This window comes from Perca flavescens, chromosome 16 (assembly GCF_004354835.1).
Source record: "Perca flavescens isolate YP-PL-M2 chromosome 16, PFLA_1.0, whole genome shotgun sequence".
Taxonomy (NCBI): domain Eukaryota; kingdom Metazoa; phylum Chordata; class Actinopteri; order Perciformes; family Percidae; genus Perca; species Perca flavescens.
Window position 1 is genome coordinate 9,454,109 of NC_041346.1, and position 141,311 is coordinate 9,595,419.

The following is a 141,311-nucleotide window of genomic DNA, read 5'->3' on the forward strand; positions in this document are numbered from 1 at the left end:
CTTTATGATTCAGGCAGTTACGAGGGGAATATTTTTAGACCTAAATATTGCCTATCTCAGCTTAGCCTCTCTATCATATTCTCACCACATGTAGATAAAATGTCCCTGACGTCCTCCATGATGATAGTTATAAAGGATGATGTAGCTGTCTCCTCCGTAGAACTGTCCATGTGTGGACGGATCCACGGCCATCTTGTCCGACCCCTCAATACGCCAGATCTGTCAAGAAAGAAAAAACATGTTTAGGGACTATTGTTATTAATGTGTTATCCCATTTACTCCAAATCATGTAGATATTACATAACATATAATCTACAGTATAATGTAATATATAATGTAAATTATAACATTTTCCAAATGTGAAGCTCCCTGTGGAAATCACTCTGTATTTCACAAATTTCACAAACTCATTTTCCACAATAGGGAGCTATAGAGCTATAGAGCTCAACAGCAGGTTTCCTGGAAGTAAAAATACAATGCAATTTCTCCATTGACAATTGGAGTATAAGCCATAAAATCGTAACTGTCGATGGTAGAACCAGCTACGATACGACATGACTAAGCGATTGTATATGTATAGATGCCAAAAGTTCATGGGGCACCAACCTTGTTTTGAGATAAATGTCTTTTATTCGCTATGTCTTGGATAAGTACTTCATTACCCACAATCCTGAACAATCCCACAATCCCACAGTGATGTCTCTGATTGGTCGAACTCATGCTGGTGAGGAGGGGGAGCTGCCCATAGACAGTAAAATAAATGGACCAATAGATCCCGTTGCTCTGGACGGTAACCAGTGAAGTCTATTAGAAGCACTTTTCCGGTGAGGGCTGAGCGTTACTGCGCAGCCTCCAACTGAGCTTGAAGACGTAGATGTGACTTGAGCAACGTGTCTGAAAGCTGTAAGTCTTCTGGTAGCTGTGCCAAGAGAAATCTCAATCCTTCCCAATCTTGCAGAGACTGAGAGCGTAGGTATATGTAAGGAGATAACAGCTTCTCCTGATTATACGGTAATTCCTCTACTATGCGGCAGTAAGTTGCGTGGTTGTGACACAATCGTTAGCCTATTTTTACAAAAACGTCTGCTACGGAGCCATAACGTGAGATACAAGGTAATGAAGCCTTTTATACATTGTCGTGTTTCTTTAGAATTAAACAATGGACAAATAAAGTCTTTAAACGCTTCAGATGTAAAGTTATTCACTGCCAAAGTGACGTCAAAATGAATGGCAGTCAGTGGGATGCTAACGGCGGGTGAGTGCTTGTTAGCATCAAAATGGCGCCATAGGAGGTACCTCTTGAAATTATGAATCCCATTATGGCCACGCCAAGACCTGTCCTTCAATAGCATTTATTGACCAGGCGTCCATGAGAAAGTAAGGTCACGTAACCCCATTTGTTCAGGTCCTATCTCCTGACCAATTGGCTATCCTAACCTTAACCACTCAAGGTGAAATGCCTAACCCCAACCAATCAAGCGGCTTCGTAGGGCGGGTCTAGGCGTGGCCATAGTGGGATTCGTAATTTCGCCGGCAGCTCCCCAAGGGAGTAAGCCTCTCTCCACAACAGGTACCTCCTATGGCGCAATTTTTATGCTAACAAGCACTCACCCGCCGTTAGCATCCCATTGACTACCACTCATTTTTACGTCACTTTGCGAGGTGCCTGATGATAATCTTGTTTTACGAGGATTTACGACACTGCACGAATCAAGATCTGTTCCACGCTTCTGCCGTTAGTTGGCTAACCGCTAGCTGACTGCTGTCGAAAATAACGTTAACTCGAACTAAACACTGGGAAAAGCAGGTTACAGCTGACAAAACAGCTGTTATATATTTTAACGGTTATGTTCAGGTTTTATTTTGAGGGTCTTTTAAAGTTATTACATGCTGTATCAGCTAGCGGTTAGCCAAATTAGCTGTTAGCTAAACTAACGTTAGCTTCCTTTATTCAGTGGTGCGCGGTGGTTTATGGGATGAGTAGTTCCTTCGCTCCATAATGAAAATGTGTACACAGTCTTGTACCATTGACTTTTTGGGGATTTTCTGTTTTTTCACTCGAAATGATATGGTGTATGCTTATGAGTCACATCGTAGCTGGTTAGCCTAAGGCATGGTCTAAAACTTTTTATACACAGATTTTTCCAGACGTCAATGGGAGAAAACTGTTGATGATCTAAAATGAAGACAGATTCAGCAACTGCATAGCTTATTTCGCGCATAAAATGTTTTCAGAAACACATTTCGGAGAACAATTTTCGTAAAATAAGAGAAATTTTCTAAATGAGCCTCCGTGTTGGTCTGTTTTGAAATGCGAGAGCAGACAGCCCCGCGTGAATCGGTCGTCCAATCAGGCGCAGCCATCGTGGTTGTAGGAGGGTGTAGCCTGATTTCTTATATAAAGTGTTACAGATGTCCAGCCTGTGTCCTCTCACCTGTTTCTCTCCGCTGCCGTTGTCCACCATGCCGTGCTGGGCGGCCATGGCGGGGGAGTCGTGCAGGCTGGATGCGTCGAAGGGCACCTTCTCTATCTTGGCGATGCTGTTAGAGATGTAGGCGACGCCCAGGCCCTCTGTCTGATCTCTGTCCCGCCAGTTTTTGAAGAACTGCTTGAAGAGCGGCGTCTCGCCCATCTCTGGCAGGATCTGGACCTCCGTGTGTTTGGGGTAACCCATCTTCTTGATGAAATGGTCCGCTGCTTTCATCGCTTCCTTTCGCTCGTCCATGTTGGCATCTTTGCCTGTACGCAGAAGAAAAGATAGCGCAGTGAAGAGTTATTATATCAAGCGAGAATATATACTGTTTATATGAAAAATAAATAGTGATATCAGTATTTTAACCAACCAGTGTCAACCATAATGGTTTCTGAGTTGTATGACGAGCTAACTGTGGGAGTGACTCATATGACTGTAACAATATCAAATTTTTCTCATTGCTAAAAGGTAAAAAAAATAAACATGTCATGAATGTTTGGATTAAAGGGGATAAAAATGTTATGAATATGAAGCTACAGCCAGCCGCTGGTTAGCTTAGCTTAGCATAAACAATGGAAGTCTGAAGCAGGGCTCTGTCAGGTACAGGTACAGAAATCTGCTTACCAGCACCTCTAAAACTCAATAACTCAATAAATAACACGTAATATTGTTGTCTGTTTTATCCATACAAAAAGTGTACAAAACAGACAAGTTGCCTGGCAACTTTAAGGTGGCAACAAGACACCAGGAAGTCACTGCGCCTGGCCAAAACATAGACATAACCCCTCATAAAACAACAATGTGTCATTTTTACATTCTGGTTTAAGTACAGATTTAACATAAAACATTTTAATATCTGAACTTTAGAGGTAAATATTGTACATTGTATTAGAAAGGGTTTAGCATGGGTAAAGAGATTTTTGGATTTATAATTGGTCCATTTTATTACAAAATATGCTGTACTTGTATAATATATTTATATATACTGTATATACTGTGTGTGTATATATATATACTGTGTATGTATGTGTGTATATATATATATATACTGTATATATATATATAGATAGATATATATATATATGTATACTGTGTGTGTGTGTGTATATGTATGTATGTATATGTATGTATGTATATATATATATATATATATATGTATGTATATATATATATATATATATATATATATATATATATATATATATATATATATATATATATATATATGTATACTGTGTGTGTGTGTATATGTATGTATGTAGGTAGGTAGGTAGGTAGGTAGGTAGGTAGATCTTTATTGTCATTGTATGCGATACAATGAAATTATGTTGGAGCAATCCTCTCGCAGCATAGAGTAAAAAAATAACGATATACACATACACATCCATACACATACGTACACACGTACATACATACGCACATACATACGTATACAGAGTAAAGAAGATAAATATATATATATATATATATATATATATATATATATATATATATATATATATATATATATATATATATATATATACACATATACACATACACACACATTCTCAATAAATAGATAAAACAGCTAAAAACAGTCACAGTATGTATATATGTGTGTGTGTGTGTGTGTTTCTGAGACCTGGCCATGAGAAGCAATGAAGCTGAGCCTGGGCTCAGCATGCCTGCTCAGAATTGACCACACAATCATCTATTCAGCAGAAGTATAAAGTCTCCAGCTGTGAAGATGAAGCTCTGCTAAATGAACATAGTGTACGAGGAATCCTCTGCAGCACCCTGCACTGACCTTTCCAGACAAAGATCTTGCCATTGGAGCCGTGGTCCAGAATGAAGCAGTCGCCGGACTCCAGGGCGCTCTGAGCGAACGGGTTCTCTGCTGCCACCAGCGCGATGGCCATGCTCCCACTGGCGTTGGACACCTGCAGGAGGGGGGCGAAGGAAGAGAGAGGTGTGCTTTTCATAAAATCACTGTCCGTTAGAAATGATCAATTAGTAGAACTGTGAAGGTAGCATGGTTGTCATGTAGTTATTTCTAGCAAGAAATAACTACATGACGTTTGAGTTGCAAGACTATTCTCATTGTTCGTAAGTGTAATGATAATAAAGTTGATTTGAATTGAATTTTTGACCTGATTACATATTTAAAGATGCTCTAAGCGATGTTGGGTGACGTCACTTCTTGTTGACATTCAAAGTATTGTCAAACAAAACGGAGGCTAGCTCGCCCCTCCCTCCTCCTCATCCCATCCCCCTCCCTTCCGCTCACTAACCCCCCAACCCCCACCCCCAAATCCTTCTCGTCGGTTATTGGCTGGAACACTGTTTATGTTTGGTGGTGCAGGTTGGCCATTTTGGTTTTGTTGCCATTTGTGGAGCCTGGGCTGTCTTCAGAGACCGTGTTTTTTTTACAGTGTGTTCAGGGGACAGGCAGCTAGCGGATAGCAAGGAGATGTTTGCTGTATGTGACAAAAAATGGCGTAGCCTAAAAAACGCGTGACATCGCTTAGAGCACCTTTACAATAAAATCAGATGAAATTACAGACTTCTATTGATTGATTGATTTTACTTTTTTACATAAATGCAACAGAAAATAACGAGACAACAAGAGATTTATTACAAGAGAGATTAAAGAGACAACATGTGTGTCTGGGGGGGGGTTTCCGGTTCTCTCACCTTGTAGAGTTTGGCCAGCTTCCTGTTTGAAACATCAGCCGCGATGTCATCCGCGGCGCCGACGGGCAGATCTGGTTTATCACCTAACACCTGAGGACGGTTGAAACGTTTCAACACAGAAGTCAGTTTTAGGCTTCATTTTATTGTCATAATTCACAGATCTCACCTCTATCATCTTCTCTCTCTCATTCCCCTCGTCACAGACATAAACTCTGGCCCTCCCACTGCGCTCGTTGTCACGGATACCCTTGGCAACCTGAGTTGCCTTCAGCTTCTCAAAGTGGTTGCTCTGGGAGCCACACCACTGGTAAATCTCCTGCACAGCGAGAAGAAGAGAAGAGCAGGTTACAAAAGAGGTGCTTAACATTTTGAATCCCTAAAATTTAGACCACTTTTCCCATAATCCTTAGAGCTTGTTAAACGGACACCAACATCTACTAAAAAGACCTCACTGCGGCACTGACAATCACATCTAGGTCTACAACTAACACTTATTTTCATCGTCAATTAATCTTTTAAAAGGTTGTTTGGTTGGTCTAAAAAATGTCAGAAAATGGTGAAAAATGTTGATTTGTGTTTTCCAAAGCCCAAGATGACCGCTCAAATATCTTGTTTTGTCCACAACTCAAAAATATTGAGTGAGTGAAGAAACTAGAAAATGTCTACATTAAAGCAGCTGGAATCAGAGAAAAAATGACTCAACCGATTAATGATCAAAATAGTTGACAGTTCATTTAATAGTTGACAATGAATTGATTAATCTTTGCAGCTCTAATCACATGATATTATTATGTATATCTAATATGAATGTGCTTGATCTGCTCAGTGTGACTCACAGCTCCCAGGTCCAGGATGAAGCAGTCTCCCTTGTTGAAGCTGTCCCAGCTGACCGCCACCTCCGTTGCCCGGACAGCACGGCGACCTTTGACCTGCAGCAACCGCTGCATGACCACCTCATTAGTGACCACGTGCTTGAACCCGGACGCCACGCCCCCTTTCTGAAAGATAAGAGATGCATTACACTTAAAAAAAAAAGGTGGATCCAACCTTGACAGAATTAAATAAAAAGAAAAATAATAATTTTGAAAAGGATGTTGGAAAGTTGACAAGATTTACAAAATGACGCTGTCATAACAGAATGGATCTTTCTATTTTTTTACGAATGATAAAATGATGTTTATATTTTAAAATATGATAAAAATATACCCTTAAAAATGTCAGGCAGAAATCACACTTGCACATAACTTACTTGACCTATACGTAATCCCAGGTTTAAAATGCACCAAAAAAAAAAGCACAAAACATATATTGTATATTATTCCCTGTGTATACATGTTTTGCAGCTATAAACATGACATCTTACCATATATCGGATTCCAGACTTGAAGTAGCCAAGAAAGGTTTTGGACTCGTATCCCTGGGCCTCGCGGTACTGGATGGGTTTCCCCCCCAGGAAGTCGTCCATTTGGACAGTAAAGATGGCCGCCGAGCCGCTCTCATCCTGGGTGCAGGAATCGCCTGCACCAGAGGAACCACAAATGTACTCCATATAAATCCTGGTCCTTATTTTATCTCAGCAGTCATACAGCACATCTACCCACAGAGCCACATTTTGCGTTTGACGAATTCCCTCACTCAGGACTCAGTGGGCCAGGAGATCGATATGGGGCAGGTCCCAGCAGACACTTTTATAAATGCAACATTATTCCATTTCTGGTCACACACAGAGGTTTAGCAGCATGTGAGTGGGTTCCATCGGACCCTATTTATTGGTAAATGCTGTTTCCATGATCAATCAAGCTGACTAAAAGGACATGAAATCAATAAAAAAAAAAGTCACGCTTCAGCTTCTCGCTTTCCTGTTTGCTTTAAACTAAATCCTAAAAAATGACCCAGCCAGGCACTCTGTCTTCTGTCAGTACTAACTCCAGGACTCATTTTTAGGCTTTGGCTGATCCAAATACCTATTTGACCCCTTACTAGACACTGACATCAATTTGGATTTTAATTAAAAAGTGAAAATGACATTGATGATTACACGGTTGAAAGATTAAATTCAGTTTAATGGGTTGCGAAAATTAGAAGACAAAGAAGGTCAACTTTATTAATCCCACAAATGAAATATATATATATATATATATATATATATATATATATATATATATATATATATATAATGTAGATGTGTAGATGATATAGATGTTTTTCATTCTGTTCTTTTATATATATATATATATATATATATATATATATATAATATAGATGTATATATATATATATATATATAATGTAGATGTGTAGATGATATAGATGTTTTTCATTCTGTTGTATTTATATATATATATATATATATATATATATATATATATATATATATATATATAACAACAGAATGAAAAACATTTCATTTCCCTATTTTATATGTATTCCCACGCACACACAGGCCCAAATACACACATGCACAGTCAAGACTTGCACACATGCATTATGTATGGAGAGATGTCAGAACGAGGGGACCGCCTCACAAGATGGTGCCCTGAGCAGTTTGGGGGTTTGTTGCGTTGCTCAATGGCACCTCGGCAGTGCCCAGGAGGTGAACTGTCTTTCTCCAGCTAACAGTCTACAGTCCATACTTGGTCTGTGTGGGGACTTGAACCAGCAACCGGTTCCCAAGACAAGTCTGGTCACGGACTGTGCTACTGCCACCCCCATTATCCTACGTCTTAGGTTAAAAAAAACAACTTCTAGATCTTTGTCTGTATCAATACATGAAAACATGTCCTACAGGTGCAGGGATTTTTTTAATCTAGCTACTGTCAGCGTGTTCTACATCATACAAAATAGAGGGAGAAAGTCACTACTGTTACTATTGCTCCCGTACTGTACTTGAGTACATTTATTACATTTTTTATGCTTCATGTACCATTTCAATTTCAATTTCAAAGTTGTATTGTCATATACACAGTGAGGAAACATGTTTCCCTGTACAATGAAATTCTTCCTTTGCGGTCCACAGAATGCCAAGCAATGTAAAATCTACAATATATACTACAAATATACAAAATGAAACTATTTTAAAAGGCAGCATGTGAGAAATAAAGCAACAATAAAGCAGTTTAAATTAGCTTTAGCTCTACAATCTACAACATTTAAATGCTGCTTAGATGTTGATGCATCAGTGATATTAATCCACTACACACATCAAATCTTAGTGGATTATAAAGGGGCCACTCTGCAGGAGTAGTTTTACGTTTTGATACCAATTTGCAGATAATGCGATTTTAGTTAAGTCGAATTATGAATCCAGAACTTTCTTGTAAGGGAATATTTTTACAATGTTCTACGTCTTGTGTTGATTCGCAAGCCACCCATTTTGTGTGTGTTGCAAAACTGTCTAGACCATCCCCTTCTACTGAAACAGTACATCATATGTACCGTATGAGGCTTTTGATCATTGAAAAAAATGTCAGCTGTGAAACTCTGCTGTGTCCTTGTAAGCCTTTCTAGTTTGATCACAAAGGACATCTGTCCAATGAAATGAGGCCTGTCACGATTTACGTGACAGGCTGATCTAAGTGAGCAGGGTGAGACGCAGTGGAAACGCAAACCACAACCGCAGCAGTCAACACCGCTTTGTCTGTAAACGTGCAGCTGTCGGTTATTTCACAAGGCTTTTGCTTTTGTTTTTCTGTTCTCATCTTCCCAGATTCAAATTGTCACATTGCGCACTAAAAAAAGCAGAATTGATTCAGAAATGATTGTCTCTTCTTGCTTTAAAAGAGTGTTTTAATATGCTGCCTTTTTCTCATGAGTGTCTTTTCTTAACTTTGACACACAAATTGAATTTTTTATCTCTTGTATGCAGATTTTAGATACGTAGATAGATGCAGATATTCCCTTTACCTCCTCTTATTTCTCTGTTCTAGCACATCATAACCTCCGTCTGACTGCACTCACCCAGCCAGTAGTGGAGGTCGTACTGCAGGTTCCCGGAGCGTTGTTTGATGGTGTTGAGGATGAGGTAGGCGTCTCCAGTGTAAAATCCCCCGTGCAGGTTCTCGGGAACAGGCACCAGGTCAAAGTTCTCCACCCTCCACACCTGGAGGCCCGGCGTTTGTCCGGCCCGATCAAACTCTGGGTGCTGCACTGCCATCCTGCCTGCTGGGAAATCACACACACCTCAGATTTAGTGCTTTTCTTGTCTACAGGCCTAAACGTAAACGTGTTTTCCCTTAGCAACAAGCTGTGGTCTTACGCTCTGGATCAGCGGTCAAATACTGCAGCGATAAGAGCTGTAAAGTTGTGTAATAACCTTTTATAAGTGAGACTGGGACTCCCTACTTGTGAGATCTTTGCTCTGTGAAGCCACTCCCTTTAAGGCTGAGGTGTTGACATGGCTACAAAGCTAAAGTTTATGGATATAGTTAGATATTAATGGTACAGCAGTGAGTCAATGATGACCTGTGGTCGCGGTGTTTCCTCTGAGCAGGAAGAGGAAGTCCTGACAGTTATGACTCAGGTGTAGTCATAACTGGCAAAAGAAACCGTGTTTATAGTTAGATATAGGAAAAGACTGGACATGTTTGCTCTTCAATCTATCATAACTTTATGCATGCCAGCACAAATATCTGGACACTAGGGGTAGGACATGTGGAGAAAATCTATCACAGCATATGTAATCTGGGTTTCGGCTTTTCCTTAAATATGTCACCGTAGGGCTGCTCGGTTATGGAAATCCTAATCCAATTATTTTGGTCAATATTGAATATCAGTTATTTAACACGATTATTCATTCACTTTGGGATAGATAAAACACCTGTGACATTTCTCTTAATACGTTTCCCATTGAACTTTTTGACATCCCCTTAAAATATATAATCTAAAAAATATATTAAAATGTTGTCCGAGTAAGTTTAGCCTTCGGGAGGGGCCAAAGTGCGTGTGTCATTGTTTTTTGTTATCGGGAAGAGGCGAATTCGCGATCCAAATGTGATTACTTGCACAGCCCTATGTCACCCATATCTCCGTGGTCTCAGAGTACAAGGTGTCATATGGCGCAGCCCTAATGTACATATCAGCAGTCAGACTTTGGGTGTGAGTGAAATTTGCTTGGGACTGAACCAAACGCGCATGCACACACACACACATACATACCATACACTTCAGCCATATCTGAGAGCATAAAAGACATGTGGCGCCCAATCAAGACTTTCAAGTATGTGTCTGTGCAGCATTGGATTACAACCTGCCGGCCTCTCAGCGCCATGTTTCACATGTCTCAGGTGGGAGTTGAGCATCCTGTTAAAACCTTTGTTATGGGCATCAGGAAGCTGTTTGCAGAACAACCGTTTATGAATTAATCCGCTGATTCTGTAGGCGTGGACATGTTTCAGATGTCTATCTTAGAGAATTTTAAAAGTTGGTGTAGGATTTTTCTGCTGTGCAAGGACTTTCAAAACAGCATAACAGGAAGTTTTAGTTAAAAAAAGGAACTCTTACTGTAAGTACAATGTTTAAAAAAAAACTACTATATTAAGTATTTAATAAAAGTATTTATTCAAATTCTCCCAGATGTTGGCTACGCAAATGTTTTTATTTTAGTATAGATGTGACATCCCAACTATACGCAAGTCCTGACGGCTCGTTTAAAGGCAGTTTCTGACAGTCAGATAACAACCTTGAACCAATCGTTTTTTATAAAATAGCCGAAAGTAAATGTAAATGGACTGTTCTTATATAGCGCTTTTCTAGTCTCAACGACTACTCAAAGCGCTTTAACATTGCACAGGAACCATTCACCATTCACACACATTCGTACACCGCTCATCAGATAATCAGTCACACACATTTACACTCCGATGCGCAGCATCAGGGGCAACTTGGGGTTCAGTGTCTTGCCCAAAGACACTACGACATGGGACTGCAGGGCCAAGGATCGAACCACCAACCTTCCGATTGGCAGGCAACCGCTCTACCACCATCAGAGTCCTGTGAACAGTGAACAGTGTCCTCTGAGATTCAGCAGCAGACTTTGCAAAACCACGCTGACTCCAAACCTATTAATCGCTGGCACAGAAATGCCTGCAGAGAGGGCATAAACAGTTTTTCAGAAGTGAAGCAGTGTTCTCAAATTAGAACCTGACCTCTCTGAAAAAGGGCTTCTGTGAGCCTTCATGGTGCATTTCTTCTTCATTTTACTAATGCATTTCAATGATGCTTGCTCGTAGGACAGTCAAACCCTCAACGTTCTTATCTGTAAAGTTAATGAAGCTCCGGTTCAGATATTGCAACAACAACAAAAAAAATCTAAAAACTGGAGGTCATGTAGTTCAGAGTGAACACAGAATCCAGTTTTCCACAGGAATGCTGGACCAGCTGCCTCTCAATTTGCATGACTACCGTCCACATTGGAGCAAGAATCGCCCATTCTTTTAGGCCGCAGTCTGCCCACAAACATGGCAGGAATCTGCTCCTGACCCTGAAAGAGGGAAGTGGCTCAAAATTCGCGTAAGCGGGCCAACAAATGTGGGGTTCCTTTTTCCCCCATTTCAGCTTTCCTCTTATCCTAAGCCAGAGTCACTGCAAATGATTGCGTCGCTCTGGAATGTTCCGGCATGGAAAAGTTAGTGGATCGTGTTGGAAAGAACCACTTTCACAGTCGACTTTCCTGATATTGAACGTGGCACATGTCAAAACATGTGGCTGGCTGGTGGATTTCTCTAAGCTGAATGATTTGGATAGACATTTGACGTTGTGAGGAAAGGAAAGAAATATATTCAGGTGACGGAATGTAGAGACCTAACTAGGGTTGGGCATCGAGAACCGATTCCTACTTGGAATCGTTTCAAAATTTACGATTCCAGTGGAATCGTTTATTTATTGGAATTGTTTAGAGGATTTCGTTTCAAATCCAATCACGGGTTCCAAATTTAACACGCGCAAGTGTTGGTTTCCGAAGCGGCCAGGTGCTTGTTGTGTTGCAGCCTTGAAGCACAGTAAGAGGCGCTCTAGTGTGGCTTTATTTTACGTTGAAAAAGCCCGGTAAAACTGCAAACCACCATTGAATCAAAATAAAACGTTCCTCTTATTTGTGAAAATAGGCACGTGACCCGTTTCAACTCCACCACTCAAAGAATCGGAATCAAGAATCCATAAGAACAGGAATCAAAAGGAAGAATCGCAATTGGAATCAGAATCGTTAAAATCCACACGATGCCCAACCCTAGACCTTACTCATTTATAGCTCCTTTCGACTCAACATAAAATGGACAGCGCACCTAGTCAAAACACCGAAAATGTATCCAGAACAGCTGGGTATGTGGGAGTCACACGAGGTCAAGCACTGTCTCAACTTCCACGACACTGCAGCGCCTGCGTCCGGGTTCGGCCAGAAAAAGAAAAAAACGGGGCTGCTGGGTGATCCCACTGGGATCATTAGAGCTTGATGGAGGAGGTGGAAAGCTTAACTTTCCTACAGTGCGCTCTAAAGTAGTCTGGTGGAATTTCCAGCCCGGAGAAGCTTGAATGCTACAAAAGTCAGTGGCCACACAAGGTTTAACTAAGCCTCAGGCGGGTATGATAAATGTTTAATGCCTAACTTGTCAAGCCTGAAAACAAAGATACCAATAGATAAATAGCAGTTTTAAGGGAAATAGGTTCACACTGATGAATACGAAGGATTTTCACGAGGAAAAAGTGAGTGCTCATGCAATATTTTCAGACATTGCACTGATCAAGTATGGAAACTTTGACAATCACAGTTTTCAACTGTCCCAGGACAGAGGCTGTCATGTTGTAAAGACATATTTTCATGTCATAACAACAGGGACTAAGAAACAGTTATGGATGGTGGATCATCCGGCTTATATGCAAGCCTGCAACGATACCGATCCGGCGTATCGGTGCATCTCAGTCTGGTACGGTTTCCTAAGAGTCGTGTTTATCAAAGTCCAATCAGAGTAAGTTCCTGTTGGATCTCTGTTCAGGCCGGTGATTGGACAAAGTGGACTGAAAAGTCAAGATAAGTTAAGGTTCAGCCCTTTAGATAACTTGAATCGGTGTGCTTCACTCTAAAGTACGCAATGCTTCACCAAAGGATGTTAGAAGTATATACTGTAGGTAGCGTGATATGATGTGATCATGTCACATATAGCCTGTAAGAATGTTAGTGTTTAATATGTATGCTCAATCAAGTTTTGTACTTTTGGTAATGATGATACCTTTTGACCTTTTTAAGTAGAAACGCCTAACCAGGGACAGGGGTAGCAAATTATTGTAACCTGTTGCATTGTCTCTGGAAAAATAAACTAAAAGAAATATTCTGTATATTGTCTGTAATACTGTAGAACTGATTCATGTTATCGCGTCACAAATGTCTGCTTAAGAAGAGGCACCCAGTTAGAGGAACAGCTCAAGATTTGCACTTTACAATAATATGTTTTCCCTTCTGAGAGTCAGATGAGAAGATTTAAACCACTCTCACGTCTGTGTGTTACACACACAGCTGGAGCGAGGAAGTGATTAGCCTAGCTTAGCATTAAGACTGAAAGCAAACAGGAAAATGGTTTGAACATCTAGAATGCTAAAGAAAAACATCTAATTGCTACTACATCCTCCCAAACTGCTACTTCATTAATATACTTTACGGGAACCATCTAAAACAACAGCGACGAGAGAATACAATAACCTTTTGTTCCCAAACAACATAATAATAAATCAGTAACTTCTGCTCGAGTTGATAAACGGTAGCCCACAGCCATTCATTAAGTTAAACGGACACACCCAGCAATATGAAAACAGCTTGCACGCAGAGCTCGGAGCGGAGCATGGGGATCCTCATTAACACAGAGACGGCTATACGGCAGACATTCACTTTTAATTGGAAAAAGCCAAGTCTCTGGAGGTAACACAGGGCCTATTATTAAAATACTCAAACTGTGGCCATGACGCAAACAGTACAGGAAAACTTGTCACTTCAGTTTTCACTTTGTAACTAAACTTGAGGTGGAATTTTACATTATTGCTTCTAGTGTGAGTTTTATGACAAAAGTACCAGTGTAACCCTTTCAATCCCCACGATAAACTTCCAAAAACATGATGCACGCGTAGCGCTCTGATTGCTTGAAAACAGAGCTGCTTTTTTTTTCTTTCTTCTTCAATCCCGAAAAGTTGACTCGTTCAAGAAGTCTTTTCATCCAACAGCAGCCGAATACCTTTTACTCTGAAACGCATCACCTGTTGAAAATATTAATTTGTATTCGGGAGGCCTTTTGTTTCTGTGGCACTAAATAAATATGACTGCCTTTGACTGTGATCTTCCCCTCTGATGGAGAGAAATGTTCTTTCTGCCTCTGCACATCAAAGCTGTTTTCTCCCACCGTTGGATCCACTCGCACTTCATAAATCAAACATCAGAGTGGGATACACAGCATCTGATTCACCTCACACTTTGAAAAATCAAAGGCCAGTATTTAAATATGTGATAACAACTGTGACAAAAGGTAGAAAACAAAACATAATCTAACAGGAATGAGGGAGAAGGTTAGAATTATGAATTAGAATATTTTTCTGCAGCAACTTTTGTTGAATGAAGGGCAACAGCTGACTAAAACAACATGAACCATTAAATGTTTCTGACAGCTGCAGGTTGGATAAAGTGACTCGCGGAGGGGTGGTTTGAGTATTGTGAATGACTCGACACACACACACACACACACACACACACACACGGCTACGAGCTTAAAAAATAAAATGCTGGGAAAAGCATATGGTGTGTGCAGGCTACCCCACACCTCTGCAGAGTCGGAGGAATTTTTTTAGTTTGTGCCCCCCTCACTGCCGGCTCTTTGTCCGCCCCCCTCGCCTCTGTGTAAACATGTCATTCCAACCTCAGTTATTTGGCCCCCTCCCCCATATTTTACCAGCCTCTCTTTTGTGTCTGCCTTCCCTTGAGGCCTCAAAACACGATCAGCTGTGCAGATAGCAACAGTGGAGTCATATGATAAGAGTTGTATTAATCCCTTGTGATTAATCTGCTGGTGTGCCACTTCAAAAACAAGCCCGCAATATAGTCTTGTCTTTGAAAATCTTAATTTACATGTGTGTGCTTGTGTGCTGAGATTCTTCCCTCAGAAGAGGGATTCTTGATGACTCATTTTCTCCACGCCAACCCTGCCGTTCTGTGCCTCTCGAGGGCTGCAGCTGTCCTCCAGCTCGCTCAGGACACACAGTAGAGACAACACTCTATAATAGCTGCTCTGCTTCCCTTTCATCCGCTGACACAGTGTTAGGCTAAAGACAATCGAAATGGCTGTTTATGACTTAGTAAATGACCACCCTGATATATGGACAGTTATTAAAGGATATGAGATGGTTGTTTCAGGAACAGTCTAGCTGAAACCAGCTCTGTTGCTGAATTAGTCATATCAGGCATGTACCGTAAACTCCTATTTCTAACAAAATGGCATCTTGTTTGACGGACAATGAGAATGCAATACAATCTCATAAATAGGGCTGGGCGGCTCTTTTAGTTCTGATCATTGCACGGTATGTTCATTTGACCCTAAAGTTCTTAATAAAATGAAAAAATACTCTGTACATTTCATTTGTCAAGTTAACTTACACAGGAATATACAAAAATAGTATTTACCATGTGGTTATTTCTTTATCGAATTACCAGAAAACACGATGTATTGTGATATATAATGTTATCGACATAAGAAATGACCTCAATGGGATAAAAACTAATTGCCATATGGCCCAGCCCTATAACAGAGGTTTATGCATTGAACATGTGATTTAACTTTGGGCAGATGTGGTAGTATATATTAATATCGCAGTGTTACAATTGATATAACGATACAGAATTTCTAAACTATTTCCCTGCCCTAAATGCTAAGCAGCTAGAACTCACCGTGTGAGTAATGAGTAAGAGGTGTGGCCTTTTTCTTTCTCAACTGGAAAAACGTGTAAGACCTGGTTGTGTTTAGTCAACTGAAACTATGTGGGTAAGGGTAGGGAAAGACTCCATTCATTGTTAGAAGAAACCAAGCTAGTGTCTCATTATGCTATATTTCGATATGTAGTTAGAACGTGCTTTTCCCTGAAGTACAGTGATTTAAATGCTAGAACAACAGTTCTAGACAGCTCCAGTTTTAAACCAAACACCTCTTGAAATCAGTGCTTACTGGGTGTGTAAGCCAAATCCATCCAACCTCCTCCCAATAACCTCTATTGTCACGGCAACTCTACTTACGCTACTGCGAGACGACATGTAGGACAGTCATTGCATGACTGCATAACCGCAAGAGGGTGCTTGTTATGTTTAGACATAACCTAAGTTTACAATGAAATAGTTTAAAGACTATACGCTGTCATTTTTTTGTCTAAGGACAGTCTCCCAACTTTGGATTTTCTGGCTTCAGCAGCAGCCGACGTGGGCTACATAACAGTGAGCGGAAGCCTGGACTGTTAGGCTTCAAAATGTCCATTAGCAACCTTTTTTTGTGACATCATAGACATTATTTGGAGCCATTTTGAGAACTAAAAGTAAATATGGAGCATTTGTTCCCATACAAACGTCCACATCAGCTGTCCTACCCTCTCTGGCAGAAAGCGTGCACAACTGTTAGTTTAAATCTGAAGTGGGGGTGTAGTACAGTCGGTGGGTTCAGGCATCCCATAATCTCTGTCTGGCTGACAGCTGAGTGTGGATCTGACACACACACACACACACACACACACACACACACACACACACACACACACACACACACACACACACACACACACACACGGCTGCTGTAACTAATAACCACATAGAGGATGTTGTGACTGACTTCCTTAGTGAACAGTTACTATTTGGTTGTGTGTTTCTATGGCAACCACAGATGTCCTTAAAATAGAGATGAGCATATTTGCTGCTGAGGATAATAATGACACTGTTTCTGACTGAGATGCTCCAACAAATGACTTGACTTTTTTTTTTTTTTTACCGTAATGCAGCAAACGCAGCATGGTAAACGTTGCTTTGGGTTAGCACATCGTCAGCCTAAACTCACTTTAAACAGAAAAGGAACAGGAAAAACATGAGCAAACCTGTGGCCTGTTAAGTGAAAAAACAGAACGTTTAGTCATCATCCAGGGTTACCACTGGCCTATCCATATATGGCTGCAGCTTTGCACTTTTCACAATAAAAGCAGGGTTTACACTTCATTAGATGACAGGCTTATAAACTAAAAGAACTCGGGTTCAAGTAAACTATTTTTTTCTTTTTTACATCAGAAGAAGACACCCTCTCTTTCTTCCCAGCATATCAAACCTTTGTTCCAGGCTGCGTGGAAATAACAGTTCATTTTATTGTAACCCTAATTAACAGGGCATCAAATTACCGTCCCGCAATCTGTGCTACGGGCTTTATATAGTTTCATAGGAAGAGAGTGGGTTTGGACGTACCTGAATGTGTAGGTTGTGATCGGCGACGGGCTGCAGACGGAACGGTGTAGACCTGAGAGAGCCGCGGTGAGCGCTTCAAGCTGCAGCGGGAGCAGAGATGCAGAGAGTCGGCGGAGTGCGGAGTGCAGAGCCGCTGTTTATGCCTTTGGCCCGGGACACTCCCCGTTATGACACTCCCCTGGCCTGGGAGGGGGGGGCGGCCGACACATGGGCGCGCACATGCACACTGATGTCATCATCATGCTAACAATCTGTCTAACTCTCGTCTTTAAATCTGTCTAAACAGTGACTCTGTTTATTATGCGGTCACTGTGAAGTTTTATGCTGCCTGCCATGATCTTTTTTTTCTAAGATAGCGTCTTGGACTGAATTGCGAAGTGTCCATGTTATTTGGACATTTGATAATTAAATAAGTGCTTCAAAATGAGACATAAAGCTTTGAATCAAGCAATGTTGCTGTCTTGATAAGAAAATCAATAGGCTACATGGGTGCAGGGGTGGTGGATTCAAGCTATATGCCAGGACTTGAGCCTTCACTTCCTGTCTCCAACAGAGTGTAGGCCTACACGTTAACCAATACTGCCCCTGCCTGGTCCTGGTCTACCACCTTGTTAGCACACTGTATGCAGACTGTGCATTCTCACGGTTTTCACAGAGGGTCAGAGGCTTCTTGTCATTGGGCAAAGGGTGTGAGATTAAAACTTGTTTTTAAGAAAATGAGATTAATGCACAGCGATTACATCATAATAACCTATCATACTAATGTCTCGAGGTAAGCCCCATGCAAATTTCCACTCACCTGCATGAGAAATTTAGTGTGCAAGGATATATAATCTGTTTCCTAATTTGTTAAATGTAACACATTTAACAATAATTTGTCTGACGAATCAAAAAAGTTATCAGTGGTGTATAGGCTACTATATTATACTGAAATACATCCAAAGTGGCATCCTGGCTCCATGTTTCTGCGCAAAAAAAATGCATTTATTTGCATGTCCTACCTGCCGACAGTTCTTACAACAGTATGAAATTGTGACTGATAATCTCCAACTGAAAGCTTATCGCGTAAAACACTAGTTTTTAGGCCTTCAAACACCATTAATTACCAAAGTTATACGGGAGATGTTTTCTGTCTTTTAAAAACAAAGATTTGTCTTTTTGGAAACCCAGCACTGGCATGGTGCATGGACAACATATATGTAAAACTTTTACTGCTAATGATAGTTACATGTAATTTGTAAAATTCAAATGAATAACATTCATTTGAATTGTATGAATTAAATAGTATTGTGTAAAAAGTTAGGAGCCTCAGACACAGAGATGGGGACTCGAGTCGCACTAAAGTCGCACAAACAGCTGACTTCAGACTTGACTTGCAACTCGACCCAAATGACTTCAGACTTGACTCGACTTCGAGACTCCTCAACAACCTGTTTTCATGCAATTATTGCTTTTTAAATCTACATTTATTCATGTAGGCCTATTTCTATTTTCTTTTATTGGCGCATATAGCCTACGTTGGGAAACGTATGACGAGCTGCGTGTCCCCTGCCCTTTGCCATAAAGTGCAACGTAACGCATGCGCTATAAAGCCTAACCCTATGTGCGCGCACTCACATATACAAAAATGCATTGAGGATGGCGACACCAAGTCCTCTCGGAGTTGTACCTTTTGTCATTAGTTTTGCTTTCAATAACTTGGTAAACAGTGGCAGTAAGCGAACAGCTACATGCAAGGTGTGTGGCACCAAGATAAATAATGCCGGATCAACAACGTCGGACTTCGTCAGGCATCTCAAAGCACACCCAGATAGGTCAGTCACTTCCTAATGTGAAAGAGACGTTACATTTAGCATATATCGTCACAGGTAACAAGCTAACCATCGCAAAGTGTTGTGCTAATGCTGGGAACAGGCTAACTGTATCTTTATAGTTAATAGTTGCTGAGGCTCAGACATCCATGGAGTGCAGGAGGCGGGACGCACGGACCCATCTCCCCAGGGACAAACGCTGTGTCGGGGGGGCAAACTCATGTGATGCGTAATTGATCCCGTGGATGATTTGTAGACTATTAAGTGAAGAAGGTGGACACGGTGTTGTGCCAAGGTGCTTATCCCCTAGGATTTGTGTCGCCTGGCCGCGGGAGCGCGCGTGCACTCAGAGCGGCGTTTAACTGCTGCACTTTGAATTCACCTCTTAAATGGAACAAATAGCGACGTGGAAGACTCGACAGGGTTCTTCATAGTAACAAGGAGGGTCTCATTTATCTACATAAATACGTGTATTTGTGTGTTACATTAAGGTGACGTGTAAATTGCTTAATGCTTCGTTTATTATTGTGGATTAATCAACAGTGTTTTCCAAAGTTCCATGTTGACATGCACCTTATAGCTACATAGGCCGACTGATAGGTCTGACTATGGGAGTCATGCTGGTTGATGAATAATATTTTTTTCCTCGTCTTTGCTGACCCGCCCCTCCCTGCCCTCTAACGTGATTTCTGTTTTAATTTAATTTAGTTTAATATGGCTTTTCAATTAACCGCTTTGTTTACCTGTCTACCATATAAGTTACAGAGGGGATACACAAAATATCAGGCCGTTTTTTCACCTGATATTTTGTGTATCCCCGCCCCTAACATGCAAAGGGTCCGTCCTGTCACCATGTGTGTTATTTTCTGTCTTTACCAGGTCACAATAAACAACCTGAGATAATATGGAGATGTCTGCTTTTTTCTAGCAAACGTTACAGAGGGGATACACATTATATCAGGCTGTTTTTCACCTGCTATAATGTGTATCCTCTCCCCTAACACTTTGACATTAAACATTTTTTTGAGTGAAAGAGACGTTATCGTCACAGGTAACAAGTTCACCATTGCAAAGTGTTGTGCTAATGCTGGGAACAGGCAAATTGTATCTTTATAGTTGTATCCATATGATGTGACAGACTTAGGTAATATTTCACCAGGTCCGAGGACTAGAGGGATGTGTTAAGTAGACCCCATAAAGTTATCCTACAACTGATTTTGATACTGTACTGTATGGATTGTAGCTACAGGACATGCTTTGAATTCATAAGATTTAACAATACAGTGTTAGGGACAGATCAGATGGCCAGAGACTTGAGACTTGACTTGGACTCGTTGCAAAAGACTTGAGACTTGACTTGAACTTCCAAAAAATGACTTGTGAACATCTCTGCTCAGACATGAGGATCGCAATCGGCCCTTTGCGGTATTACAGTAAGTAACATATAGTTATTTTGACCCTTAGACCAGGTGACCCAAGTTACATTGCAATATTTGTAAGTGCATTGAGAATTTACATTTATTTAACTAAAGCTTTCATCCAAAGCAATCTACAATAAGTGCATTCAACCATGTGGGTACAAACCAAAAACCCGCCACTGCACCCACTGATCTTGTAATTTGAACTGACTTGATTTTTTTTGTTTTTACAGTAAATAGATTTGTAAATCCCATATTTAAAGGAGAAATCCGGCGCAAAATGAACGACGAACGCCGTGCTTGAGCTATTACTGGTTACTGGTTGCACGGAGTTTGTTGTTCGACTGGTCGTGACTGTTTTCCCAAAATGGCGCCCGCATGTATACATGAACGGTCTTTCTAATCTATCATTTTAATAAACTGTCTGTACACTTACAAAGTTCTCAATGCTTCGGTTTACATGTAGGGACCCTCATTATGCTACCGTGGAAGTGTGGTACTATTTTGAGCCTTGTAAGTGGTATAGAAATAGAGATTTCTTGTTACTTTACCAGTGCCCCGACTTATGATGAAAACATATCCCAGAGAACGGTCGACTCAGTACACGTGTTATTAACCCCTAGGTTCATTTTGCACTGGGATTCTCCTTTAATTCATCATTGTGTATTCAACGACAAACATCTATTGCATTAATCAATCAAATCACAAATGCTGTTGTCTTTTTTTAAGCATGTTCTTTTTGGCCTTTTTTAATAACATACTAACATTTAGAATGTGACAGGGAGGGAAATTGATTGACCCCCAACATAAACCCGGTGGTCCTTTAGTTTACCTTACTGTTAAACAATATTTTCAAATCTTTGTGGCCCTCTAGTGGACAAAATACAGAAACAGAGCAACAGAGGGTGATCTGTGCTCATCCTGCACCACTGGCAAACAAATATGAGGCTGTTGACTGAACAAGTTAAACAAGGTAGCATTAAATGCTGATTGCTAATGCAGCTTTACAAGACATTTGATTTGAGTGATGTAGAAAAGTAGCAACTGTCAATTACATACTGTATTTGACCTGTTTTGCTTCCTGTATAATATCTATATTAAAGGTCCCATGATGGTGCTCTTTGGATGCTTTTATATAGGCCTTAGTGGTCCCCTAATACTTTATCTGAAGTCTCTTTTATATAGACCTTAGTGGTCCCCTAATACTGTATCTGAAGTCTCTTTTATATAGACCTTAGTGGTCCCCTAATACTGTATCTGAAGTCTCTTTTATATAGGCCTTAGTGGTCCCCTAATACTGTATCTTAAGTCTCTTTCCCGAAATTCAGCCTTGATGCAGAATTACAGCCATTAGAGCCAGTCCCACAATGAGCTTTCCTTAGTATGTACCATTTCTGTGTCTGAGGAGGAGAGGGGGGGGCAAGGTGGAGGGTGGGGGTGTGGCCTTGACCAACTGCCACTTTGCTCGTTTGAAAGCCATGAGGTCTCTCTCTCATGGGTGGGCCAAAAATGCTCTGGGTGGGCAAAGCAGAGAAAGGGGAGGTAACCTTGCGCCTTATGACCTCATAAGGAGAAGATTCCAGATCGGCCCATCTGAGCTTTCATTTTCTCAAAGGCAGAGCAGGATACCCAGGGCTCGGTTTACACCTATCACCATTTCTAGTCACTGGGGGACCATAGGCAGGCTGGGGGAACGCATATTAATGTTAAAATACCTCATAAAGTGACATTTTCATGCCATGGGACCTTTAAACATGAATGTATGCTGTGGCAACGAGCAGTTGTAAAAGGTTGTAAAAAAGGAGTGTTTGACAATATTATCACGATAGGCGATATGATAACAACATGTCGCATAAGGGGCAGCAGAAAAATATTTTACTCTCCTTGAGGACAAAATGTTGATAACAGGTTTATGGAAATCACATGACAGATAACACGTAAAAGATGCTGTATATTTAAAATGACTGATCACTGATGTACATTGTCCACGTCAGTCAAGCAGTTTCTAAAATTAGGAGCTTCAATTGATGCACCCATTGAAAGGCTCCAGTCATGGATGAAAACAGCGCAACAATAAAGTCTTGTTTTTGTGTCTTGCTGTTTAAGACATTAACACAAGCTGCATTCAGCCTGGCAGGAAGTCCAGCAAGCCTCAATAGGCAGAGCGGTACACTTGAGACTTGAGACTTGGACATGAGTTTGAGCTGACCCCGACCACGAAAAACATATTTTCCCACGAACCCCTACTGGTAGTCATGCAGATAATTTGCCAGCCTAAAACAGCATTTTAATTAGTTTGTATGAATTGCAACAGTCTGTTACTTTTTTCTTCTTCTAATAATGAATGCTTTCTTATTAGTTTTCAGCAATGCTAGCAGCATGGTTGTATGGCAGCGTCAGTCAGTAAGTCTTTGGTCAAGACTCAAATAGCTCAGCAGCTATAGATGGATTGCCATGATATTTTGTACAGATATTTGTGGTCCCAAGAGGATGAATCGTACTGCGGTAGATTAAGATTTATTGTCCCATAGGGAGATTTGCTTTCGCAGCCAAGACAACTCAAAAATAACACATAGAGACAATACATTCATGCCTCTTCCAGTAGCTCAGATTGTTTAGGGCTGCTATAGCAAATGAGATAAAACTCCTGCTGAAGCGAGCCCTTCTCCATGCTAAAGTCTCCAACCGGATGGTAGTAGTATGAAGTGTTGATTGAGGGGGAGATCAACTGACTTTTCAGCAGGTTGACGTTTTAGTTTTTTTAGTAATATTTAGTGAAAATGCTATTAGCATGTCAAGGTTTTCACTTATCTTATGAAATATCTTAAAGGGATACGCCACCGTTTGTTGAAATAGGGCTTATCACGGTCTCCCCTAGCTGTAGATATGTGGGCCAACGCATTTTTTGTGCATGCATTGTTTTGTTGGTGCCATCATCAGTTCAAATTTCTTATCTGTCCAATACTTTGGTTTATGACTAAATAACCTGCTAAACTAGTCAAATTCCCATAAGCCTTAGCTGTATTTCCCATTTAGTGCTAATTAACATATACAGCAGGTTAGCGTCATTGTGAGGATGTTAGTATGCTAGCGTTAGCATTTATTTCAAAGCACCACTGTGCATACTGATTTGAATTTGATTTGTGAACTTAAAAGCATCAAAAATTACATTCAAAAAAATGAATGTGTCTTTCTGGAAACATTGCCCTGGTTATGGATAATCCACAGATCTCACGGTGAACAAATGTCATTAGAAATGACCCAAGACATATAGTAGTGCCAGTGAAAACCGCTGACAGCGAGGTTTGGATGGATATTATACTGAGGTCGCCAGCTGGTCAATGCAAAATCTGAGGCTTTCGACGGGGGGTGCACAATTCCCCCTATCTGTTTTCCTTTTACTTCTTTGCTGAAGGTTTTTTGTGTGCTACCTGTCTCTGTGATGAGGGGCAGCATGAGGGGCCCACTGCTGCTGGCTGTTTGAAGAAGACTGAGGGGGATCTTGTCTTTGGAAACGTCAATTAAAGGGTTTGAAATCATTGACAGGTGGGTCAGAAAGCAGTGCCTGGACGTGAATTGACAACTTCACTGAGTCGAATACGATACTGCAGTTGGCAGTTGTGATAGCTCTACTCCAACTCAACAAGCTCCATCTTGTTTCTTATCTTATGCAGCTTGCCATTTGATGTATTCCTCACATTCTTGTATTTCTTAGCAAGCTGTGACTTAGGAATGCTGTATTTCTCTTTTCTTCAGTGGGCATACTCCTGAATGGGATGAAGGATCTGACGTGTTCATGTAGGTGGTAAAACTATCATTACACGTCTTAAGGCCTCCGTGTTTGTGGTGCTGAGACATCTTACAAAGCTCTTAAATCCCCTCCAGAGTCCACCAACATACTGCGGTTCCTTTACAGTGTACATGACTCACTGGAAATAATGTGAGGAGAAGATAGATGTCTCGTTTAGAAATTCTGACAATCAATCAATTCTGGCAATAAAAGACAGCAGTGGTCCATTTCAGATTGCAAGTCATGCATGGAAATAAAATATTCAGAATGTGAGTAGGCTTATATTTTAATACTGCTATTATATGACAGACAGGCACTTTTCAGTTTTGTTTTTCACTGGCAATCTGCACACCTACAGTGTCCAATTTGTGACATTAGATAGCCTACCTTTTTTTTTAATCAGATGTGTGTAGCAACATCCTTCTTGAAATGAGCAGATTGACGTGTATCCGTGTCTCTCGATGATGATTCTGATTGATGTTTGTGTGTCAAGGATGAAAGTAACTGACTGCAAACACTAATTTTGCTGAGTATCTTTCTCCTGGTTTATTACTGGTTCAGTACATTCTAAAATCAGTAAATCCATTTTTTAGCTATGTACTTTTCAGCTATGTGTGGAGAGTCAAGAATTACAGTATTTAGTGTTCTTCAATTAGTCGAGAAGATTTTCTTCTCAGTTTATGCACCGATCCAATACCAAGTAATAAAGCCCTAAAGAAAATCTACTGACTGTCAAACTGGATAATAAAAGAAAGTTCTGTGGCGTTCATTGTTTGTGTTTGTTCATGTTTTACAAAGAGTTTAACCTGAGCCAGACCGACAACAAAGATATAAATAATATCCCATCCATACAGGGATAGGAGAATACAGTTGTTAAAACATAATAAAATATATGACACACTGGTATCGGATCGGAACTCGGTATCGGCCAATACACAAGTTCAGGTATCGGAATCGGCATCGGGAAGCAAAAAATGGTATCGGGCCATCTCTACTTAGCTTGTTGAATATTAATGAGAACTGGCAGAAATCGAGCTGAGTCTTCCTGTAGGCTTTCTATACCAAACTAGAATGGCTTGAAACAAGGTAACCAAGGCATTTTTTCCACAAAAAAATGTTACAGAGTCCATGGTAGAAATTCAGACATCACCACAAAGTAATGAAATACGTGTGGCAGGGTACTTTTAACATATACTGTGTATAAGGGGGGTCTAATTTGTGTCGGTTTAGGGGTCCTTGATATAAAAATGTTCGAGAACCACTAGCTCACACGTTATCCATACACTTTGAGAAAGATTTTAATAATATATAAATAATAAGAACAGAACTTTGGAGAGCATCCCTGAATTGGAGATGGTTGCTTGATTAGGTGTAGTCACATTGAAATGGATATTCCAAGATGCCACATTGGTCCTTTCAGTGTGACCAAATGCTCAACAAGAACTACATGGTAATTTTTCTTGAGTGCTTTCCAACAGAAGACATATTTATACTTCAGTAAAATGTGCATCGACTAACAGTAGGCTATGTCTGAGTAGTACAGTTGCTCCATCCCTGTGTTTCTTCACCTATGTGCACGCGCGTGCATCTGCCATTCTGTGTGCGCGCGCATTATAACAACCCTTTGGTTCACGTGCGGAAAAAGACTCTGGGGTGGGGAAGCAGTGACTTGTGGGATGCGGCAAGAGAGACTGACACAGAAAGAGTGAAACAACAGCGACGAGAGGAGCGGGAAAGAAAAGGAGGATAGCAATAAAACAACCCGTTTTTACGGTTAATTTAGCTAGCGCGTGACATTCAGGTTTGCTCAGACACTGGAAGAAAAAGTTCAGATCCCACGAAACAGCGCGTGGGAGTGGGAAGCAGGATCGTGACTGACTGAGGCAAGCTCCACTGTCTGTCTCGTCATGGCAGGTAAGTCAGTTTAACCATTAACGTTACACACATAAACACCACGAACAGGCCGACAGCTCTCTGCCTTGACGGCTGCAGGATGTCGCTAACCAACCTAGCTAGTGTCAGGTTAGCTAACGGTTGGTAGCTAACTAAACTTAGCTAGCTAGTGCTAATGTTAGCTAGCCAGCAAACTCGAGTGTCATCGCCCGTCTATCCGGCCTGCATTTGCCGGCCAAAGCTAGCTAGCTAGCCAGCTGCTGCTAGCAAGCTAGCAACCGATAGCTGTTTACCATTATCACCGGACCAGAGACCAGCAAGCTAATAGCCAAACATAGCTATCCGCTACACTAACCTAACGCTTCTAACTTGTCGTAGCCGTAACGGCTGCTTCTCAGACTTCTGCACGAAATTGACAAACGACTAATTGAATATATCTGATCTGCTATTGATGTTGAAACAAAGCAAATTGCTAGAGGTAAAACAGGCGGTTTCCACTCCAGTGCACACATTTCTCAAACATGCCATGACTGGCTTGACAAACCAGGCTAGCTAACGTTAGCTCAAACTTTGACATTGCCCACATGCAGGCTAGTAATCCAGGCCTGCTGCAGACTGAACAAGCTGTTAAATATTCTGTGCAATGTCTGGCTGAAAGGACCAGCTAAAGAGTCAAGAGAGCCTGTGTTGAGGACATGCATATACTTAACATTAGGTAAGTGGAAATAGTCTCTCCTCAAATAAGACCCAGATAGTCACGATTTTTGTAGCCTAACGTTAGCATTTCACATTTCAATGAACAAAGTCGTTATTAAAAAGGATATGCGACTCAAGTGCATTGTAGCCGATTGAGATTGATGGCTATTTATTCTTTTAGCAAAAAGAGGTCACTGCTGACATATTTAGTACATGCATTTGGTCCAGTTGGGCGGGGAAATGACACTGGTCTTTGGACAGAGGCATTGCACATCATCCTTTTTGTTGAAACTGACTGACTGAGATAATTTCAACAGTTAAACACTTAGTTTACTATGTGCATTTTCTTATGCAATGAATGCAGGTAATCTATGAGAGTGCCAGTACCAACCCTGTCCTGGCTGTTGGTTTTAAAACATAATTCATCTCAGAATATATGTATGATGAAGCCAGGGTGACTCATAAATGTCCTCAATTATTCTGCAGAGCTGTTCCAGTACGTGGTATCCACAAATCAGACCAGTTTGCATTGTGTAATAACAGAAATGGTCACGTGTAAAAAAAAAAATAAATAAAAAATGGGTGGAATTTAACTAGCTATGTTGTGCAATGACCTATGTTGCGGCAGAACCTGTTGAGGCTAGTGATGGAGATCATTATCAAACAAGTCAGCATTTTTTGTCTTGTTTTATTTAACATAGGAGTCTGGCGTGAGAGAATCTCTTTCTGGTAACGTTACAACAGTTGCCCAGGCTTCAGATGTTTCAAGACTATATTCACCTACTCTTACCATGATCTGGAGTTAGTCAGTATTGATGAACATTATTTGCAATCAACTCTCAATGTGAGAAAACCACCATACATAAGGCTCAAATCAGATTTTTGATTCAGTGGATGCATTTATAGTTAAACTCATTCAATATTGAAAGATTTGACAACCAAGGGTCCTGTATTTTTATCACCGTAGTTCTTTGGTTTCTTAATGAGCCCATAGCATAATGGGTCATGCAAGCGCTAGACTCTGACAAGTTTTGAAAGGAAATGTGCACATGTATGAGGGCAAATATTTTCACAACAAGTCCACCGTCCGTCTGTAGTTCTAATCATTTCAATTATCCCACGCTGTGAGAGTGACAATGTGCTCAAACAAACCCCTTCCTTTATAGAGGTGCAGCTTTTTGCATGCATGTGCAAGGAAACACGCGATCAGTAGACGACATGGTTTTGAAAAAAAAAAACATGTAGTTAATTATTGCTGAGGCACTCCGTTTGATTATCAGCCAAAACTATGAAACTTGGCCATCTTATCTTAACTACTTGTACTTCATTGTTGATGCGCAGCGCAATACAGTTTAGGTGTGGGAAACATTGTGAGGCTTGACATTAAAATGTATGTAGTTAGCCTGCCAGTACTGTACTTGAATGTTTTTTTTTTTTTTTCTCTCTGCAGGACCTGGAGGTGACATGCAGTGGTGCTTCTCTCAGGTGAAGGGAGCCATTGATGACGACGTAGCTGAAGGTATGAGCTCTGCCAAGAACTAGCATTAGTAAGCGTAAAGCACAGATGGGAAAGTATATACAACCGCTTTCGGTGAGTGAGCAGGCAGGAGCTCTACCGCATTAGTTCAATTCCCATCGGCTAGATATAGCATTTTTAGCCGTGCTGAGGTGTGATGAACTGTGATGCCACGCATTTCAACTGTGCACCCCCAGTCCTGTGCAGCAGGACAGTAAAATAATGGGGCTTAACCCCAACTTTCGATTTATCGGCTCACCTTGTGTGACCATTCTGTAGAAGACTAGAGAGAAAGTGCCTATTTTAAAAGGCTCACTATGTTAAACTTTCAGAAATGTTGCAGCTCCAATGTAACATAGTTCTCTTATTCTTTATTTATAAAGGACAACACACATTAATCAACATTTCTGTAAATGTGCCAGTGTTAGCCAGCTGGCTAATTTTCAACTGTAGTCCTTTGGCCAGATGATTTTAGACCACTCCTGGTGCCACTCCTACATTCTGTTTCTACTTGTATCATACAGCAGCCTGAATCCATGGTTGTATTGGAGCTGTGTGGTTAGGTAGTGCCTCTTGCTGCATCCCATTAAAAGCTTTCCACTGGAAGGCTCTGATTTCTACAGGAAGTGCAAAGCTTTTTTGTGAGTGAGGTTAATGACTGACTCCTAAGTTCTTGTATAGATCAATTTTGAATCAAGCAGCTAAACAAATGGACTTTTTTAAAAGCACTTTGTTTTCAGAGCATTTTTTAGTATTTCAGAAAGGAATGGTAAAAGAAAAACCAGCCACAGTGAGCTGGGTAGATGAAGAGCATCAGATGACAGGTGCCACTTGTACTATGCCGGCATGATGCAGGGCTCGACAATGCGACCATTTCACCTAAATTTGCAACCAAAAATGGATGTGTGCGAACTTTAAAATGTATTTAGGCCCATGTGTCCGAATAACCTAACGTTAGGATTTTCCACACGTTCTGTTTTTTTGCAGATGCGGCGGCAAGTAGCTCTCATAAACCTCCCTACATTTAGTCTTAAATTGTTGTCTTTCTGTCTTTGTTACTGGGCCTCAGAGCACCACTCTCGGCTTGTCATTATGTTGCAGCGGGCCTGCAACTGCAGTGAGTGTCGTCTATGTGCCATTTTGAAAAGTAACCACAGTTTCAACTGCTTTATCAGCATTGCTATCCCTGTTAACTGAACAAGTTGCAGAGGCGACGTCTCTCTGCCATCCCCCGTACAGCCGCCTACCGCTGATCCACGGTATAACCGCTCTGCCCTGGCTGTGCCATTGTTTTCCTGTGGGGAGAGCACTGGAGACAGAGGAAGCGCTACCCTTAGCGTTACGCACCGTTTGGAATTGCTGCAGAGTGCTGCGTTTTAAGGTGTAGACACATATAGCTGACGGCCGACCGTTGACAGAAAACCCTGTCGATATGATCAGTCGCGTCCCCGAGGTCCAAAAAACTTCCACAGAACGGACCAAAAAGACGAGAGGAGACGAGACGTAATACATCTGTATAAAAGCAGGCGGCGCTAATCTGTAATGTCGCCCAAGAAATGAAAACCGGCAGCTGATTGGACGAACGCGTCACATGGGTTTGTTTTCTCCGGAAATTCAGACCTGGACTGTCATGGCGGCCGTTCAGAATACGATCTCATATTGTACTAAAATCGTTCACTGAAACGTGTTTCTGAAAACATTTTAAGAGAGAAATAGGCCGTGCAGTTGCTGAATCTGTCTTCATTTCAGCTCAACAAAGGTCAGTTTAAAAGATTTTCATCAGATTTTGAGAGACTCTAGTCACCTCATTCCGCTCGTCATTTCCGGGTGAGTCCCGACGGCTCTGCCGCCGACTGAACATGTCAGGTCGGCCAAAATGAACGCCGACAGCCCCCCAGACGGACGACGGCATGGGACACACCGAACAGATTTGAGTCACTGACCTCGCCGATAATCGGCCTGATGTGTCCCGGCCCTTAAAGCTTGACCTCTTTGCCGCTGATCTTTCTAGGCGCAACTAAAGTCAGAAGCAATGATGATGTATCGCCCTGTGCTTTGCCTTGTCCTTGTAGAAACATTTCTAACTAAAAAGGATAAATGAGAGGTTTTGAATTATTTTTACAACTGAAATTATTTTTTTATTACTGAGGGAAAGTACCGAAAAAAAGTACCGTTGGGTACCAGAACTGAACTTCAGGTATACCGGTACTGATAAAAATGTGGTTGGTACCCGACCCTACCAACTAGGGATATTTTGCTACAGAGCCTTCAGCAGACCAGTTGGCTGGAAATGGACAGACATATTCATGAGTCTGAAGGCTGATCGGACAAAGTACAGCAGTTTACTGCCATTAGTCACAGGTAGGCATGGGCCGGTATAAGATTCTGACGGTATGATAACCTTCAGCAAAAATATCACGTTTCCCGATATTGCAATTACAGCTTTAAAATGTAATTTTTTAAATGTATGGGTAAAAAAAATTAAAAATGTTTTCCCATTGATTACAATGTATTTTATTTTTACACACATTGCACACTGGCAGGGAGACGGATTACTAAACTGCAGTCTCTCTCCTTGACCTCTCATAAAAAACAGCTCTTACCTTAGGAAGGGTATGACCGAAAATGTTAGTGGTTTTGAAACCGTAACTTTTTCAAACCGCGGTATACCGTCATTACGGTGACCGGCCCATGCCTAGTCACAGGATTTCCGGAGTGTTCTCATGGCAGCAATCATTTCCAGTGTTTCCCACAGAATTAGATTCTATTTGTGGTGGTAGCTGACCCGGGGTTGGGGGTGCACGTGCAGAAAGAGGTGCAGACTTCTTATATTGTACTTTCGCATCGGACTACACTTGACAACAAAGTCAGCAGCACGTTTTGCTCCTCACTTGAAAAAATGTAAGGATTGACTTGCATAACGTAACTGCTATTACTGTTGTAGCTAATTTGTGCAATAATAGAATAGTGTTATGAATACAAAACATTATGAAGTGTAATGTTTTCTATTTTGAAATATTGATAAATAAATTGTAAATAAAACCGACTGCCCCTACAGTTTGGCATGCATGTAAACCGCAGATTATTCCAAATGTAACCATCATAGTGTGAAATCCAGTTTAACTGCTGCTGTTATGTGAACGGGCCTCAGCAGAGAGGCGGAGCAACACGACGTCTCTGCATATTCAGGGAGTCAGGGCAAGCCGCTAAAGCACTCAAAACTTTGACTTGTATGCGTAGGCTACTCCCATATGGCTCGCATCAGGTGTTAAAGTGAACAAGACCGAAACACGGGGGAAAGTATTAAATGCGAAACGAGGAGTTTTTATTTTTTACAGGTTATGAAACTGTCTCAATTTAATACTGATAGACGGCAGCGCAGACCGACAGCAGTCGGAGCTCCGGCGTTCGTCGGCAGTGGTTTCTCGCTGCGCCGCCGGTCCCCGGAGCAGCTAGTCACTGCGCTATAAATACTGGTAGTTACTTCATAATACTAACCATCAACCTCGTAGTAGAGATGCACCAATAGAGTGACCGGAATTGGCCGGTTTTCACGTGCTCGACCATGGCCGGCGACCGGCAGGTCAGTCTGACGTATGCCGATTTCATGCCGGTCGACGCTACAATTAACTGACAACATAAGTTATGCGGGTTACAATTCTCAAGGACGCACCCGACAGCAGTCTCTTTTTTTCTTTCAACTTTTCCGCCGTGTGTCGCGCGTACCCACTCGCGGTGTAAAGCGTGTGTCCACGCTATTCTCGCACATGTATGGAACCTCGTGAATTAACCTGCAACATGTCAGCTGTTTGGAAATTCTTCAGCGTGTGTGCAGAAGATTACAAGTTTGCAATATACAACGCCTGCAAGGAAAAAGTACGGCGTACACCAAAAACCCCAATCACATTTTTTTTTTTGTTGGATATAGGATGTGATAAGAAGGAAATGGTTCTAACATTGCACTTTAGATGTGTGTAAATTTCCCAAACCAGGAGTAATTTCTATAGTTCTATTTTATAGTGATCCATTATCAGTCTATATTCTGTGCAAAATGTTCTATTAAAGAAAAGACAGAAAATAAATATTTGTGTTCTGTAAAGTGGTTAGAAAAAATGAAATCGGAATCGGCTAAAATCGGTATCCGCTGTCCTAACTCAAAGAAAATCGGAACAGTGGTAATCGGTGCATCTCTACCTCGTAGGTAACGGTGTACCGTGGACGGGACGCTTCGTCGCTGTGGCGTTGCTGTTACCTCCACTCATAAACTTTGTTATAACTTTAAAGCATTAAATCTTCAAAATATGCGGTCATGCGACACAACAATTGAAAGCTTAGCCTCTCATGATTCAATTAAGCCCACACACAAAGCATAAGATGATTTATAGCAGGTATAAAACTGTAATAAAGTTAAAGAAAATAGAGAAATAGACTGCGCAGCTAGTGTCTAGAGTTGAGTGTGCATTCGTACCTTTTTCATTCTCCCTTTATCCACATCTGTGATATTGTCCCAAAAACTTTTTTTTCATAACTCGCAAACAGTCCAAGGAAATGGAATATCCAAGCCAATTTATCCAAAACGAGCTGTTCGCCTCACAATCTTGGAGTTTCTGGCCGAATTACAACGGAAAAACGGTAAACAGTATTTCATTTCCAGATTTTGTCTCGTCTCACGTGAGACTTCTAACGCTCAGTATGTATGTCAGTGTTATCCTCTGAAGTCTTAGGAATCCAAATGGACCTCATATGAGCCAATCCGTTCACAGGAGGCGAAGGTAGCCCTGTGGAAAGCCAATGATGTCTCGTACACAATGTTGGCAACATCAACATTTCATATCAACATTTGCTCGAACCAGTTACACTTCCATGTTACGAGACCCTCCTACCTTTTTTTTTTTTTTTTTTTTTTTTTTTTTTTTTTTTTTAAGCTAATAAGGAGACGAGTCAATAGACAGCAAACTTTACACTGAAATTTTAACCCTGTGATGGCTGTAGCTGTGTCAAAGCAAAAACAGGGCCTGTTATAATGCATAGCACACCCTGACCAATTTATAATGACTTATTTCTATATAGTTATTTCAAGTTTATGTGTGATTTGATGTGGGTGTGTTTGTGTATTTGAGAAGTTTTGTATTTTGCACTTTTTGGGCTTTTTTCTTTGCACTTTTCTAATGGACCAAAGAAAATTGCCTTTTAGCTTCTGGATTCTTTCTATAGTAAGCTGCGACATGTGGCTATGGCCTTGTGTTGTCTGTATCTTACCTAGATGTGTTTACAGCAGTGTATTTTAGTCATTTTAAAGATGTATGACTTGGACGGAAATAAAAAACCCTCCATTCTAGCCTCTGTAACTCTGTGTCAGTAAGGCCTAGAATCACCCTGACACTTGTAAGAAAGACTTGAGAGGGTTTCCAATGATATCAAACACACCCCAGAGTGTCAAAGTATATGGGAGCTGTTCAATTTTTAATTTGGGTGTATCATTTAGACCAAAAAACATGGAATTTCAAGCGTTTTTTAAGAGGTTTTAAACTCCGGATCGACTCTAGCCGTCTTCTCTGTGGGGGGGAAAAAAAGATTGATGTCAGAAAAAGCAACTTCTTCTTCTGTGTTAATTAGTTAAATTTTGCAAACTAAGTTTAAAGGTGCAATATGTAATACTGACAGCTAGTGTTTAGTTACTGCAGTACAAATTCAAAATACGGGAGAGTCCTCTCCCCTGCCCCAGACTCGAAGTTCACGGAGGTTGCCAGGCTACACGTTGTAAACAGCCGTGGCCCGCTTGCCTGGTCCTCCGGTAATGTTAGCTAGCAGTTAGCAGGGTTAGCATGGTGGCGGGAGCCAGGACCAGTCGGGATCACTTGACTGGCTGTGTCCCAATTGTTTTTGCCAGTAACCAACTCGGGTACTCTAGCTATATAATTCAATGTGAGTACACCAATGTTGAAATGACATAAAATGCCCGTCTCTAAATGCTAATGCTTAGCTACCTGTTCAGGAGGAAATTGGCCAACTCAGCGTCCTTTTGGGCTCTAAGCTGTCTCCATCTTTCAAATACATCTCCAATATTTACACCAGGATTTGTTAAGTCTCTGGTCACGCAACTATTAGAAACATGTGTTGTGTAGAAAGCTGTGTTTTTAGGTCAGGGAAGAATCTATCGAATCACCCCATTTGTTTGTTTGCTGCTTTCATGGCTGTACTAACGTAACAGCTGTACGTTACGTTTTTACAGATAGCCTATATCTGGCAACCCGGCCTGGCTGTCAAACTGGGCAGTTGATAACAACACACAGGCCAAAACACAGAAACAACAGAAATTCCGTCACGGAATGGAAATTTCAAAAGGAGAAAATACTGGCATTAGCATTGTTTTCAGAAAAGATAGTATTTCAACATAGCATGTTTCCTTAATATCTGATGATGCACTGGGGTCATTTTTGGATTTATTACAGTAAATATATTACATATGGGACTTTTAATGAGAAATAAAATGCTGTCTACAGTTTGTCTGACTGTTCCTGCTCTTCGTCATTGCCATTAATTAATCTGCACGGAGTAGGGGGGAGAGAGAATTGATTGTGTGGTGGGCTGCAACAAATATATCACTGTATGGGAAGCACTGATTTCCCCTTCTGTCTCAATGCAAGGGAACCAGTAGACTTTGCACAATGCTACACCGCTATTGGGGTGCTGTGGGTGGTGGTGTTGCAGAATAAATAATAACATTGATTTACACATCGCACAACTATTTATGAGGGTGTCCAAACACTTGCACAATTGTGGTTTAGTGCACATGTTTTTTGGAAATTAATTAAAAACAACATTGATTCACATATCACAACTATTTAGCAACAGTTGAAAATGGGGGCAAGGTTGTGCGACTTTTGCTATATTGAACGCGTAAAGTATGCGGACTGTTAGCGGAGCGTATGTTTTTAACTGGCTACGCGCCAACACGGCGTAGGATTGTGTGATACACAGGGGAGACGGAGAGTTTTTGCTTTGGGATTGTTTCTTCAGTTTTTTGGAGTTGCCACAGCGCTGTAAAAAACGTCAGTCTGCTGTTATCAGAGGACGCAGGTGAGGGGAAACAAGTAATGAAAACAAACTCTCAAAATGAAACTGCCAATACGCTCATTCAGTCATTAAGTCGCTTCCTGTATATTGGTAGTTTAATTTAAAAGAAAAGTCTGCTCCGCATGCGTTACTCGTGCAATGTAGCCAGGCCGTAACATTCATAAAAATGAATTGAACTTTTAAGCCGAGGAACGAGAAGCGAATTGCCTGTATGTGTGAAAACGGCTTTATCTCACGCATCTGTTTATTGTGTGGTTTTTTTATATATATATATTTATTTATTTTGTCATTCGTTCAGGGGGGGCGTGGTGTCGTTGCCATAACAATGGTAGGGGAAACACTGCTGTAAGCCTGTATTGTTGTAATGTTGTTCAGTTCATGATGTTCTGCAACAGTCTGGCATGTTTCAGCCCTTTTAACACATTCCGACAATAAAGTGACAGAAAAATGGTACTTTATCCTCGGCCTACATATTCGTTCTCACCGCTCTTGATCCATGCAGCATCTACATATAGATAGTGACTTCCATTAGACATTATATAAGTAATGCATGATGTTAGTAATGCAGGTAGTTGCTTTGCTCTGGCCCTTGAGTTTTGTTTTTTATGCCTGTAGTGGACATTAGTCATGTATACATTTCATAGGCTAAATGTGTGAATCAGTAGAAAAACCAACAATGATGGGGCCTTTTTTCTGTACTTGACTCTCTAATAATAAAAACACTTCAGCTGTGAAAAAAATATAATAAAAAAAACAAACTAGTCCAAATCTAAAAAAAAAAGATACCATTTCCATACAAGAAACACTAAAGATAAAAAACATTTTACACACCACAAAAAATAACCCCTCCCCCTCCCAAACGCTTCCCATGGGTGTAGAATATGACCCTTTCCTACAACTTCCAGCCTGTTAGTCTGTCACCAGGGCTTAGAGAACGCTGCTGGGCCTTTCTGTCTCAGGAAGTTTAACTCCCCCGTGACCGCTTTCAGCTCGCCATTATATAATATTGCAGCGAACGTTGTCTGTGTGGAGTTTTCTAAAGTGTAACCACACTTGCATCTGCTTTATCGCCATTGCACTGACTCTGCGTGTGTCGGAGCTGGGCTGCGTGCTGTGTCACACATGCAGAGGAGGGGACAGAGAAGCTTGTGCTAATGTGCTCTAAGATACAAAAATGTGGCACCGATTGAGTTGACGTGGATCATTACCCGGTAGTACCAATGTAATTGGGTGTTGGTCAGTACCCTAAAAGGTACCAAGTTCCTTACCCAACCCTCAAAGCTGCCCTAATAGAAGAGCAGTTCTCGGTATATCCTCAAATATATTACCCCTTACTTTTGGCCTCAGGGAGTACAACACACACAAAGACCTCCTACTACAACCTACTGCAGCATTGTCTTTCTGCTCTTGTGTGTGTGTGTGTGTGTGTGTGTGTGTACGTGTACGTGTGTGTGTACGTGTACGAGGTTACTGATCATTTTCTGTCTGCTCTACATGCTCTGACATCCTTCTGCATCCCCGGCCTACACACTCGCCCATCTGCTCTGTTTCAAGCACAGATAAATCCAGGGTTCGTTGGGATAACGGAGTGATTCCTCATTGTCTTGAGGATTGGCCAGAAGTCATTTTACGTCTGTACACTAGGGCTGGGCGATATGGAGAAAATCAAATATCACGATATTTTTGACCAAATACCTCGATATCGATACCGTAATGATATTGTAGTGTTGACTATTGGTGCTTTCACAAAATATTTACACAATGACATTTTTGATAAATAATCATCAGTAATATATAGGATATAACGACTAAGTGGAAAAAGGCAAATACTTTACTGTAATGCAGCCTTTAAAACCAGGAAAAGACAACACTTATGTCATATTACGATATCCAAAATCTAAGACGATCTCTAGTCTCATATCATGATAGCGATATAATATCGTTATATTGCGCAGCTCTACTGTACACAAATTTAAAAAAACTATTACATGTGCATGTTTAAATGTCTTATGTTTGTGTGTTTTTTGCAGCGGACATCATATCCACAGTTGAATTTAACCACACAGGGGAGCTGCTAGCTACTGGAGACAAGGGTGGACGTGTAGTCATTTTCCAGCAGGAAATCGAGGTACAGCTCCTGTGGAGTTTTATTCCCACACGCTATCCATTTCAGAAAAGGTCATCCTCTTAAGTCAATTTCTCGAAGCTTAAAAAATGGCATTATGTAAACAAAAACGTAAGGAGTACGCTGTGCTTTACAGTACAGGCCAAAAGTTTGGACACACCTTCTCATTCAAATGCGTTTCCTTTTATTTTCATGACTATTTACATTATAGATTCTCACTGAAGGCATCAAAACTAAGAATGAACACATATGGAATTATGTACTTAACAAAAAAAGTGTGAAATAACTGAAAACATTTCTTATATTTTAGATTCTTCAAAGTAGCCACCCTTTTGCTTTTTTATTAATAAGGGAAAAAATTCCACTAATTAACCCTGACAAAGCACACCTGTGAAGTGAAAACCATTTCAGGTGACTACCTCACAAAGCTCATTGAGAGAACACCAAGGGTTTGCAGCGCTATCAAAAAAAAGCAAAGGGTGGCTACTTTGAAGAATCTAAAATATAAGACATGTTTTCAGTTATTTCACACTTTTTTGTTAAGTACATAATTCCATATGTGTTCATTCATAGTTTTGATGCCTTCAGTGAGAAGCTACAATGTAAATAGTCATGAAAATAAAGAAACACATTGAATGAGAAGGTGTGTCCAAACTTTTGGCCTGTACCGTATGTCCAAAAGTAGCCTTCACTTATTTAAAAGATGGATATGTCTTTTTGGAATGAATGTTATCACATATAGAACAAAAATGGCCATAGCTTGCTTGTTCTTGTCTAACATCTGCTCTTTTCATCTTCATCTGATATTTTGCCCGGCTCCCGGCAGAATAAGAATCTGCCTCAGTTCCGGAGTGAATACAATGTTTACAGCACTTTCCAGAGCCATGAGCCAGAGTTTGACTACTTGAAGAGTTTGGAAATAGAAGAGAAGATCAACAAGATTCGCTGGCTTCCCCAGAAGAATGCCGCTCAGTTCCTGTTGTCAACTAACGGTAAGTTAGTTTTTTTTTTTTTTTCATCAAGCGCATACCCAGATATTTAACCGCAGTCTGTGGTGACTTTAATTTGAAATGCAAATGGGTGACATTAAAACCATCTTCAACAGAGAAACTAAACATGGCTTTTCACACTTATACCTATTCTCACAATAGTGATTTTCTCTGCTGCAGAATCCCCAATTTTCCTCACTTTTCTTGGACCATCTTAACATGTATGAAGGCATTTTTCATATCATAAAAAATCATAAATGACAGATAGCACTGCACAAAAAGTTATTACACGTTTCTGTGTGTGACAGTGGCTTATGGACAGATCAAACAGCTTAGTACAATCTGTGGCTGTAGCCTAGCGTCTTAAAGACCTTTTTAGTGCTTATTAAAAAAAAATTAAAAGAATGCCAGATGCACTAATAAACTACAAACTCTTAATTATGTTATCAGATGTATGCAAACTTGGATACAAAAAAATCACATTCTGAAAGGTTCCTTTTTAATCACCCTTTTTATTTGAAACCTCTGAAATGCAACCAAGGTATGAGCAACAGATCCATGTTGTTTGACCTGTCCAGTGTCTGCTAAGACTGTTCAGTTGTCCATGATGTTATTGTTATTTACATAATTCTTTTGCTTTTTGTCAGATAAGACAATCAAGTTGTGGAAAATCAGTGAACGAGACAAGAGGCCAGAGGGCTATAATCTCAAAGAGGAGGATGGACGCTACAAAGACCCCAACACTATCACGTCACTGCGGGTCAGTCCTTGAATTTAAACACCATCTGACTGGTATGTTAAGATGTGGGATTACTCTGACAGACCAAGTTTTCTACAAGGGCTGCACGATCAAGCTAAACGCAATCGTGATGTCACTATGTGCGATTACGTAACCGCAAAAATTGTGCGCTTCGAGTAAACAAAAAGGTGTGCGTGACACTCTGTGTACACTCCACGTTGTAACACCCTTCGCTTTACCAACACTACAACAGATGAAGCCACCGTGTCTTAAGATGTTTGGTGTTCTCTGGTAACTCCCTTTACATCGTCTTTGCTGTCTCTTTTTCCTCTCGCTCTTTTCTCTCACAGCTGCTACGCTAAGTCCGACGCCGCTCACCGCCGCTCGCTCTCCTCGCTTCACCACTCAGGCTCTGACATCACTCACTCGCCTGACGTTCTCTCTCTGACTAATGCCTGATTTATGGTTCTGTGTTGACTCTACGTTGAATCTGCCTTAAGCGTGCCCCTCGTATCAAATGCTCACAAAAGGTGACCAGTCAGTCTGTTGAGGCAGCAGCGTGTGTTCAGAACATGCAGACTGTAAGAAGAGGTTGTACAAAATATGTTTAACGTAATAACTAGTTATTATATTACACCCATATTGAATGTCATCGTTTATAAGGGCATACAAAATGTATGCATTTAATAAGAATTTACATTTTTATTTCATTTTGCACATTTTTGTGAATGTATTTCTTATGCTCATTGTATCATGCTTAAAGTTAAAAAAAAATCCACTTCAAAATTTTAGTATCTTATTTTCCCGCATTTTCCTTGATAATCAAGTAAACTCATGATACTATTAAATCGCTATTTTAATCGCAGTATCGTACATCGCCATCACAATATGACTTTTTCTCCAAATCGTGCAGCCCTAGTTTCTACCCACAACTAAAATAATCTCTACACGTGTATTTGATACCTGATATATTGAGAAAGCATTGCTGCCCAGCTTAGTAGGTTTGCTTTGTGGGGTAATGCAGACTGCTCAGATCTCCTGCCCTATGGTAACAATACATATGGTTATACTGATGGTTACAGTAGATGGAATGTATTCAAATGTATCAATCAATTCACCGGTTTGTAGGTTGAACATGGGTGAAACTATGCTGGCTGTTAGCTGAGGTCACCACATTATATATTCAAAGAATTATATCAGAATTTTTCTGCCCTAACAGGAACGGGTGTGACAAAACTGAATCATCTAACTGGACTAGTTAAATCTTTATGCCAACACATTCCTAAGATGTCTAATTGGCCAGAATAACGGACAACACACCTTTTGTGGGTGTAACATAGGTGTGTGGTGGCTTCAACTGTAGGTACTGTTTACCTATTAAAAGTGAATCTACACAGGTTAATAGATTTGTATGATGTACAAGATATAAATGGTTGTGCTTCTTAACTTGGAGGAGAAGCTAATACTCTTATGTTAAATGTTGAATCTAAATCCCATGTAATTCCAAATCAGACAAACTTGGATGCAAATATTAAACATGGGTGTGTTACTAGTCAGGGAGGGCTACCGGTTTGGCTTCCTTTCTTCGCTAACTGCAAAGAAAACGGCAGCTGCTCCTCCTTTATGTTTGGACTCCTGTCAGAATCATGCACCTTCAGGGTGTGAATAGTTAACGAGGCATTCAGCCAAAACGCTCACATTTTACACTTCCATGTAGGTACACAATAATTTTGTTTTAATTGGGGATAGGCTGATTATCGGGCTGATTTTTGGCAGTTTGCAGATAATCTGTATCGGCATTTTATTTTCCTGATAACCGATAGTTTATTAATGTGTGCTACTTTGGCTCCGTTACAGCTCTGTGTCTGTCCCTCTGCTTTAGAGTGCGGAACCGGCCGCATTTTTCTGTCTGAGCCCGGCCCGCGTCCGACAGAGCAGTAACCGTGCCCGGCCCTAGCCCGACAGGCATTAAGATATTTATGTCTGAGCCCGACACAGTTAAAAAAAATTTTCTCATACTAATGACACATGTACGTTTGTTTGTGTGGAAAGCTTTTATTAAGCAACTGTAGGAAGGCATTCGGAAATGTCAACAGATGAGCGCATCACCGCACACGGGGCAACAAGCGCACGTTAACACAGGCACCTACATAATAAGCTTCTTTAAATTTAAAATGTTCAGTGCCTTATCGCGCTGATGTGACCGAGCCCGATCCAAACCTAATTTCTAAATATCTGCCCGAACCTGGCCCGTTCGGGTATCCATCCTCTACTCTGCTTCGGTTTCACTCACCACAGAGTCTGACTTAATGTCCCGCCCACAACACTACCTCACTCTTTTACTGTGTATTATGTTGAAAGTTTCAAATGTATTAAATCATTGCTTAAAGCATTTAAACAAGTTTAGTGTTGGAGTATGTAACATTCCAAAATCTTAATTTTGACTTGGAAGATTTTCATTTTCACTGTAAATGCATATCGGTTCCAAAAATCTGTTATCGGTTTCACTAACTACTAATAATCGTTATTGGCCTTGAAAGAACAGTATCGGTCGATCCCTAGTTTTAATAAAGGCATTTTTCACTTTTGAAAGATTTTGTTTCACTGACTCTGCACCCAATAAGTGCAGCACAGACATCTGTTATTCTCTTATGCCCTGTTTAGACTGCTGTATTGGTTTATAAATAAGCAAATCAGACTCTCATTAGATGGGACAATCTGATCTAAAATTTATCCTGTATGGGGAGGGTGTTAGTGCTTCCTTTTTCATCGAGCCAATTAAATAAATGGTATACTGGTATGGTGTACCCAATTCATGGTATACCAGAGCATGGTATACCCAATGGCTAGTAAAAGTCCACAAAGAGCTTTGTGACGGACTAGAAATGTGCAACAAAGATCTTTCAGAGCTTCAAAATGAATTCCTGTCTTTGAGTTTCAGATTATGTTCTTTTTGTTTGTCAGGTACCGGTTTTAATACCCATGGACCTCATGGTGGAAGCCAGTCCAAGGAGGGTGTTTGCCAACGCTCACACCTACCATATCAACTCTATCTCAGTCAACAGTGACGACGAGACGTACCTGTCTGCAGATGACCTCCGCATCAACCTCTGGCACCTCGAGATCACCGACCGCAGCTTCAGTATCCTTAAATACAAGCCCTCTCATCTCAATATGAGATTATCTAATGGCAACCTCAGTGTCAGCTGGAAGCAAACATGTTTTTCATACAGCCTGATTTAGGTTTGAGACTCAGATATTTGATTTATATATAAAATAAACATCGGCCTATTATGTTTAATAGACAGCTGCCGCTGTCGGGAAAAACAACACAGAAAAACAACACAGACGGTGCGTTTACTTGAAACTACTAAGCCTTGTGGTGCATTCAAAGTGAAAATACCCTTTTCCCATTCAGTGGTTGTTTTTGTCGTTTAACAGTAATTTACTGGTGAAGTAAGATATTCAATTTTTAACAAATCATTCAATTTTGACCACATGGCCTTAGCAATAAACAAGCTGTTCTTTAATGTCGCCGACTGTCGTTTTATGCTCTTCCTTTTTATTTTTTTATTTATCACTTTAGGCACCAGTACCGTTTTTAAAAGTATCGTTTTAGCACTGGTACCGGAAAAACCCAAACGATACGCAACCCTAGTGGACATTGTCATCCAAATTGACACTTTCAGAGCAAGATTTAGGAAATATTTTTGTGCTACTAAAATGCACTGTACACGTTATCATTGTCCTTAAACCGTGCGAGTCGTCTTGCTAATCCCTGGAAAGGTTCATTCCTTAACCCTGTGCACTTCAGATATTGTTGACATTAAACCGGCCAACATGGAGGAGCTAACGGAGGTGATCACAGCAGCCGAGTTCCACCCTCATCAGTGTAACACCTTTGTCTACAGCAGCAGCAAAGGAACCCTCCGTCTGTGTGACATGAGGGCATCAGCACTGTGTGACAAGCACTCCAAATGTGAGTACTTGCACTAAGGTCACTTTCAATCCCCATTCTTCGACAGGTGGCTTACGTACTGGATTCATTAAGCTAAGCCTCCTGATTGTCATTGAACTGCTCTTCATCTCATACTATATCTTTGGAGAATAGAGGTGTTTTTCCCATTTATAAACAGTTGAGGATTCATTTTCATCACATTTTAAAACCGCGGCGACACTTACATTAATGATATTTTATTTTTGAACCTATCAAAGCGAAAGTAAAAAAGCAATAAATATATACTGTGAAAGGTGACTGACATCCGGCCTAAATGAGGGCCATCCGGCGGAATTTCCGAACATCGTTGAAATAGACTAACGAAAGTATAACTACAGTCGAGGCGGTTGGCAAGAAATGTAATCGGTGTATGCCCTAACACTGGTAACACCGACTACTACCTCAGCAAGCTAAGTGTGATGTGGCTCTCTCATTCCTGGTGTTCATGAAAACAAGACATGAAAGCGCTGGTTCTGGAGTCTGGCCTGCAGCTTGGGCCTCCTCTCTCCCAACATTATCATCAGGCTCACATGTCCCAAAAAATGCCTGCAACCTTTTTTTTTTTTTAATTGTGTTCATTGTTTATATTTAAGTTAAATATTTATCTTTAAATCTGCAGAGTAGCTGTTGGCTTTTATTGTGAGCAATTGAGAATGGGACTATTATTGACCTATTGTAATATTAGGGCAGGGCGATATGGGCGAAAAATAAAATCCCCTATTTAAAAAAGAGAGAAAATCAGATTTAAGATTTAAATAGATATTTTTTTCTCCCCCTACTTAAAATCAATCTGCAGATGACAAAGAAATTGTTCAAAACAAGTTTTAACTTTAACATTTTGTTTTGACTAATACACACACGCATACACACAGGGCTATATATATTCAACAACAACAAAACGGATGCGTGAGATAAAGCTGCTGGGATAAACACATACAGGTAATTCACTTCTCGTTCCGTGCTAAAAGTTAAAATCATTTTAATGTTATTGCGCAACCTTGACCCTATTTTCACCTGTTGCTGAGTAATGTAAATTAAGGGTTGGAAATAGAGGCTTGCTGCGAACATATCACTCCGCCCAAGTACTATATTCTTCCGCCTGAGAATATAGTTCCCGGTTTGTTTACGGTTAGAAGACAGCTGTGTCTCATGTTACGTTGTTTTTTGTACACGCTGTGACTCTATAAATCACAACATGTAAAAAGGAAAATGTTGGCGTTATTTTGTCACTTATTTGGAGCATTATTATTGCTGGAACCATTCACCTGCATGTTCTGTGCTGGCCTGATGCCGCTGGAGCCGTTAGACAGCATTACAGCACGCACGGAGATAAGAAGGGTATGTATCGACTTGTCTAACTCTGGGTGTTACGGTGAATAAGCTAAATTCCCTATAAGTCGGCGTGTTCCTTTTTAAGGAGAAAATCGATTTTCATTTAAACAAATCAACGTTAACTACAAATTCGAGTTAATTGATAAAATCAATTTATCGCCCAGCCCTTCATAATATAATGTAGTACATTTTCTAAAACCAATAAGCATATGTGTACATATAAGCATGTTATATTGGGGTTGGGTGGCTCAGTGTTTCCTTTGAATGAGTACTGTGGTCTAAAAAAAGTTAGGGAACCACTGAACTAGACTGCACAACGCTACACAAAGAGGAATGAACTGTGTCCCAGACATCAACAAGCAGCACTATTATTAATAGCAGTAGTAGTAGTAGAGAATCAGTATTATTTATCAGCCACACAAATTATCCTGGGGATAATGAGCATTTTCCACCCTTTACTTTTTGTGATGCGGTTTATGGCATAAAACCCTTCTCATGTGGGTCTCCTCATAAGTGCTCCGTGGTTTGTTTTAACCCCCCTGCATGCACGCTAGAGGATGGATACCCGACCTGAGCCCGACGGGACCGGCCGGGTTCGGACAGATATTTAGAAATGTTCGGGTCAGGCTCACTCGCATCAGCGCGATAATGCATTGAACATTTTTAATTTAAAAAAAGCTTATTATGTAGGTAGCCAACTGCACGCCTGTGTTAACGTGCACTTGTTGCCCCGTGTGCGCTGATGCGCTCATCTGTTGACATTTCCGAATGCCTTCCTACAGTTGCTTAATAAAAGCGGGCTTTTCACACAAACAAATGTACATGTGACAATGGTATGAGGGGAAAAAAAAGAGAGAAAAATCGGGCTTGGGTCGGGTTCGGTTACTGCTCTGTTGGACACGGGCCGGGCTCGGACAGAAAAATGCGGCCCGATCGGCACTCTAATGCACATACATCTTATGGCATGTACCCACTGCTAGTACCAGCTCGGCTCGACTCGCCATTTTCCATTGCAGATTTAGTACCGCCTCATGCGTGAGGCGAGCGTGGCTGGTCGTCAATAGCGACGCCGCAGAAAACTGCCGTGACCTAACACGACACACACACAGAACGTTGAAGGTGTGTTGTTTTTGATTCTCGGCATTAGCTGTTGCCACAGCCAGAAGACAAATTTTCTTTCAAAAGAAGCTGGAGGCAGCAAAAAAACCCATTGCTGGCTAAACTTTTAAACGGGTTTGTGCGTAGTGACAATTCTCTCCGACCAATCAGTAGGGTTGGGTATCGTTTGGATTTTTACAACTCCGATGCCGAAACAGTACTTTTAAAACGATTCCTATTCCTAAACCGATTCTTGAAAAACTGAAAAATGACATAAAAGAGAGGCTTTTTATGGAGTGTTTTTTTTTTTTTTTTTTTTGAAAATTATTTAAATTTAACAATATATTAACGTTTTAAAGTACTTAAATATATAATAAGTAAACCTAAGTCACCTAACCCACAACTACAATCATTTAACAAATAACAGTTACACTGTTGACAAGTAACAACAAAATAAATGTTGTTGAGTTGGTATGCCAACCAGCTTCAAACTTTAGCAGTTCTTTTGCAGAAAAATGACCATATTTGCCTTCTCTGGCAAGATAGGACACCTCTCCTGACTTATGGCATGTAGGCCTACTGCATAGGAGAAAACTCTCTCAGACGGTGTCCAAGAGGTCTGTACACACCCAGGTATGAGTTTGAAAAGGCAGACAATTTGGGGAGGCTGTCCTGCCTCCCCCATCACCAGGCTACAGGCTCTTGTCCTGAACGATAGACTAGCAGAGCAAGTGTAATGTTTACTAGCGGTCACGTGCAGTCAGTGAATGGTTAATATGCTTTCACGTCCGTTTTGGTGAGCCCAGAGGGAAAATATGCCATTTTAGAAGTAGCCTACATTTACGGTAGCTAGCTAACGGTAGACTACAGAGAAAGTGTGATATTTTTACGTCCGTTTCAGAGCGTGTACAAAAAGCCGTCTATCAGCAGGGATTGTAGAGTGCATGTCGGGGGAATAGCGCGGACACGCGCTTCACACCGCAAGCGCGCACGTGCGCCCCTCGGCAGAAAAGGGAGAAAGGGGGGGAAAAAGAGTCTGCAGCTGTCCGGAGCGACAGGGAAAATATTTCAGTCAGAACCGAAATTCTCGTTCTAATCCGGTCCGAATACTACCATTTGCGTAGGAACCGGTACCATAGTGGAACCGGGTTTCGGTACCCAACCCTACCAATAAGTAGTCTGCAAGTTTTAACGTCACCTTTTGGTATCGCCTCAGCTCGCTTGGAACCTCGACGGAGGTGATACTAAAAAAAGTACCTGTTAACTAGTACCAGGTACTTTTTTTTTTTTTTTTTTTCATAATGGAAAAACAGAAAAGTTGAGCAGGTACCATGTAATGGAGAAACGCCATTTCTCTAATGTCACTCAGAAACCTGCCAATGCTGCAGTCAGACTATATTTCATCTTACTTATGTGTGTATCATCTTCCTGCGTCTCTTGTCCAGTGTTTGAGGAGCCAGAAGACCCCAGTAATCGCTCCTTCTTCTCTGAGATCATATCATCAATCTCAGATGTCAAGTTTAGCCACAATGGGCGCTACATGATGACCAGAGACTACTTGTCTGTTAAGATTTGGGATCTGAACATGGAAAACAGGCCTGTGGAGACCTATCAGGTAAGACTGACAATGTGTCCGGTTGGTTGCAGTGCAAGTGTAAACAGGTTATGAGCGTCATTAGCACTGAATGGACACCGTTTGGAGGGCCTGTTGCTGCAGACCCCACTAAGTCTACAGCAGTAGGCATAGTCCAACACTGACCCAGACCCCGATCACTCTTAACTTTTAAGAGTCACTTGTTAGTAGGGGTGGTACGGTTCACAAAAACCCTGGTTCGGTTCGTATCACGGTTTTAGGGTCACGGTTTTCGGTTCTGTACGGTTCTTGTTATTTTTTCTTTTAATCTTGACACTCCAAAATATACTTAGTATATTGAATGCATGTTGCACAATGCTTGCACACAGTGGCAGTTCTATCTATTGTTTTATTTCCACTGTCATCATAGGTAATATGAAATCCAAAATGTTTCCGCACACCAGACTATATACGACACTGCTGCATCCTCAAACTCCGGATAGCCTTGCTTATCTCTCCCACTTGCCATTTCTACACGTGACGTGACCTGCAGCACTCCACGCTCCACTTGAGGAGCAGCCTATTTCTCGCTTAAAATGTTGTCAGAAACACGTTTCGGTGAACTATTTAAACTATTAACTAACTATTTAACTATTAACTATTTAAAATACGAGATCGTATTCAGAACGAGATGCCATTAGAGTCTGTTTTGAAATTCGGGAGCAGCAAGACCCACGTGACGCGTTCGTCCAATCAGCTGCCATGTGTTGCGTTCGTCACGCTCCTCCCCCTCGTCATTTCCAGTAAGTGTTTTGACATGGGTGTCAAAAGTGGGCACTACGGCAGTAAGTGGTTAGTGCACATTAACAGTGTACTGACGAATCATCGTGCAACGCGCACACACTCCGAACCGAGACAAGCGGACTGAACGGTTCGGATGTTTTTTCATGAACCGTGCCACCCCTACTTGTTAGTGATATTGTAATATCAACAGCATTAGGTCATTTACTTTGTGCTGCACAGCAAATGTTTTTACCACACTGTTAAAGATGTGAGTTTGAAGTCCGCTTCATGCATCACACCACTCAACAGAATCTCACCTCTCTAAATTCACTTGGCCTTGCAGGCTTAGCATTTTCATTACGGGGAAAGACTGTTGTTTAACCTAGTGTCTGACTAAAGTTAACATTGTTCAAAAGTCAGATCATGCATTGTTTTCTTAAAGTCTCAACACTAATTACACTACTCTAGTATTTATTGGTAGTTATTTTATATTGTCCATGTGATGTTTACACACTGTAAATGGAACACTAAATAATTCAGATTCATTTCAGATTTAAATCAATAGCCAATGTGCATTAATTCTTAATGGGTGTAGTGTGCTTAAAGAAGTCTTCTTTCTCAACAGTGGCCACACCTTTTTTTTGAATCTTGCCCTGTAATTCCACCTAGTGGCCACTTGGCGGCGCCATGAATGTGGTGTTGCTGTGCAGTGCACTGGCGTTTGTACAGAAAGATTGTTTCCATTGTGATGAGCTTCTAGATGATACGAGGAGCACGTTGATGACTTGCGTGTACGATGCTTACGGTGGGTCTGTGAGTCTTAAGGTAGCCCTTCTCCCCCCCCCCGGCCTCTGATTGTTCCAGGTTCATGAGTACCTGAGGAGCAAGCTGTGCTCGCTGTACGAGAATGACTGCATCTTTGATAAGTTTGAATGCTGCTGGAATGGCAATGACAGGTGAGGACATGCAGACAAAATAACACCTCATGGGGGGGGAAAAAAAGACTCTTCTCTTTAAAGTAGCACTGTCTTTGTTTGCTTTGTTGATGCAGCTCATCTGTGTTTACAATAGGATGTCATGATTTTCAAGATTTTTTTTAAATTTGTTTATACTAATGTTGCCTGCAAGTGAGGGCAAAGCTCTCTTAGCCTTGCAATGTAATTATAAACTGAGATTTCAAAGTGCTGATCACAAGACAAATTCTGCCCTTTGGCATTCAATTGGATTAAAAAAGTATTTTTGTTTTGTTGAAGTTTTGGTAATTTTGAATAAGTTACTTTTAAATTAATTTTATTATCTGCTACATACCGATGGGGCATTTACATTAAGCCTAGTACTCTGACTTTCACTTATATTTATTTGGATATTTTTCCAAGTTTACTGGTGTTAAAGAATATCATATCTCCCCTCTACCCCCCCTCCCAGCGTGGTGATGACTGGCTCATACAACAACTTCTTCCGGATGTTCGACCGTGGCCAAAGGCGGGACGTAACCTTGGAGGCCTCGCGCGAAAACAGCAAGCCCATGCAGGTCCTCAAGCCTCGCAAAGTGTGCGCAGGCGGCAAGCGCAAGAAGGATGAAATCAGCGTGGACAGTTTGGACTTCAACAAGAAGATCCTTCACACTGCCTGGCATCCCCAGGACAACATCATCGCCGTGGCGACGACCAACAACCTCTACATATTCCAAGATAAAGTGAACTAACACCGGGGTGGGCTTATGTGAGATCTGGCGTGGGTGACATCACGCACCTGCAGCCTCGCAGCAGCCTCACTCAGAGTGGTAACGCCGACAACCAGCATCCCTGTCCGTCGCTACTGGGTGACCAGACTTTGCCACTTTGTTCTAGATGTGGACAGAGGAAGCCTCGCTCTTGCCCATCATCAGCCTGTCTGTGGCAGAGTAACACCTGCCTTGTAGTTTAAGTGATGTGCCAATTTTTTTTCCCCCTCTCCCTTTGATATGGCGTTTTTATTTTATTTCTATTTTTCTGCCAGCCCACCTGCCCTTTTCTTACCCTTGGAGTAACATGGGTAAAAAGTTTAATTTCCTTAAAATTCTGAATACAGACACACTTATTTTTATAACTTTTTCCCCCAAAATCTCTGGTAAAAAATGAGAAACACTTATTTAGTACGTCCCTTTATTGTCCTGTGCCATTGTAGTGTTTATTTTTCATATATATATATATATATATATATATATATATATATATATATATATATATATATATATATATATATATATATATATATATATATAATAAATAAAAAATATATATTTGCCATCTTTTTTTTTTGTGTACACCTTTTATTAATTCACCCGTTATACTGTCAATAGTATTCTTTCAGTCTCTTCACATGTCTCCCCTCGTTCATTAAAGCATGCATGCTCAACGGTCACATGTATGCTTACAGTTTTCTTTACACACTTTGCTGCTCAGACATACAGGACAGCAACACCTCCGCGGTTGCCTCCGGGAGTTTTGAGAAGTACAGTGTGTTTTCACAGATTAAAAAGCCCGGCCCAGTGAGGAGTTGTCCCGCTCACTGTTGCTGACACTCAGGCTCTGGGTGGTCCAGTAGGTCCAGACTCCAGAAGAGATTTTCTTTTGGATTGGAGCTGTCTTGACATCTTTTGTGCATTGGTTCCTCTTCCTTCATTTTTGTTTTTGTGTTTGACAATAGTCAGGTATAAGAGATTAGCCTATTCAAAGATAAATATTATGATGGTCATATTTATATTAAAAAAACCGTTAAAACGTCACCTGATTTGTTCCGTCCTATTTTTGTGAAATGAAACTGGACCTTGCACATCTTTTTTTGAGTGGTCTTAAGTCTTGTCTTCCCATGGTGTACCACCGCTCTGAAGCACTACTTCACAACAGGGAAAACCTTTTTGATTTGACACTGGACTTATTGCTGCACCAACTAAAGTACTTGGATGTGTTGTAAGTTTAAAGGAAAACATTATTTGAGGCATTAAGTCACTAAAAGTGTATAAACTACTGCAGACGTTATTACTGCTGCTACTGTTTGTGATGGTTCAATAAGCTGCACAAGGATTTGCAGCAGTTGATGTCTCCACACGTATTTCAAATGTGGACAGTTCCGACTATATTGATGCCTCTAGTAATGTATAACTACTAATTTTAATCTATGATAGTGAAGATAATAAAGCAACTACTTTTTGCACCCTTGTGATTGCTTGATCGTTGTTGAGAATCTCATCAGTACTGTGCTCTGGTTTTATGCAATGTGATATCTACGTTGATGCCTCGGGTAACTGTGACAATCTGATCCTCAAAGTTGCTAAATTATAAACAAACACGGGACCAGCTGATTTCACTGATTAGAACACCTTCAAGCTGGAGAAGAGGCTCAGAAGTGCAGTGATCCATTCGTGTTCCTGCTGGTTTTTAATCATTCCAAATTGCGAGCGCCCGGCATTCCAGGTGTAGCCCAGCTGTAAATCTGTCCCTGATCTCACTGATGGGACATGATGAAAACCACCTGATCTGGTAGTTGACGACCACTACTGCAATTGGCTGACAGATTTGGGCACACATCTGCCTCGTGCCTCCCAACTGGTGCTGTGTACGTGAGCGCACGCACGCCTCCTCCCTTCATGGGCAAATTGAGCTAACAACAATCCCCACATGCCGCATTGATTTTAATTTGTACTTTCGATCAATAATTGATGCTAATAGTTCATGCATGCCGTAACCTGTGCGGGTGTTTTTTTTCACTGCTCGTTATGTAATTCCACTCCCTCTCCCTCTTTTGTTATCAACGGGACAGTTTGACGTCATCACCCAGCTCAGGGAAGGTCTGAGCAGCTCGCGGCTGCAGAGCTTCCATCCAGACCAGCCGACGGGCGAAAAACGAACTGCAGGCGGTGCTTTAGCTTAGCAAGCCGCTCTCTGATAAACTGGAGTAGCACTTGGGTCAGCTGTGCTATCGCACATCTGAATGTGTGCAGATAAGGTAGTGCGCGTTTCTGTTCTGACTTGAGTCTTTTATGCAACCCGCCCTGCTCACTAGGCACCACCACCATGTCCGTCGCTGCTAACACTACGTCCACAAACAACAACGGAGACTCCGGGCTAAACGGTAAGCTAAATGGTACCATCTTTCTGAACAGTAACAGCATGTCAGTGTGTCTTCTCTCCGAGGAACTTGTCGGGGTGCACGGCTGTATGTTTATAATAAATATATTGTGGGTTCTTAATCATTAAAGATAGTTTATTCTACCCGTTCATCTTTTTTTCTTTCGGGGGGAGACTTGAGAACGATTTGTTCTGTTTATTGACAGTGGTAGCGCCAATTGCGTTTCGACGGGCTTGACTGACAAGCAAGTAAGCCAATCAGCGATTCACGCTAAGGGGTGGAGATGGGTTTAATCTTTGTCAACAAGGCGATATGGAAGAAGTCATAACTGGCAATAAACAATGGGGTCAGAACGTTAGTTGCTGTACTTTGCACATACAAATATATTATTTCTTACGTGTATACCCTCCCTCATTCTTTTTATGTATTGCATTCACAGATACGTATAACGTTGGCATGATTCATTTTTACTGTCAAGTCAACTTTATTTGTCAATTTTGCAATATGTGCCAGACATACAGAGCAAGAGAGAAGATAAATATTTACAAATAAAGATTAAAAAAAGATAAGTAATATACAAATAAGATAAAGAAAAATAATATACAAAAAAAAAAAAAAGATAAGTAATATTTACAATACAGTAATACATTTTCAAATGTAAGGCAAAAACAAACCGTACAGAAAACTAACTTACTGAATCCCTTTTAAAAAGAATCCCTTTCAAAGTAATTAGGGATTTTAAAAATAAATTAACTAGGCCTACATTAGCACGTTCAATTCATCTTTACGTGTGTGGAAATGTATCACCCGAACATTCAGTTGTTGAAATGGGATACATGCAAGACCTCGACTTGTATAAGCCATAGAGACGTAAACAAAGGCGTGTTTATTACCCTGCTGCACTGACTCTGGGGCTTACTTGGAGAGCTTCTGTGGTTTAAAGTTTTACCACACTATGGGGGGGGGACAGACTTGATATGCTATTTCTGGCCACAGTGAGGGCACAGACGTTTTGGACATGAGGAACGAGGGGAAAGTGTTGCAGCACACTTCAGCTTAGGAGGGAGGCGGGTCAGGAATCATACTTTCCAGCCACTTTTCTTATTTTAAGAGACACATAGATTCTTTTCTTTTTAATTTTTATATAGGATTGGGTAGTCACCAGTGATGGATAGTTACCGTTGCTAGCATTTTGCTGGTGGATAATAATTGTTCTACCCTGGTTTACGACCGTAATTGTACATTCAACAGTACTTAGGCTATATCTCTATCTGTATAAGCCCAAAAGCAACTGTCTTGTTATTATGTCCAAGTCTGGTATCAGAACAGTCCACCTTTTTGTTTCTGCCTGTTATGCCAAAATATAGGAGAATACAAAAAAAACCCGCTCAAACATTTCAGAAGTGTCAGATATGTTTTATTTTATCTGGGGCCCCATAATCCCTGCTACCACAACATTAACCCGGCACTATTTTTTGATTAAACTTACTTTTTCATACTTGGCTGATAAACTTAGTGGTCACCATAGTTCATTATGAGTGAGCCAGAATAACTTAATTTATGAAGGATAAAATTCACAGAAGATTTTTGATTGGTGGCATTTATATTAGACTTGTAGTATACATGCTGAGACACAACTTCAGGGATCAATAAGACGTCACACTGATCAGAAGGAGAGACCAGCCGCGTGCTCTGTTATCTGAGACTGTTATTTTTGGGGTTTCCTGGAGCTCTCCCATCAGTCATTTTTATGTAAATACCTGGGATCTTCAGGCAAGAGGCCCTCCTCCCTCCTGTCTGCGCCCCAGAATCAGTAGATCAAACAGGTCACATCATGTCTGCTTCATCTAAACCCACCGCAACAGCTGATAAGTGCTCTTTGGCCAGAATGTTGGGAAGCTTCAGCTTTGCCATGGCCGTGTGGTTTTGGTCTACGACGCGGAGACAATGGGCTGTCACCAGCAGCTTGGCTCGCAGTCCGTTGTGTAATCCGCAGGATGAGTGTAAATGCTGAGTCGAAGCCTGATTTAGGGGGAGGGGTGCGTGCATCGTTTGGGTAGTGGGTATAACTGGCCTGATGCCTGAACTTTCCAATTCAGTCCTCCTGAAAGCTCATGCGACCATGGTGTTTACTTACCGTAGTGGCAGAAGGAGAAAGTTTTTTCAAAGCTGCACGATGAGTGATATTCCCTTCAAAATCATTACCCTTGCTAACCTTTTTAGTTGAAACCCACCTTTGACATGCTGTGCCTGCTCTCAGCTGACAGGCCATGGCAGAGTTCAGCTCACGTAACCAGGGGGGGGCGCGTCCCGTCACAGTCACGGCCAACAAGACACCACAGCACATACACGGGCAGGCATTTACTGCCCTTTCATCGCACAGCAGTAAATAGAGCTTTGCTCTTGAACTTCTCTGATTGACAGGCTCAGACTGTCTGTCTAGTTGTTCCTCCCCAGCGTAAGATCAGGAAAAATCACAGACGCAATTAACAACTTTAATGATTTTTGCAAATCCATTTAGATGTGCCACTTTTCTGCTTTCTGCATTCTGGCTCACCAGGACACTAAGAATTTAAAATAGCCACTATTAATTTTGTTGAACCTAGGTGCTTGTCCTACTATGACAAGTCAAACGCCTGTTGTAACTAACAGACAATATGTCAGAACTGTGTCACTCTGTGGATATGAAGAAAATACGACAAATCTTATCACTACACATAAAAATCAGTTTCTTCTGAGTATTCAATAAGAGGAAGGTGGGCATTTTACACAAAAGATTTAATGGATGCATGTCACAGCAGCGAAAGCACAGTTGCAATTAATGAAAAAATGGTTATATTTAATTTAGGTGTCAGTTTACGGGTCCAGTTATTGTGCATGTTTGCTCAGTGGCCTGGCTTACTGGGACACAAATGTAACCATCGTTATGACATTAGTTTTGCCTGTGCTTGTCCCGTTATGACAAGTCAAAATGTCTGACATATAAAAAAAAAGCCTTTTGGAAGCCCCTTGCTTACCCAAAGTGAAGTTATTTGTCAAAGCTTCTGATGTGCATATACAATCAAAAGCGCACAAAGCGAAAAGCGAATATCAGTGGCTGTACCAAAACAAGAAAAGCTAGGCAGTGCATTGTGCCTTGCTGTAGAGGCGCAGGCTATTATTCTGGGAATGTTACCAAAGGGGTGGTGGTATTCACCGAAATGAAAAAGGACACGTTAAATGACGCTTCCCATCTGCATACTTTATAATCTTATTGGCCAAGGTAAGCAAATAGACTGCTCCTCGGGGCATATCAGATCTTGCTGAGCAGGATATTGTATTATCCGTTTATTAACATGTCTTTACACTGGCTCTGTTTTCTCAGCCGATCCAGACACTTGTATCCGGTCATGCAATTCAAAATTGTATATTATCTGTTGTAACGCACTCATGCAGTCCAGCTCGTTTACATAAACTCAGTTAAAGCGCTACTTTGTAGAATAGTTGACTGCCATGCCAAATATTGAAGAGTTTGTGTAAGTAGCTTTTTTTTTTTTTTTTTTTTTTTTTTTTTTTTTAATGTAAAAGTAAGTTTTGCTTACGTTTTTAAATATCCTCTAATAATGGTTCTCTACCACAATAAGAATAATAGATCCTTTATTCTTATCCAAATTGCCTGGTATTATTTACAGCTCATTATTTTTAATGAGAAAGTCCAGGAATTAGTAAATCTGTTTATTTTTGGAATATTGAGATCAAGTGGGGGGAAAACTTTTTTTGCAACCTTGCGTAATACACTATGGTGGTCAGCGTTTTGTTGCAGCAGGAAATGAAACGTCTGAGTGCACTGGTGGGGGCATACAAACTGAAAAATACAACCTTAAACCAATCATTAAAAAAACCCAAACCGTGAGTATTCGCGGCACTAACAGAGGTGAGTGAATGAAAGTTGTCTGTTTGTTCTCCCAGGGTCCTGGGTGGAGCTGGGGATGAACAGAGGCACAGCCGGCGCGGCCCAGTCACCCTCCACAGATGGCCCGGCCCCGAGCCTGCTGCCCCTCCCTCAGGTGGAGGAAGAGGAGGCCATAGTCGGGGGGCTGGAGCACGTCCCGTCCTCGTCCTCCATCCACAATGGAGACATGGAGAAGATCCTGCTGGACGCCCAGCACGAGTCGAGCCGCAGCAACTCCTCCTGCGACAGGTAGTTGCTAAAGAGGACCTCCACCGATTTTACACGTCAAAATTTCAAGTAAAAAATGCACTGGGGGGTGTGGAGTTAGGAAGAAGTGGCTCAAAGCTACATTAACCGCTACTGGCACACAACACACCCTGAACCTCCGACCTATCTGTCCACCAACTTTTTAACAAGGTAGAAGAATGTGTGGAGCGAAGAAAAAAAATCCAATCTCTGGTTCTGCTTCGCAGAATGTGACAAACATGAATCCGACAATGTTCTAGGAGTGCAATGTTTAATTGGTGTAGTACTCTTTTTAGAATCCTCTGAAGGTATTTATTTTTATGCAGCTGCTGCCCTGCTGAAGGGTTCCTGAGAAGACACTGAGTCCCCAGTAACTCCAGAGCTGCTGTTGTAGTTGTACCTGTTATAGATTTTTTTTATGCAATTCAAACAGACTGCATAAATAACATGGTACACAAATGTAAGAAATTCTATAACTCTTACAAACTTACAAAATAAAGGTTTATCTTAACATTACATGCCAAAGGCACTGGAATTTCCACCATGATTGAAAAAAATTCAGTTTTGGGTTCATACAAGTCTGTGTTTATAGTTGTGGAAGATTTAGGGCATGTGGGGGAGTTTGGATCCTGTCTAATGTTCCTCTTCACTTTCACTCAGTTTAGAGGAGCCTGCTTCAGAAGTTACGTGTGATTTTAAACTAAATCTCCCCCATGCGGTATGCTGAGACGGTTATAATGCTTGGTTTGATGTAAAGCTTGTGGATGTTAAGAAACCTGTAGTTAGCATCTTGTTACCATAAATTAACAAAGCCAGTTTAAAGCTGTGGGGTTATAAAATTGGTAGTCTCGCATTGCCAGACCCTCCTCCACAGCGCTGCGGAGGAGGGTCTGGCTAGTCCACACAACATATATGAGGAGAGGAGAAATAAACGTGCTCTGATTTATTGGTATGTCTTTAAACCAATCGCAATCGTCTTCGGCCGGACGCAGGTCTGCTGCCTCTGCAAAATAGCCTCAGGAAGGAACTTGTTTTGGTGGAACATGTACACGTAGGGAGGTGAGCTCTGGAATTAAAATGGCTAATACATTTTACAAAAAAAAAAAAGGGCAATATAATTTGAATGTCTGTTCTAGCTTAGTGGATGTTTCTTAGTGGAGTTTGGAATGCCATCACAAAGCAAGCCAAAGGTGAGGGACATCTGGTGGAACCTCCGGCGGCGCCGGAACAATCGGGTAAATCAAACGTCGTCGATATAGACTGTGAAATTGGTAACTCAAAATGAAACCAAAAACTCTGTTCCCATTGCTGGTGTGCTTGTGAAATTGGACTCAAGGGATTAGCATGTAATCGCATGTAATCTTTAGGATACCAATGTCTTACCAGCAATCTAATGAGTGTTTACTGGTAACGCTCTGTGTAAGCTGTAGCTGAAATACATTTGGTCATAAAGGGAACTTGCAGTTCTACAGTTTTACAGTTGAAAATCATATTTAAAAAATACCATTTGCACTGTGTGTAATCAGCAGCTCATTTACATTCCATTCCAAATGTTTTCTTCACTTCCCTGTAATTTTAAACTGGACTGAACAGTGTCTTTCTGCAGCTTTTGTGTGTGTGTGTGCGGACATAAAATCTAAAGGAAGTCGTCTTTGTCCAGTCTTGCTCATTTAAAACAATCTGGGTGTTTTATTAAGTAAAATCTGTATAAAACCAGTAATTGTAGTATAGTTCAAATGTTGCGAAAACAGCAGTCTTGAGTAGCGTGAAATAAAACTTTTCAGCCAAATACTTCCATCTGCGAACCACGCAATAAAAGCTCACCGTAAGTCAAACTTTAAGTCGTTTTAATATTGGTCACATAGCTTCTAAAAACCCTCAACCCTTGATATTCCTGTAGGGAAACTGAAATTAGCCCATAAATCAGGAGTGGCTTCTCTTTCGTAACTGCGCTCTCAACATGCTGAGTCAGCTTTGACTCTGACTGGACAGCTGCTTAGGAGTTGAGTTGGCTTCTGGAAATAAAATGACGCCCTTTTCACAGCGTGCCGCTAGAAAAAACTCCTGACCCTTCAGTTCCCAGCCACATCATTGGGATTGTGTGCAATCGTGGAAGGCTGCTGCGATAAAGCACAGCTTATCAGAGAGCTGGGCAGTCAGCTGTCAGTGAGTCACCTGAGGATGTTTGTATCAACAAGCTGCTCCGAAATAAGTTGAAACGCAAACGTCAACATGACGCCGTCCTAACACTTTAAGAACAACTTAGGTGTCATATTACACAGATTGAATTAAGAAAATGTTTTCCTCTCCTGCCAAGACACACACACACTCCAGTAAACATGTCAGAGTACAGAAACAGCTCGGTGAAGGACTGGAAGACTGGAGTGAAACTTAATAATACAAAATGACTTGTCAATGTCATACATACTGGTTAGTAAGTATAACAAAGCAGGCCTGGTGCTCATGACATGTTACATTTATTATTACATTATTAATTCTTTTCATTTACTGGCTTTTCTTCCTAATTTCATAGTCTGTTAAATGTCAGGAAATAAAAAAAAGTACAAGTTTCCAGAGATACGTATGCCACAATTGTTTTGTTTTTTGAGCAACCACTAAAACTCTTAACATTTTGTAATGCAAAATGGCGAAAATGTGCCACTTAAAACCACTCTTATTGGATCATTTATATATATATATATATTTTTTTTTATTGATAAATTACTTAAATGGACAGTTCACCCCAGACTCAAAGATTTTTTCTCCTCCTACCTGCTATTTATCAGTGTAGATAGCAGAGATGTGGACTTGAGTCTTAGCTCGGACTCGAGTCATACAAACAGCTGACTTCAGACTTGACTCGGACTCGACCCAAAAGACTTCAGACTTGACTCGCAACTCGAGCTTCGAGACTCGTCAACAACCTGTTTTCATGCAATTATTGCTTTTTAAATCTAAATTTATTCATGTATTTCTAGTTTCTTTTATTGGCGCGTATACGTTGGGGAAACGTATGACGAGCTGCATGTCCCTTGTCCTTTGCCTTAATGTGCAACGTAACGCATGTGCTATGCCTATGTGCACGTACTCCCATATTAGTCCTCCCGGAGTTGTACCTTTTTTCATTAGTTTTTCTTTCAATAACTTCGTAAGCAGTGGCAGTAAGCCAACCGCTACATGCAAGGTTTGAGGCACCAAGATAAATGATGTTGGATCAACGTTGAACTTCATCAGGCATCTAAAAATGCACCCAGATAGGTCCGTCACTTCAGTCAGTAACAAGCTCACCATTGCAAAGTGTTGTGCTAATGCTGGGAACAGGCAAATTGTATCTTTAAAGTTGTATCCATATGATGTGACAGACTTGGGTTATTATTTCACCAGGTCCGAGGGCTAGAGGCGGATGGTAGCTACAGGACATGCTTTGAATTCATAAGTATTTAACAATACAGTGTTAGGGACACATGAGATGGCCAGACACTTGAGACTTGACTTGGACTCATGCCAAAAGACTTGAGACTTGACATGAACTTGCCCCTCAAAGACTTGAGACTTGACTTGGACTCAAGCTCAAAGATTTGAGACTCGACTTGGACATCCAAAAAATTACTTGTGAACATCTCTGGTAGATCTAGAGGTCTTGGTGGCTCTCCACTCTTTTTTTTTTTTTTTTTTTTTTGGGCATTTTAGGCCTTTAATTGACAGGACAGCTGAAGACGTGAAAGGTTAGAGAGAAGGGGCAATGACATAAGCAAAGGGCGAACCCGGGCCCGCTCTGTCGAGGAGTAATCCTCTATACATGGGCGCCCGCTCTACCAACTGAGCTATCTGGGCGCCCGGAACTATTTTCTTTCGACTGAACTACACCCGCCAACTGTATCCCCACACAGAAGGAAGCGTACTCATGGACAAGAGGCTCGTCCTTCTCTGCTGAGCTGTAACTATAGCTAACCGATACCGCTAGCTCACCTGAGCTAGCAAACGTTACAGCTCAGCCAAGGAGGATGCCATTAATGTTCACATCTCGCACTGTGGCGTACCTGTTGTAGTTCCATTATACAGGATAGAAGGCAGATATCTTTATGGCTGACATATCAAATGCTGGGCAACTCCCACCAAAACAATCTAGACTGATAAATAGCAGTACAGGTTGGAGGGAAGATTTGACTTTGGGGTAAACTATCCCTTTTTTAATAGTAGTTCGCTGAAGCACGGAAGGGAGGGGGAGGGAACGGGATGAGGAGGAGGGAGGGGCGAGCTAGTCTTGTTTTGTTTGACAATACTTTGAACGTCAACAAGAATAACGTCTCCCAACATCGCTTGGAGCACCTTTTTTTTTTAATAAGTACAAATATTGGGGATTAAAAATAGTTTAATTTCATGTTATATGTTCTTGGCGGTCTACTTGGTTTCTAACATCTTGTGACCATGTAGGAAAATGAGTGTTCTTCCTTTGACCTGTTATCGCTTGGACTTAATGTGTTTTGGTTAGTCAGTTGACCTATGGTTATTCAAAGCACTTGCTGAGGTCGCTTGTTTAATATCTTTTGTGCCCTGATTTGGACTGGTTCATAACGATCATGATAAATTTCATAACAATCTGACCACGATTGTTTTTGTGGTTTGTAGCCTATCCTCCCCTGGCTTGACTGAAAGCCGTGGTGAGCGCTCAGAGAACAAAGTGACACACAAAGCAGGGTTCAGTTCACAACGTTCTAAAGGTTTAATGAGACACACAGGGATATACACATTTCCTAACAATCACTCCATTCACTTCTATGACGTGTGGTAAGATAAGAAAGACACGGGATGGACCGAAAGATTGTCTCAAGGTTGGTTCAAACCGATAGATCTTGAGGGAAGAAAACAGTGTAACAATTAAATCCGTTGAGAGAGGCTTTTACACAATGGAATGTAACCTATTCACAACACTGTTTTGAGTGTTCTGCCACACCACTGAATCAATTACCTGTAGGGCTGGGTACCGAATTCAATACTTTTTAGGCACCGACCGAATTGCCTCTAAAGTATCGAGTGTTGAAAATGCCTCGTCATTCAATACCAAATTTCAATACCTAAGGAGAAAATCTCATCAGCGTCAGTGAGCCAATAAGCATGCAGATCTTCTTCTACCAAGATCTAATAATGCTGGTGATTGGCTGTCTAACGTTACACATCGTAGAGGCCACGCAGGAAAAAGTCTACGTTACACAGAGAGACGGGGTCACGTAGTAGGAACTGAACAATAAATACAAAGATTTGTGCCGTAATTTTATGAAATTGGTATCGGGGGGGGAAAAAAAAAAATGTATCGTTTAGGAACCGGTATCAAAGTCATGTTATTGGTATCTCTACCGTTATCAAATGTTTTGAACGATACCCAGCCCTACTTACCTGCTGGTCAATCAGAAACAAATCTTTTCCATTCCCATGGTATAAAGCCTGTCTCACCTGAGAATCTTCCAGGAGGAGGCCAAGTCCATAAGAAGCCCTGGTTTTGCTCTGATTTGTTGTTTCTGACTCTGCCCACAGCCCCCCGCGGCCCCACAGTCCCCAGGCTGACGGACAGATCATCTTTGACGTGGATGTGAGCGGCAGGAGAGACAGTCTAGTAAGCGCTTGTGTGCCCATCAGGTTCTCCATCAGTCTGTTGTCATGGCAACCACTGGCCCTGAAGTTGTGTGTGTGTGTGTGTGTGTGTGTGTGTGTGTGTGTGTGTGTGTGTGTGTGTGTGTGTGTGTGTGTGTGTGTGTGTGTGTGTGTGTGTGTGTGTGTGTGTGTGTGTGTGTGTGTGTGTGTGTTTTAATGACAACTGCTTTTAGTATCCATGGAGATGGCTGCCGCGCCCAGTGTGGATTTCTGTTTCTTTGGCACAGCAATTGTTGTCACTATTACTGTCACCCTTCTTCTTCTTCACCCTTTCTATACTGATTTGAAAATGAATCTCTATGTCCATGACACACACTGTCTTTAAAGAATGGCCATCATGGAAAATGGGCTGACGTAGCTAAAGTGTGTGTGTGTGTGTGTGTGTGTGTGTGTAGTCAGAAGAGGACGTCTTGGACAAGGAGAGGGATATGGACATCCTGATGAAGGACGCAGACTGGGTTGCTGACTGGTCTAGTAGACCGGAAAACATTCCCCCCAAGTAAGTCTTAACTTGGCAAACATCAACGCGAGGTTTCCATGGCAACTGAACACACACACAGCTGCTTGTTTGTCCAGAGAACGTGGTTAGTTATTATTGTAATAAAGTTGGTTAAAAGCACACGTGTAAAACCAGCTGCCAGAAATTGTGCACGGAACTGAACGGACAGCCTTTGGAGAGCTAACGCTTAATTGCTTTAAATCTACAAATCTGTATTTTTTATTTATTTTTTTTCCCCCCCTCAAAAATCTAAGCAATTCATATTTTGTCTTGTGAAGACAATCTTTGATTTAAAATCATCATGATTTTTACCCCTTTTATACAGTGAGGAAAATAAGTATTTGAACACCCTGCTATTTTGCAAGTTCTCCCACTTGGAAATCATGGAGGGGTCTGAAATTGTCATCGTAGGTGCATGTCCACTGTGAGAGACATAATCTAAAAAACAAAAATCCAGAAATCACAATATATGATTTTTAACTATTTATTTGTATGATACAGCTGCAAATACGTATTTGAACACCTGTATCAGCTAGAATTCTGACCCTCAAAGACCTGTTAGTCTGCCTTTTAAAATGTCCACCTCCACTCCATTTATTATCCTAAATTAGATGCACCGGTTTGAGGTTGTTAGCTGCATAAAGACACCTGTCCACCCCATACAATCAGTAAGAATCCAACTACTAACATGGCCAAGACCAAAGAGCTGTCCAAAGACACTAGAGACAAAATTGTACACCTCCACAAGGCTGGAAAGGGCTACGGGGAAATTGCCAAGCAGCTTGGTGAATAAAGGTCCACTGTTGGAGCAATCATTAGAAAATGGAAGAAGCTAAACATGACTCCCCCTCGGACTGGGGCTCCATGTAAGATCTCACCTCGTGGGGTCTCAATGATCCTAAGAAAGGTGAGAAATCAGCCCAGAACTACACGGGAGGAGCTGGTCAATGACCTGAAAAGAGCTGGGACCACCGTTTCCAAGGTTACTGTTGGTAATACACTAAGACGTCATGGTTTGAAATCATGCATGGCACGGAAGGTTCCCCTGCTTAAACCAGCAAATGTCAAGGCCCGTCTTAAGTTTGCAAATGACCATTTGGATGATCCAGAAGAGTCATGGGAGAAAGTAATGTGGTCAGATGAGACCAAAATAGAACTTTTTGGTCATAATTCCACTAACCGTGTTTGGAGGAAGAAGAATTATGAGTACCATCCCAAGAACACCATCCTTACTGTGAAGCATGGGGGTGGTAGCATCATGCTTTGGGGGGTGTTTTTCTGCACATGGGACAGGGCGACTGCACTGTATTACAGTTTTTTACAATTGCTTACACACTAAAATTAAAACTTTCCCACAATTAGCAAAACCTTACACTCAAGGAGCAAAACACTAGGCTAGATTAGCACAACTGTAAGCACATTGTCAGCTTCACACTTTTTGCAAAACATTACACACAGTGATTGCAAAACACTAAACACACTTTTGACACAGAAATTTATCATGATGTCACTTCCTTGCAATTTCAAAGCAAAGGCTTTCAAATGAACACACATGAACCAATTGGTTAAACACAGCCACCAGGTATGAAAACACATGACTGCTAAATTGTACACACACCAATCAGGTTTAAGCACTATATAAAATGCAGCAGGTAAGTTCACCTGCCTTCAACCAAAATGGAAGGAGTCAGAAAAAGAATGAGAGTGAGAGGGAGAATCCACAGAGGAGGAAAAGGAGGAAGAGGAAGAGGCCCAGCCAGAGGTAGAGGCACACTAGTGGACCATGTTGTGAACCACGGATTGATGCAGAGGGAGACTGGACTGAGAGTTCAGCCAAATCTTAGTAGATATACAGTGGCATCTGTCATAAGGACATTTAGACAAGGAAACGGGTAAAAGAAAATCTGTCTACAGTTACAGTATCAGCTGCTCATTGTATGCACCATATCAGCACCTGTGATACCCGTCCCTGTGACATGAGGATTGAGGGTCGAGAACGACAAGGAGGAAGGGGGCCCATATTCACGCGAGGGTTTACGATCTCTGGCCCCAGGCTCAGGTACCCCTCATTGAGGCCCCAGGCTCAGATACCCCTCACTGAGGCCATGGAGGATGCCTGTGACCAAGTCAACGCCGCAGCTTTGCAAGGATGGATTCGACATTCAATACGGTTCTTCCCACGTTGTCTTGCCAATGAGGATATCGCCTGTGATGTTGATGAAATTCGAGTATTTTCTGTACTTTTTTTTTTTTTTGTTTTGTCTTTTGTCATCTGTGATTGTAACTGGATAGAATATTTTAGGTTTGTTGTTAGTGGAGCTAACAGTGTTATGCACACTACTGTCGTAGAATGGAAACTGGGACATGTTTTGTTATTGATTCTCCATGTCGACTGATTTGGGTATATGGAGAGAAATAAATTATATTTCCTCAGTCTGCAGCATTGGTCTTGTGTAAGGTTTGGTGAACTTATTGTAAATTTCTCTGTGTAATTCATTTACAGTACTCTAATCACTGAGAAGTAGAATTGCTAAAAGTGTTTTAGGTTAGCAACAGCAGTGTGTATATGGTTAATGGGCCATGTATTGGGAGATTTTGGGGAACAACCTCCTTCCCTCAGTTAGAGCATTGAAGATGGGTCAAGGCTGGGTCTTCCAACACGACAATGACCTGAAGCACACAGCCAGGATAACCAAGGAGTGGCTCTGTAAGAAGCATATCAAGGTTCTGGCGTGGCCTAGCCAGTCTCCAGACCTAAACCCAATAGAGAATCTTTGGAGGGAGCTCAAACTCTCGGCGACAGCCCAGAAACCGGAGTGATCTAGAGAAGATCTGTGTGGAGGAGTGGGCCAAAATCCCTCCTGCAGTGTCTGCAAAGCTGGTGAAAAACTACAGGAAACGTTTGACCTCTGTACTTGCTAACAAAGGCTACTGTACCAAATATTAACATTAATTTTCTCAGGTGTTCAAAAACTTATTTGCAGCTGTATCATTGAAATAAATAGTTAAAAAAATCATACATTGTGATTTCTGGATTTTTTTTTTTTTTTTTTTTTTTTTTTAATTATGTCTCTCACAGTGGACATGCACCTACAATGACAATTTCAGACCCCTCCATGATTTCTAAGTGCAAAATAGCAGGGTGTTCAAATACTTATTTTCCTCACTGTATAAACGTTTCTTTAATGCCTCGCAGCCACGATTTCTGTTAGTGCACAATCATGTAACCTGTTGATTAACTTATTTCTGGTCATCCAGACATTAATTATGTCCTGGGTGTGTTTATTCTTTCAGATATAATTGTATACGCAACATAAATGTCAACAAAATAATTTAGATTTAGAAGTCCTTGTGCTGCACACACTTGTATACACAAATGTTACCCAATGAAATGATGTCATGGATTTCGGGACAATTCAGCCTAATTCTCCAAACATAGAACCTATAGCTTTTTTCATAGCCAGTCAGCTAAGGGCTAGCAGCAATAACCTGGAACAGGTGGGTTCTTTGTTTGTCAGTTTGCAACAGTATTACCATCATAATCAGCAGCCCTCTCTGTGCAGCCAAAGGCTCAAACATAAACGATATGGGACGAGACCAGGAATAAGAACAGGTTCCTCCTCTTCCATCTGCTCAAGCAGCAGCCACCATAACTGACTACTGAACTCCTCTAAAGATATAGCTCCTCTAATGATTCCTAAAGTATTTACTTCAAATTAAAGCTAACCCCCTCTCAAAATAAAAAAAAAAAAAAAAAAGATGTCTGGGTGACATATCTACCATGACAACTGTGCTGTGTCTAAAATGACTGTGATCTTTGCAGGGAGTTTCATTTCCGTCACCCTCGACGCTCCGTAACACTCAGCATGAGGAAGACCGGGGTCATGAAGAAAGGAGGAATCTTCTCCGCCGACTTCCTCAAAGTCTTCATCCCCTCGCTGCTACTATCGCACATCCTCGCTCTGGGGGTGGGGTAAGAAAAACACACCACAGATAACCTTTCCGATCACCGAGTGAACATTTAGCCTGGCCTAAGTAGTTTCATGAGAATGAATAGAAGTCATATCCACTTTGTTTTATCAGTGAACGATCAGCATGGCTTTTATGTTGATTATTTCAAGCTCTTTGCATTTTTATATTTATAAACCGTTTTTATTAAGCTTGTTTTATTTTTTTATTGTACATGAAGCCCCACTAGGGGGAGCTGTACGGCCGCAGACACGAGTCAGCCGTGTCCTCCCTGCCTTCGTATCTGTGTGCCAAACTGGCAGAGCAGCTGCTGGCTGAGAGGCTGCACACCTGCTATGTCTCCGTGAGCCCCGGCACTCCCAGCAGCACTTTCTGCTCACAATAACACGTGTTAAAATAATCCTGGCTCCTCAAATCAGATAATGTTACATCAAAGATACCTCCGACAGCAGGCTTTTCATGTACCTGATGTGGTATACTACGCAGTGGGTGTCATTAACAAACCTGTCATCATCACAACGTCTCTGTTAGCCATTCTGGAGTTTATACAGTTACATAAGTAGTCACTGCAGTGCTCTCACTGAACTCAGTTTGTGAAGTTTATGAGAAAAAGTGCTAATAGTTTTTATTATTGGTATATCTGTTAATTTGAATCCTTCACAGTCCTTCATATATGAGCTTTAAAGTTAACGTTTTTTTTTTACTTTATTTCTTCTTAAGAACTAATGATTAAAAGCACACCCAAACATTTTTTAAACTATTCTTTAATGGAACATTAAATTGTATGTTCATAATAAAACACTGACTATTAAATAAATTATCTTTTTCTCCAAAACTGCCCCAGGTTACAGCACCTTCTCTCACACACACACACACGCACAAATCTCAAAATAAGAAAAGGGCTCCAGGTTACTGGACAGAGCTTTTTTCTTATTTTCTTTTTTTTTTTTAACAAATAAAAATCCAACTGAAAATGAATTGCAGCCACTTCATCTCACATGTTGAGAGTCAACTATTTATTACCTAACTAAAACTATGTATTTCTATTAGGACTGCACAATGTATATATTTTTTTAATCGTCATCGTAATATGAACTTGCACAACAAACATATGGCGAAAGGCTGCAACATATCGCATAAGACACTACTTTTTTTTGTGTTTGTTGAAATATATATATATATATATATATATATATATATATATATATATATATATATATATATATATATATATAAAATAATATAATTCAATGTTTTCAATGTCAATTTGTCCATTAAAAGAATGTTGATAATGATTTCCTTTTTGATTTGTTTTAAATTAGCAATTAGATTTTCGCAGAATACTGAAAGCAGCAGAACTGAGTGTACTTTAATATCGCGTATTTTCCTCATCATGCAGCCCTATATCTATTTATTTATTTATTTATTTATACAAACCAATCAATATCTCTTTAAAAGAATGTAAAGGTGTGTGTGTATTATATTAACTCATGCGGCGAGCAGCGTCCATACAACTGACTACACACGAGGAGAGGGAGAGACTTCGCACTGTTAGCAGGTGTGTGTGTGTGTGTGTGTGTGTGTGTGTGTGTGTGTGTGTGTGTGTGTGTGTGTGTGACACAATAGTCGGTTACTATCTCTGCTGCTGCATGGGTAACCTATGTGTGTAACCATTGAAAGGTGAAGACAATGGATGTAACGTAGTCAGTGGAAAAGTAATTCCGGACTTAAGTTCAGGGTATAGACAAGAGGTTACGCTTTTCTGGAGACGTTCTTAGCTGTCGACGAGGAAATGCCTTGCATTTCAGGTCTAGTAAATACACCGCTGCAGTTGGATGTTTTTCACAGTGATAGTTTTGCCAGTCACAGTCCCATGCTGCAGCGAGGACGGTTTGTTGGATGGTGATATGTGTGTCTGTGTACCTTCTTCTCGACAGAGTCTACATTGGGAAGAGGCTGACCACGCCACCCGCCAGCTCCTTCTGAGCCTGAAACGGAAGAAAAAGTGCCTGAGAAGTGGCCACAAATTGTTGAAGAAAGTTTTGCTGTTGTGAGAAGAAAAAACGCCCGTGTCTTCTCCCTCTGTCCCGCCTGTCCCCCGCTTCCCCTCCTTGTCCCTGAGATATGACATGTTCTCAGGAGAAATGCATCTTTCCTCTCTCTCTCTCTCTCTCCCGTCCTTCCCCCACCCTTTATTTCATGATTGGCTGTTCTCTGACTCTCTGTAGATACCCCCCCCTCCTCCTGCCTTATATCCTTCACTCATTTATGTAAGCTTTTCAAAAAATGAATAAGGTCCCATATTTCCTTTTCCCCAGCGATTTGGGTTTCATGTTTTATAATGGGTGGGTTTTCAGGGAGGGTTGCAGCATCAAACCAAACTCTTCTACTACACACTACCCCTTGATCATCTGACAACAAGGGAGGACTGTCCAGTTTTAGAAATGACCACAGATTGTGCCACCTACATGAGTAGCCCAACACTCGGATCTCTAAAAGGATTCGACCAAATTCAGAGTCGGCTTCGCAAACTGGAATTGTAATCATGCCTTTTTGAAAGTAGCCATTTTGTTAATTTTTTTTTTAAATATAGTTTTTTGTATTGTTATTTTACAAAAGTGGTTTATTGAGAAGGTGTAACGATGAAAGGGGTTACCATAGTGGCCATCCTAAACCACAAACACTCGTGATTTGCACTGGGGAAGTCTCTGGCTTATAAAGAGAGATTTATGTGACTTTTCTGTGATAGAATCTATAGATATGAAAATCTATTCAATTCTGCATCCAAATGAATATTTTGCAAAGTGGCAATAACTGGAAACCAGAGTGTAGATGTGTGCTGTGGAGACAGGAAGCGCGTCCTCCTCAGTGTGTACACCAACAGTATTTTGTGGTTGGGCCTTGGGTAACGTCAGCCTGGTCCTACCAGACTCTGGGACATTTTATTTGTACAGAGAGTCTGGCCACTCTCCATTGACAAGTGTTAACTTCCTTGAAGGCGGGTACTCTGTTGAAGTTTAAAACTATTGGATCTGCCCAGAGCCACTCTGGATCTGCCATAACCAATCGCTAACGTTTGGTCGTGACGTCGGCTTAGCATCGGTAGCATTTGCCTTAGCCAACTCCTTCACCACTAACGGAGCGAGCTGGAAAATCTAACTTTTCCCGAACCCCGTGTGGAGGAGGGCCACAACATCATGGCCACCAACACAACTCAGCAATGATTGTTCTTGCTCGGGCTTTAACTTCTGGATATTCGGCAGCGTTGCCACAATGGGCCGAATGGCTTCACTCGCATCTTTCTCCGCCGCCATTACGGAACTACAACTCTAACTAGCGCACAACCTCAACGTCATCGTTCTCAGCCACTCCCTCTGTTCGCTGATTGGACCGGTAAAGATTGTCCGGAGAAAACCCGCGACTATACCGCAAACCCAGACTGAGTACTGAAGGAAAATTAAAATTGAGCGGCAGTACGTAGGAGGGCGGAGCCAGGCTAGTGTAACGCCACTGTACGGTCCAGAAATGTTCAGTGTCCACGTTGTTCTTCCAGTGAGCTTCCTGGTATGTCTGCCACATATTGTAGTGCTGGTTTGATCCTTACGGCTCATTTCCCACTTACTTTTACTCCAGATTGGGCTGGCTATGACACGCCACTGTGGTCCTATCCAAAAGGCTTCCGACCAAAAAGCTTAAAAACGTGAGATTTGAAATAAAGAGAACTTGCTTTGTTGACATTTGTTTCAAGGATGTTTGAGTACATTTATTTAAAAATTAAGGTATACTAAGCAGGATTTGGGCGAGCAAGCTAGAGAGTGAATGTAGAAAGGGAGTGGCACCAGCGAAAGGCGTCAATTGGGGGAATAACTCGTCATTTTCTGATTGTTTCACAGCGATCTGTGAAACAGAGATTCATCCTGTCGCTGCATGTGTGTCTGTGTCAGTTGAACAGCACGACGACATCGAGGTGACCGGGCTATTGGTTGGGCGTTACACACCCACTTGGGGCCCAAAGACTATGGTTGATGCCCAGAAACATCCCACACACAGCAAAATAAGAAGAGAGGGCAGATACAGACACCGCCACACACTTCTAGTGGGTCATAAGTCATGACTGAGAGGGATTATTTGTGTATTAGTCAATAAATTGTTTTTTTAGGAAAATGCTGCTTTATATAACTTTTTTTTTTTTTTTTTTTTTTACTATTTTATGAAACATGAGTTAAATATTAAGCTTGAAATCACTGACTTTGACTTTAAAGATATTGGTTGGATCAGGAGAATTGGTTTTAACGCCACTATCTTTGTTAAAAAATGTCCAGTGATGGCCAGCCCTGCTCTCTTAACACTCCAACACGTTTGCCAAAATTTCCACAGAAATACTTCATCAAGCTGCAGATGAAGGGAACTGATTCCAGGGTTTTGACAGGCAAAAGGTGGTCCTCAGTTTGACATTTGCAGATGTGCAGCGACTTCTAATCGACTGAAGGGAGGTTTACTACTTTAGGTGTAAACACCCAGGTACTTGGCTAGCATGTTCAGTAAGGTCCACAGCATGATTTAAAAAGCTTGATATCAGACATCGACTGTGGTCAGTTTTGTCCCAAGTGGACCTTCCACAGCCAGTCCTGGGTCAAGTAATATTTGATTTAGAAGTGAGGTTTTTTTTTCTGCTTTTTTATTTTTTAAACTACTTTGACAGATGTACAGGTTTGTTCTTATAGGATGACACATTGAGTTTCAGTTTTAAAGGTGAGCATTACACCGCCTGACGTTACTTTGTTGCCTTTTCAAAAAAATTATTTTATTATAACTTCCATTTCAATGTTATACTTCTCGGAGAGAAAAACTTAACTTAAAGAAGTAACTTCTATGAGACAATTTTTTAAATCAATGTATGTCATGACAAGATTTTAGTTTAGCGTTCGTCAACCCCACTTGAAGGCATAGATGTGAAAGTATCTGAAAAATCTACTTGAAGTTAAAGTAGAATTAGCCTCCTTTTTCTTTTCTTTTTTTTTAAAAATAAATAAAAGCTGCAAATGCTATTTCCCAGCAGGTCGACTCAGGACGCGTTACCTTTTAGTTTTCCCTCGTAAGACTCATTAACTACCAACAATGACTGGGGTTTTGTCTCTGTTTCAGCCACGGATTGTTCTTTCCTGTTTGGTTTGTTTCAAGTAGTCTGTTTTTAAGTTTGTTTGTTTTTTCCCCGTGATGTTGCAAAAAGATTGTGAACGCACAGAGCGGAAGTCAAGTTTTAAAGTGTGAAAATAGAACCTCTATTGTTGATGGCAGGACCTGATGTGAATATAGGAGCGTGAAGTGTGGAAAGAGACTTCCCTCAGGCTGTGATGGTCTAACAGTAGTTATTGTAATAATTTGCTTTGATTTTCTTTTTCCCCATTACATTGGAAGAATTGATAAAACATTTTGTCATTAAAAATGACCTGAATGAAGCTTTTCACTGAGTGTGTTTAATACTTCAGTCATTTAAAGAGGCATTATTATTACTGAATAGCTTAATATGATTAGTATCACAACGGGGAATGTAACCACTCTAGTAAATCATTGGGTATGTAAAAACTAAAAAGAAAAATGTTTCGCTAAATGCTGCTTTTAATTTTTGAAATTGAATTACCTTGAAATCAACTTTACTTTTTTTTTTTTTTTTTTTTTGATGCATAAATGTATCACGCACACAGAGAATGGACCCACAAATGCACAACTCAGGTACGTAAAATACAATGTTATATTAGCAAGTTAATAAAGCAAGGCAACTGTCCAGTAAACGGCAGGCAAAAGGGAAATCCGGGAAAACAGGAAATGGTCAAAATCCAAGGGAATACAGGAACTCAGGATAACAGGACACAGGGAAAATGGCTTGAAGGCTGAACACAGGGAAGCAGACAATCTCGCACTGGGGTAAGGGGAAGACAGAACTTAAATACACAAGACGGGAGACAATGAGACACGGGTTTAACACATTAGGGCAGGGACAGGTAATCGCACAGGTGGGAAAATGCACAACAGGAAGTCAAACAAGAACACAAGGGAGAACGGAGAACCTACAAAATAAAACAAAATATGAACTAAATTAAAAACCGACACTTGACACAGGGACAAAACATGACAAAATGTGTAATCTAAGGCCTTAAACTGATTTATTCTGATTAATCTATAAAATAAATTATAAATGTTTGTGTCATTTGACCAGCAGGCCAAGAAATATATCCAGTATTCAATTTGCTATGATATGAAACTGTTAGAAGCAACCAAATCTCAAACTTATCGAATCAGCGTTGCCACAGAAGACCTTTAAAGTGGGCAGAAAAATAGAAATATTAACATTTTATAATTTACAACTGGCAAAGTCCATCTGCTGAGGAAGAGTTTAAGTAAGCGGGTACAAATGTAATGCCCAAAATATGGTTTACATTTTGCATAACCATCATCATTTGCAAGTGCCTTGTGTTGATTGTAAAAACCGTGTCTTGAATGAAGTGTTTTTCCGTCTCCTTGGTTCCACACCCTGTCGCCCTCAGCAGCTGCCACACGTCCCAACCGATGTTCCGGCCGGGATTCAAGGCCACAGCAGCAGAAACACCTAGCTGAGACCTGACTCATCATCGGGCCTCTCAGGTGATCTCAAGACCTTTCTGAACTGGCTGGAAACTCCTACGAGCTCTGCTTGACACTTGCAGTATGAAGACACTCAGGACATTTTGCAGCTGGGGTGAAGAGACGCAGAGCTTGCCTTTTAATATTAAAAGTATTTATTAGGCAATGGATTGCTAAAATCAATTACATTTAGGTTGCAATCTTTGCAAATGATGCATTGTAATGGCTCTTAACCCTTGTGTTGACTTAGGGTCAAATTGATCCGTTTTCAATTTATGTTTTATATCCGAAGATATGGGACGTAGAAATAAGCGCTGAAAATGTAAAGAATAACAATTTTACAATTTAAAACGTTGGAAAAAGGAAGAAAGAAAGCAAAAACAAAATAGGCATCAAAAACGTATTTGTTGGGTGTGAGACTGTCTTCTCTTGTTTGTTCAACGCTTCTCCTGTCAAATACAGAACTTCTAGAAGTGTCAAGTTTATCTTCGCAGAACCTGCCCCCATTAACCCTTTGACCTAGACCTGGATGTTTTAGCTGCTTGAAACCAGAGCAGGGAGACACCACGTCCGCGCTGACTACACTATTTGAAGCTGCTCAATAAGGCCACACACAGTGCTTCTGTTTCTCCCAACAGTGCGTGTGCTGTACAGAGCTGCCGGGGGGGAAGCACTGCACTCCAGTGGCAGACACTCTGCAGTGCTGACTGTCACTGGCGCCTTCTCTTATTTCCTTAAAAATGTTTTCCCACAATTAACATGAACTTCGTTTTTCTCCCATATGTTCTTGCATGTATTGATGTTGCAAAAATGTCAGTGCCATACATCAGCATTAAAACACTAAGTCATGTGGGAAGCCATCTTCCTCCACATCCTTATTTAAATAGTATAAGTGTGAAGAATACGGGTGGTAAACATTTGGATTGGGGCCTTATATTAAGGATGATAGAACTCCATCCCATATGAAGAACATCTACTTAGTTGATGTGCTTTTTTCCCTTTTCTGCTGCTTTATGAAGCTTTAAGTATAATTCTTCTTTCATCACCACAATGTCTTAGTGGTTACACTTAGAGTTGTTTGCAAGTTTTCCTACCTCGGCTGATCCTCCCAGCTAAGGGTTAAGACCCCCATCTATAATTCTCCCTCTCTGAATAAATAGTAGCCATTAGATTTTACTCGCCAAAGTAGATTTATTCAAATCAAGCATCTGCACATTGTTCACTTGTGCTGTCATTTCTGATTGAAATATACTTCTGGTCCTCCACATTGAGAGAGAAAGGGTGTACTTTATATCCCACAACATTTCTTTGATGACTATTTATTTCACAGATAGCATACAAAACATATCCTGAGCTTATGAATTTCTTATACAGTAAAAATAATATATAAATAGTATATACTGTATATTCCAGACTGTTGTTTTTGTGCTTGCCGGTGCTGTAAAAACATACATAGGACGAGAGAATAAAATTAGACAAAGCATCAGGCAGGTATGCTTACTAGCTTTCTTGCCGAGAGTCAAATGAGAGATTTGTAAGGGGAGAAAGGCGAGCATCATGCAAAGTAGGACATGCAAAACAGAGGCAATTAATACACAGCAATGTTAAGCAGACAATCAGGACAAGCAGTTAAAGCAGGGGTGTCAAACTCATTTTCCCAGAAGGCCACACTGGAAAAATGTTGTTATTGCATGTCACTTTTTTTTTATTTTTACTTTTTTTTCACTTTTTTCCTCATTTTTGTTGCGACATTTTTGTGGCTTTCTCAGACATTTGTCACTTTTTTATAATTTTTTTTACCTTTTTTCAACATTTTTGTACGCTTTTTGTTGCATTTTTGTTGACATGAAGCCCTACAAAATCCATCAAAAGAATTCCTTGAATAGCCTGAATATGAAAACTCTCTCTCTGCTTCTGGGGAAAGTTCTGAGTCTCAGAGTCGGCAAATCTGCCCAAATTCTGCTTTGAATGTCAGGTAATTGCAGTTTAAAAATCACTTTCCTGTGTTTTTGGTGTGGCGCACAACTAGGCGGACCCAAATTTATTGTGAACCCAAATTGATATATGGGCCGGATCTAAATCTGCAGCGGGCCGGATTTGGCCCGCGGGCCTTGAGTTTTTAGCTTTAACTCACATGTCGACACATGTGAGTTAAAGGATGACAACCTAAAACCACATTCAATTTTCTAGAAGAAAAAAACAGAAAGGAAGCAATCTGACAAACAGTGAACAGTGAACCGAGACGGCAAGCATGCCGCTTTAGAGGTTCTGAGAGATTTACCTCCTGACAGAGCCAGGCTAGGTTTCCTCCTGCTTCCAGTCTTTATGCTAAGCTAACTTAACTGGCTGCTGGTTCCAGCTACATATTAACCATACAGACATGAGAGTGGTATTTGTCCTCTCATCTAACTCTCAACAAGAAACCGAAATATTTCCTTAAATGTTGAACTTTTCCTTTTAAGAGTTTGAATTATACTTTTTAGTTGTGCAAAGAGGTTCCATTAAACTGATCAGTGTTCTTTATTAAACAGATCCAGAGGCAGGTGAAGCTCCTTGGTATTCTCATTCGAACACACATGCAGATAAAATGGTAAAACAACGATATTGAGACATTAATTGATGGCAGAGCATTGAGTCAAATATACAGTCAGACTGAATGGAAGAAATCATCTAGAAAATCTCAAACTTTATGTTAAATTGATTCAGGTTAATGTGACGATATATGCATAATCCAAATGGCCATTTCAGTTAACCTGATTAATACAATAGATTTAAATGTCAAAAGTTCACATAAATCCAAGTTTAAAAACAAACAAACGGATAAAACTGTTATGTCACTGGTGTGTGACACACACACACACACACACACACACACACACACACAAGCACACACTCACACTCCTGAGTCCTGCTTCCTCCTCAACAATGCCTCCTCCGCTCCTCCTCCATCTTCCCTATATGGAACCTCAGGACACCTGTTCCCAGCCAATCCAGACACAGTGAGACACGTAGCTCCTCCCACTGCAGCTGATGGCGTTACCATGGGTTACAGGGTGGTGGCCAGCTCCATCCCCATCCCTCTGGTGAGGAGACTTTCCTCCCCGTCTCCACTCCAATGCAGCAGCTTTCACTGCCGGATAAAGGCACACTGTGTGATCAAGTGAGACGAAGAAATCACAATCTTGACACTCCATCAATAATTAGTAATAATCCAGAGTGCTCGTGGGCCAGATTAGCTTCTTTGGGTGCTGTGTTTGCAAATCGAAACAGCTGTCGTAAATGTGAAACATCAGCTGTGTTCATGCTTTATTTAGAAAGTCAGCTGATCAAACGGCGCAGCACAAATTGCAGACACATGGAGCCATAAAATATAGAAAAACTACTTCTAGTCATTTATATTTATTTATGAAACAATGTCAGTGGCATGAAGCGTGTGACAGAAATGTCGTTCCCTGTTGGCAGGCAGGCTTGTTTTGCCTCTTCTCACTTCCACTTGTCTACAAGGAACAAACGTTCCCACTCAAATCACTTCATCCGCCCAAAAGAAGTCAGCCCGGTGACACAGCAGCCATGTCGCTTAGTTCCTTCACACAAAATGAAATTATTTGACTGGCTATACGCAAAGAAGTTTTTTTTGTTCGGACAGGGTTACAGACGGACAGCAGGCGTGAAACTAAGAGAAAGTCTGCGGCCATGCTAGCAGCATTGGAAGGTATGCTAACATCAACACGCTAGCATACTGTGTGCACTGCTGCAGCGACAATGCTGACACGCTGATGTTTAGCTTGTAATGTTAGTGCTAATGCGAGTTTAGCATGTTAGCGTGCCAACATTTGTGAAGCAGGGGGTTGATGCATAGACTGTATAAGTGAAGCCAAACATCTTGATCTCCCTCTGGTGTCTGGCTGCATTATAGGTCATAAATCCCGCCACCTCCATGTTAGCAGATGGGACATGGGCCAAATCTCAAAAAAAAAAAAAAAAAAAATCAAAGTACAAAGGTCAAATAATTTTTGTCATTTTAGGTAGTTCTTATCATGCTGATGTTTGTTTAAGTGTTCATTTTTCTAATAAGTTTAGTTTTTATTAGTTATTTTTTTGCAATAAAAACCGTGGGAAAGTCACGATTGACAGCTGTGACTTGCGATTGGTCAAGCGGGTGTATGGGCGGTACTTCAATACAATAGTCACTGGGGGCCCACAGCTCATTTTTGGCCCCAGGGCCCTGGAGAGTGTTAATCCAGCTGTGTTCAGGGAGGAAAACGAAGGTGCAACTTTTCTCGGTTTCGGCTTCTTTTGGAACACTAGCACCGGCTTTGTGATGCATGCTGATCCATGTCTAGTTCTTCCAGGTTTGGATCCGTATTCCTGCTTAATCCAGCAAACATTAAACTGGCTTCATACAGATAGCTGCGTAAACTGAACTGAACAGAGCCAGTAATCTAATCCAATAAGCAGTTCCACCATGTTTTAATGAGGAGCGGCCCATTAGAGAGTCCACTCATGCTGCTGATCTCACTACATGTCCTACATCTGTTCTGGATGCCAGGACCGTGCCCTTCCTGGCCGGAGAGACCAGACTCTCTCTGCCTCTTCCAACTGTTTATCGGGCATGCTGCCAACTTTCCCCTCTAATTATCTAACACCCCCCACCCCCCTCCGGTCTCTGCTCTCAGCGGGCAACATTTTTTTTGGTGTGGAACAACAGCTAGAGCACTGTCTCAGCCGTTGGGTGTGGCTGCACCTTCAACATTTTCACTTTTCAGAATCCACCTCTGACATTCAGACTATCGGCCTCTCCTGCAGAGATGACCACACACACACACACACACACACACACACACACACACACAGCCCTCTGGGAGAGGAAATAGTAGCAGCAAAGCCATTTGCTGCCCACCACGTTGTTATGGAAACTGAGTCGGCATGGACTGAAATGTTTTTTCCACGGCCACTTGTGCAGGAGAGGTTTTGTGTGTTACAACGCGAGTCAGGAATGAACAATGTGTGTGTTAGAGTAAGCTGTTGCTGCCTCTTATTGATCACCATGCACCACTGATTTATTTATGCCTCACAGCCATCTATTCTCCGCGAGGCTCAACCAACAATGGAGACATGTCCGTTACAATCCATAATTAATGCAGAAAATGATTCTTCAAAAGGCTATCTAACTTTCCTGTGAGCAACATGGTAAGTTGATGAACGTAGATCTACATGTGTAGGATATACTAGTTGCCATGGCTCTTTTCCTGTGACTACATGGTGAGTTCATGTATTGGCCTACTTGAATTGTGGCCCTCTAATACGAGTTTCCACAACTAATGATATGCATAAAATCTCTGCTACGATAATGAAATGCACAGGTCCCAGTGGTTTAGTAATAATAATAATAATAATAATAATAATAATAATAATAATAATACATTTTATTTATATTGCACTTTACATTTCAACAATCTCAAAGTGCTAAAGAGCATAATAATAATACATTTTACTTTAAAAAAATATAAATATCAAGGTTAATAAAATAGGAGAAAAACCTATAAAATACATTTACTAAAAAGCTTTCTTGAAAAGATATGTTTTGAGGTTTTGTTTAAAAACATCTGTAGATTGTGGGGCCCTCAGGTGTTCATGGAGGGCGTTCCACAGCCTCGGAGCACCTTGTCTTGGTAACCTCATCACCCAATACATTTGGGTCGTTTATTTCTCCCTCTAATATGACCCAGGACCGTTTCATAAACTAGCGCCCCTAGCGGTGGCAGGAAATACAACCCACGGGAGCGTTTTCCATTTTCATATCTATACTAGAGACGGCAACGGTCATGGTTTTAGACAGGTCTTAAAGATCCCATGACATGGTACTCTTTGGATGCTTTTATATAGACCTTAGTCTGTGGTCCCCTAATACTCATAATCTGAAGTATCTTTTATATAGGCCTTAGTGGTCCCCTAATACTGTATCTGAAGTCTCTTTTATATAGACCTTAGTGGTCCCCTAATACTGTATCTGAAGTCTCTTTTATATAGACCTTAGTGGTCCCCTAATACTGTATCTGAAGTCTCTTTTATATAGACCTTAGTGGTCCCCTAATACTGTATCTGAAGTCTCTTTTATATAGACCTTAGTGGTCCCCTAATACTGTATCTGAAGTCTCTTTCCCGAAATTCAGCCTTGGTGCAGAATTACAGCCACTAGAGTCCCACAATGAGCTTTCCTTAGGATGTGCCATTTCTGTGTCTGTAGCTATTGAGAAGGAGAGGGGGGGGCAAGGTGGGGGGTGTGGCCTTGACCAACTGCCACTTTGGTTTGAAAGCCATGATGTCTCTCTCTCTCTCATGGGCGGGCAAAACAGAGAAAGGGGAGGTAACCTTGCTCCTTATGACGTCATAAGGAGAAGATTCCAGATTGGCCCATCTGAGCTTTCCTTTTCTCAAAGGCAGAGCAGGATACCCAGGGCTCGGTTTACAGCTACCACCATTTCTAGCCATTGGGGTATTATAGACAGGCTGGGGGAACGAATATTAATGTTAAAAAACCTCAAAGTGACATTTTCATGCCATGGGACCTTTAACATTGTAAAACGGTGCCACCGGATGTATCTAACCTTCTGCTCTCTGTGTGTTGCCGTTCATAAACTCCGTTCGCTTTGGGAAACAACAACAAACTTCGAGCTAGCAAGCTACGTGTAATGGCAAGTTTAAAAAAAAAAATAGAATCGTGCAACAAGGCAAGCCTGCTTGGTTCTTTTGGGGAATGATTTTAGCTACTTGCTATGTAACTGGGACGTTTTGGGACCGATTGGTGGTGATTGTTATGGACGAAGTACACACAGCGATACATTGGTAAGAGCAAATTACATTTGACCATGTATCCAGCTTATTTAAACCGCTTATGTTACTGTATTGCGTGGACTGTTAACTTCATTGGGCGGTTGTACACTCAGGTTGTAGAGCGGTCGCCTGCCAATTGGGAGGTTGGTGGTTCGATCCCTGGCCCTGCAGTCACATGCCGAAGTGTCTTTGGGCAAGACACTGAACGATGCTGCGCCATCGGTGTGTGAATGTGTGTGAATGTGTGTGAATGGGGAATGGTCCCTGTGCTATGTAAAAGCGCTTTGAGTAGTTGTTAAAACTAGAAAAGCGTTATAATGTGTTGATGCAAATAAATACAATAAGAAGACTCCAGTTACAGTCACATAACATTTCCACATCAGATTTATGATGCATGTTTATACAGTACATTATAATATTCTCTGATCCAGCTATCATTCATAATGTGCTCACAATGGGTGCTTGATGACTTGAAGGGCATAAAAAACAATGATTAAAAAACTGTTACAGTCGCAGCAAGAATGACAAGCCTTGAGATTTCTGTTAGGATTGATTTATGGTTGAAAATACAGAGTTGTGTGCAGAAATGAGGAGCCTCTGGCATACTTTTAATACATTGGTTTGAGAATTTGGACTAATACAGGACACATGCCACACACTGTAACATAGGGTATCACTAATTGAAACTATACTGATTTTCTGTAGTGATATGTGTCAGTAGGTCAGTGATCCTGTCTTTTAGTTTCTTGGATGCAGAGCAGGAACTTATTGAGAAATGAATAGACTTTCACTAACACCAAATACATTAAATGTTCCGTAATTTGTTGTGAGTTGAATGTGTTTTTCTCCCACTTTGCCCTTTAGTTAAAATTGAAAGAAATACAGGGGTAGGGAAATATATAACTCACTATACATTCAGCATTTGGTAAACTGTAACTGCAGTGTGGTATACTATGTGGTTGCAGATGTATACATATATATATATGTATATATTTTCCAATGCATTACTCTGCTGTAAGACAGCAGAGGGTAAAATGCATCAGATGAAGTATAACCTTGTGGGGAAAAAACAATCTGATGCTAAAAAAGTGTCATGTTTGCAAAGTCTGAAAACACTTATCTAAGCAGAAGTTTAAGACTTTGCAGGGGAAACAATCAATATAAGGATAAAAGTGGGTGTAGTGAGGTTTACAGTTTGACTAGATAGTGATAGAATAGTGAGATAGTCTAGTCGTTCTCAGTGGTGGTGCTTTCAGCAGTTAAACTCAGTAAGTAGGGTGGAAATTAAACTCGGTGTATAATGTTGAAGTGATGGGCCGTCATGGCGCCAATAGAATAGTACTGTACAGTAAAGGAAGCCTTTTGTAACAGAGGTTTACCTGGAGGTACTGTATGTTGACTTCTACAGGGGGAATTCCAGTCATAAAGTTGAGAGACTGACAAGAGACAAAAAAAGGGATTGGTCAAAAATAATAGCTGAGATATCATGTCTTTTAGTCTTAGCATGAGTCAAACTGGATCCTACATTTCCCATAATCAGTGGTGGGAAGTAACTAAGTACATTTACTAATATATGTACTCGTATGGGGTTTCTTTTTTCTTTCTTTTTTTTTGCTGATAATTGTTTTTCTATTTTTTATTTATTTTATTTAATTTTGATTCTGTCATTCCTCTGTTGTTATGTAATGATTGTGAAATGTGTTGGGAACCCTACAAAAGGAGATGATCCATCTCAAGGGGTATATCCTAATAAACAATTTTTTTTTTAAAGATTATTTTATGGGTATTTTTAGGCCTTTATTGACAGGACAGCTGAAGAGATGAAAGAGGGAATGACATGCAGTAAAGGGCTGCAGGTCAGAGTCGAACCCAGACCCGCTGCGTTGAGGAGTAAACCTCTATATATGGGCACCCGCTCTACCAACTGAGCTAACCGGGCGCCTCTAATAAACTAATTTGAAAACTGAAGTACTGTACCTAAGTAGAATTTTGAGGTACTAGAGAATTTCCCTTTTCTGCTACTTTATACTTCTACTCCACTACATCTTAGAGGTAAATATTGCACTTTTTACTTTACTAAATGCACTTAATACCATGAGTTACTTTGCAGATTGAGATTAATAATAAAAATGTATAAATCAACTAATAAATGATGATGTAATATAATAGATAAAGATAAGAATACATGTATGTCCTTGGTGACATTTACAAGCTACCCAGTAGTAGATAAAGTAACCAAATTAAAATAAGCTCCACCTTTACCAGCTACAACATTAAGGTTATAAACACATTAATGCCTCAATAATTATAATCTAATTATACATATGATTCTGAAATGGGCCATTCTGCATATTACTGTTGGATTTTGTTGTTGTTCTTGATACTAATACTTTTGTACTTTTCACAAGATTTTGACTTTTACTTGAAACAGAGTATTGTTACACTGTTACTACTTTAACTGAAGTAAAAGATCTAAATACTTCTTCCCCTATTGCCCATAATGCAACCTGAGGCATCATGTAATCTGACTGTCCCTACCGTCCCTACTGCTATGTTCCTCTTTCAAACTCCATGTCCCCAGTTACTAATGCAGACTTTTATAATTTTATTATTATCTCCAAGCTGAAACACAGATACCCCCTGATGACGTAATTAGGGCCGACAAACTTCAACTAGACCAGTGGTTCCCAAAGTGGTGGCCGGAAACCCCCAGGGGTCCTTGAAAGGGTTGCAGAGGGTCCCCCAGCAAAAAGGGAACTGTTTTAACCCTTGTGTTGACTTTGGGTCACATTGACCCGTTTTCAATTTTTGTTTTGTATTAGAAAATATGGGACGTAGAAATAAGCGCTGAAAATGTAAAGAAGAAAAATTTAACAATTTAAAACGTTGGAAGAGGCAAAAACAAACGGGAAGAAAACACAAGGGTTAAGTTTCCACTATAATTCCATCCATAAATAACACAATGACGGAACGTATGACTATTTTGGTCTTATGTTTCATACACTTTCTGTAGTAAAACATCTAAAAGCAAAACTCCTATCTGATGGGGGACCCTGGGACAAAATCTAATCAAACGGTGGTCCATAGTCTTATTTGTGTCAGTTTAGGGGCCCTTTACGTGAAAACGTTTGGGAACCACTGAACAAGTTTCTGTGAAATATCTTGGTTCAATCTTTTTTTTTTAAATGTGCCACTTGCTATTTTGCACTCCGTTTTCTGTCCATTATACCAACACGTCACTACTACTAGATATAATCTGTTTATGATTCAACATTTTCTACACCTGTCCTGTAGCACATGTGTGCTGTATGGCTGCTGAGACATCTGGCCGTGTGGTGCTGAAGGGACAGCGCCCTTCAATGTTGGACTGGGTGTGACTTTGGAGAACTCTCCATGGTGCTGATCGCTTCTTGACCTCACACTTTCTGCCAGAAAACTCTTTCTGAGTCACACACACACAGACACCACTGCATGGCATGCTTCACCTATTTGATTACACAGCTTTTAAACTCACTGACAGGCATGTCACCCCTGATGGATTAGAGTTTTGTAGATCAAGTCTTTACTTTGGACAAGAAAGGAGCGATCACTTCCGGACAGTCAGATGCGATGCGCTCCTGGCACCGCCAGTCTCTGAACGGGTTCACAGAGGCTACAGGTAATCCCTTATCAGGAAACATCCTCCTCCTTAGCCTATTGGATCTTTATTTTTGACATAGCTAGACAGTAGGTCTCTCCCTCATATGCTGACTTGTGACTCGTGAAATCGCAAATCGGATATTGGCTGGAGGCTAGAGGCTAACATAGACTCATGAGTAAGCATATCAAAACTGTTTGCTGATCTGAAGGGGGATTATAGACTGGGAGAACAGCGGAAGATCTTCTCTCATCCTTCCCCTAATATCTCATAATATTACGCAGCTTTATGGTGCATTTCTCTCTCTACAGTGGGAGTGTTTTCATGCAGCATTAGCCCAACAGATCTTTTGTCACGGTGCGACCACCTGCGCTTGAAAACCGGCAAAGGCGGTGGCTGTCCAGGCGTGCGGAGCTGAAAAAAAAAGAAGAACGAGAAGCTGAGACTCTGAGCATCTGTGCGCAGCTACTCCCCTAGAAACCTAACAGACCCCCCGCATGCAAGGCATGTCGACCGCCGGGGAAGTACCAGCCTTCTTCAAGAGCATGGGCTCTGACAGCCCCGCCAGGCCGAGGCAGAAATTCTGTGGCATGTTCTGCCCGGTGGAAGGCTCCTCGGACAGCAAGACGCTGGACTTTGATGCGCTCTCAGCGTGCAGGAGCAAGAGTGACGGGCGAGTCATTGACCGGCAGACCGACATCTCCCAGCCGAGGAAGGTGGAGATACGGGAGAGCACAGGGAAAGAAGCTCTGCAGAACCTGGATGATAAAAAGGTAATTTTCTTGGGTTTTGCATGCGTATATTGTGTATGTTTTTCAATCCACGTATCTTTTTGTCATCTTTATATCCACCTCTCATTCAGATCTGTGCAAAAAAAAAAAAAAAAATGCACCATTTTAATCTAAAAGTGTTCCAATTCCAGCCTCTGCCACTCATTTGAGTTTGTCTAAGCTTGCAGACAATGTACACCAGGCAACTTGCCCTGACTACATTTCCCAGAAAGCTGTGTGATGTAACAGAGTAGAAGGAGAGGGCCCACCATGCAGAGCTGCCAGAGGGAGTGGCTCCTGTGTAGTTGGAGCTTACATTAGTGTTCATTTTAGCCCATCTGCTGCACAATACAGCTGATAGTACATACTGTAAAACACTATAGAGTGTGTGCTCATCAACTGAAACGCTGAAGTGTCCTTGAGCAAAACATCTGCCGTTTTAACAGGTCTGAATGTGTGTGTGGGGGGGAGGGGGGGGGGGACAGCAATAAGGTTAACCGGGTTCTAAATGGGACACACACATGATGTGATGCATGGCTGCTGCATTGTTGTGCCCGTGTGTTTAGGTTCTCTAACAGCAGAATTCTGGGTGTGGAGCTGATGGACAAGAGATGGCAGCTCTGACTTGCATGACTTGCAGGAAAATCAGACAACTTTTCTGCTGTTGTTTCAAACTCCCCATCCAGGTTTCACAGCTGGGTGGTAAACGGTGACACTAACAGTATTCACGTTTCCTTTACTTAATATGTAAGCACTTAGGATGCTGTTAAAAGCTTTGTGTAGGGGAGCTGGGCATCATGTTACATATTGATTGCGTTAGCCACACAATCTGTTCTTTACCTACTCCCTCTTATCTCTCTCTTAAATCTATTCAAGTCTTACATGTAGAGTAGTTGACCTCGTCTGATAAAAGAATATACATTTGACATGACTGGATTTGTTCTTGCATATTAATACAATGAGAGATCAAATTAAATGATGGGATGTTTAAAAGCTAGCCTACATCTTAGGATCATGCTTGGTCATCACATTAGCAGACTGCAGTGTTGGAAAGTAACTGAGTACATTTACTCAAAGTACTGTAGTTAAATTTAATTTGTAATTTACTTAAGTATTTTCATTGTCTGCTACTTCATACTCTGCTACATTTCAGAAGCAAATGTACTTTTTTACTTCACTACATTTATTTAATAAATTACTAGTTATTTTGCAGATTCAGATTCATAATACAACATATAATCAACAAATAACATTATAAATACATTATAATGAAATAAGACTTTTTTAATCTCTGTGGGAAAAATCTCAAGCTGGCCAGCAGTAGATTAAAGGGGACATATCATGCTTATTTTCAGGTTCATGATTGTATTTTGTGTTTCTACTAGAACATGTTTACATGCTTTAATGTTAAAAAAAACCATTATTATTCATATACAGTCTGTTTGAATATACCTGTATTCACCCTCTGTCTGAAACGTCCCATTTTAGCGCCAGTCTGCTCTGATTGGTCTTCCGCAATTAAGCACTCAGTTTCTGCACCATCAATGCAGCCGGGGAATGACTGTACCTGCACTTTAATGACACCTTCTACCTATATATAGTATAGTTGTGACATCACGACCGTACAGAAGTCCTGTCGGCTCATTTAAAGACACAGTTTCTGAATACGGGCTGTGTGCATTGCTAAGTGGATTGAGCATTTTGATACTTTCACAGTATTTATATAGCACCTCGACCTGCTATATTATAAAAAATGGAAATCTAACTTTTTACTATATGGGACATTTAGGTCATTAAAATGATCCCCATCTTTACACATGGATGCAGCGATAATTACAGGTTAAACTTTGGATAACAATCTCTTGCCTAATACAGACCTGTCAAACATCAGGTTAGTCAGGTTATTTAAAGAACAACACATGCTTCCTCTTATACATGAAAAGTTGAATACATAAGAAATAAAAATGCACTTTCTCAAAAGTTTTGCAGTCACAGCTTTTGTTGGTCTATGACCGAATAACCAGGTCTAATGGTTAGCTAATATTAGCAAACTTTCTGTCGCTCTGTAACTGACATTACTGAGTCCGTTTCCTGGCAATATGACTCTTCTCTACTTGTGTACCGTAAGCATAAGAAGAAGTAAGAGTATATTTCTCAAGTTGTCGATAATTAACGTTTGGAGGAAAGATGGAGTCCATGAAGCATTCGGATACTGAATGTCATTTACACTGACCTATTGTCAATCTGATTTTATTCTGTCTCTCGTGATATAAATCGGGGCATCCACCGTGTTATTCAACACAGACCAAATATATGCTTCTAACGGGCTTCTGCAGGGGAAAAGATAAATCCCATGTCGTGCTGCATAGCCTGATCCCAACAAGGGTCACTTCCTGTTTCTAGTCACACCTTGAAACTTTCTTGGGAAGGTTTAACCCACCAACAAAACCTGATTTAAGAAAAGCGCAGAAACAAGTTCATCAGAGCTTGGGAACAGGTGAGTGGACTGGCTGAGATTTCTTTTATTCTAATACAATTCGGATTTTGAGACCCAGCAGATGCAGTAGAGTTAAGATGGCTGCTCGGTGTTTCTTCATTTGTTCACTTGGTGCACTCCCCTGCCTCTCACTAATCCTAGGAGAGCAATTGATGGCATTAGTGACTCTTTCCTGTCAGTGGAGCAGGGCGAGGCTCTGCGCATGCTCCGTGTGGTTTTTTTTTTATTATGGGAAGAGGCTCGCGAGCGGTTCCTCCCCCTCCCCTTCTTGTTTGACTCCGTCTGGGAAGGAAGGCTTTGGTGCATGCAGGCTCGGAGACCTGGAGGCTGCCAGGACTGGATCCGGAGTTGAGAGCTAGTTTTGATTCTTGACATTTGTGGCCTCGTGAGGATCGAGCTGCGAGCTTCTCCTTCATCGGCATCCTTGTTCCAGCCCTCCGGCGAGCGAGCAGCGGTAATCCCGTGTAGAGTACCCCGTCGCATTGATTGCGGTCCACGGCGCAGAGCGAGACGAACCACCGGTGAAGATGTCTGGCTATCAGGGCAAGAAGAACATCCCCCGCATCACAGTGAGTGTTGGGCTGTTTTACCGTTGAGCCAGCGGAGAATAGGCGAAGAGCAGGCGGGTGTCCGCCGGTGGTCTGGGCGGGTACATGGGCCTGCGGGTGCGGGTGCAGGATGTCACCGGGGCGGCATGGTGCCTGTGTCGCTTCCCCTATCTCCGGCTAAATCTGAGCTCGGCGCTGAACGATATGACCGCACGTCTGCCTTCTGAAATATTTCGCACGTGCATATCGGTTTTATTGTCAAATCTGCTTAACTAAGGAGACTATAACCGTTCGTTATCATCAATAAATCAATGTGGCCGCCCCATAGTGTGTGCTGAGGCTGAAAAAAATTAGAATTTTTTTTTTTTTGCAGCATCTTTGCGACAAGTGCTCATCCACCGATCGCTTAACCTTTCGAAAATTAATGGCTGCTGCAGGTTCCCACTCGGTTTGCCGTTCTTTGTGCACGGTATGCATGACAGTTGAGATTTCACGCCGGTGGTCTTTGTTACACGGTATGTCTGGGAGTCCCGGGTATCACTGCACACCAACTGGTGGGGCAAATGCTCCCCTGCGTCCGCTGTTAACACCCAGTACCCAGCTGGGTTTATTTCCTTTCTCAAGCTGTCCTTTCACTTTGGAGAAGCTTGGCTTTTTGATTTCATATATTATATATGATATATATATATTTTTAGAGTTGCAGGAGCCATCTAAGGGCACACTGTGACGTTAGTCTCGGGCAGATTATTTCCCTGAATTTATAGCGGAGCTGCATTGGTGATGGTGGTGGTTCAATGGAAAGTAGAGAATAGGGAGGGGAGCCGGAGGAAGGGAGGGAGGGAGGGGACGGTGGGTCCTATTTCCTTCCATGTTTCTCTCTCTCTCTCTCAGCTGTGTAATGAAGGGAAGATGCATATAGGAAGGAGGTCACTGTACCCCCATGCTGATGTTGGTGAGTGAAGGGAAGTAATTGGGTTAAATTGTCAAAGATGGCTCAGAACATGCAGAACAAAAGTCATATGGAGGGAGCTGCCTGCGAGTCATATTTTGGGCTCTTAATAAAAATCGGAGTCAATGTTGTGTGCAGATAGAACGATGCATTACTGTAATTAATCTTTTGGCTTATGATGAGTGTCTACCAGGGAGGTGGCACCTAAGCTATAGCCTCCATGTTAGGTGCCTGATGTTAACATTTCAGTTGGTTCAGTCAAAAGTCCTTCTGAAAAAATCTAATTCACTGACTATAATTAGGGCGATGACGTGATGTGGGTGGGGTGGCGGCTGCTACTAAGGACGAGGGGACTTTTTAGACATCTGCGCCCATCACCGGTAAATCCATTCATTCTTATTTCTACTGTATTAGAAGAAGCCTAAACCTCCATCCGTTCTACACCAGATGTAAGTCAGACAGTGCAGCCAAAGTGGCCAATGACACAGGCGTTGGCACCACAGCGTCCATGCTCATGCAGGCGTCCTAAGTTGGAATCATAGTTCTGCAAAGATACATCGCCTCTGTGTTATGGGTAACTGTAGGCCTCAGCAACTCGCAGAGGAGCACACCTCCCGAATCCCAACAATGCGTCCTGCAGCCTTGCATATCGCACTATTTCTGTCAGAAGTTGAAATATATAATTTTTTTTTTTTTTTTTAAAACACACCCCTGTATATCCGAAAAGGTGTCCCAACAACATCTGTGCATGTTTGCTTATGTGTGGGTCCTGGGGATACACTTTCAGCCTTGATGGAAACATTATTGATTAAAAATTGTGATAATTGTTTGGTCAAACAAAGAATCCAAACATTTTCTGGAGGATTTGCTATATGTCTTTGTTCTAAACCATTGTAAATTGAATATCGTTTAAGTTTGGGACTCTTAGGCAAACAAATCCAGCAATTTAAAGATGTCACATTGGACTCGGGGAACTTAGTTGCAGCTCTAATTGTACAAAGGAGAAACGATGTTGAAACACAAGCTGAGATTTGTCTAAATTAATGAAATTCTACCACAAAAACTTCCAAAATATTATTGCAAGTGGAGAAAACCAATCCGGGAGAGAAAAGTCTCACCTTTTATGTTCCACTGGCTAGTTTAATTTAAGCTTTAACTTATTGCATGTTTTGATGGTTTATAAAGTCAAGTAATTTATGATATAATGGCCGATTTAATATATCATGGTGTCTCTGGTGAAAACCGGCAGCCTCTCAGGTGAATCATTTCCCCCTGGCCTCTCTGCAGAGTGTTTGAGGTGCAGCAGCCGGTTGGTGGAGAGATGAGAGGATTAGCAGGGGTTGTAGTCCCACCAGTGATTAAGTCGGACCTAAATGGATCGACTGCCTATTCTTGAACAGAAAAAGAGGGGGTCAGGGACAGAATTTAAAATGTTTTTTTCATAAGAACTGAGCCTGATGAATGTGTTGCATGTCTTTGGTGACTTTGTGGATTTCCCTTTTTTTTTTTTTTTTTTTTTTTTTTTAAGAGAACTACCTCCATAACCACTGGGCTTCTTCACTGAACAGGCGTCAGGGTGAAGAGTAGATGAACTTATTAAACCAAACGGAGGCTGGAGAGGAAATGAATGAAGTTAAATTGAATAAAAACTAAACGGGAGAGGCGCAGCAGGGACAAAGGAACCCTGTGTTGCATTTCTCTCTGCATAACAAGCCAATCGAATTTAGAGTTGGGATTGTAAATGCGGAATTCAAATGTTTCATCCATCCATCCATTCATCCATCCATCCCCGGTCATTAGGGGTGGAGTGCTGGAGTCTGTAGAACAGTAGAGCTGACTGGTTTGTGTTGGACAGATGGAGTCTCGGGTCAGCTGCACAAGCAGAGACGTACTTAAGGCAGATCTCATCAAATATGAATGAACCCTCACAAGTTCACCACCTGGGTTAGGAGCTTCTGTGCTCTCCAAATCTCCGATGCATACAGCTAAGCCAGAGCCGAGACATTCCATTCATACGTTCAGTTTTCAGTTGAATTGATAAGGTATTTAAGCCCTGATGACTTTCCCAGATTCACATGTGTTTTAGTTTTACTTCACTGTACAGTATATTCGATACCTTTTGGGGTTTTGGACTGTCGGTTGGACAAAACAAGTTATTTAAAGATTTTACATTGGAGTCTGGAAACTTGTGATGGGCATTTGCGCTATTTTGTGATATTTCAAAAACTAAATACCTAAGCAACTAATCAGAACTAATCAACAGATGAAAAAAAAATGATTATTTGCAGCTCTTAATGATATGAAATGGAGAAAACCAATACATTTTCACTTTGCCAAAACTGAAACGGAGTATGTTTGGCATTTTTCTCTTCATAAATAACCTAAAAGATGAATGTATTATCAAAATTGTCATCAAGCCAAAATAAATATGCCCCAAACAAGAGTAGTGTGTCTTGACAGAGAAGGCTATAAATACAGATGAAAGCAGCAAAGTAAAAAGCAAAGCTAATGTTTGAGTAAATGCAGCTCTAACGTCCATGTTAAAGGAAGGTAAAAATAGACTGAGGCTATAATAAGACTGTCCTGGATTAAAGACTACAATCCCCAGGGGATGAGAGATCATTAGGCTGTCTGCTAGTATACCTGGAGTACAGTAGTTGTGTGTGTGTGTGTGTGTGTGTGTGTGTGTGTGTGTGTGTGTGTGTGTGTGTGTGTGTGTGTGTGTGTGTGTGTGTGTGTGTGTGTGTGTGTGTGTGTGTGTGTGTGTGTGTGTGTGTGTGTGTGTGTGTGTGTGTGTGTGTGTGTGTGTGTGTGTGCATGTGGTTATCTCACAGTGCACAGTAGCCCGGGGCACTGTCTATACACACACACACAGTCTGCCTCGTTTTCTTTCATGCTTAAAATGATCATGAATTCCCCCATTCATAAAGCCAGAAGTCTGAGAGAATATGTAATGTGTTAGTGTGTGTTTGTGTTTAGAGAAAGTGAACTATTTTTTTTTATTATATATTAATCAGCGCCTGAACAAAGGAGATTAGTGTTGAGTAAAATCTGTAACCGGATCGTGGTGCCTTCAGCGGCACTATATCCTCAATGAACTACAAAAAGAGGTCAATAAGAGGTTTTTTTCGCAGTTAAAGAGAACTTGGGGGGGAGAGGTTCAGTTGAAGTGCGAATTTAAGTAATTTTTTTTTTTTATTGTCAAAGAGAATTTAGGGGTATTCTTAAGTTTGAATGAAAAGTCTTATCTTCCTCCTCTGAAGCCTCTACCTATGGATTACTCTTCTACGGGTCACACTGTATCTTAATTGCCCAATATCCGTTTAATAAATGCACAAAAATCACTGTTAACTTATATTTTGTATCCGTAGTTTGTGCAGTTTTTTGCAAACCAAGGTGTCAAGAGACCTATATATCCCTCTGGGAATTATCTTCATTTCTGTTTAGCTGGTTATGCTAAAAGAGCAAGTGTTCTGTTTTAGATTAAAAAAATAAATGAATAGGGAACATGTGTTTTTAAAGCAGTTGTCTGAACATGTAGGGAGATGATTTTAGTAGCAGGCTGGTTTTTCAATAATCCAGGACACACACAAATCATTGTGCTGAAAGTCTGACCTGGCAGCATTCTCCACCTGACTTCACAAATGTTCCCAGGGTATTTTCCATTTGGACAACAACACACTACGTTGCCGGGTTACCTCCGACACTGGCAGGCATTTTCATAGCGCCCAAATGGATTTCGTCCTGATTTCATAAGACTTTTTCCTCTGCTGAGCGTTTTAGTTTTCACCTGTGTGGCTTTGTTTTTACAAAATATGTAATTAATCATCATAGCTTTCAGGAGCCATATGAGCCAACAGATTGATCTGACTGGTTGTAACAGAAGTAATCAATATTCCCAGAGTCCCTCATCAGTAGTCTATTTTATACTCTGCAGCCTTTTGCATTAGAAAGACTTCTTTAAATATGTTTGTTTAGTCAGTCATATGACTGTAATGTGAAAGTGCAAGCATACAGAATTCCCACATGAATCTGCAGCTCTCCTCAGGTCAGCGGAGCGTCTAGTGCCTCATTTTCACGGCATGGTTCGGCTCGACTCAGTTTTGGTACCAGGTACCAGGTCCTTTTCGCTATTTCTTTTCCACTGCAGATAGTGCCCCCACTGTGTGTGCGGTATTCTCAGCTGATATCCTTTTATCAGCAACCGAACGGAGGAAGGTCTCCACTTTGTCAGTTGTACGGTGTAGTTTTGTGGGAGTACCATTTTAAAAAACAAAATATCTGGGTTGAATGAATAATAAAATTGCCGTCGCTGCAGACAGTAGCTTGGCTATTAAGAAATGGCGGGTTTGTGCAGGATGTCTCGTGTCACGCAAGTGCCGATTCTCTCTCCGACCAATGCAGAATTTTAACCTTACCTTCTAGTGTCAGCTCAGCTTGTTTGGAACCTCGACCGAGATGTTACTAAAAAAAAAAAAGTACCGGATCCACAACTTTTGCTAATGGAAAACCAAAAAAGGAAACCTGTTGGGAGTAACGAGTTGAGATTAGCTGTGGCAAACCTTACCATGCAGTGGAAATGTGGGACTTGAGATCAGTTTTGGTTTTACAGCCAACAACTTTGCTGTTTTGGGTGACTCTCACCGCTCTCATCAGCGCTGTTTTCAGACGCAGAAGGCAGTGGTTTTAAGCGAACAAAGCGCTGATAAACCCACTGTGGGTGGCCTACCCAGCACCAAACGGCAGACAGACAAAACTAGCGACTAGGTGAAGAAAGTGGAGCATTTAGCGGCTAGAGAGACAGATATTCTGTTCAGGAGTTGGTGGAGAGTAAAAAAGCTAGAAGCCGAGCGAACGTTGGAATTATTTATAATAATAATAATATATCTTCTGTTAATATTATATGGACAACGCATCCGGTTCGGCGTAGCGCTGCAAATGCGGAAGTGCATTAAACCTGCATATCGGAGTTCCAGCAGGGGGAGACACGTGCGGTTGCAAAAGGAGGCCGGTTTCTGTAGTCAAGTCTATGAGAAAGTGACCCGCTTCTCATTCTTCATTTATTACCTCAGTAAACATTTTCATAATGAGTTTATGGTCTCAATCGCTAGTTTTAAGTCTTCTGCTACACAGAATGACGTTCATTTTTTTAAATGATGTTCTCATTGATTTCAAAATCGGCGATTTCTTTTTTTTTAGGGGCGTGGCTATGATGTGATTGCCAGTGAAAGTGTGTAACGTAATGTAGAGTGTAAGCAGCTCCTCCCTCTCGTCTAAAATCGACACATCCCCAACCAGGATCGCTGCGCCTGTAACGGCAAACTCGACGACTCGCAGCAGATCTCCACAAACCAATGGGTGACGTCACACGTGCTCTGTCGAGTAAAAGTATACAGTCTATGGTATAGAGCTTGTTGTGCTGCCCCCAAGTGGCCAAAACAATCAGGCAAGGCAGTTTGAAAGATTACAGCAACCTTCCTTTTAAACCAGCACAGTTACAAGCGTGCAGTTAGCAACAAAAAAGCTGAATTGAATTCTATTTATCAAGATAAATAAGTATGTGCTGGTTTGTTGACCTTTTAGTGATCCATCTAAATATGTCTAGATACATCATGCTAACGTGAATCTTGCTAGCTTGAAAGCAGCAGACTTTTTTTTTTTTTTTTTTTTTTTTTTTTTTTTTTTTTTTTTTTTTTTTTAAATGTTCCTAAATAAAACCAATTCATTGCCCCCACCCCTTGGCCCCTGCAATGCTTCTGCGCCCCTTAGTTTTAGAAGAACCAGGATGTGGGGTTAAAGAAAGTTTATTGCCTTTTAACAAAATAATCAATAAAGGATTGAACATTGTGAACGTTTCTTCATTAATGCTCGACACATTTCATTTAGCTGGTATGACCGTTACATTAGCTGGGTTACGCATTGTAGTCTGGAATGAAAACACGTAAGTTCAGCGACAGTGAGCCCATTGAGCTCTGTCCACATCCTGTTTGTGAGGCTGTGAGAGGTTCCCATGAAGGAAAGGTCACTGTCATGTTTGGCTCTGAGCCAGTACAATCAGACACTCTCTCTCCAACCCCTGTGAGCTCCAAAACAATCGGAGGATTATACAGTCTGGATTCAGGGCAAGTAATTGTTCTGCTAATTTGTTCTGCATCTAAGCTAAAAAGACGGAACCCTTTTCAGACATTTTTAGTGAGACATTTTACAAACCATCTGCCTCTCCCACACTAAGTAACTCAAAAAGTAGCCCCTCTTTATGGATCAAAAAGGAGTAATAGTTTCTGAAAAGATAATTTAGCCTCTGGGCCTGTGAAAATATGAGCGTTGACTTGAGAACCAAAGTCTCTTGGCATACTCCAGTGAGCACTGTGATGATGACAGCCATGATGAGGCACATGATGTAACGGCATATTTCTGAGCAGTTGTTGGGATGAAAGCAGGCCAGCATTGGTCTGGAGCGGGGCCAGGCGCTCCACCAGACCATAGATCGAAGATTACCACATGATCTATTCGCATTCGTTCCATCAGCGCTGTCAGAGCGTCGACTCGCCACACCTTTCAGATGACAACTGCAAAGCATTTTTGTGTCTGTGTGTTGTGTGTGTGTGTGTGTGTGTGTGTGTGTGTCTGTGTGTGTGTCTGTGTGTGTCTGTGTGTGTCTGTGTGTGTCTGTGTGTGTCTGTGTGTGTCTGTGTGTGTGTCTGTGTGTGTGTCTGTCTGTGTCTGTCTGTGTCTCACACTGACCTGCGGCACTTTCCTGTATGTCGTTCGTTCTCTCTCTCTCTCCCCTTTTCATGTCTAGGCTATCATAAAGGCCTAGATGCCATAAAATAATCTTAAAAGAGAAGATGTTTCTGAGTTATCCAAAGAGGATAGGACTTTATGACACATAAATGCCATCCATGTGTTTGTTGGTTACTGTACAGCTTGTGAGAAAGAAGATGCACCATATTGCGGCACTATACCTGGATAGGGCTGCAACTATTTTATATTCCAAGAATAACATTTTCTCTTTTAAAATAACTTTCCAAACAGGAGTAAAACAAATAGCTGTACCTTTATTAGAGTCTAACTTGGCAAAGTTTGAACATAAACTGGTTCCTATAATATATCTTTTTTTTTTTTTTATCTATTCACATTACAAATCCATAGATCAAGGCTTCAAAGGATCAAAGAAGAGGTTCACCAATTTTACAAAGTGTGTTGAAAGGTGTTGGGTTGGAGAGTTCAACTGCAAATGTGAATAAAGTAGTTTGACGCCTTTTGTGTCTCCAGAGGGAGCTGTGTGACGTCTGATCAATTGCCTCAAGTGATGTCACTTAAGTCAGCATCGGTTGGGGCCGAAGACTAGAAGTTCTACTAGCATAATGCACCCAAATCTCAGACTAAACTGTTGTTGGCTGTCACATTGCATTGTGGGTAATGTAGGCTCCAGGTTTTCACAAGGAAGACAAATAAAAAAAAAAAGACTCTCTGGTTCTGCTGCATCCATCATGAGTCTGACAATGTTGTAAGTGTGCAATGTTAAATCACTGGAGTTGTGTAAGATTACTTTTGCAACAAAACATTGAATCTTTTTATTATCGTTTAGTATAACAAATGTCAAACTAGTGACAAATGACAATTTCCCAAAGCTGAAAATGACTTCTGCAACTGCTTCTTTTGTCGATCAACTGTTCAAAACTCAAAGATATTCAATGTGCACAGGGGTTAAAGTGGGCCGGAACGATTCAGATGGTGTCCGGCACCTTGAATTAACAAGTATGTTAATCCAAAAGCCAAATATCCATTCCAGTGTTTTTATTCATTCTCAGCAGTGTGCACCGTGAGTCCATGAATAAGGCAAGTGGTCCAAACAGGCCTGGTGGTTAACAACGCAGTAACGTGCTGCAGATCCAGTGTTTTTAGCTAGACTGAGAATATTTGGATAAAAGAGATTGATGATTCTGTTCTCTGTGAAGTTAGCTGGAAGTGAACGTAGCCCCGGTGTGTTTTTATGTGGAGTGGTAGTGTCGGAAATGCTTGTGCTCTGATTATTTTGGCATGCTGTTAAAACGTGTGTGTGTAATATTTGAAAAAGTGTGTATGTGCTGGTTCAGATTCGGGGCGGGGCTCTGACTGCGAGCCTTTGCAGCGCAGCAGCAGTTGTGTCTGGAGCCAGAGCTGCTGGCCGGGCTGCAGCGAGCGGCAGAGCCTCGAACAGAGCACCCTTTGTTAGCCGCGGGTGCTGGAGTCCTTGTGACCAGCGCTGCCACTCCCTTTTTGGACAGAGGACCCGAGCCGGCGGGGTGAGTCGATGGAGGGATGGGGGGGGGTGAGGGTGAGAGGCTCAGGGTGGGAGGCTGTGGAGGTGACAGACCCCCCCCTCACAGAGACAAGTGGCACAGCAGCAGGCATGGATGATTGATTACACAGTCTGTGCTCTGATTGGTTCTCTCGTGTCCGTTCCTGTGACAGCTCGACCACATGAAGAGGGCGGAGGGGCGTGTCTGGAGGCGGACTCCTGCCTTCATTGTTGCAACAGTGAATACTTTGCCCCTCATTTTGTTGTTCAAGCAGACCTGGAATAAAGAAAGGGGAGCAGTGATGATCAGTTACTGTTGCTGCACTGAAGAAGTGCACCACTGAACTGTTGCACCTACTAACCAATAAACACTTTTGTGACCATTTTCTCTAAGACTCCCTACAGCCAATAATTCGTTTTTTTAGGGGGTCTTCCAGGTTACATGAATAAAAGTTTAAAAAATATATTTTGTCACACACGCTTGACACATCACTCACACAAACTGCTTTCCATAGATAGATAGATAGATAGATAGATAGATAGATAGATAGATAGATAGATAGATAGATGGAATAAATGGATAGATCCCCCCGCCGCCCCCCCACATATCCCATTATAAAGCGTGTCATTGTTAAAACATCCGCACAGAAACCTGGTTCTGATCCAAACATCACACTTCTCTGCTGTCTGTGTCGTCGCCTGTTTCCCCCTTCAACCATGCACCCGATTCATATTAGGAGTGCTCTGTGGGTATCTGTGTGTGTTTGTGGGAAGGTGAAGAAAGCCCAACATCAGTTGAAAGACATTTTACAGCCATGGGTTCCTTATCAGAATGCATCCTAAAGAGGCCAAGCAGAGGCTGCTATGTAAATCCAGCAGCTCTTTTATGTGACATTTCCCAAAATGTCTTTTGTCAAATGCACTTAATCCAGCATCCAGCCAAAATAGGAATCTCGCCCTTAGAAGCGTAGTTTTATAGGTGTCTATAAAACCCCAGACCAGTGTCTTGTTCCTACAGTTTTACACCAGCTTTTCCTCATGAAATATTTAATGTAGTGTTTAAATGTGCAGCGACTAATCATCTTTATTGTTTTCCAGAGTGATCGTCTCCTGATCAAAGGAGGGAAGATCGTGAACGATGACCAGTCCTTCTGTGCTGACATCTATATGGAGGACGGAGTCATCAAGTGAGTTTACTGGGTTTTTCCTCAAGCTTCAGACAGTAAAATCCAGATTTCATCATGTTTACAAAGTCCTAAACGTGTCTCACTTGTCTCTCTCTCTTTTTTTTTATTGCAAATACAAAAAATGGGTACAGTGAAAAGTTTAAACAAAAAACTGTATATCAGTCTGCACCTTAGACATGCTGCCATTCTGCCCTACAGACACTTTGAAATTGGAAAGTGTGGAATCTCTGTAACAATTAGGCAAAAAAATGGTTCAGACCTTGCATTAACAGGCATCTTGGGTAATCTGATCACAAGTGGACATCTCTCGGTACATCAGTTAACAACTGGCATTAGAATGTGTCTCTGCGTGTGTCTTGAGTAAGGCTGGGTATAGTCTCGCTTTGCCAGACCTTCCTCCACAACGCCACGGAGGAGGGTCTGGCTAGTCCACACAGCATTCCGGGATGGGAGAAAAAAGGGCTCTGGTTTATTGGCATTTCTTTAAAACTATCACAATCATATTGGGCGGTGCTACAATCTGCACGCTGCCGCTGGAAAATGGCCTCTTCAAGGAACTTGTTTTGGTGGAACATGTGTACAGTACGTTCAAAAGTTGTTTAAGTCGTGCAACAGAAAACTCAGATTGGATAGATAGTCTAGCTAGCTGTCTGGTTTTACCCTGCAGAGATCTGAGGAGCAGTTAACCTTGGTCCTCATAAATCCACTGGAGTTTAGAATTCCAACACAAAGGAAGCGTTAGGTAACGGAAATCCGGTGAAAAATAAAGGACATATGGCGGAATTCCCGGTGGAAATTTGGCAGTCCCGGAAGTGGATCTCTTACCACTGCCAGGGTTGCAACTAAAAGAATAGGCTACAGCAACAAAAGTTTATGGAATGCACAGGTGTAATTATGGTTAGATCTTGTGCCTGACTGATATCGATAAACCTTGTAATTTACGCGTTTACAGCGTCGGTGGCAATGTTTTGCCAGCTTTCCTTCCTGGGTTAAGATTCAGCGACCGTGTTGCTTTTTGCCTGTATCACGTCTGTGTTCTCTCAAATTTCTGTAGGATTATCGTTTGCTCTTCTCGTGTAAAATCTGCGGCTCTGGTAGACTTGTCCATGTTTACGATTGGTCGTATGGTGCAAACACCGCCTCTTTCATGTGAACGCGCTCGTCGTATAGATTGGGAAACCCTGGGTTGATTGAACAGGTTGATAACCACAACTTCCGCGTGGCCGCCGCGGTTGTTAGGTTTGGTGAAGCCGGTTAACGGAAATAAATCCAGGGCAAGTTGATCTTGCTTCGTAGTACAGGCTTCAGGACACACAGCGTACACACAAACCCTTGACAAAGTAGGCATTTACTTCCACCAAAAGACCACAGTAGAAAACAACCCAACAAGTAGACTGAAGCTACAGGTTGTTACACACGCCCTTCGTACAATACACAGCCTATTTGGCATCAAAAGTCAGCCAAAAAATACAACATCCCTACTGTAATAATGGCAACATGCCATTCTGATCCTGCATTTTTGTACTTGTTGTACTTACTACAACACTTTACAGCCTCTTTGTTTGTTTTTCATTTCCATGATATTATTGTTGTAATTACTATATAGTTGTGATGTCTTGATGATAATCTTTAATTAAATAATGTTTAACAGATTAAGTTGTAATTTGTGTAAATTTTAGTTTGTTATGGATTATTTTTTCTTTTCTCTTTTTTTATGATTAACAATTCTTATTTAACTTTAACACAAAGACCACAAAACATACAATATGCAACATGAACATATCTCCCCTCCCACCTCATCATCATCATCACCACCCACCCAGACAAAAATCAAGACAAGATGACAGTAACTACCATATTCAAGGCCATTCAACAAAATAGTATCAAAATAAACTATAAACCAAATAAACAGAAATATAAATGACAACACCATAAGCCCATCATACACTTCTCTCCGAATCACAAAGCTTGTTAGTAGCCCTCCAGAAAGCTCTGGTACTTTCCCTATTTTCTAGTATGGACTCACAAGCCCACTCCTGGATTCCCTTCATTCTTCCATCCTTTTTTAAAAGAATCTGTCTGGCTATCATTAATTAAACTAGTCCGGACCCAGCTTCTTATGTGCTTATCTATTCCGCTTAGGATGTTTTTTTAATTTCTTTTGTCCGTTTCTTTAGACAAATCGGGGAAAATCTCATCGTGCCCGGTGGGGTGAAAACCATCGACGCCCACGGCCGCATGTTGATGCCGGGCGGGATCGACGTGCACACGCGTTTCCAGATGCCCGATCGAGGCATGGTGTCCGCCGATGACTTCTACCAGGGCACCAAGGCTGCTCTGGCCGGAGGCAGCACCATGATCAGTAAGTGACTCAGCAGAAAGATCCTCCTGGTTTGGGATTAAAGATTCGTCGGCGACTTCATGTTTCCTTTGCCACTTTCCCTGCACTGGTTCTTCATTCACTGATTGGCTTTAATTGAAAATATCTTACTGGGAGCAGGACGGGTGCCAGGCCTGTTCATGACCGAGCCAAAATATCAAACCGTCCATCTGCTCTGAGGACTCAGAGCCACGAGGAGCTGGCTGATGTTCACACTGGGCCAGGAAGTCAGTTCATTTTCCATCTTTTTTATTTTAGGCTTCCTATTCTTGCAGTTCTATTTTGATCTGAAAATATATTTTATATAAATCGCAGTCCTGTTTTTTTCACCCTGTGTGCAGTCCACTTGTTCTCCCTGGGTTTGTTTGGGTTTCCTCTTACGGTCCAAAGTCATGCTGGAAACTCTAAATTCTTCTCCTAATACAGGATTATCAGTATTAGTTCACAATGTAGCATCTACTGGCATATTAAAGGGTAACTACTTTTTTTTTTTAAACCTAGTTACCCTTTAACTGGTGACTATTCATGGTGTTTTCTTTTTCTACTTTGGATTTATATTCAATGCCCATTTTTTGTTATGTCCCTGTACTATTTCACGCAACAGTTCCTGGGTTTGGTTCTGAAAGTCAGATCCATTTTGGATCCAGTTTCAAGTTAATACTCACAAGATTGACACCCAAGCAAAGTGATAAAACTCAAGAATCTGAGTATTACTTGTTATATACTTAAAATAGCTGGAACCTTAATAGATTTGGTAAAACAAAAAGGGATTTGAATTCACTAATTTTATTAATTTGTTACTTGCGGTTATCTATATACTATCAATCCTCAACCAGTGGCTTCATTGAATTTTTTTTCTTCTTTAGAAGAGACACAAGAATGTAAAGATAAAACGGTTAATGTAACGTGAAAAGATAACAATGTTAAATGAAGCTGTGGCCCTCCCCTGTGCTGACTCCCCAGCTGACCTCTCCTCTCCCTCACAGTAGAACAAACACTCCATGGCGAATCGTGTCGTTGTCGCCTCGGGCAAGAAGCTGACTGCTGCAGGCTCAGGCAGGTCTGGAACGGAGACGTAACGCACAGAGAAGCCTGGTGACTGGAATGTCAGCAGAGTGCAGGTCACAAGTGGACAGATGTGTCCACTTGTGTGTGACTGCGCCTAAAATGGAATGTGACGAGTGTTCAAGATTAAACCTCATGTTCCGTGTGGTCCGGACTTTAATTTACCGGATCTGAATCCAGTCTAGATATGCCAAAAATCAGATGTGAGCTGCCAGTCTGAACATGAAGACTCACGTTTCACATAGAGACAGTTAGAAACTCTTGTGACCACATGTATATAATACAACAACACACAGTTTAAGAAGTGATTTGTTATTCGTCTTAAGTCAAGAAAAATGCCCAACATCGACTGGTTTCTGCTTGTCCAATATGACAAATATTCGGTAAATTGAACATGTTTGGGTTTTGAACTGCTATCTGAAGCAATTTGAAGATGTCACCTGGGAAATAGTGATGGTCATTTTTGAAGTATTTTCTGACGTTTTGCAAACTAGAGAAAAAGGTCCGGAGTGCTTAGAAGTTCAAACAAATAATGAAGGTGCTCTTTGGAAGGGAACTCAAAAGTAAAAACGAAAAATTTCCAATGCACTCTATGGCAAAAAGTTAAAGCCTTATTTTAGATGGCTATTTCATGTTGAAATTACTAGCACAGGGCGCCTGTGTTGCTCACCTGGTAGAACAGGCGCCCATATATATATATGTTTACTCCTCTACGCAGCGGCTCTTTGCTGCATGTCATTCCCCCTCTCTCTCCCCTTTCATGTCTTCAGCTGTCCTGTATAAATAGGGTTGGGTATAAAACGATACTTTTAAAACGGTGCTGGTGCCTGAACCGATACTTAAAAAATAGGGTATTTTACAATAACTTTGAATGCACCACGAGGCTTACTAGTTTCAAGTGAACGCACCACGTCTATGTTGTTTTTCTGACAATGGCAGCTGCAGACTGCTTAACGTCCCGCAGTTGGAATCTTCTACAGTGAAGTACAGCCGCACTTTACACCGTTTTAGCTGTCAGCATTTTAACCGTGTTTAATCCAGCTGCTAGCTAACAGTAGGCTAACGTACCTTCTGTCAAATGAAGCGTCAACTAGGGTCACGTGCAGCAATGCTCCTGTGGCCTCTAACGTCTGTTTCAGAGCATCGAAGAGCAGCGCAAAAGGCATTTAATTGGCACCGAGATGAGGCACCGAAATCTGCATTGCAATTCGGCCCAAAAAAATCTTTAAAAAAAAAAAGGAAATTACTAGTACATGTTACAATAGTACTGAGTAACAACCATAACCCACGCGTAGCGGCACAAACAGCCGCCTTCTTATAAATAAATAATTTATTTGAAAGACTTGTCGAGAGATGAATTGGATGAAAATAATAATAATAAAACTATAATAGTTATTTGCAGCCCTAATGTGATGGCACATTCTTTCCTGACCGCGCTGAAGGATCACACGTCAGCAGATGTGAGACATTATATTCACTCATACTTGTCTGAAAAGTAACCTCTTCAAAAGTAACATCTTGAGCCCATTTACTGTGAGTTTGTCTTTGAGTGGTGGAACCCATGAGCAGATGGAGCGGATGATGGTTTGTATTTTAAGCTCTGGTTCGTACAGAGACAGGAGTTGTGTGTCTGGTACAACGATCAATAATAAGCAGCCATTCAAGACAAATCTGGAACATATTTGGTGACCAGGTGTGAACTAAATCTGTCTCTGTTTGGTCTAGACGCATCATAATCATTCAAATCTGGACGATATGACCTAAAATTAAAATCCCCATTAATTGAACATTTTACCACCAATATATGATTAATGAACGATTATTATAATTTAGTTTTTGCCCTCATAGTTCACTGACAAGGTTTGTACTGTAAATATGCAAAACTATTAAGGGTTTATTGAATATTTAGAAAAATTGAAATTAAAGCACACATTATTTGAAATGGTAACTTGTAGTTTTAATGTAAAAAGCAAGTTTCCTAAAGTATGAAATAAATAACTTCAATTCTATGCAAACAAAATACATTTTAAATATTGCCATGTCAAAAGTAAAACACAGGGCTTTCAAGCAGGGGAGCGGAAAGGAGTCCCATGACTACACACGCCGGTATTATGTTTGTAAAGGGAAAGTACACTACCAGTCAAAAGTTTGGGGTCACTTAGAAATTTCCATTCTACTCCATTATAGACAGAATACCAGCGGAGATCAGTTTCAGTGATTTTTTTTTTTTATAACCAGGGCAGCAGTTTTCAGATTACATTATGTACTTAGATCATTGCAAAAGGGTTCTCCAATGTTTTCTCAGTTAGCTTTTTAAAATGATATCCATTTAGTAAACAGAATGTGCCTTTGGAACATTGGATGAATGGTTGCTGATAATGGGCAATGTAGATGTTGCATTACAGATCAGCCTCTTCTTTCTACAACAGTTGAAAACCCTTTTGCAATTATGTAAGCACATAATGAAAGCAATCTGAAAACTGCTGCCCTGATTTAAAAAATCAAACAATGCAACTGATCTCAGCTGGTATTCTGTCTATAATGGAGTGGAATGGAAATTTCTAAGTGACCCCAAACATTTGACCAGTAGTGTACATGAATACACACTGTGGGAAAAGTGTTAAAAAATTTAAAAACCGAACAGACATGGAAAATTACTTCGGTTCTGAATATTGATTCTTTTCGATTATTCGTGTACCCTTATTGAAAACAGATATCGTGTGTGTGTGTCTGTGTGTCTGTGTCCAGTTGACCACGTGGTTCCCGAGCCTGGCGTCAGCTTCATCACGGCCTTCGAGCAGTGGCGTGAATGGGCCGACAGCAAGTCGTGCTGCGACTACTCGCTGCATGTGGACATCACCGAGTGGCACAAAGGCATCCAGGAAGACATGGAGGCGCTGGTCAAGGATCACGGTACGACCACGCCCAAAGCATTTGTGTTCAACAACGCAATTTAAAGAATTTGCATTGGGTCAAGAGAGTAATGTACTGTTCCCCACACCCCACAGTTAACCAAATATTACACTTTTTCTTCTTTTAAGAAATGTAAAATGCTAAATACTCAACCCAATACTCTTTTAATAAACTGGATGCGTTTTCCAGTGTGTCCTCTTTCGGCTCATTGTGATACATTTAAGTGTGTTCACATTTGAGTCTTGTTATTACTTTCTCGGTCATAGTGGTCTGTTGTATTTTCCTGTTTTAATCTTCCCTTTCCCTGGTGGTTTTCACACGGACATCTTGTGTTTTTAGGTGTCAACTCTTTTCTGGTCTACCTGGCTTATAAGGATGTTTTCCAGCTTACGGACGCTCAGGTGGGCCTTCTTCTCTTCTCCCTGTCACTTAATTCTTTGTCATGCCATGTGTTGCTGAGAAAGAATGCATTTTCTCCCTGGGTTGCAAAATTTGATATGATAATGATAAACGCTATATTAAAGATCAAATATAATATCTTAGATTTGGATGGAGCCTGTAGGGTTGTGGCACTGTATTCTACTGTTAACAAGGACACTGAACACTGACACTGAAATATTGAGATATTAAGACGCAGCTTCTCCCACACTAAATGTAATTAAACTATACATTTTCCTTGAACGTGACACTTGATGCTGCACGTAAATCCCCATCTGATCTGTCCTAATAGCAGCGAGCCCAATGGACATCAGTGCTGCATGGGCTATGAGACGTGACAGCACACAGACAAAGAGGACGCTGTTTACTGTAGGAGCAATAGTTGGATTAACCAAAATAACAACTAAATCAGGACTTGTTTACTGTTACTGCCGACATCCAGACTGACAGCTCGGCCAGAAAAGCAATTACGGTCCAACCAAAAACTTTTATTTTATGTATTTGTGTCAGTCTGCCAAGATGTTCACCACATTACGTTTTGATATGTTTTTTCGTTTGTTTTTGTCTGACAACAAACCGGCAACAGAGAGATTTGTAGCCAACAATAAGCCTGACATTATAATAACTCAGAAGTCCTATCACGACCTCCATCCCACAGTGAGAGTTCCAGCGTGAATCTGTTTGTCTTGGCGTCTTTTCGTACCCACCGTCTGTGTGTTTCTCTTGGGAGAGTGACTGGATAATGAAAGCCACATCTCCGTCCAAGTTCTCTTTCTGACTCATGGTTGAAACGAATTAATCCCACTTGAAAGCTGGTTTCAAACAGATCTGTTTTGGTGGTTTTTGCACCTGTGTGAGGAATGAGTTTCCCTCTCACGTCAAACTTTGGCAGCTCTTTGTCAGTGCTGTTGTGCGTTTGGCAGCCGGGAGGTGATGATGACTCACTCGACACGTCGTGCCCTTCAGTCTGTGAGTTCGTCGCGTAGCTTCAGAAACCGTGTGAGAGACTCACGTACTGTGTGAAAATCACGGTTCAATGCTTTATTTCACCAACCAAGTATTCTGATGGTTATGATTGTTTTCTGGTTGATTTTACATTATTATTTGGGGCTTAACCTCTCATCTCATTTAGGACAACTAAATCGGAGACAAAGAACAGTGTAGTCTGTGAAAGAGATGGTTATGAAAGTAATGTTTAATTCTGTGGATGTTTTTAAAATGCAAATAGACAAGATAAGCTTTAACAATTCATCAGTGTAGTGATGTGACAGAATTTTTGCTTGACAAAGACATCTGTTAAAAAACTTGTTTAGCTGGATTCTTGGGATTAAAAAGAATTAAAAAAAAAAAAAAAAAAAACTTTTTAGATGAAAGACAGCTTTAGCACCAAAGGACAACACAGTCAACATATTCTGTATTTGTCCTTCAGAAAAAGAGTTGGTAAAAATATTCTTTTCAAAGAAAGAAAAGATGGGAGAAAACGATCCCCGTCATGTAACCACCTTACATGCTTTCTCATGAAATAGCCAAGGGCCATACTCTCATGTCTATCCCAACTAGTCAAGTATTCAATCAGACAACCCACTGACTAGAAACACACTTAAAAAAAGTTATTTTTTTCCTACGTCTCTTATTCATAACGTCAGATATCCAAAGTTTTCTTTAGTCTAGTGTGATACTAGACAGTAAAGAGTAGACTTCAAGATTTGTGTTGACAGACAACAAGTTGCCTCAGAGATTATACCTGTCCCTGTCTCCCTGTTTGCTGCAGGTGTACGAGGTGTTCAGTGTGATCCGCGATCTGGGAGCCATCGCCCAGGTCCACGCTGAGAACGGAGACATCATAGCTGAGGTACGACATTTCACTCCAGTAGAAGAGCCGAGATCTGATGGAAATAGACACATGATTTTTTATTTTTTTGCTGTATGTTTCCTTTTTTAAAATTGTCATCAAATGGTAAAATGAAGCCATAAGCTTTGAGTGTCTCAAGTCGCCACACATTCACTGGCAGGGCTGTTCATCAACATCTCCTGTGTTTGTGTGTGGGTCTGTGTGTAGGAGCAGCACAGGATGCTGGAGCAGGGGATCACTGGTCCTGAGGGGCACGTGTTGAGCCGTCCTGAGGAGGTAAGACAGTTTCAGCACTGTGGACACTAGTCTCGCGTTGCCAGACCTTCCTCCACGGCACTGCGGAGGAGGGTCTGGCTAGTCCACACAGCATTCTGGAATGGGAGAAAAACGTGCTCTGGTTTATTGGCATTCCTTTTAAACCAATCACAATCGTCTTGGGCGGCGCTAAGTGCCGGACGGAGCCCCGGTGCCACGGCAAAATGGGCTCTACACACTGAACCTAAGCAATGTGCTGCTGTGGACGGGGGCAGCAGCTAAACCTATTTTAGCCACCTGAAAATAACTAAAGTTTATGTTATATTCAGAATATTTTCCCTGCTTTGCCTTGACATCTGACAGCCCTTTCCTTCCTGGGGTCATGGTGACTGCCATCTAGGTAATATCCTGACTATGGAGAAGTTTTTCATACTGTACCACACCACTTCAAAAGATCCAAACTATCCCTATTAGGTTACATTTAAAAAAAAAAAATAAAAAATTATTTTACACCGTGGGTGTCTCGTTGCTTTGGAAAATACTTAAACACCCTCTTCAGATTCCCCTTCATATGTTTCATGTGGGACCCCCAGAGGCATGACAGATCCTCTAAATAAATCATTGTTGTTACTCATGAACATCCAGATGTGGGAACAAAGTAGAGAATGAAATTGGAAGTATGACTTATGGCAGCTGTATTTATTGCTAAAACCTCTTTTTCTCCTTTTTATAAAATGCCCTCATTCCTCTTATCTATTTCCTAAGGCATGGGCAGACAAAAAATTATTTAGAAAATGTCATTTCTTTTACCTTTTTTGGAGGAAGTTGATGATGGTACAAATTTCCATTTATTTATATATATATATATATATATATATATTGGAGGGGGACATGATCCCCATTCTCTACAGTGATTACACGCTTCAAATAAGTTACGGTGAGGTTAAATACTAAGCGATTTCTCATGAATCAAATCTTGATTTTAATCCAAACTGTTATTATTTAGTGATTTATGGAATGGTTATCAAAGACCTCAGGCAAAAAGAAAGAGGAAAAAGGAAGAAAAAAGCAAAATGATCCAATTGAAGACGGGATGAGGAATGGACAGTGTTCTCTTTTTTCGAACATTTTGTTATTGTTAGTCATTGAAATATCACAATCCTGCCATCTCACTTATCAGAAAAAGCTGCAAAGGTTCTCTGAAGGGCTTTTACCTTGTTTTTGTTGCTATGGATGGAAAACACATCTTAAGGACATTAAAGCAGCAACGAATCAAACGGAATAGTTTGACATTTTGTGAAATACGCTTCTTCACTTTCTTGCCGAGAGTAGATGAGAAGATTGAAACCACTCACGTCTGTATCGTAAATATGAAGCAACTGTTCCGGCTAGTTTGGCAAAATCCACCTACCAACACCTCTAAAGCTCATTAAATAACACATGATATCTTGTTTTTTAATCTGTACAAAAAGTGTAAAACGACACGTGGGGAAGGCTTTTTCATTTTAAGCTAACCAGCTGCTGGTTGCTTCATATTTAATAAATGAGATTGAGAGTGGTATTAATTTTCTCATTTGATTCTTGGCAAGAAAGAAAATTAGCATACTGTCCAAAATGATTTAACTGCTCCATTTCAATATAACCCTACTCTGTTAAGAGTATTTCCCAAGGGCTGTGATCAAGTTGATTTGTTTATCTTGCTTTGATTGTCTTTTGATTATCTTCTCATTTTATCTGTGTATAATTTATTGTAGCTATAAAAAGTCTCAAAACCCCATCCCCAAAGTTTTAAATCTTATGATCTTATACAATCTGGAAGTGGCCTTTTTTTCTTCTTTTTTTTAACCTACAACTGAGAGAACATGAAGAGCTGTGGAGGTAATATTAGTAGGAAAATAAGGAAAATGATGGACATGTGGTGGTCAGTGGTGAGAAAAGCATAAAGAAGAAAGGGGGTCAGACTAATGCCACCCCTTTACTTCCTATCGTCCCTTGTCTTCTCCAGGTGGAGGCGGAGGCTGTAAACCGCTCGGTGACTGTGGCCAATCAGACCAACTGCCCTCTCTATGTCACCAAGGTGATGAGCAAGAGTGCTGCTGATGTCATCGCTCAGGCCAGGAAGAAGGGTGAGTCTCTAATATACATGTCATCTTGCGCTAATTAAATCAACATTTCCTGCACAGTTTAGCATTTGAATGTCTCTTTTCCCGAAACTAGAAACCACAGAGATGAGACTTGAAACAAAACCTCAGTCTACCCCAATAACACAGAGATAAATATTTCAATTTGCGGGTTTCCACAAATTCTATTTAGGTTTTGGATTAGAAAACGCCTAATGACTGAACATTACTTTATATGTTCAGTTCCAATCAAGCGTATTCATGCAGAACCACGTTGTTATCTGGGGTTGTAATTGTGATTTGGACTTTCAGGCACTGTGGTCTACGGAGAGCCAATCACCGCAAGCCTGGGAACAGACGGTTCTCACTATTGGAGCAAGAACTGGGCCAAGGCAGCTGCCTACGTCACCTCCCCTGCTCTGAGCCCCGACCCAACCACACCAGACTATCTCAACTCCCTGCTCTCCTGGTAAGAGACAATCCAGACATTTAAACTGGACACAGTGCAAAATATTACAACTTTAAATTTTCTCTACAATGAACACAACATCACTTCTTTCTATCCTTCTTCTTTCTACACCTTGACCATCTATATAGTGGTGACCTGCAGGTGACAGGAAGTGCACACTGTCCCTTCAACACTTCCCAGCGTGCTGTGGGCAAAGACGACTTCAGCTTGATTCCTGAAGGCGTCAATGGTACCGAGGAGAGGATGTCTATCATCTGGGACAAGTGTGTGGTACGTGTATTTATCAATCGAAGCATTAGGTGAACTAGGGACGGGACATATGGATACATTTCATCATTAGCATTTAGCTTTGACTAAATGCTAGTGTTTATACAGGAGTATATAAACTTGACATGACACGTGCATCACTAACAGAACGCAGGCAGAGGGTGGGGAAAAAATGCAGCTAAAACCATGCACACAGAAAAATGCCCATCCATCATAACACACATAGGCTAAGCAAGTTATTGTAACCGTAAAACACACAATATTTCACACTGAGCAAGAATGATTGCCTAAACATGCGAGAAAAGGAAAGGCACAGAGAAGATGAATGAATGAATGAATGCCTTTATTGTCATTGCATTTACGTACAATGAGATTGTAGAGCCACTCTAGTAAGGTGCATCATTATAAAACATATAGTATCTATGTAAAACCCAAGACAAGTGAGTCCAAACTAAAAAGTGACCCCTGTACTATTCTCAATCCTAGCTCTGATTTCATTTCAGGTGACCGGTAAGATGGACGAAAACCAATTTGTGGCAGTGACCAGCACCAACGCCGCCAAGATCTTCAACCTGTACCCGCGCAAGGGTCGCATCGCTGTCGGTTCAGACGCCGACCTGGTGCTGTGGGACCCAGACGTCACAAAGATTATCTCTGCCAAGAGCCACAACTCGGTACCAACTTCACTCAACGTCATAACTGATAATAGTTACATCTTGATAAGAGTTAAGCCTCAAGGGCGCCCGGGTGGCTCAGCTGGTAGAGCGGGCGCCCATATATAGAGGTTCACTCCTGGACGCAGCAGCCGCGGGTTCGAGTCTGACCTGCGGCCCATTGCTGCGTGTTGTTCCCCCTCTCTTTCCCCCCTTTCATGTCTTCAGCTGTCCTGTCAAAATAAACTGCAAAAAAAAACCTAAATGCCCAAAAGAAAACATTTTAGCTCTTGTAACGTCAAAGGAAAAAGATCCATCTTGTCAAATAATTTTTGATTCCTTAGTTTATTTATTAAAACATGAGAAACTATTTTACCATTAGAAACTATTTTTTTGCCAGAAATAACTATGATTCTTGAAAAAAGTTAAGAAATCAACTGCAAAGCTACAAAAAAGGACTTCATTAAAGACAAAAACGTCTTTATGGACGTCTTTGTTTATGTTAAAACAGGAAAGGGTCTTCCTCACACTGCGAGCTGCCGCCAAGTTTGAATCACACTATTTTCTAAAAATCATTGTGTGTCAAACGAAGGGACCCAGACCATCAATAACAGCCCCCAGACCACAAGGTACTGTAAACAGTGGCGTTCACAGACTTTTTGTCATATAGTGTAAACATGGAAGGTAACATTACTCCAAATTAAAAGTCAGATTAAAAAGAGGTTTTAAAATAACAAGCAAGGTAGTGGTTTTCCATGATATACAGCTTATGTATAAATCTTACTAATAAAAAAAAAAATGCTACTATGTGATAATGATTAATGATGATAATTCAGCTAATGTAATTGATGACAGCCAGAGCAACTGGTTTATTAGTCCACTTATTGCTGTATGGCCATCTGACTGTTGAACAGTTCAGGGTGTGGGCTTCACGCAGTGTCGAGGGAGTGATGTCATCCTTAAAATCTGCAGAGAACTGGAACACGTCGCTTCTGATTGTTAGCAGGTGTGTGTGTGTGTGTGTGTGTGTGTGTGTGTGTGTGTGTGTGTGTGTGTGTGTGTGTGTGTGTGTGTGTGTGTGTGTGTGTGTGTGTGTGTGTGTGTGTGTGTGTGTGTGTGTGTGTGTGTGTGACACACAGACTATTGCGGTGTATGTTCTTGGACTCGGTTTGCTCAATCCCGTCATGTTCTTGGGTTTCTTTTTATTCCGCTTGGTCAGAAAAATGACAGACTAATGTTCATGGGAGAAACCGCTCATTTGGAGTGTGTGTGTGTGTCACACGATAGCCCAGCCTACTGGTGATCTCATTTCAGGCTTTAAGAGTCCACCAGATTGCCATGACCTCAGCTCCAGTAGCTTTTAGCAGAGAGCAGTCATATTGCTTCCAAATTCGTCACACAGCAACCTCCAGTCCCCCCCTGTCCACACCCAAACACCCAAAGCACTCAGACTACCCCGCTTCTTCATTTTCTTTTTCTTCCTCCTCCTCCTCTGGCCTGAGAACTATTAGCTTTGCTCTCTTTTATTAGCATTAGAAGCCAGAGGGAACACTTTCAACTCTGTGCGCGGTAAATCGGTTAAGCTCCTTTCACAAGTGCACTTTAATCCATAAACATTCTGGCAATTTTACATGCTGGCATCATGTGTGAACACAAACTGGAAGTTTATCAACATGGCTTTGACAAGTTTCCAGACAAAGACTGAATGAGATTTTCATAAATCGGTGAATTAAATCGGCAGCATTCCCAGATACAGCATGAGGTTAAATTATTTTTATGATGGTAGCAAATCCGCTGGAGAAGATTGTGTCTCTGCTACTTGTGAAGGTATTTCTGGGAGGATTGGATGTATTTGCAGTGGTTGTTGTTGAGGTACAAGCAGCTGTAATAAAACATCGCCGGAGCGCACAGCTGTCGAACTTCAACCTGCCTTGAATCTAAAAACACAAACCAAAAATCCTTGTCGGATATTTCATATCTACAGCACCATGTCATGGATGATGTTGCAATGTGTTCAGTGAAGAAAAGCCAAGAGAGTGCAACATAATTATATGATTAACTGAGTGGAAAACTCCAACCCAAAATGCTGCTTGCATTTATCTGATTCTCAAAGTATTTTATTAGCTTCAAATATGGATGGATTGCATACTTCTTTTTGTCAGGATAACCAGGGCCATTTGGTTGTATTTATGTAGACTTTAGGTTCACCTAAATGCATTTTAACAGTAATCCAGCTAATGATTGAAATCGGTGGAACCGGCAGCTACTATGGGCTTACAACAGCCGTGTCACCAATATATAAATCCGGCAGAAATTGATCAAGTAGAACCAGAATGTGAATCATTTACAGAAGCATCAATCAATAAGCAAAGCAACTACTTAGAGGCTGGAAATACTTCACTAAGTGCAGTAGAATGGGACACATCCAAACTCTGATGCATTCCCGTTTCCTGGACATCTGTAACAACAAATAATAAGGGCTTACAACCAAGTTTGATAACTGATTGTGCCTGTAAAATCTAGAGATATTCATATGTCCACAGGGATCCATAAATCAGTTTACGTAAGCCTCAATTAAGCATTAACATTCTCCCTTATCAGTCCCACCATTGGGACCGATGGGGTAGAATGAGAACATTTTTGGCACGCTCACAAAAATCCGGCTGAGAGAATATACTTTATTTCAACAACAAAAGGAATTTTAAAACCATAATTAGGCAGTCTGTGTGAGAATTCAGAGCTCTTTTGTTCTGTTCTGTGTTGTCCTCATTTCCCAGCTCACTGCTGTTATCCAGCAGGGCTGCCATCCACGGTGACTATAAAACATCAATCCGGAAAAGCTACATGAATTGTGACGCGTCAACGCACTTGACATGAGATTTTCTCTATGTGAGACATTTGTTTGAACACAAAACTCTGACTAACTTAAGCTGCAATAGCACCGAATAAAAGGTTCAGTCCTTCCATTCATTTCAATGTGGGTAGTTTGCTCAGGCGGACGCAATGCAACAATCATGTAACCGGCGATCAGACAAAACGCAATGTTACACGTTTCACATGTTGTCACTCAATTTGGCCTTGTTCACCAGTGTAAAACGCACCATAACATTTGGCCTCGAATCCTGGTTAGTTATTGAAAGTAAATGTGGTTTTTGAATCTGTTGAATGGGGACAGACGATCGCTCGTAAGACCCGGCATACTAGCAGAATGGCTGGCTAAATGCTAGCATCATGGGACAACAAATGCGTCATTTAAGGGTCACTTACACACACAGCCCTGCGTTTATCGCCGCAGCGCCTGATTTTAGTGTAAATGCAGCTTAAAAAAATTGCTACTTGATGAGAGGTCGCTCTGTTTTTAGGGTGACCTCTTTCCACCAGTCCAGGGACAGCAACTCTAAAATATCCTCCAGGCTAATTCTGGCACATTTGACTTTTATGTATTATTCGTGTGCATTGTCCCTGATAAATAAACCTAAAATAAATAATGCGCTAAACTTGAGTGAGTTTACAGCTAGATTAGGGCTGGGCAAATATCAATATTATATCGACATCGATATAGGAGGCTAGATATCGTCTTAAATTTTGGATAACGTAATCTCTTGATTACAGTAAAGTGGTCATTTTCTGAACTTACTAGACTTACTAGCAGTTTTATCATTAGCCTTTACCCACTTTCATTATAGCCATATTATTGGTGATTATTTATCAAAACTCCTCTAAATATTTTGTAAAAGCACCAATAGTCAACCTACTATTCGCCGGAATATCGGCATTGATGTATCTGGCCAAAGATATTGTGATATTTGATTTTCTCCATATCGCCCAGCCCTACCTGAGAATAATAATAATAATAAACCCATGTAAATTGTATTTACTCACCTTTTCATCATCAAATGATGTCTACAATTACGTCTATTTGTCTGTGTATGTATTGGACGTTGGACATACTATTCGTACTTAGCCTTCCTTCTCAATTACTTTTATATCCTTGCCCTCCTCTACAGACTGTGGAGTACAACATCTTTGAAGGCACAGAGGTGCGCGGCGGGCCTCTGGTGGTGATCAGCCAGGGCAAGATCGTCCTGGAGGAAGGGAACCTCCACACCACTGAGGGCTCGGGACGCTACGTGGCCCGCAAACCTTTCCCGGACTACGTCTACAAGAGGATAAAAGCTCGCAGCAGGGTACAATGCCGCTTTTTGTCTGCTAGTATCTCAGTTTTAATCATTTTAGCTGATTTGATATTGTCTAGTGAAGTTGTTGCTGTTGGAGGAAGGCTCCACACAACCAGCCCTTTTATACAGTATAATGATTATTGATGGTTTTGTGGGAAGCTGGAGCAGTGACGCAGCATGTTACGGATGTGTTCAAAACCGGCCTCCCTCTTAGGGGATGGTACATTTCCTTGTTCGTTTTCACTGCCATGACGATTGTGTCGGTTTCCTTTTTTTTTTTTCAAATGCAGCTGGCTGAGCTGAGGGGTGTACCCAGAGGACTGTATGACGGCCCGGTCTGCGAGGTGTCTGTGTCAGTCACCCCGAAAACCATGACCCCTGCCTCCTCTGCCAAGACCTCACCTGCCAAGCAGCCCAACCAGCCCGTCCGTAACCTGCACCAGTCTGGTTTCAGCCTATCCGGTCAGTGAAGACATTAGTCCATAATCATTGTTACTACTCTTTTAGTCTCGCTTAGCCAGACCGTCCACACGCTGCGGAGCCGAGGAGGGTCTGGTCTGGTCCACACAGCATTCCGGGACGGGAGAAATACGTGCTCTGGTTTATTGACATTTCTTTAAACCAATCACAATTGTCATGGGCGGCGCTAAGCTCCGCACGGAGCCGCTGCGAAATAGCCCGTGTAAATTCAAAAGTTGTTTAGTCGTACAACAGAAAACTCAGAAAAGATTGGACAGATGGTCTAGCTAGCTGTCTGGATTTACCCTGCAGAGATCTGAGGAGCAGTTAACTATAGTCCTCAACAATCCACCAGAGTTTAAAATTCCAACACAAAGAAAGCGGAAGGGAACTTGCATCCGGCAGAATTTCCTGCGGCACCGGAGCAATCCCAGAAGTGGAACGTCGAGGATATAGACTACTACTCTTTTAATACTTGATTCTGAAGATACATTTTCCACCCTTCATACACGTAATTAAATAATCCCATTGAGCCCTATTTAATCTCTCTGCATGCAGTGTGAATGTCTGCTGAACAGGGAGCTTTTGTTATCGTTGATTATTGGATAATTTGTGCAATCACGTACACTTTTACGCATCTATAGATATACATGGCTGACAAACTATAAGTTGCAATGTATGTATTTGTAAAATACGAGGGAATAACAAACCTCATTTGCCCCCGTTTGCATTTGCCTACTTCATAAAGCATGCGTCGTGCAAAGCATGAAATCTTCAGCATTGGAGAAGGTGCATGTTTCTACGCTTGAGCAGCGCTGCTTCTCGATGCCACAGACATCCATAAATTAAGCCAAGGTCCCCATTCAGCATGTCTTCGAGCTGCACGCAGATGCATAAAGCGCAGCATTCATGAAATTTGCCCAAACCACACCAGCATTTCTGAGTGAAATGATGCACCAAATTCAATCCATTTGAACATGAAATGCAATCAGAGTTCAACTTAGGTGAACTTTGCAAGTGGTCAACAATGTGACTTCACAAGTCAAACAGTTTTTAACAACAGATTTTATATATTCATCCAGTACCAAGATGGCACCCATTCATTCCGATGAAAGCTAGACACTACATTACGATTAGGTCAAACACAAAATGGAAATGCTTTTTAAGCCTCTGGGATTATAGTTATAATTAATACAAAGAGTAACTAGAACGGCACTCGGAGAGCGCAGACCTCCACCAAGGCATGCCCCATCTCTCATAGGCTTGACCTATTTTTTTAATACTTTTCTGACACTTCACCGGTGTATACGATATTTTAGGGTATTTGTGTAAAAAGAATCTGTAAAAGCTGAGCTGCTGGTGATAGAAGTCATTGTAACATGTTCATTGTCTATCCCAGTGATTTCCCCCCCTGGGGGTACTTCTGCTGTTGCCAGGATCTACGTGGAAAGATTATGGAGCAGCTTAATTCATTTATAAAAATAAAATAAAAATCAATGATTATTAAAGAATATATCCGCTATAACACCAGAACACAGAAGTTTAAACAGGTAGCTAAAAGTAGGGCTGGGTACCGAATTCAATACGTTCAAATACGTTTTAGGGACCGCCTCATAAGTATCGAGTATCGAAAAAATGCATCGTCATTCAATATCCAATTTCAATACCTAAGGAGTAAATCTCATCAGCGTCAGTGAGCCAATAAGCATGCAGCATGCTTCTACCAAGATCTAATAATGCTGGTGATTGGCTGTCTGACGTTACACATCGTAGAGACCACTCAGGAAAAACTCAGAGAGACGGGGCTCACGTAGTAGGAGCTGAACAATAAATACAAAGATTTGTGCCGTAATGTCTAATGTTGTAATTTCTTCTTTTATATAATTGGTATTGGAAAAAAAAGCATTGTTTAGGAACCGGTATCAAAGTCACGGTATCGGTATTAAATATTTTTTAACGATACCCAGCCCTAGTTAAAGTAATGAATAAATGGTAGAAATAGTTAGCTAAAAGTATTGCAGCATCAGCGGCTGAAATGGTTAGCTAAAAGTAATGGATAAACGGTTGAAACATTCAGCTTCACTACAAGTAGTAGTAGCAGCAGTAGTCCAATGATGGTTCAAAAGTTAACAATATTCACTTTTATATAATGAATAGTGTTAAACATTTGTTGTTCAGACATTGAGAATTGAATGATATGAAGAAGTAGTATGTCCCAGTTTTATGCCTACTGCATGCAACAGTACATACTTTGTAAGGGGCAGCCGCAGTACATACTAAAAGTAAAGAGATAAAGTATGCAACTTGGAACTCAGCCCAAGGATCAACACAACCTTGAAAAGCCAACTTTCCTTTTTGATCTCGCAGGCGCTCAGGTTGACGACAACATTCCTCGCCGGAACACCCAGCGCATCGTGGCGCCGCCTGGCGGCAGGGCCAACATCACCAGCCTGGGTTAGAGCTCTGCCCTCGGCCGCCAGGGAGGGAAACGAAGATCGGAGGACGGACGGCCGACAGGAGCTGAAGGGTGGAGAAACCACGTCACGACACAGGGAGCCGAAACCCTTCGCGGCACCTGACCGGGCCATCCATCAGCCTCCGTCTTTCACCTCCTCCTTCGCCGCCTTTCACCTGCCCACTCTCCTCCTCCCCAAAACCCCATCCTAGAGGACACAGTTATAAAAAAAGAAAAAGGAAAAAAAAGGGTCTGCCTCATATGATAAAAAAAAAAAAATAAAAAAAAATGAAAACACTCCTTATTTGAGCACTTTTGACTGCATTATTTTTTTTTTTATACCGTACTTTCTCCCTGCCATGTATCCTTTTGATGTTTGTTTTGCTGTTGTTTTAATAGAGCCGTCAAGTGGGACTAAATTGAATTTAACACCGTTAAGAGAAGAGGAACATTTTCATGCAGGATGTCTACTGCATTTCCATTCTTCCTTTTCATTTTGGGGAGTAGTTTAAATGGCGCATGGGTACAAAACCATTTGTTACCTTCTTTTCTTGCTTTTCTTGAAAAAGGCCAATTTGTAAGGTTGCTTGAAATTGAACCCTGTTACAGTTTATTCAGCTGACAAGAATAGAATACTTCTTTCAAGCTGTCTGTGGTTTGTATTATGTTGCATTTCAACTGCCTCGCTTTCCAGTGCATCGCCATCCGTCACATACTGCTGTAATCAATATACCATTGAATATTCGCCATGAGGACGTCCTTAAGGTTTGAAAAATTGAACACCGCCACAATCTTTTATTAGGATTATAGACTCTGGCTGCACTGGCTCTCGTTTCATGCTTTCCCACCTATGGCTTTGCTAAGGTACATAAGTTGAAAACCATATTCCATATTTGGCGGCTGCCTTAGAGCTTGTTTAGCAGAAGGAGCTTTGGCAGGTAGTAAATAGAGCGTAATGCCTCATCCCTGAGCGATATTGGCCATTGTTAAGTGGGAGAGTTGAAGGGAAGATTTAGGGAGGAAAGAGAAAGTTGTACTCACGGTCACTTCAAACTCACCCTTTCCTTGCCTTATTGTCTCTTAATGCCGTCCTATTAGACAACTTTTAGAGGTGCGGGGAAGGTGCCATTCACTCTGCAGCTACATATTTTTCTGTTTTTTTTGCATTCCTGTGAATCCTAAAGGTCCATAAAGGTTTTCGATTGACAGCTGTTAACTGATAACCGTCCCATCACCAACCAGTGCATTTACACACAGAATGTTTTCTCCTCCTTTAAATGTGACTATTTTATACTCACCAAAATCCCTCTTTCTTTTCTACTCTTTATGTGCCTGAACCCAACGAAGTTGTACTGATAGTTTGGTTTGTTCTTGTTTTGTTATTCTTATTGAGGTAAGTGAAGGATGTAAGATAAAAAAAAAAAGAGGAAGATGTAAAATAGCCAGGATAAACTGATTTCAAAGGTGCCAGATTTTGCGCTTTCATAGGGCCTATTCTGCCGGTAGAGCCCCTGTAAAGACGGAAAATGCTCAATTATCTTAAAAATGTTCTAATGTTTTAGAGTTTTTAAACTTGTTTGTGCTTTTTAGTGTCTTTCTGTAACTAGGTGCCTAAGGGCTCAGCACTATTGATTTACGCTTTGGAAGTAGAAATGAGCTAATGTATTTCTGACTAGTGTGCAGTGTTGATGTGATGGATGGGACACGCACAGCAGGCTCCTGTACAGCGCTCCTTACTGTTGTTGACGTGACATTGCTCCAGGCTGTGCTGAGCACTCATACCTCCATTTTTTTTTTTTGCATGATCTGGTTTTCATTAAGCCAAGCAACTGATTTCCTGTGTTAGTTGTTATGTCAATGAGGTCTTGGCCACCAGTCATCTCTCTGCAGCCTTTTTCTTCCCCATGACTCAACACGGAGCAACAAGCTCACCCTGACATAAGGACCAGTTACATAAGTGTAGAGTAAGACTAGTCTATGCTTTAGACTGGTCTTCAGTTATTTAGACTAGTCAAATGTAGACCGTCCTGCATTCATATTAACACAGAAGACCTACTTGTTGCTGTAGCAGCACATAAGAGCTAGCATTAGCTTTAGTTAGCTGTGACATTTAAGCTTATTCAACTGGCCCCTGACTCCCTCACACGTGCATATAAATGTAGTTACATACGCACTACATCACCTCTGTGTTTGTACTTTCAAACCCCAGTTTTCAGGCTTTCTCTCCTCTGGTCTAACTGGAAGCATATAGAAGTCTGTCAGCGTTCTGAATGGTATATGTATTTAAGGAATCCAAAAGCAGGGCGAATGAAATGGGTCTGAAACATTCAAAGATGCGACAAGATGGGAATGGGAAATGGAAATTCCATCTCCACAGCAACTTGCACACATTACACAAAGCAGTGGGGAATTTGACCCTGTGTGTCTGCCTCTTTTTTGTTTTTTTTTGTTTTACTGTCCTAATGAACATTGCATTGATACTTCTAGCCCTCTCTTCTTATAGACCCACTACACTGTATGACTCCCTCCTGTTACGTCAGGTTGGAAAGTATGTGGTAGAAGAGATGGGAGGTGAAGTCCTATACACAAATACTAATTGGCAGCAAGTGTAGCTCTCGTGAGACAGTTTGCTCCTTGTATTTTAGTATTTTCCATGTCACTCCTTCCTTTCAGTTTGTCTTTATCCGCCTTTCTCTCTCTCTCTCTCTCTCTCTTGCTCTCTCGCTCTCGCTCTCTCTCTCATTCTTCACCTCCCTCACTCTCTGGCTCTTTTGTTGTTTCTGGCTGTTGCCGAGGCGACAGACCTCTCCACCCTCACAGGGTTCTGCTTTTTTGTTTGTCATGGCAACGCTTGTCAGATTGGAGGTTGCTAATAGCAACCCGTCCTGACCTGGTGCTATTGACACACACACACACACACACACACACACACACACACACACACACACACACACACACACACTCTTTTAGAATTATTCTGTGACAGCTCTGCACCATTTCTACATAATCCTGTGCTAAGTTGCGTGGAATCCAGAATCCCCTGCTACTTAAAAAGAACTATTAGAGTTGACAGCACCCAACAGATTATAGAAGAAACACACACACACACACTTTCACACACACGCATCAAACAGCCGTTGCTGTGATGCAGCACCCATGCCTGAAGAATTGACAAAAAACAGCTTTCAACGCTGGCGTCCTCGCCGTGTCCCATGCCTCCTCGATGTACACACACTAAAACACACACTTGTACTCCTTTAATGCTCTTGTCAGCTTGGATGCTTTTTCTATGCCATATTATGCTAATGATATATGACTGATATGTATGTACGCAACGTGCTGCAGGCTGAGAGGAGCTTCCTTCCGTTCTGAGGTTGTTGATGCTGTTGAACACCTCCTTGCCCCCCTGAACCCTCTCGTCCCCCCCCCTCTGTAAGCCTTTCCCCCTTGTGAAAGTGAAACTGTGTGATGGTATTTGTCTTGGTGGCTGTGGGGTTTCTGGGATGCTTGCTCATTATGGATAAAGTGTCATATCCCACAGATGGTGATGTAAAAAAAAAAAAAAAAACAAGGACTTCAAAGAATTAAATAAATTAGGGAAAAAAAGAATACAATCTCTGTTTCTTTTGTTCGTGTGTGTGTGTGTGTGTGTGTGTGTGTGTGTGTGTGTGTGTGTGTGTGTGTGCGCCATGAAATACAGACAAAAGGAAACAAGCACACAGACAAAACAGAAAAGCATGACAACTACACTTGCAAGAGGATTTGTAGTGAACTGCCCAAAGCAAAAAATGTTGAGTCATTTTAAAGGATTACTTTTAGGTTGGTTTTCCTAGACAGTATCAAAGAAGACTGGAAGGACATTTGGCAAAGGTTTCGGAGGGTCCAGTTTAGAGATGGCCCGATACCAGTTTTTGCTTACCGATTCCGATACCTGAACTTGCGTATCGGCCGATACCGGGTACCGATCCGATACCAGTGTGTCATATATTTTATTATGTTTACTAACTGTATACTACTATCCCTGTATGGATGTTATATTATTTCTATCTTTGTTGTCGGTCTGGTTCAAGTTAAACTCTTTGTGAAACATGAACCAACACAAACCATGAATGCCACAGAACTTTCTTTTATTATTCAGTTTAACAGTCAGTTATAACGGGAAAAAGAACATAAATAAACTACTTTAACGTAGATTTTCTTTAGAGCTTTATTACGTGGTGTCGGCTCAGTGCATAAACTCCAGTAATTACAGATACCAGCGTTTTAGGCAGTATAGGAGCTGATGCTGGTATTGGAACATCTCTAGTCCAGTTACATGATAACCGGTTTGGACCACTTTCTTGTAGAAGGAAATGTTATGTAGGAGTTCCTTACATGTACATACAAATCTTTTAACACCAAGCTCTCAGTCTGGAATCCTCATTTTTACTGACTGAATCAGTAGAAGAGTAGTGGAGCTCTACTTTCTATTGACTGCCATTGTCAACTCAGCTGTGATGCAGAATGATAGGATAACTGTAGCAGATCGTCACCTTCCTAAAATAATTGCCTAAGTCATTTTTTCAGGTTTTTCAGAAAACACAAAAAATAAAACTACCTAAGTCACATGCTTGACATACGCAATTTTACTAAAGGTGTAGAATCACATGACCTGTTCAACTGAGGATGTAAGCAATTTTACCAGAGGTGGCCTGCACCATGAGGAGATGATTTAGGCAACAAAATCATTTTTGTTAAAAAATGACTTAGGCAATTATTTTAGGAAGGTGACGACATAGGAGTTTGCAAAACTAAACTTATAAACGGTATTTAAACTGGCTTAAAGTGGAACTATTATGCTTTTCCATATTTCCTGTCATATCCTATAATGTCCTAATGTTGGATTTTCATGTTCAACATGGCCCAAACTTCAAATAATGAGGTAAACGTATTTTAGAGAAATCCCTGTGAGCTAAAATGTTCAGATTTTCAACTGTTCTGAACGCTCTCTTCCGCAACTCCAAGCGGGTCTTCTATGATTGGTCGTCTGTACCAGCCAGGCATAACTGGAGTGTTTTCATTTTTTTTAAGCTACTGCGGTGTTAACATTGTCGCATGTAGCTACATGCCAACGGCAGTAAAACATGTCATCTTGGCTGCCAGTGTTGTTAAATTCTCCCCAATTTTGGGTCACATTACTCCTGAAACATTTCCGGTTATGTAGTATTTGGTTTAGAAGCCTTTATCTGCGATTTATGATGGTAGAAGGTGCTGCTATATTCTTTTAGTGTCCACTGCTAACAACAGTAGCTGCGTGCTAACGTGACGGATAGCTGTAATCTTGGCGGCCAATGTTTGTCATTTTGCTCCAATTTCGTCAATTTCCATTTGTGTAGTATTTGGTTTAGAACTAAAGAAAAGTTTTTTCTTTTTTACATTAAAGCATGTAAGCATGTTTAGTAGAATCACAAAATAGAAGTATGAACCTAAAAATGCTAGTGGGTCCTCGTGACTTCAGCTGTCAGTCATGGCCGCAGCGGAGCCGGTCCACAGATGTTCTGCATTCGGTGGAAATCCCCAGTTAGTATGCTTCTAACAAACGAGGTTGACGTGTTGTCCGACCATGTGTCAAGGCAAACTTATTGAGTGGCTACACTCCAAGGCAGGGCAAAAGGCCTGCCTTTAGACAGCGAGAAGTTAGCTGCTGCCTGCAGCCGCGGCTCGTTCTGTGACCATGGCAACCACAGAAACCAGAAAGGGGAAACAAAACAGGAGCTGATTTCACTGGAATGTGAGTTCCCTGATGAATACAACCCTTCAGCAGCACAGAGAAGACATATTAATGAGGAGAAAGGGTCTGGGAGCAACATCAGCATCACAGTCTGATTAGCTGGTCTGAGACAATAAAGTTTATGATATGGTTTAGCTGCATGAGGGCATTCAGGTGGATAGCAGCAGCCTGCGATGTAACATTAGGCATACAGGCTGGCAGGATTGGACGTAGCCAAGAGCTGTGGCAGAATTTGGCCTTGCTGTCACCAATTAAAAATAGAGAATTTTGACGTTTCGACTCACTGTCTGTCTACGCATACAGGAGAGCATGAGCGGCAGCAGCTTCAGTCCTACCTGCGTGTTTACACAGGACGCGTTGTTCATGCACCAACAAGTCCTCCAAACAGTATGACCATATAGGTCATTTAGTCCTACTCTCTAATCCGATCCCACAGGATCGTTTCATACATTAGCGCCCCTATAGTGGTTGCAGGAAACACGACTCAAGGGAGCGTTTTTCGTTTTCCCATCTAAATCGCGGTTTGAAACACGTCATTAACATTGTGAAACGGTCGCAGTTTGATTAAGTTTAAGCACAAAAAGTACTTGGTTATGTTTAGAAAAAGATGGTGGTTTGGGTTAAAATCGGACATAACGTACATGATGCAGTTTGTTCTGTAAAGTTAAAAAATCTCTCTTGTTTGCTTTCAAACTGAACATGAAACTGAACTCCTTTAGTGAAAGTCCTGTGTTTGTTTGACCCAACCACCACCCCAACCTTCCTCATTTTGTGGAACTTAGAATTCTTATACTTTGTCACTTTACTTTCTGCCTTGCTCTCGTCATTATTACTATGGCCATAGAGGGCACCGCCACTATAAATGTAAATATGAGTCATAATTGCTGCTTGAACAAACGACTTATGGCCGTTTTTCGGGGGAGGACAGTCTCTCATGCATAGTATAGCCCAACACGCAATCACTGTAGTTACGTTTAATAAGTTTCGGGACGAGTTTACTGGCAAGTAGTGCGAGTTGGTTAGGCTAACAACAACTACAAGCAGTGCTCACTCTTAAAAAATTCTATCTTTGACGGGACTCTTGATGTTGCGCTTGGTTGAACATACCAAACAAAAATAGTTAATGTGAAAAACGAAAAATAGAACTTGAGAGAAGTTCAAAAAAAGTTCTTCTCACACCGCACACCTGACTGAATTGCTGTGTAAAGCATTCAGAGAGGGGTTTTCAGACACTGTTTAGCACTTTGTTTGAAGCATACTGAGGCTTTTATTTTTGCTATGAACTGAATGAAACAATAAGCACGGATGACAGTTTCTGAGTGCAGTTTATATGTCTCCCCCAGTGTTGAAGTGTGTTTCTTTTGACAGCCTCATAAAGGTTATAAAAGGCTGACTTGCACGTAGGTGTTAATGCGTTTGCCTTTACGTCTGTTAGTCTTGTGCTAGACCAGTGTCTACCCCTGCTCACTGCATGCTGGGATAGTCTCCAGCTGGACAGGAACACCAGGTCACAAAAAAATGGTAATTCTAACCATTACAGTCTCTATGACTGCCTTGAAAACACTTCAGCAGGTTGATAACATCACATGAACTTTGTTACTGCCTACTGCATGCAGTAAACCACTACCAGGAGGATGCATTATATGTTTCTACACTAGGTGGCAGTGCTGTCATCTTGTTCACTCATCACTCCTTGCTTACTCTGCCGCTGTCTTGTGGGTTTCCTTTTTTTCCCAGCTCATGATTGGAAAATGATATCAGTAGTTAGATGGTCTGTGGGTTCCTGTTAGTACATTCACTCACTAGCCTAAATAATACAATATTAATCAATTACAGTAACATTCATGTTGGATTAATACAAAATTAGCCAGAATTGAAATGTGGAATAAGTGGTAACCAACTATCCACCTGCCAGGCCTGTTCCCAAGAGCATTAAAGTGAAAAAAAACATATTCTGCACTGAATTAAAACTATTTCTAACGAACATAAAAGCATTTTTGACATCAGAGGCAAAAAAAGGTGAGCAAAGGTGACAAAAATATATAATTCTCTTGTTTTCTTTATTCTTTCTCTTTGGGTTTAATCCTGTCTTACATGTTAAAAACCAAAGTCCAGTTCATCTGTATTTTCATTAAGAGCGATCAGCCTTATTTATCATTATTATTTAAATGATTTAATACATACTGCATATTATGATGTTTATCAGGCGTGGTCTCCGTCCACACGGCAATTTTCAAAAAGTGTGTTTGTGTTACGCAGAAGTGTGTCACCATGGTGATCTTTCTTGTGTACAGTAATGCAATACAGAGCCTTCTTGTGGCCGCTTCATGTCAAGTCAGGCATCTATGACACCGTAGGGTGCGCACAAGCTGCAAGTAAAAGTTTTTTCTTTTACATTGATTGTTTCTCTCATCTCACTATCATTTGAATAGCTTCCATCCGTTTATATCCTATACCCACTTACCCTGTGTTGGGTCATGGGGGGCTCGAGCCTTTCTCATCCCAGATTTGGGGCAAGAGATGGTGATACTCCCTGTTCAGTCAGACAGGGACAGGTCTATCACAGGGCTGACACCTTTTAGACAGCCAACCAGTCATACTCAGCTTCACTACTATGTTGTGACAACTCACTTTGAAGTCTAAATTGTGCCCGTCTGAAAAGCCCTCTCTGAAATGCTTGACACAGAAACTGGCCAGCTGTGCGGAGGTGTGAAAGAAAGTAGGTTTTAAGTTACTCTCAAGATCCCTTATTTGGTCTTTCACATCAACTATTTTTGCCACTTTTTATGTGTTCAACCAAGTGCAACATCACAAACCCCTTCAAAGAGAGACTTTCCTAAAGTGACACATAACAAAATATGGCTAAATGCTTTTATTTCCACTGTAGGACAGTAGGGATTTCCAGGGGTGGGGCTAGAAGGGGGGCATGGGGTGGCACTGCTCCCCCCCCGAAATTAGATTGCCTCCCAACCCCCCTATTATGACCTATCCAGGGTGTGCATCACCATTGTCGGCTGGGATCGGCTCCTGCCCCCATGGCCCTAAAGGATAAGTGGTTACTAATGATGGATGGACGGACAGAAGAAGAAGAAGACATACTTTATTAATCCCGCAAGAGGAAATTACTTCTTTTCTCACTCTGTTGTTAGTTACACACATGACACACAAGCCTTAAATAAACACATATGACCAGGACGTATACACGCACAAATCCAGAGAGATGTCAGAGTGGATGGATGGATTGAAATCAAGGTTAAGCTTTAAAATACTAAAAGACCTGATAACTGATGTACTTGAAGAAAGTCTCTACAAATCAATCCAAGCCTTACACATAATCCTTAACCTTAACATTGTTTTCTTTACATAAAGTATTCCACTCTGTGTGAGGGTGTGTTATTTTACAATGTTTACTTCTTCTTCCTCTGATTTTCTGAGGAAAGAAAAGATCTGCATTGAATTACTTTGGCATGGCAAGGTTGCCATGAACTTTAGACACCAAGCTGCTGCTGTACCGTCAGATCAGTGTTTATCTAACACTTAAGCTGTCCTGATTCCGTGCGCGCTATCAGACGAGATGGTCCACTGACCGGACAAATGTACTGACCTTTTCAAGCTGAGTTTGACTTTTAGAAGTGAGTCCAAACAAACATGGCTTGTGCTTGTTTGCTGCCCAGAGTCAAACTGTGGCTACAATACAGAGCACAGCATTCTTTTTAAGCTTTTATGGCGGGACCATTACTTTTCTGCTGAAAAAAACTCGAGACCTAAAAGTCCATTACTCAGCTTAGTTACCGTGAAATTGTTATTAAAAATTTGACAGCTGCAAAATGGGCACTGTAAAGAATTCAAATGTCCACACAAGTCTTATACTTGAAAGAATCCCTTGTATTAAGCAAACGTGCAGGTAACATACAGGCAGGCTAAAACTCAACTCTCCACAACACCCTGCGTCTTCCGTTACAGGCGCCACGTGTGTACGTGCGTAGGGACGTAGCAGAATGTCCTTAAAGGTATACAGCCACATTTACATGGGCACATTATATGACATCTCCCCTTTAAGTTTTGTTTCTTTCTCTGAGAATAAACAAGAATCAAAAGATATCCTGACTGTTCCTATATTCTTTTCCCAGTGACCCACCTTCTTACATTTGTTGCATGTAGAGCTCATGGCTGGGCACCTTTCCGGATCTCTGTGTTTCAGTTTTCCACATTTTCCACATTTCGAGTCTCCTTGATCATTTTCTCTCTTTTTAGGTTTCCACCTGGGATTTCCTCTGCCTAATCCTCTCCCGCGGATTTCCTGCAACGCTGCGTGCGACTCACCCTGCAGGTGAACCTGGAGTGCAACCTCCTCAGACTGGCGAACAGTTGTAATGGTTTGGGCAAGTGTAAGATAAGCCATTAGCTGCAATTTACGTGACAGTTCTTTGTCCAAAATGCCCACCACAATGCGGTCACGGATGTGTTCGTCCTTGTTTACACCGAAGTCACAGTGTTCTGACAACTCGTACAGGGCTCTGATAAACATTTCTGCTTTCTCTGATGAAAGCAGGTGCGCTCCTGAATCACGTTGCGTTTAGGGTAGAAGTATGCGTCGTATTTCTCCAACACAACGTCAATCTTCTTCTCATCCCCGTCCGTCTCGAAGGTGAAAGACTTGAAAATGTTTTCAGCCTCAGGCCCCATGGCATAAATCAGCAAACTGACCTACACTTCGCCGTCCTCTTTACTCAGTTTAGTGGCCAACCGAAATCGCAGGAAACGTTGTTTCCAGTCAGCCCATTCATTTGGACGATCAAAAGCGAAACTTTCCGGAGGATGAAACTTGGCCATCTTTTCGAAGAAGCAATGTGTCCGTCAAAGACTTCTGACACCATGTAAAGAATTCAAATGTCCACACAAGTCTTATACTTGAAAGAATCCCTTGTATTAAGCAAACGTGCAGGTAACATGCAGGCAGGCTAAAACTCAACTCTCCACAACACCCTGCGTCTTGCGCATAGACAGTATATAATGGACCAATAGACCCCGTTGGTCTGGACGGAGACCAGTGAAGGCTATTAGAAGCACTTTTCCGGTGATGGCCAGCTTTACTGCGCAGCCTCCAACTGAGAGAATGTGACGTGAACAACGTGTCTGAAAGTTGTAAGTCTTCTGGTAGCTGTGCCAAGAGAAATCTCAATCATTCCCAATCTTACAGATACGGAGAGTGTAGGTGTATGTAAGGAGATAACATGGGCACAGGCTAATTATTGATCACTAACATGCTAGTTAACATTAGTAATTAAACCTAAACAGCTCATGTAAGTCGAAACTGTCTGCGAGCTTCTCCTGTACTGTACGGTAATTCCTCTACTATGCGACAGTAAGTCACTTGGTTATGACACAATCGTTAGCCTATTTTTACAAAAGCGTCTGCTACGGAGCCATAACGTGAGGTACAAGGTAATGGAGCCTTTTATACATTGTCGTGTTTCTTTGGAACTAAACAACGGACAAATAGAGTCTTTAAACGCTTCAGATGTAAAGTTATTCGCAGTCAAGTGGACGTAAAAAAAAAATGGCGGTCAGCGGAATGCTAACAGGAGGTGATGGCCAGTTAGCAACAAAATGGCGCCATGATGGCTCGAGTTCTGAAGCGAAGCTTACCCCCTTGGTTACAGGCGCCACGTGTGTACGTGCATAGGGACGTAGCAGAATGTCCTTAAAGGTATACAGCCACATTTACATGGGCACATTAGATGACAGGCACAATGTGTGAATAGCTGAAATGTAAAAGGTGTTTTTTATGGAAGTCAGTGTAACTTGAATGAACAAGAAAAGAGAACTCAATATGCCAGATGGCAGCTGACTGCTATTTAAACAAATGTTTAGTGACATGAGTATTAAATGCATCCTACATGGAATTGGCTCCTTCTCATTCATTTTCATTCATGGTTGTCATCATTCAAGGCCAGGTACACACAGATATTGAGCTTCAATGGTTCCAAATGGCAGCACTGAAAAGGTGTTAGGAAGAGGTAAATTATTTGAATCATTTATACAGTGAATGTGTGGACTGATTCAAATGCGTATTTTGTGTTGTTTGTGTGCTTTAATTTGCTCAGAAGTAGTACAGAAATGTAAGAAAGCAACAGCTTCATTTTCTCAAACAGCTGCAATAAAATTACTTCATTTCATGGCTGAAATACATCGATCAGAAAACGTGTTTGCTTTCCTGTTCAGTCACTGTATGGTCCTGGCGCTGAGCACTCAGTGTCTGCTTCACTACAGCTGCAGGATGTGTTCTTCCGTAAGAACTGCAAGGACCTGCACAGCCGTTGGACCTCTGCTCATTGAAGTTTGGAAGAGGTGAGCTATGGAAGTTTTTTTTTGGCCTCTTTATTCAAATGGCAATGCATTTTGCAATTGTCAATTAAATTTGCAATGTTGTCAAGCAATTTGAATATGCATTTTGCAATTGACAAGTCAATATGCAAAGTTTCAATGCAATCCTCAATTCAGTTTAAATTATTTTGTCTACAAATTAGAATGAAATCTTAAATCTTAATCAATTGCATTTCCTTTTGATCAGTTCTTGATGGCAGTGTTTTTTCTTTACTATTGCTTTAATGTATTTTTCTCGTGGGGAGGTTGCCCCCTGTTGACTGCATTCATTATTTGGGATGGACTAAGTGAACTCTGTTTTAGATTGGGTCACCATGATTACTGAATGTCTGCACCTGCTGATTTGCTCACACCAGGTGCACGTTCAACAGCCAAACGGTGTGTCGAACGACATCTTTCCTCGGAGCAGTGTAAAACGGTGTGCAACAGGGGCACGTTCAACCTCGAAACGGTGTGCACTGTTTTGCTACAGTTTCCGTGTTGAACGACTTAGCTATGTGAAACGTTGTGCAACAGGCTTTGAGATATGTTTTCTCCGGTTTGATGGGTGTGTCTCTCGTTTAGTGGCCTTGTCATAGGTGATATACCCATAGACTGTATAAAACAGGTGTTAGTGTTAATCAGCAGAGACGTGTCTGTAATGTAGAAGTAATAAAAAGGCAGAGCCCTTGCGCCAAGGTGTACAACGCACCCCCGTTTTACTTTAAATAAAAGTGTTGCAACGTTTTGTTGGGGCAGAACGTACCCCTGGTGCATAGCCTACCTTTCCTGCAACTTCCTGAAGAAGTTGCAGGAAAGGTAATTGGTAAAAGATAATTGGTATTGGAAACGTATTGGGGAAAAAAACTTTTTTAATCTTATTTATCACAGAATGTGCCAGATGTATGCCTTGGATTTTTTTTTCTTGATGCCCATTCATTTCCATGTAGGCTACTTTCAAGGCTGCATAATGAGGTTTATGGGTAATAGAAGAAGTCCGAACCAAGCTAACAGACACCGTCTTATTATCAGGATTACAAATTCAGCAGTTTGGACTTCTGTTTGTGTCCACCTGTTAATGTAAGTCCAATATTTATTCTCATGTTAGCTCTATTTTTGTCTTCACCACTGAGAAAAATATCTTGCTCTTTAGCTGCTTAATGTTCCCCTTTCTACACCAGCTAACTTTGTCTGTTTGGTGCTGGGCGGAGATACCTGGCGCATTCCAAGTATCTGGCTGCATGCTCAAACTTTTTTTTTACCAGTTTGAGGCTCCCAAGAGGATCCTTACAGACCAGGGAAAGGAGTTTGTAAATCAGGTAAAACTACTTGCAATGTAGCTCCCAACAATACTTTGTGGGGGGCAAAATAAAAAATACCATCAGTCACTTGAAAATTCATCGTTTGTAAAGTGAGATAAATGTATTTCAGATCAACACTGATGTCTTCAAGATCCTTGGGATAAAAAGAAGCCTTTGTGCCCCTTATCATCCTCAAACCAATGGTCTTGTTGAGAAAATGAATTGTACCATATAAAGGTAAGCAAAATGGGTGGGAGTTGTGAACCTGTATCAAGAAATACAGCCCCTATTGTTATTTCTACACTATACCAGAGAGATTAGAGCAGAAATTGGTCATGCACTCAGCATTACAAATCTTCCCAGACTGCATAAGTAAATTATTTATGGGCCTTTTTTACAACATATATTCATATTCAACCATATATTCAAACTATATATACAGTACAGGCCAAAAGTTTGGACACACCTTCTCATTCAATGTGTTTCTTTATTTTCATGACTATTTACATTGTAGATTCTCACTGAAGGCATCAAAACTATGAATGACCACATATGGAATTATGTACTTAACAAAAAAGTGTGAAATAACTGAAAACATGTCTTATATTTTAGATTCCTCAAAGTAGCCACCCTTTGCTTTTTTGATAGCGCTGCAAACCCTTGGTGTTGTCTCAATGAGCTTCATGAGGTAGTCACCTGAAATGGTTTTCACTTCACAGGTGTGCCTTGTCCCTTATTAATGGGGTTGGGACCATCAGTTGTGTTGTGCATAAGTCAGGTTGATATACAGCCGACAGCCCTATTGGACAACTGTTAGAATTAATATTATGGCAAGAACCAATCAGCTAAGTAAAAAGAAACGAGTGGCCATCATTACTTTAACAAATGAAGGTCAGTCAGTCCGGAAAATTGTGAAAACTTTTAATGTGTCCCCAAGTGCAGTCGCAAAAAACATCAAGTGCTACAACGAAATTTGCTCACATGAGGACCTCCCCAGGAAAGGAAGACCAAGAGTCACCTCTACTGCTGAGGATAAGTTCATCCGAGTCACCAGCCTCAGAAATCGCAAGTTAACAGCAGCTCAGATTAGAGACCAGATGAATGCCACACAGAGTTCTAGCTGCAGACACATCTCTAGAACAACTGTTAAGAGGAGACTGCGTGAATCAGGCCTTCATGGTCAAGTAGCTGCTAGGAAACCACTGCAATGTAAATAGTCATGAAAATAAAGGAAATGCATTGAATGAGAAAGTGTGTCCAAACTTTTGGCCCGTACTGTATATAAAATGGATATAGATTACATTTTTTATATATTCAAACTTTACATATATACAGCCTGTAAATAGATAGATATGTACAACTAAAAATACATTCTTTTCCTATCAGCTCTGAGAAAACTTGTTGGGCAGAGGGCCTGACACATGGTTCCAGCATCTAGATGCTGTGATGTTTGGTCTACGGACCAAAAACCTTTTTCTGTAAATTTTCGCCATTCTATATGATGTTTGGCAGGGAAGCCAGATACCCATCCCTGAGGAGTACATGGTATTTTTTGTTGCAAGTGATTGCATTGACTTTTTGAAAGAATTTGTATTCATATGTAATATGTTAAGATATTGTATACAATATTATTTTTACCACTTTAAACCCGTGGAGGAGCAACTACGGTTGTGGCATTTGAACACCCTGATTTGGCACAACACACACTTAATGTCTGGTAACAAACCTTTTGTTTGTAACCAGTGGAGTGACAGAGGTATTTATACTCTAAACCAGCTATTCAGTGATGAAGGTATGTTGAGTTTTGAGGACATGAGAGCTAGCTTTGAGGTCCCTAGGACATCCTTCTTCCTTTACCTTCACTTAAGGTCAGCCCTAAAATGTTATGGAGTACCATGGGGGAACAGTCTTGAGACTCACCCAATAATTAATGGCTTGTTGATTTTCCTGCGAGAGGATTAGTGTCCAGGATTTATGCTAAACTGATGCAGGTATCCGTAGGAGAACTCCCAATAGTAAAGAAATGGGAGCAAGAGCTGAGCTCGGAGGGGAACGTAATTAATTGGGAGACAGTTTGGGACAACATTTCCCACTGTTCCAAGAACCCAAATCACCAGCCGATCCACTTCAACATATGCCATATGACATATTGGACCCCTCAGAAGAGAAACGTCTCTAAAGCCATTCCTACTCCCTATTGTACGTTTCTGTCAACCTGAACAAACTGGAACTTTCCTGCACATGGTCTGGGAGTGTGAACAGGTGCATGAGTTTTGGAATTAAACAAAAAATCAAAATATCAAAAATATCTGATGTGATAGGATGTCGACTTAATCTGACCCAATTGTTTTGTTACTTAATGACAACTCTAAATTACATCTGCTTGGGAGACAGAAGAAAATTTGGCTAGCTGGCTCAACTGCGGCCAAGAAAATGATAGCTTAACTAGGCAAGGTGTGATTTCTGTTTTTTGTTTCTGTTTATTCATCTTTTCCTCGAGACTGCGGAGGGTGGGAGAGGGTGGTTGTTCTTGTTCAAGTGTGTTTGTCTGTTCTGAATGTTTGAAATGAAAAAAAGAAAATAAAAAATGTATCTTTAAAAAAAAAAAAAAAAAAGCATGGAGAGTGCTGTGGAAAATGACAGCCCTACAGAGGTCATTATTAATATTAGTGATGCCCTGCAGGCTGCTCAACACACCATTGCCGCAAGCCACATCAAAAACAGAAAGACCACAAAATCAAATTTCAAGGTGTGTGACAAAGTGTGTGCCAAATGTGAGAACCCAGCGGCGAAAGGGCAGAAAGTTGGAGCCTGACTTCTTGGGGCCTTTCCCAGTCATAACTCTACAGGACAAGAGTGCTGATCTGGAAAGTGAGGGAGGTCGTGTTTTTCCTAAAATCAACACCAACCACCTGAAAATACACAATTGAAGAAAGGGGAAAGAATACCACATAAGATCCCCAACTCCACAGGGGTAACCTCTGCCTCGATCCCTGCCTCCACCTCCACCCCTGCTTCAACCTCAACCTCTGACTCCAAATCCATCCTTGCCTCCATCTCCACCCCTGCTTCAGTCTCTACTCCTACCTTAACCTATGGTCTCCACTCCCAGCCCTGCCTCAACCTCTACCCATTCCTCCAGAAGGGCAACCTAGACCTCTGACTCCACATCCATCTCTGCCTCCACCTCTGCTTCCACCTCTACTCCTGCTTCAACCGTGAGCTACACTGTATCACCTACCACTGATAAATGTATGTCTTTCTTTTACTCTACAGTAGTGACACCTGATCAAACAGTTTGTCGATGTGAATTTATAGAAAGGCAATTGTTTTGGCATTATTACAATGGCAGTACTTTTAGCTAAGAAGCATTATTTATTTTAATTACCTACATTTAAAGCTATAATGCGTAGTTTCTGTCTCCCCATGAGGAATTCTTAGTAATGACAACAACACTGTCAGCGCATCCGTATAATACAGCCTTCTGTGACCGTGCACTGCCCCCACCCCTCCTCCACGCAGTTGCTAGTAGCCAAGCAGGACACAGAGGATTCCAAAAACATGATGGACTCTTCAGAAGAGGTAATTATCTTTACTTGAGTTTCTGCGCGGGAAAGTCACCGGACGACAACATCTTCTGGACATAGCCTTACTGAGAAATACAGAGAGAGTTGTGTGGAGCTGATAGTCGTAATTAGCTTTGTAGCAACTCGCTTGGCAATGGCTTGAATGTAACGGACAATCATTAATGTGCACTGTCCCGAATAAATAAATAAATAAATAAATAAATATCAAAAAGTTAAGCACTAAAGCTTTAATGTATGTGCATTGAAGAAATACTCGTTAGTAAGGACATCTATTCATTGCAAATTATGTGATGAATATTGCACTATTCAATATGCAGTGCTTATGTATTATGTTATTTTTCCTAGGTGTGATGGATGCATGTAAAGGAAAGAATCCATACATTCTTCTTTCCAAAGTTGGGCCCTATAAACTGGTTTATGCAGATTAGTTAGAGAGTGAGGTACAGTAAATTGCTGTTTACATAGGGAATTTATGCAGTTATATTATGCAGAAAACGGATCCTATTTGATATGTCATTTCATCTCAGGTAATTAATGGCTACTTGGAGCTCCTGGTCAAAGAGCCCAATGGGCGAACAAGGGAAAAGGCAATTTCTGTGGACACGTTTGCCATGACTGATATTTGGAATAATAAAAACAAACTGCGTAAAGTATGTGGAGATTTTACAGTACATAAAGACTCAAGTATTTATTTATGCAAACATCTTTGAGTTAGTCCTTCCAAGTGACGTATGAATGTACCTTTTCTACCCATTTTTTCTAATTTTAGCTTGATCCACTGATGTTCAAATCAATCATTGGCATTGTCAATCAAAACAGGACAGGACAGTCTTGGGGGGTCAAGGACAGTCATGGAGTCACAGGACAGTGTACAGGACAGTCAGGGAGTCACAGGACAGTGTCTGGGAGTCACAGGACAGTGTACAGGACAGTCATGGAGTCACAAGACAGTGTATAGGACAGTCATGGAGTCACAGGACAGTGTCTGGGAGTCACAGGACAGCGCTCGGTGGATTGCTGTCGGCTGTTAGCATGTAGGTGCGACATGCGACAATGTTAACACCGCAGTAGCTTAAAAAAAACAACACTCCAGTCCTGCCTACCCGGAACAGATGACCAATCATAGAAGATGGGCTTAGAGTAGCGTAACACTTAGCCAAGAATAGTAAAAACTGTTGAAACCAGTTTTAGCTCACAGGGATTTCTCTAAAATACATTTACCTCATTATTTGACTTAACTTTTGGCCTTGTTTAACATGAAAACGGAAAAGCATAATATGTCCACTTTAATATTGGTTGAGGCATTAAATAATATTGATAAGTGCCCGCTGCCCTCCATGGCTGAAAATAACTTAAATTCCTACAGCTGCCAAAGATGAAAGGACATTACAACAAATGAAACTGTTGAGTTATTCTCATACATTTTTGTCATATTCCAATTTTCTATGCGCCTGTTAACCAATCCATCCAACTGAGTAAATATTAATAGGAAGAAAATAAAATAATAAAAAAACATTTTGCCTTTCCCTAAAATTTAAGAAGCACTTGGAACAGATAAATGCAGAACCATAACATAAAACGTCTAATTTGTTTTCTGCTGGCAGACAAGAGTCAGCCACCTCTTGTGTTACGACATGTCATCTGAGCGTTCAATGACACAGAAAATGATTAAAGTAAACAACCCAGTGGGGAAGTTTGCCAACTTTAACAGCAACACTAATGCCAGTAGTTGCATTTGCAAGTAAGCTACTCCTTTCAGCACATTTGCACAAACATCAGTGCAGACACCTGTGTTATGATGTTACACCTGAGGAGAATTTGCATATGAAAGAGTTTCATTAAGCATTAGGCAGTGGATGGATTTGCTCTAATTACCTTTCCATTGCTTTTCCACATACGCTTACAAGCGTCTGAGAATGTCAATACAGTTTCAAATTGATGCGCAGTCATTTGGAAGAACTGTCAGAAGAAGTTTTGACACAAACCATATTTCTCCAAATAATGAGGCCTCTTTGACTTCCAGACACAGTTAAAATTCTTGTCATCTGCTTCACTTCTGAACCTGCTCAACATTGTTATTATTATAATGATTAATATTATTATTAATCATCACGATGAAACATCACTTGGCTCGTCTTTCCAGTAATGTGAGCCTGGATCCATTTATCACATCAGCAGTGTTTGTCTTAATATGACAGCTGCTTCAACACTGTTTGAATCCCGTGCTGCTTTTTGAAAATGAGAGCAGCGTGTTTAACAAGAATGATATGTGATCTGATGGAAGCAGACAAAACCCTGCTCGACTGCACATAAAAACCAACCCAAACTGCACTCACAACAAATACAGGCAAAATAACCATCATAAAAACATCTACAGCAGTAAAATGAACCGTACACATCAATGCAGCAGTTATATTATACCAGACACATCACGTATAATACTAAAACACTGACAGGGAACCTTTTACTGTACAATGAGTACTTTTACTTTACATTTTGCTTATAATACTTATATATTTTTACTTAAGTAAGGTTTGGACTGCAGGACTTTTATTGTAGTGGAGTATGTTCACAGTGTGGTATTAGTAATTTTACTTAAGTAAAGGATCTGAATACTTTCCACTACAGCCCCTCTACTAGTGTCCCTTTAGCACTAATAATCTGTTATGTATCCATTGCCCAAAATGGGCAATGGATTGGGCAGTATTCCCCAGTACTGAGTATTGGCACTTCTGATTTTTGTCTACATGAGTACCCTTACTTTTAATTGTTATTAACAGTATTATTAATAGGCTGATAGTTATACCAACAATGGGCTATATATCATGATTTATTGGGAAAACCCAAGGAATTACTGTACATGTAATATCAGCCATTCAACATCCCCATATATCCAGATGAAATCCTTATTTTCATGTCCATATTTTTTAGATACTGCGGTGATTCGACTGTGAGATTGGCAGTCGAATCAAGCTCCTTGGATCCAATTGTCAAATAGCTGACTATTTGGGGTCACCCATACAAAATGCACGTATGAAGATAAATATATCTAAATCACACACGTCATGCAACTGTTTATTAGGGTAGTGGCACCTTTTTTTGGTCCAATTCAGGCACTGTTTCATTTGTTTTAAAGCTTTTTTTCTCTTTGGAAGCCGAGAGAAGGCAGCATCTGCTGTGTTAAGCTGTGAATTTTAGCCAAACAGGAAAAAGCAAGGACGGATTAGGGGTGATTGATTAGATATTACATTCAGTCATGCCTCTGAAAATGAAAAGTCAACACATCTCCTTCCGCTGCTTGCTGCCTAACGCAGTGTAAAATTGAGCCCTTGGCTGCATAATCTCAGAAAACGAGTGCTGCATGTTTATTAGTTGTCCGAGACACTTCCAACAATGTAAAGTGTGGGAATCTTAGTGTTTAAACACATACATTATCCTCCTGAACGCCTACATAATGTCACTGTGTAAGTACAGCAATGCAGAATGAAGGCAACTCTTCTTCTTGTGTCCTTACCTTGGGTGACTGTAAAATGACAAATCACATGTCTTCTAGAAAGTCTTAAACAAGGTGCATTCCCCAGATAAGCATTCTCAGGTATTCATCATTGTTTTGATCCCTGTAGGGTAAAACAAATGCCTTTATTATAATAATTATTTATTTATTTATCCCCATCACAGCAAAGAAAAACAACTCTGTAACGGGAGGAAGCAAAGGACTAATAGCTAAGAAAAAACGTGACAACTTCTTAAAAAGGTTCAGACAACCGAAACATGTTTTTTAAGCTATTGATCAATGTTTATGACATGTTTTTTATTGAAACGCTCACATTATCTTGACGCTGGACCACACAATGTTTGTTAATGAATTTGTGTGATATGGTGGGCTTTGTTTAGCTAATTAGTGAAATCACTTAATTTCAATAAAGTGGGTTGGCACACCATACACATTCATAAAGTATAGTGCAATCCAATATAATCGCATTGCAATAAAAAGTACTCTTTGTAAAGCTTAGTTTTTATTCACGGACTACCCAAGAAGAATAAACACAGTATAAAAGGGAATACGACTTTATAATCTATGAAGCCCCCTTGTGTAAATTTAAAATTACACAACATGCAATAACAGTCTTGAGATATAACACAAAATATATGTATATAATTGCTGTACAAACATTTAAACAAAAATAAACAGTAAGCAACTAGCAAACACATTTTAAAACTTACTAAAAGTACTGTAGATTTAAGTAAAAGTGGAATGTCGTAACTAAAATGAAATAAACTAAATAAACTTTAAACTATATTAATAATACTTATGTCACACAGAGAATATATAACCAATCACTCATAGGTTTAAGACCTATATTCAATGCAGAATATGCTGTTTTTGGTGATAATGTATATTTAGCAAGCTAATATGAACCTTTACAAACATGGAAATTACATGAATTACACAGTTGATAACGAAGGTTATGCAGCACCTAGTGTTTCAAAGTCTCAGTTTCTATTGATTCGTTGATTCCCCAGTGCGCGTCCTCCAAGTCTTCGTCTTTGTCCCAGCTACCTAGTGACTGTGATGCTTTTATATAGCCTAGGGACTTATTATTTTGCAGAATGAAATGGATCACTCTCCATTTTGATACACAGACCATTTTTTTCTTGTGAGTTTTCTGGAACTAACAATTTAATTCAAATAGGTGTTGTGCTGTATGGCTAAGTTCAATTATGTGTTAGGTGACTAAAGTGTAGTTTCTTCTTCCAGTAGATGAAATGTGTTGACAGAAGTTGCGATATTTGCCGGCCGTTTCCTTCAGTTGTTTGCAGATGATACCTTTAACAGCCGTACTCTGCCAACCTTGTAGGGGTGTATAGGCACTGGCCTTGGTGGCCCCCCCGGCCCCTAGCATAGATGCATTTGACGTAGACTTCACCTTCTAGGACTGGAGGTGTCGGGTGTTCCTCGGACTCCTTCTGCTTTTTCTGTGAATATATAACTGCAAAAGCATTTATTAGCTATTTTCTGTACACTTATTACTGTATATATATATATTATAGTTATTATGGCAGCTAGAATACCAAGAGACGTCTCTTTGTGGCTATATGGGATAGCATGCATGACTCAGACTCAACTTGGTTTTCATGCAGGGTTAGGTGAATTATGCTATTTATTATTCCTATATCATCATGCCATCATCATGCCATCAGTGCCATAAACAATGACCACTTATAGTGACTTATAACCTGCTTGTAAGGCTATTATATTTACCTATATCAATAATTTCATTACTTAAAACATCCAATGACCACTTAGAGTAACTTATAATCACATTATAATGCCTTAAAGCAGTGGATATGCATTGTAAAATGATTATAGTGTATTAAAATTATGAGAATTATAATACACTATGATCCTGGAAAGAAAATTGTAGTCTGTGAGTGAAGAGCAATTAGAGTATTATGATATTTGGCCTTATAATACATTATAAAATGCTTTATAAGTATTTTATGAGTGCTTGTAACTATACTTATACAGTGCTATAAGCAGCTTTTAACACATTTATGTGTAAATAATGCATTATATACAGGCTTCATAGAAAGTATTACCCACACTTTTTCCTGCTACAAAAACCTCATGGCAACTCATTAAATCTTATGGCATTTATGTACTGTAAGTAATTTAACAATGATACTCTGACTTTACTTTTTCTTAACCTTTTTAATTAACAAAAATGTGGAAGGAGATAGGTTTAAGAAGTGTTGCAGATTTAAGTGATGGACTTCAAAATTGCTACTGGGTAAAAGCAGAGCAAAGTTTCTGCTCTATTGGGGCTAAAGTTGGGCGTAAGTTGCAACATTGTAGCATACTAAAATTTACATTTCCTCGACCATAAAGTGAATAAACATGTTTGCCAAAACTAACTATTCTTTTGAAAGAAAGATGTGCATTGTTTATTTGCTATGCTATTCATTGTCTTCTGCCAATGTACTCTGTTGTGTACTGTACATTATTGGTTTCCAGTGTCTGATGTATCTCTTAAAATAACTTACAAAAGATGCAACTCTCCATAAAGAAAAAATTGTTTAATTTCAATTTAAGATGCCTTAACTGGCTGTACTGTACAGTACTGTATGGTAGGCCTACTAAATATTACTGTGCTCTAATGTAAAAGTAACTGTGTGTACCAAGACATTTTCTACAGATGGATCTAATGCAAATGATAAATTATAGCTTACCCTCAGTACGTGCTCCTCCACGATTGTTCGTAATTTCCGTTTTCCTTTTATTGCAGCGTGCTGAAATAAAAGTAAAAAGTTTTTTTCATTAACCACCCAATCCATCCATTAAATGAAGTACAAAACACACTTTTATTCTGTCATCTGTGTGGACTGAGAGTGCCAGACTGAGCAAATACTTACAAATGCACTTCATGCAGCTGTAGCCACCGATGCTAAGCAGGATGGAACCAGCCTCAACACAGAAGATAATCAGTAGCCTCATCTCTTCGCTCAGAACACCTGCATGATAAGTTGTGGTTTTACAAAGATGTATTTTACAGGAAACTCTAGCTCTTTCACTTGTACTCTGTCATGTGTTTGGCTTATGAGGTTTGTGA

At 41.0% G+C, this 141,311-nt stretch overlaps 4 protein-coding genes and 1 long non-coding RNA gene across 10 annotated transcripts in view; 4 read left to right on the forward strand and 1 right to left on the reverse strand.

The window, feature by feature from the left end:
* The window catches only part of gsna (gelsolin a), a 26,366-nt gene extending 8,593 nt beyond the window's left edge, over positions 1–17,773 (reverse strand). The window contains exons 1-9 of one of the 3 annotated variants that reach the window (XM_028600911.1): positions 17,605–17,773; positions 9,108–9,308; positions 6,514–6,668; positions 5,987–6,148; positions 5,317–5,466; positions 5,151–5,240; positions 4,264–4,396; positions 2,436–2,740; positions 86–219 (exon numbers count right to left, since the gene is read on the reverse strand). In XM_028600911.1, the coding sequence (XP_028456712.1) occupies positions 86–219; positions 2,436–2,740; positions 4,264–4,396; positions 5,151–5,240; positions 5,317–5,466; positions 5,987–6,148; positions 6,514–6,668; positions 9,108–9,303 (1,325 nt within the window). In that variant the 5' untranslated portion in view covers positions 9,304–9,308; positions 17,605–17,773. Of the gene's footprint in view, positions 1–85; positions 220–2,435; positions 2,741–4,263; positions 4,397–5,150; positions 5,241–5,316; positions 5,467–5,986; positions 6,149–6,513; positions 6,669–9,107; positions 9,312–17,604 lie in introns of all 3 variants that reach the window. The other 2 variants (XM_028600912.1, XM_028600914.1) reach the window with 2 other exon arrangements.
* Positions 17,774–26,199: 8,426 nt separating this feature from the next.
* Positions 26,200–50,618, forward strand: ppp2r2ab (protein phosphatase 2, regulatory subunit B, alpha b). Its single transcript, XM_028602268.1, has 10 exons — positions 26,200–26,537; positions 28,663–28,731; positions 37,836–37,933; positions 38,757–38,922; positions 39,567–39,679; positions 42,623–42,800; positions 43,473–43,637; positions 47,531–47,700; positions 49,306–49,397; positions 49,867–50,618. The coding sequence occupies exons 1-10, from the start codon at positions 26,531–26,533 to the stop codon at positions 50,144–50,146; spliced, it is 1,338 nt and encodes a 445-aa protein (XP_028458069.1). The 5' UTR covers positions 26,200–26,530; the 3' UTR covers positions 50,147–50,618.
* Positions 50,619–51,968: 1,350 nt separating this feature from the next.
* On the forward strand, positions 51,969–69,834 carry bnip3lb (BCL2 interacting protein 3 like b). Its single transcript, XM_028601416.1, has 6 exons — positions 51,969–52,554; positions 56,500–56,731; positions 62,261–62,339; positions 62,773–62,876; positions 66,700–66,849; positions 68,783–69,834. Exons 1-6 carry the CDS (start codon positions 52,497–52,499, stop codon positions 68,829–68,831), a joined length of 672 nt encoding a protein of 223 aa, XP_028457217.1. The 5' UTR covers positions 51,969–52,496; the 3' UTR covers positions 68,832–69,834.
* A 14,778-nt stretch (positions 69,835–84,612) lies between these two features.
* Positions 84,613–121,248, forward strand: dpysl2b (dihydropyrimidinase like 2b). 4 transcript variants are annotated; one of them, XM_028601441.1, is made up of 14 exons: positions 84,613–84,710; positions 98,084–98,172; positions 100,350–100,534; positions 104,366–104,530; positions 104,870–104,931; positions 106,740–106,820; positions 107,028–107,096; positions 109,081–109,201; positions 109,508–109,664; positions 109,793–109,934; positions 110,435–110,605; positions 114,592–114,771; positions 115,053–115,224; positions 117,589–117,680. In XM_028601441.1, exons 2-14 carry the CDS (start codon positions 98,153–98,155, stop codon positions 117,678–117,680), a joined length of 1,617 nt encoding a protein of 538 aa, XP_028457242.1. In that variant the 5' UTR covers positions 84,613–84,710; positions 98,084–98,152. The 4 variants fall into 4 exon arrangements, with proteins under 4 accessions (XP_028457242.1, XP_028457241.1, XP_028457240.1 ...); XM_028601440.1 differs by lacking the exon at positions 84,613–84,710 and adding an exon at positions 87,186–87,204; XM_028601439.1 differs by lacking the exon at positions 84,613–84,710 and adding an exon at positions 87,452–87,773 and having other exon boundaries at positions 117,589–121,248.
* A 9,328-nt stretch (positions 121,249–130,576) lies between these two features.
* On the forward strand, positions 130,577–134,652 carry LOC114571432 (uncharacterized). The gene is made up of 4 exons (XR_003694643.1): positions 130,577–130,892; positions 130,994–131,131; positions 131,244–131,350; positions 133,797–134,652. It is a non-coding gene; the product is annotated as an uncharacterized LOC114571432 (long non-coding RNA).
* The last annotated feature ends 6,659 nt before the right edge of the window (positions 134,653–141,311 follow it).

Bases quoted from the DNA above. Each gene is read 5' to 3' on its own strand.
- ppp2r2ab (XM_028602268.1), top strand. The intron at 39,680-42,622 runs GTCAGTCCTTGA...TTTGTTTGTCAG, and splicing joins ACACTATCACGTCACTGCGG to GTACCGGTTTTAATACCCAT. The intron at 49,398-49,866 runs GTGAGGACATGC...CCCCCCTCCCAG, and splicing joins TGCTGGAATGGCAATGACAG to CGTGGTGATGACTGGCTCAT.
- bnip3lb (XM_028601416.1), top strand. From the start codon at position 52,497: ATGTCCGTCGCTGCTAACACTACGTCCACAAACAACAACGGAGACTCC. The intron at 62,877-66,699 runs GTAAGTCTTAAC...TGATCTTTGCAG, and splicing joins CCGGAAAACATTCCCCCCAA to GGAGTTTCATTTCCGTCACC. The intron at 66,850-68,782 runs GTAAGAAAAACA...TCTTCTCGACAG, and splicing joins ATCCTCGCTCTGGGGGTGGG to AGTCTACATTGGGAAGAGGC.
- dpysl2b (XM_028601439.1), top strand. From the start codon at position 87,732: ATGTCTGGCTATCAGGGCAAGAAGAACATCCCCCGCATCACA. The intron at 100,535-104,365 runs GTAAGTGACTCA...GTCTGTGTCCAG, and splicing joins CGGAGGCAGCACCATGATCA to TTGACCACGTGGTTCCCGAG. The intron at 109,665-109,792 runs GTAAGAGACAAT...CCATCTATATAG, and splicing joins CTCAACTCCCTGCTCTCCTG to TGGTGACCTGCAGGTGACAG.